At 42.1% G+C, this 135,529-nt stretch overlaps 7 protein-coding genes and 1 long non-coding RNA gene across 14 annotated transcripts; 5 read left to right on the forward strand and 3 right to left on the reverse strand.

The window, feature by feature from the left end:
• Positions 1-26,498: 26,498 nt before the first annotated feature.
• On the forward strand, positions 26,499-46,229 carry LOC110527941 (MAP kinase-activated protein kinase 2). Of its 2 annotated transcripts, none has more exons than XM_021609577.2 (10): positions 26,499-27,205; positions 39,276-39,415; positions 40,537-40,601; positions 40,736-40,815; positions 40,939-41,065; positions 43,478-43,553; positions 43,666-43,790; positions 44,530-44,615; positions 44,765-44,845; positions 45,329-46,229. In XM_021609577.2, exons 1-10 carry the CDS (start codon positions 26,912-26,914, stop codon positions 45,482-45,484), a joined length of 1,230 nt encoding a protein of 409 aa, XP_021465252.2. In that variant the 5' UTR covers positions 26,499-26,911; the 3' UTR covers positions 45,485-46,229. The 2 variants fall into 2 exon arrangements, with proteins under 2 accessions (XP_021465252.2, XP_021465254.2); XM_021609579.2 differs by having other exon boundaries at positions 44,765-44,915; positions 45,329-45,464.
• Positions 46,230-53,881: 7,652 nt separating this feature from the next.
• On the forward strand, positions 53,882-83,103 carry LOC110527942 (6-phosphofructo-2-kinase/fructose-2,6-bisphosphatase 4). 4 transcript variants are annotated; one of them, XM_021609582.2, is made up of 14 exons: positions 53,882-54,214; positions 66,204-66,320; positions 66,468-66,564; positions 66,772-66,835; positions 67,034-67,108; positions 74,266-74,322; positions 74,405-74,526; positions 76,015-76,222; positions 76,853-76,999; positions 77,126-77,230; positions 79,101-79,230; positions 79,342-79,404; positions 79,541-79,605; positions 80,165-81,127. In XM_021609582.2, exons 1-14 carry the CDS (start codon positions 54,166-54,168, stop codon positions 80,222-80,224), a joined length of 1,359 nt encoding a protein of 452 aa, XP_021465257.2. In that variant the 5' UTR covers positions 53,882-54,165; the 3' UTR covers positions 80,225-81,127. The 4 variants fall into 4 exon arrangements, 3 of the variants coding, with proteins under 3 accessions (XP_021465257.2, XP_036839324.1, XP_021465255.2); XR_005052594.1 differs by lacking the exon at positions 53,882-54,214 and adding an exon at positions 63,434-63,789 and having other exon boundaries at positions 79,084-79,230; XM_036983429.1 differs by lacking the exons at positions 53,882-54,214; positions 80,165-81,127 and adding exons at positions 63,442-63,789; positions 81,451-83,103.
• Positions 59,644-63,929, reverse strand: LOC110527944. Its single transcript, XR_002474175.2, has 3 exons — positions 63,519-63,929; positions 60,200-60,273; positions 59,644-60,020 (listed from the first exon to the last, which is right to left on the reverse strand). It is a non-coding gene; the product is annotated as an uncharacterized LOC110527944 (long non-coding RNA).
• A 7,674-nt stretch (positions 83,104-90,777) lies between the features above and the next one.
• LOC110527945 (actin-related protein 2/3 complex subunit 4) lies at positions 90,778-93,572 on the reverse strand. Its single transcript, XM_021609583.2, has 6 exons — positions 93,295-93,572; positions 92,721-92,839; positions 92,529-92,640; positions 91,762-91,857; positions 91,494-91,664; positions 90,778-91,374 (listed from the first exon to the last, which is right to left on the reverse strand). The coding sequence occupies exons 1-6, from the start codon at positions 93,346-93,348 to the stop codon at positions 91,369-91,371; spliced, it is 558 nt and encodes a 185-aa protein (XP_021465258.1). The 5' UTR covers positions 93,349-93,572; the 3' UTR covers positions 90,778-91,368.
• A 5,643-nt stretch (positions 93,573-99,215) lies between these two features.
• Positions 99,216-105,066, forward strand: tada3l (transcriptional adaptor 3 (NGG1 homolog, yeast)-like). Of its 2 annotated transcripts, XM_021609586.2 has the most exons (9): positions 99,216-99,368; positions 99,879-100,112; positions 100,353-100,600; positions 102,581-102,686; positions 102,874-103,006; positions 103,160-103,263; positions 103,383-103,492; positions 103,712-103,903; positions 104,342-105,066. In XM_021609586.2, the coding sequence occupies exons 2-9, from the start codon at positions 99,903-99,905 to the stop codon at positions 104,532-104,534; spliced, it is 1,296 nt and encodes a 431-aa protein (XP_021465261.1). In that variant the 5' UTR covers positions 99,216-99,368; positions 99,879-99,902; the 3' UTR covers positions 104,535-105,066. The 2 variants fall into 2 exon arrangements, with proteins under 2 accessions (XP_021465261.1, XP_036839325.1); XM_036983430.1 differs by lacking the exons at positions 99,216-99,368; positions 99,879-100,112; positions 100,353-100,600 and adding an exon at positions 100,701-101,994.
• Positions 105,067-105,812: 746 nt separating this feature from the next.
• Positions 105,813-111,486, forward strand: hmces (5-hydroxymethylcytosine binding, ES cell specific). 2 transcript variants are annotated; one of them, XM_021609587.2, is made up of 8 exons: positions 105,854-106,022; positions 106,883-107,015; positions 109,341-109,541; positions 109,689-109,832; positions 109,956-110,168; positions 110,429-110,583; positions 110,695-110,884; positions 111,108-111,486. In XM_021609587.2, exons 2-8 carry the CDS (start codon positions 106,989-106,991, stop codon positions 111,306-111,308), a joined length of 1,131 nt encoding a protein of 376 aa, XP_021465262.1. In that variant the 5' UTR covers positions 105,854-106,022; positions 106,883-106,988; the 3' UTR covers positions 111,309-111,486. The 2 variants fall into 2 exon arrangements, with proteins under 2 accessions (XP_021465263.1, XP_021465262.1); XM_021609588.2 differs by lacking the exon at positions 106,883-107,015 and having other exon boundaries at positions 105,813-106,022.
• Positions 111,487-112,421: 935 nt separating this feature from the next.
• LOC110527948 (ras-related protein rab7) lies at positions 112,422-119,887 on the reverse strand. The gene is made up of 6 exons (XM_021609589.2): positions 119,503-119,887; positions 115,556-115,618; positions 115,305-115,431; positions 114,961-115,179; positions 114,733-114,861; positions 112,422-113,849 (listed from the first exon to the last, which is right to left on the reverse strand). The coding sequence occupies exons 2-6, from the start codon at positions 115,606-115,608 to the stop codon at positions 113,754-113,756; spliced, it is 624 nt and encodes a 207-aa protein (XP_021465264.1). The 5' UTR covers positions 115,609-115,618; positions 119,503-119,887; the 3' UTR covers positions 112,422-113,753.
• Positions 119,888-124,355: 4,468 nt separating this feature from the next.
• LOC110527949 (dolichyl-diphosphooligosaccharide--protein glycosyltransferase subunit 1) lies at positions 124,356-129,307 on the forward strand. Its single transcript, XM_021609590.2, has 10 exons — positions 124,356-124,751; positions 125,378-125,442; positions 125,687-125,993; positions 126,300-126,509; positions 126,627-126,819; positions 126,937-127,036; positions 127,135-127,273; positions 127,561-127,680; positions 127,821-128,066; positions 128,152-129,307. Exons 1-10 carry the CDS (start codon positions 124,506-124,508, stop codon positions 128,332-128,334), a joined length of 1,809 nt encoding a protein of 602 aa, XP_021465265.1. The 5' UTR covers positions 124,356-124,505; the 3' UTR covers positions 128,335-129,307.
• The last annotated feature ends 6,222 nt before the right edge of the window (positions 129,308-135,529 follow it).

Genomic DNA, 135,529 nt, shown 5'->3' on the forward strand with positions numbered 1-135,529 from the left:
TATAGGGTGTAGGGTTCCCGCCAATATCCAGTAACTTCGCACAGCCATTGAAGAGTGGGACATTCCACAGGCCACAATCAACAACCTGATCAACTCTATGCGAAGGAAATGTGTTGCGCTGCATGAGGCAAATGGTGGTCACACCAGATACTGACTGGTTTTCTGATCCACACCCAACTTTTTTTTATGTTATCTGTGACCAACAGATGCAAATCCATAGATCAGGGCCTAATGAATGTATTTCAATTGACTGATTTCCTTATATGAACTGTCACTCTTTGAAATTGTTGCATGTTGAGTTTATATTTTTGTTCAGTGTACATGCCTACTGCATAGTACATGCACTGACTCTCTCACACACACATAACCATGTTTCCAAACACAAACATATTCTGAGCTGTCTATTCTGAGCCTGATTGAGCATGATTTACTTCTTCTGCCCACACATGCCAACAAACACTATGCCTACAGTGCACACATTGACTTATGCATACATTTGTACACACACACATCGATTTAGATACACTCTCTTATCCTGGCCTCTCAGAGCAATGATTTTTTGTTCCAATGACTATAGGATATCCAGGATATTAATGATTATGCATGGTCTGGTTCATTATAGTCCACTATCCGAGTGGCTACCCCCCCTGGCTAACGTCTCTGTCCCGAAGCAAGCACCAGTGAGCCTGGAACTAGCCTTGTGCTAGGCCCAGCCTACGGCTAGCTTAAGAGGTCCATCAGCCCCTCCTTGGGCTACAATACATATTTTGCCAATTGGCCTGGACCCCTTTTACTGCCGACATGGATCCCCGCCGATTCCACCACGACTGGTCAACCAACGTAATCCGCCCGAGGGATGTCAACAGGCTCCTCCGTCGCGACGCCCCCTGAAGGCCCATCCGCTAGCCTGCTTGCCGCGTGCCACTAGCTGTCTGGAGCATATCGGACTGCTAGCTGAAGAGGACCATCAGCCAAATTCTTGGGCTACAATACCTATTTTGCCAATTGGCCTGGACCCTTTTACTGCCTACATGGAGCCCTGCCAATCCAACACGACTGGTCTGCCGACGTAACCGCCCCAGGGAGCAACAACAGACTTTCTTCCATCGCAATGTCCCCCCTAAGGCCCTTCTGCTAGCCTGCTTCCCCGGCCCGCTAGCTGTCTGAATCGCCGTGTCTCCAGCTCACCTAGCCTCCCACTGGTCCCTATGATCACTCGGCTACACATGCCTCTTCCTAATGTCAGTATGTCTTGTCCATTGCTGTTTTCGTTAGTGAGTATTGTCCTATTTCACTGTAGAGACTCCAGCCCTGCTCAATATGCCTTAGCTAGCCCTTTTGTTTCACCTCCCACACCTCACCTAGTCTAAATGATGTCTCTAGAGACAAAACCTCTCTCATCAGCACGCAATGCCTAGGTTTACCTCCACTGTATTCACATTCTACCATACCCTTGTCTGTACATTATGCCTTGAATCTATTCTTCTAACCATAAAAGCCTTGGTTTCACCTGTTCCTTTTACTCTGTTCCGAATGCACGAGATGACCAGTCCTTATAGCCTTTAGCCGTACCCTAATCCTAATCCTCCTCTGTTCCTCTGGTGATGTAGAGGTTAATCCAGGCCCTGCAGCGCCTAGCTCCACTCCCATTCACCAGGCGCTCTCATTTGTTGATTTCTGTAACTGTAAAAGCCTTGGTTTCATGCATGTTAACATTAGAAGCCTCCTCCCTAAATTTGTTTTACTCACTGCTTTTGCATACTCTGCCAACCCGGATGTCCTAGCCCTGTCTGAATCCTGGCTTAGGAAGGCCACCAAAAATCCAGAAATTTCCATCCCTAACTATAACACTTTACGACAAAATAGAACTGCCAAAGGGGGCGGATTTGCAATCTACTGCAGAGACAGCCTGCAGAGTTCTGTCATACTATCCAGGTCTGTGCCCAAACAATTCGAGCTTCTACTTCTAAAAATCCACCTTTCCAGAAACAAGTCTCTCACGCAACGGCTTGCTATAGACCACCTTCTGCTCCAAGCTGTGCCCTGGACACCATATGTGAATTGATTGCCCCCCATCTATCTTCAGAGCTCGTGCTGTTAGGTGACCTAAACATGCTTAACACCCCGGCCATCCTACAATCTAAGCTAGATGCCCTCCATCTCACACAAATGATCAATGAACGTACCAGGTACAACCGTAAATCTGTAAACGCGGGCACCCTCATAGATATCATCCTGACCAACTTGCCCTCTAAATACACCTCTGCTGTCTTCAACCAGGATTTCAGCAATCACTGCTTCATTGCCTGCGTCCGTAATGGGTCTGCGGTCAAACGACCACTCCTCATCACTGTCAAACGCTCTCTAAAACACTTCAGCGAGCAGGCCTTTCTAATCGACCATTTAGAATCTCACCGTACCTTCTCCGCTATGCAATTCTGGTTTCCGAGCTGGTCATAAGTGCACCTCAGCCACGCTCAAGGTCCTAAACGATATCATAACCGCCATCGATAAAAGACAATGCTGTGCAGCCGTATTCATTGAACTGGCTAAGGCTTTCGACTCTGTCAATCACCACATTCTTATGGGCAGACTCAACAGCCTTGGTTTCTCAAACGACTGCCTCGTCGGGTTCACCAACTACTTCTTAGTGTGTCAAATCGGAGGGCCTGTTGTCCGGACCTCTGGCAGTCTCTATGGGGGTGCCACAGGGTTCAATTCTCGGGCCGACTCTTTTCTCTGTATACATCAATGATGTTGCTCTTGCTGATGGTGATTCTCTGATCCACCTCTACGCAGACGACACCATTCTGTATACCTTTGGCCCTTCTTTGGACACTGTGTTAACTAACCTCCAAACGAGCTTCAATGCCATACAACACTCCTTCCGTGGCCTCCAACTGCTCTTAAATCCAAGTAAAACTAAATGCATGCTCTTCAACCGATCGCTGCCCACACCTGCCCGCCGGTCCAGCATCACTACTTTGGATGGTTCTGACTTAGAATATGTGGACAATTACAAATACCTAGGTGTCTGGTTAGACTGTAAACTATCCTTCCAGACTCACATTAAGCATCTCCAATCCAAAATTAAATCTAGAATCAGCTCCCTATTTCGCAACAATGCATCCTTCACTCATGCTGCCAAACATACCCTCTTAAAACTGACTATCCTACCGATCCTTGACTTCGGCGATTTCATTTATAAAATAGCCTCCAACACTCTACTCAGACTGCATCCAGTTTGCTATCACAGTGCCACCCGTTTTGTCACCAAAGCCCATATACTACCCACCACTGCGACCTGTATGCTCTCGTTGGCTGGCCCTCGCTTCATATTCGTCGCCAAACACACTGGCTCCAGGTCATCTATAAGTCTTTGCTAGGTAAAGCTACGCCTTATCTCAGCTCACTGGTCACCATAGCAGCAACCACCCGTAGCACGCGCTCCAGCAGGTATATTTCATTGGTCACCCCCAAAGCCTATTCCTCATTTGGCCACCTTTCCTTCCAGTTCTCTGCTGCCAATGACTGGAATGAATTGCAAAAATCACTGAAGCTGGAGACTCATACCTCCCTAACTTTAAGCATCAGCTGTCAGAGCAGCTCACAGATCACTACATCTGTACATAGCCCATCTGTAAATAGCCCATCCAACTACTGCGGCCCCATCCAAAGTTACTCCCAAGTTGGACGGGGCCAACCGGGCAGGATATAACACGACCAACTTCGCCAAAGTGTAACCCCCACACCAACAAAGGGAAATCAATATACCACTAACTTACTACCTGAGACAAAGCAGAGTGTAGCCCACAAAGATCTCCGTCACCGAACGAGCCCAACGGGTGCAAAACCAGACAGGTAGATCACGTCAGTGGTTCAACCCACTCAAGATGAGTATAGCGAAAAAAGCATAGGATGACGTGATGGGCCCTAGGGGCGGCATTGGAGAGTGGGAGCGCGAGCAAGCCAGTGACAGCCATCTCTGCTGAATGCTTCTGATCTTTGAGCTTTAACGTGACTTTGGTTCCCCCTAAAAGTCACAGTGAAAAATGGGGCAAATGAAGAGGAGAAACCAGACACAGCTCTTTTCGAACTAGGTGCAAGGTTTGGGAGATGCAAGGTTTGGGAGAAGCCCCCGTTGCCACCCATTAAATGCTCTGGTTACGAGCATGCCAATCGTCCACCTGTGACCTGCCCCAACCGAAGGCATCCACTTCATGCCCCCAAGAGCCACGGAGGTCACATTTCACACCCCCTCACCAACCTGCCCGTCGTCAGTACCAACACTCCGTAGGACAACCTTTCTTAAAACCCACAGCCATAAAACACTGCAGTGTTAGTGACATTTGCTTCCCTAACGGTGTATCAATTTAATCTATTAAGTAACATATATGACATTCAGCTAGTGCATTTGGTGTTTTTGTTGTTGTAGTGTGTGCACGCCTCATAAAGACAATAAATACTTTGAGAATGATGTGTTGCAATAGTTAAGATGTTGTAAAATCCAAGGTGTGACCATTTTCTAGTGTTTCCAGGTGTGGTATGCTCACACGTATTCCCATCATCCCCACCCCCCCCCCCCCAATATAAGGGATCTCTATGATTAGTACTAAAGAACCCCTCCGCAATCAGTCTGTAAGTATGGAAGGCTTTTATATGCAAATGGTGCCTACAAACTGTCCACAATGTTCCCTTGACTGAAAATACAAACAGCATCATTTAGGTCTGAATTTAAAACAACATGCATTAAAACAAAATGCATACTTTGTTATAAGATTACAAGAGGAATGACACTTAGTACTGGGAAACTATGCATGCTAGCATAATGTGCATCCACACACACAAGGGTGTGTCCACAGTTGTAGTTGGCATGTAGGTTTTATAAGGAAAAGAAGGTGTGGGTATGTGTGCAACTGAGGCCACTCTAGTTCTTATGGTTCCCCCAACAATGTGACACTGCTGAGGGGGGAGTCGGTAGTGTTTGATCACACCAGCCAACATCTGGTCATCAGGAGGAGCTAAAGTTAGCAGCGGCACATGCTGCTCTCATTACTGTAAAATGGGAGTCACATTCATGCAGGAATGACCCCAACTACAGCCCAGTGCTGTAAAAGCAGGAGAGAGGCAGAATAAAGCAGAGCGGGTGGAAGCCAAGGAGAGAGCCTGGGCGAAAGATGCAAGAGAAGGGGGCATTGTGGTTGATGGTAAGCCAGCTGGTTAATATGGGGATGGCCGCTGCGGCGCTGGACTGCAGGGAGAGAGGGACTGGGAGAAGGGCCGCTGGGTGGATCAAAGCCATGACAAGCTTGTTAGACTTTAATCAGCTCCACACACCGAGTGCTCCTAACTACACATCTGTCAGACAAAGCCGACACAGTGGTGGATTCTAGCTTCAGCTTTGACCACAGGGCCGCCCGCCAACCCTGGCAGGCAGCCATGTTTGAGGACCACCACCCCAACAGAGACTCTGGGGCTAATATGGTTTTCTTTGGATCCCTCTGGATAATCCTTCTCATTGATCTCCTGAGCATGATCAGCATCTGCTAATGAAAGGTTGTCAGCATCAAACAGCTGAGGGCTCTGATAAAGTCATCAGATGTGGGTTATTCCCTCATTGAGATCATTCACGGAGATCATTCAATAGACACGTTGTAGAAGAGTCAATGCTGTCAGAAGTTACAGTATGATGATTGTCACTATATCAAATCACATTGTATTTGTCACATGCGCCGAATACAACCTTACCGTGAAACGCTTACTTACAAGCCCTTAACCAACAATTCAGTTCAAGAAAGAGTTAAGAAAATATTTACTAAATAACCTAAAGTAAAAAATTATGAAAAGTAACACAATAAAATAACAATAACTAGGCTATATTACAGGGGGTACCAGTACTGAGGTAAAGTGCGGGTGTACAGGTTAGTCGAGGTAATTTGTACATGTAGGTATGGGTAAAGTGACTATGCATAGATAGATGGTGCGTAGCAGCAGTGTAAAATAAATGGAGGGGGTGGGGTGTCAATGTAAGTAGTTCGGGTGGCCATTTGGTTAATTGTTCAGCAGTCATATGGCTTTGTGGTAGAAGCTGTTAAGGAGCCTTTTGGTCCTAGACTTGGTGATCCTGTACCTTTCCTGTTGTGTTCTTGAACTTTTCTGGAATGACTGACCTTCATGTCTTAAAGTAATGATGTACTCTCATTCCTTTTTGCCATAATATGAACTTGGTATTTTACCAAATAGGGCTATCTTCTGTATACCAGCCCTACCTTGTCACAACACAACTGATTGACTTTTAACAAGGCACACCTGTTAATTGAAATGCATTCCAGGTGACCACCTCATGAAGCTGGTTGAGAGAATGCCAAGAGTGTGCAAAGCTGTCATCAAGGCAAAGGGTGGCTACTTTGAAGAATCTCAAATATAAAATATATTTTGATTTGTTTAACACTTTTTCAGTTACTACATGATTCCATGTGTTATTTCATAGTTTTGATGTCTTCACTATTCATTATTCTACAATGTAGAAAATATTAAAAATAAAGAAAAACCCTGGAATGAGTAGGTGTGTCCAAACTTTTGACTGGTACTGTATATTTGGTAGCACTAAACAGTAAAGTCTGACAGAATGTTCTGTCAAGAGCCCTGTATTAGGCCTACAATACTCTCAGAGAGTAGTAAATAATCTTGTCCTAAATGAGCATTTAGTTCTCTCTCATCTCCTTAAATATAACAAAGAAATGCTACTGTGTTCTTTCGACTGATGACATGGATGTCGACTACTGCAGCCCCCGCATCTCTGGGGTTGGGTTAAATGCGGAAGACACATTTCAGTTGAATGCATTCGGGTAGTACAGCTGACTAGGCATCCCCCTTTCACTTGTGTTAATTTCTTCCAATGTAAATGTGCATTTATCTATGCTGTAGGCTACTCACTCCTGCAGTAAATCATCATCACACGAGCTCTGGCACCCCCAGCTGTTTGATAGGAGAACACAACTGTTGCCGCGTCCTCCAGAAGCGCAGAAACAGAGATTTCAGTACATAGGGATGGAAGTTGAAAGTGAATTTGAAGTTAACCTGGAGGCGAAAGAAACGCACACCTGTTTAGGCGAGGTGCTGGCGAGCTGGGTAGAACACGTGAAAAAGAAAAGGAGTCAACAGCAAGTTGCCAGTTTTATATCTTAAAACTCATGGTATCCCTTAGATGTAAATGTTATTGAAAATGTAAGTTACAGCCATTTAGCAAGTGTCAAACTCTATCAGTACTTATTTATCATGTAGTCTAAATTGTTTCGCCAGCCAGCAACATTAGCTAACGATGTCAATTTAGTAGCCTGTGGTCAATGGCAGGCATTCAACTTGTGTTCTGCTAGCAGCAAAAACGATGACGTCACAGTGGTATAGTAATGAGGAAACCTTCAAAATAAAAGGCCACTTTTAAAAACATTAAAATCTGGATAACTCATTCAAATGATATTGACTTTAAATCAATGGCCACTTTTATTGTGCCAACAAGAAAATACATTGAGTAATTTATGAAAACAGATTAATACTTTTTAAGACCAATAATGAACAATTTAATGTTGATACTGGTATATTGAGAATATTGGTATGTTGAGAATATTGGGCTGTAGAGAAAACACTTTTACCTGTCTCAGCTAAAGTGGGGTGGAAATACTCAGTAGGGTCTCTACTAACCAAATATGGTTAGTTTTGGAGGAGAACTGTGTCACATGGCCAGCTGCTGGCTTTTCACTCCGTCCCCTCCATAGCCCCCAATGCAATTCACTGTAATAGACTGTTCATCAGTGGCATTCGGTGACATTTATTAGATGAGGGAGGACAAATGTTTTTATATGCATGGCCTTATTTCTATTACAGCATATTGGATTACTTTTATCCATATTCCATTCACCCAGCTCAATGTTACATTGATAGATTTAGGCTACTACATGTTACTCAAATTTTCCATATACCCATCATGAGGATCCTATACAGAGCAAAAATATAAATGCAACATGGAACAATTTCACAAATTTTACTGAGTTACAGTTCATATATGGAAATCAGTCAATTTAAATAAATGTATTATTCCCTAATCTATGGATTTTACATGACTGGGCAGTGGCGCCGCCATGGGTGGGCCTGGGAGGGCTTAGGCCCACCCACTTGGGAGCCAAGCCCACCCACTGGGGAGAAAGGCCGAGGCAATCTGAATATGTTTTTCCCCACTAAAGGGCTTTATTACAGGCAGAAGTACTTCTCAGTTTCCTCAGCTGTCCAGGTGGCTGGTCTCAGAAGATCCTGCAGGTGAAGAAGCCGGATGTGGAGGTCCTGGGCTGGCGTGGTTACACCTGGTCTGCGGTTGTGAGGCCAGTTGGACTTACTGCCAAATTCTCTAAAATGACATTGGAGGTGGCTTATGGTAGAGAAATTAACATTAAATTATCTGGAAACAGCTCTGGTGGATGTTCCTGCAGTCAGCATGCCAATTGCACGCTCCCTCAACTTTTGTGGCATTGTGTTGTGTGACAAAACTGCACATTTTAGAGTGGCCTTTTATTGTCCCCAGTACAAGGTGCACCTGTGTAATGATCATGTTGTTGAATCAGTTGTCTGATTGGATGGTGGATGGATTATCTTGACAAAGGAGGAATGCTCACTAACAGGGATGTAAACAAAGTTGCGCACAAAATTTGAGAGAAATAAGCTTTTTGTGCATATGGAATGAAACATGGGACCAATACTTTACATGTTGCGTTCATATTTTTGTTTGATATATATCTTAGCCTATGAATGAAAGTTTACAACGAGAAAATAATTGATTACAGACAGGGACACATTCAATACCGCCTTGCACACGTACTCTTGCCTGCATCTAGCTGATCTAGGGTGTAATCATTAGTCTAACAGTTGCAAATGAGCATTTCTATTGGATTAATACAGCATTGGACTAATTGGACTAATTCATTGTTTTGTTCGTTCTGTTTGCTTCTGTTTAAGAAATGTTTTTCAACAGAATCGGCAGAATGAATACCACCCTGATCACTCGCAAACACAGTTCACTTTCATAGCAGCCACATAGAAACAGCATGATAATTTTTACTCGTTGTAAAATTCCTTTATGCATCTATGCGCTCTCCTCCTTTTACCTTTTACCTTTGTTTGTGGACTTCAGTGCACGACACATCAGTTGTCTGTGACCAGGTGAAAACAAACGTTCCAAGCCAAACCTTCATATCATAACCGCTAACCACTACACACCGCCTACATCGTTGTCACCATATTAGCTAACATCAACATAGCTACTAGAACTAGTCAACATAGCTACTAGAACTAATGTGTTAGTAAACCGCTACAATCACGAAGTACAGTGTACAGTCAGCAAGCAGTTTAGCAGTTACCCCCGGTGAACCCTGGTTGCAATATATTAATTAAAACCTAAAGCTTACCTTGACTTGGAAGAGTTCCAGTGTTGGATAGCCATATCCAGCTAGCTAACATAGCACCCTTCTCTGTTTGAGTAGGCTAAACTAGCTAGCTGCATTCACTAGCTAAGTGAAAGTGAAAAGTAAAATACAATGAAATATAGCTAGCTGTCTTTCTCTTTCTTGCTTCTCCTAATTACATTTTTTCAAAACTGTTCAACTATTTTTCTCTCTCTAATGAGTCAACTACACACCACATTGTATGCACTGCAGTGCTAGCTAGCTGTACCTTGTGCCTTCAGTACTAGATTCATTGTCTGATCCTTTGATTGGATGGACAACATGCCAGTTCATGCTGCAAGAGCTGTGATAGGTTTGAAGACGTTCTCTGGACGTTGTCTTAATTTCTGAGTGAGTCTATGGAACGGGGTGAGAACCATGAGCCTCGTAGGTTTTGTATTGAAGTCAATGTACCCAAAGGAGGACGGAAACTAGCTGTCCACAACATGGTGCTACCCTACAGAGTGCTGTTGAGGCTACTGTAGACCTTCATTGCAAATCTGTGTTTTAATCAATCATTTGGTGACGTGACTATATTTAGTATAGTTCTATCTAAATATTATTACTTTTTTTATTGTTTCACAATTTGTATTTGTATGAAATTCACTGACGATGGTCCTCCCCTTCCTCTGAGGAGCCTAAACTGCTGTACATTAGATGCATATTGGCTTGTAAAAACCTTTGTACCTGTCTCAGCTAAAGTGGGGTGGGAATACTCAGTAGGGTCTCTACTAACCAGATAGCACTTCTTTCCCCACCCCCTCCAGTGTGTGCTGGAATGCTTAGCTAGCTACCTACTAACTTTAGATGCTTATTTTGTAAGGCAGATATCTACAAGATGAAGATGGAAGAAATGCAAGTGCACCAAAACCATCCCCATGGGTTTGCTGTAGGCTATTTTTGCCACATACCCCAAGCAAACCTGCAGAACACAAGTTACCCCCACTGCAAGAGCAGAGGAGCAAACTCCCCCCATGTCAGAAAGTACCCTGGGCCTCATTTATAGCCATTTCCTAAGTGTAACACTAAACATCTGCATGCACCATTTCTGAAAACACAAAAATATAGAGATTTATGAACTTGGAGCACGCCATACATATGCTTGTTTTTCCGGTCATGCTAGAAAGGATCAAGCTTTTGTCATATTAACGTCAAAAGTTCAAATGTTTAACATTTTAACCCTAACTTGTTTCCAAACCTTATCCTAACCTTATCTTAACCTGCTGCGTAGACTGTTACCCAGGGCCTCTGTTGGATAATGAACATAACACTGAAATACATCAGCTACTTTACATTTGTGTGTGTATAAATATGTATGGTATATTCGGTCAATAACAATTTCTTTATTCTGTATTCTATTGCTCAGTTACCACCTTCTGGAGTCCGTCTGACCTGCACAACCTGGTTAAGAGGGACAAGTGTAGCACATGGATGTTTGAAACTTCAGGAGGCTGGTCACGTGTGCTAGCAAGGCAGAAGTCCCAAGTTCACGCTAGGTACGGGCCGAATCGGGAGGAAGTGGTACTCAGTAAGCAAAGCAGCGCAATGTCCTTTACACAAACATGGATCCAGCACCAGCAGAAACCTGAGTTGTCTGTCCAGGTGTGTAAATCTGTGAGGCTCACAGCTAAATACACACACACACATACACACAGTATGCGTGTAGTAACAATCTGAAATGTGTTGTTTTTCCTCTCAGGCACAGACAGGAGTGCCTGCATCTGAACATTACACAGCTTCTGACAGAGCAAGGCGTAGACTCCAATCTCCTGATGCCTCAAAACCAGAGAATCCGCTCCCACCTGAGACGAACTACATGCCTCTGGAGGTGAGATCCTCAAACATAATCATAGTTAAAACGTACAGTTGAAGTTGGAAGTTTACATACACTTAGGTTGGAGTCATTAAAACTTGTTTTTCAACCACTCCACAAATTTGTTGTTAACAAACTATGGTTTTGGCAAGTCGGTTAGGACATCTACTTTGTGCATGACACACGTAATTTTTCCAACAATTGTTCACAGACAGATTATTTCACTTATAATTCACTGTATCACAATTCCAGTGGGTCAGAAGTTTACATACACTAAGTTGACTGTGCCTTTAAACAGCTTGGAAAATTCCAGAAAATCATGTCATGGCTTTAGAAGCTTCTGATAGGCTAATTGACATAATTTGAGTCAATTGGAGGTGTACCTGTGGATATATTCCACAGCTTACCTTCAAACTCAGTGCCTCTTTGCTTGACATCATGGGAAAATCAAAAGAAATCAGCCAAGACCTCAGAAAAAAAATTGAAGACCTCCACAAGTCTGGTTCATCCTTGGGAGCAATTTCCAAACGCCTGAGGGTACCACGTTCATCTGTACAAACAATAGTATGCAAGTATAAACACCATGGGACCACGCAGCCGTCATACTGCTCAGGAAGAGACGAGTTCTGTCTCCTAGAGATGAACGTACTTGGTGCGAAAAGTGCAAATCAATCCCAGAACAACAGCAAAGGACCTTGTGATGATGCTGGAGGAAACAGGTACAAAGTATCTATATCCACAGTAAAACGCGTCCTATATTGACATAACCTGAAAGGCCTCTCAGCAAGGAAGAAGCCACTGCTCCAAAACCGGCATAAAAAAAGCCAGACTATGGTTTGCAAATGCACATGGGGACAAAGATCGTACTTTTTGGAGAAATGTCCTTAGGTCTGATGAAACAAAAAAATAACTGTTTGGCTGTAATGACCATTGTTATTTTTGGAGGAAAAAGGAAGATGCTTGCAAGCTGAAGAACACCATCCCAACTGTGAAGCGCGGGTGTGCAGCATCATGTTGTGGGGGTACTTTGCTGCAGGAGGGACTGGTGCACTTCACAAAATAGATGGCATCATGAGGCAGGAAAATGATGTGGATATATTGAAGCAACATCTCAATACATCAGTCAGGAAGTTAAAACTTGGTCGCAAGCGGGTCTTCCAAATGGACAAAGTTGTGGCAAAATGGCTTAAGGACAACAAGGTCATGGTACTGGAGTGGCCATCACAAAGCCCTTACCTCAATCCTATAGAATATTTGTGGGCAGAACTGAAAAAGCGTGTGCGAGCAAGGAGGACTACAAACCTGACTCAGTTACACCAGCTCTGTCAGGAGGAATGGGCCAAAATACACTCAACTTATTGTGCGAAGCTTGTGGAAGGCAACTTGAAATGTTTGACACAAGATAAACAATTTAAAGGCAATGTTACCAAATACTAATTGAGTGTATGTAAACTTCTGACCCACTGGGAATGTGATGAAAGAAATAAAAGCTGAAATTAATCATTCTCTTTACTATTATTCTGATATTTCACATTCTTAAAATAAAGTGGTGATCCTAACTGACCTAAGACAGGGAATTTTTACTAGGACTAAATGTTGTGAAAAACTGAGTTAAAATGTATTTGGCTAAGGTGTATGTAAACTTCCGACTTCAACTGTTCATCTTCCTCTAATAAAACACTTACAATGTGGTCCTTTTTTGACTCACTCTTATTTCTTGGTTTTTACTCCCAGCTGTTTGAGAGTGAGGAGTTTGACTGTCACACTCCTCAAGACTGGCTTGCTCTAAGCTATGTGAAAGAATTAACTGATCGCAAACCCACACCTGTCAAAGCTCTGCTGACCTCCACTGACAAGATACCACCAAGTCGGTGCTTTGAGAACAGCTCTTAATTTAAACCGGTTGTTTACAGAGGAATGTCCCAAATATAAATTATGGTAACCTAAAGGTTGTGTTTGTTGTAATGAACAATGTGCCAGATCATTCTTCAGAAAATAGAACATTGTTTGAGACAGTTCTCTCATCATCTCTGGTTCTGTAGAGGACACAAATAGCCCCAACCTGGAATACAGTTGGCAGTTTGTTGATGTTCTTGACTACAACCAGGAGAAAGGGCTTTATCTGGTCCAGAAGGCTGACAGGAATGGCAGAGTAAGGGATGCCAAGTGAAAGCCAGTCCTTAACAGAGGACAGAGAACTAAAGGCATTTCATAATTTACTACCACTTCTAGTGTGTCAATGCAAATCAAATCAAATGTATTTATATAGCCCTTCGTACATCAGCTGATATCTCAAAGTGCTGTACAGAAACCCAGCCTAAAACCCCAAACAGCAAGCAATGCAGGTGTAGAAGCATGCAGTGTGTTGTTGTCCAGCATACAACATACACAAAGTCTCACTCTTGCCCAGCTCTGCAGAGAGAACACAGAGGCCCTGCTTGTGACGTGATGAGGTTGGACCCAGGTGTAGAGAAGAGACCAGACAAGGAATCAGTGGTTAAGGATAAACATAATACTCTACTAAGAAACGGTAGCTGCAGGATCACAGAAGGTCAGCGAGGTGAACAGGGAGGTGACCAAGAACCCGATGGTCACTCTGACAGAGCTCTAGAGTTCCTCTGTGGCAATGGGAGAACCTTCCAGAAGGACAACCATCTCTGCAGCATTCCACCAATCAGGCCTTTATGGTGGAGTGGCCAGACGGAATCCACTCCTCAGTAAAAGGCACATGACAGGCGGCTTGGAGTATGCCAAAATTGTATTTATTTTATTTTATTTCACCTTTATTTTTAACCAGTTAGGCAAGTTGAGAACAAGTTCTCATTTACAATTGCGACCTGGCCAAGATAAAGCAAAGCAGTTCGACACATACAACGACACAGAGTTACACATGGAGTAAAACAAACATACAGTCAATAATACAGTAGAAACAAGTCTATATACGATGTGAGCAAATGATGAGATAAGGGAGTTAAAGGCAAAAAAAAAGGCCTTGGTGGCAAAGTAAATACAATATAAGCAAGTAAAACACTGGAATGGTAGATTTGCAGTGGAAGAATGTGCAAAATAGAAATAAAAATAATGGGGTGCAAAGGAGCAAAATAAAAAGGCACCTACAGTCTCTCAGACTATGAGAAACAAGATTCTGTGGTCTGATGAAAGCAAGATTGAACTCTTTGGCCTGAATGCCAAGCATCATGTCTGGAGGAAACCTGGCACCATCCCTACGGTGAAGCATTATGGTGGCAGCATCATGCTGTGGGGATGTTTTTCAGAGGCAGGGACTGGGAGAATAGTCAGGATCGATGGAAAGATGAACGGAGCAAAGTATAGAGAGATCCTTGATGAAAACCTGCACCAGAGCGCTCAGGACCTCAGACTGGGGCAAAGGTTCACCATCCAACAGGACAGAAGCCCTAAGCACACAGCCAAGACAACGCAGGAGTGGCTTTAGGACAAGTCTTTGAATGTCCTTGAGTGGCCCAGCCAGAACTCAGACTTGAACCCGAACTAACATCTCCGGAGAGACCTGAAAATAGCTGTGCAGCAACGCTCCCCATCCAACCTGACAGAGCTTGAGAGGATCTGCAGAGAGGAATGGGAGAAACTCCCCAAATACAGGTGTGCCAAGCTTGAAGCGTCATACCCAAGAAGACTCAATGCCGTAATCGCTGCCCAAGGTGTGTCTTGACTGTCCTGATCAGGTCAGGTTGCAGGAGACCACAACCCTACAGATTATCTCTCAACCCCAACAGAGGAGGAGAGATCTGGGGTCTGAAGATGTGGGGGTTTAATGACCCCTCACGCCCATGGTAAATCTTAGGCCACAGACAAATTCCTTTTGTCCTGTTACTATGGAGAACCAGCATCAGAACATTAAACATGAAATAAAGGGACTTTGGAACAATGGTTTCCGTCAGCCACAATGGTGGTCATGACGATAGATGGAATATGAAAATGTATGTCATCCTTGTTTTGTCATTAAAGGTTAATAGATGACGTTATTACGAAAACATTGTAACGTCAACAGTTTACCTAGTATATGTCTGATGTTTATACATTGTACGTTGTATGGAAAATGTCCAAATCAAAGAGAATATTTTGGTAAAGATGAAATGTGAAGTTAGTTGTCTAAAATTGGATTTGAGTAAAATCTAGACCTTGCTCTTAACTTGGTACACCCAGAGAATTTCCCTAAAGGCGGTTACGCCCACTTCTGATCCGAGGGTATAAAACCTGTGAGTGAAGAATTTACAGATAAGACTAAGTATATCTCACTGGTCACCCCCAAAGCCAATTCCTCCTTTGGTCGCCTTTCCTTCCAGTTCTCTGCTGCCACTGACTGGAACGAACTGCAAAAATCACTGAAGCTGGAGATTCCCATCTCCCTCACTAGCTTTTAGAACCAGCTGTCAGAGCAGCTCACAGACACGTGTACATAGCCCATCTGTATACAGCCCATCTATCTACCTCATTCCCATACTGTATTTATTTATTTTGCTCCTTTTGCACCACAGTATCTCTACTTGCACATCCATCTTTTGCACATCTACCATTCCAGTGTTTAATTGCCATATTGTAATTACTTCGCCACCATGGCCTATTTATTGCCTTAACTCCCTTATTTGACCTTATTTGCACTCACTGTATATAGACTTTGTTTTCTTTTTTGACTGTATGTTTTGTTCATTCTATGTGTAACTCTGTGTTGTTGTATGTGTCGAACTGCTATGCTTTATCTTGTCCAGGTCGCAGTTGCAAATGAGAACTTGTTCTCAACTAGCTTACCTGGTTAAATAAAGGTGAAAAAAAAAAGTGACCCAAGCTGCAGCCGAGGTCTAAAAAGTCAACGAACCCAAACGCAACACAAGTTTGAAGACAAAGAAATATTTTTCTACCCAAGCTACAGATGAGTAGCTGTGTCTAAGCGGGTGAATTCAAGTCGAACCACCTAGCCTCCACTCCCCATCGAATCATGGTATCTACACTGTTTCATTCCTACGCTGTGAGCTCTGAGCTACAGAGCTGTCTGTCTTCAGAAGAGCCCTTCCAGAGCAAGGGCGAGAGAACAGACTCCTAAGCCAAAAGGACACTGACATCATGAGGACAACCAAAGAGTTGCGCCGGAGAAGTGCGTCATTGAGCAGCCTGAACGGTCCACGCGGAGAATCCACGGAGACCTTCCCCACGTAATTACATCATTATATCCTGCAGTTTGGGGCAAGGCTAGGGTTAGAATAAGCATAGCTGACAAATTCACCCAAATGTATATTTCTCTCGTGTACTTTCTCTTTTTCTCTCTCTTTTAAATCCACATTTTGGGTAACACGCGCCATAGTGTGTTGGCCCGTTATACTAAGTTCTAATCAATAGCCTAGAATGTGTTTTTGTGTATGTATATCTTTTATCATCATTTTAGCTTTCTAGTAAATAAATACTCAACTAAGATTGGTGTGGTACGAACTCATTGGTGAGACCCGGGTCCGTGCAGATTCCCAGATTATGCGACATTCAGAACGAGACTGTAGAGGTAACTGATTAATTAGCGGCTGTTGTAAAATTGATATTCTGATATTCTTTGAGTTAATTTAGGAAATAGAAACTCAATAAAACAACTTTTCCCATGGTGCCCCAGGTTAATGAGTTAATAATTGCTTGATTCAGTTATTCACGCAATTAGAAAACTTTAATCATTCGATGAGCAACAGTCGTCACATTAACTTATACAACGTCACGGCAGGTGCTTCAACAAAGTACTGAGTAAAGGGTCTGAATACTTATGTAAATGTGACATTTCAGTTTTTCACATTTTAAATTATCAAACATTTGTAAAAACCTGTTCTTGCTTTGTCATTATAGGGTATTGTGTGTAGATTGATGAGGACTTTTAAAATCCATTTTAGAATAAATCTGTAACGTAACAAAATGTGAAAAAAGTCAAGGGGTCTGAATACTTCTGAAGGCACTGTATATCCAACGCCCTGGTACACTCTTAATAACCTGCTCCCAATTGCATTGTGTTGGCCCTGTGTGTCCCTCCCAGACACGGTGGAGTAGAGGTTCATCAGCAGTGACTTCTTCAACTTAAGCCTGTACAGCAAAGCGTGCCGCTCTCTGTTTGAGAAGCGCAAGCTCATGTTTGTCTTCCTGCTGTGCACTTGATGAACAAAAACAAGAGCGACATGGTCAGAGGAGGAACTGATGGTGTTTGGTCTGTATTGTTGTGTTTACAGTGTATCTATGCTCATACTCTGTCTGTGTCCCACCCTGCCAGTCTGAGTGGCGAAATGTGCTGGCAGGGGAAGGGCCCTAGCAGCAACTGGCCAACCCTGCAGTGAGCAATCATACATTTCTCATAGACACAATTAGGGTTGTCACGGTACCAGTATTGCGATACCCGATTTTCCATGGCAAAAATGAAAACACCAAGCAGACTAAACTTTATGGTCCTCTTAGAACTTGCTTTATGGAAAAGAAACAAATATAAATCTTAGTGACAAGATAATGACTGTTTCCTCTGGAAATTTAGTCTGCTTCATGATTTGTTTCCTTGCCACTATACTTCTGAGTATCGTGACACTGGTATCGTGACAACCCTAGACAACACATTCCAGTTTGCTGTGTGTCAATAGATGATGCACATAGCTGACTGTGTGTGCGTGTGCGTGTGCGTGTGTGTGTGTTGAGAGCAGGTCCCAGGGGAATGAATACCCAACTGAACTCTTTCCAGAAGCTGTTGATCCCGCGCTGCCTGAGGGCTGGTCACATGACTCACAACCTGCAGGTCTTTGTGTCTGCTCAGCTGGGTCAGCGCTTTATAAAGCCACAGGTGCTGTACCAGCACTGTTTCACGTTTGCCTTTCCGGACAGTGACGATATCGAAGTTGCATTTTCCTCATTGCCACTGTCAATGCCATCTAAGGTTAATATTTGGTTTGGCCTGTATCCATCTCAGTGTAAACACTTTTCTACCAGGTTTATTCTAAAGCCATTTGGTTTAAATATTTACAATCACTGCAGAGCTCATCAGATTTTCTTTCTCCAATGTAGCTCACCTCATTGTTTATTTGATGTTTCTCAAACACCCTTCTGTACTGTACCTCTCTCCTTCCTCCTTCCTCCCTCCCTACCTTCCCTCTTTCCTTCCTTCCATCTCTCCCTCAGGCTTCAGATATGTCTGCCTCTCCCCTGGTACTGACCTAGCCTCTGACCTCTTAAATTTGCTGACGTCATGAAGTTCTACAAGATGAGTGCCATCTCCCTGGGCCAGGGGCAGGTCAGCCGGGCCTGGGGAATGCCTGGGAAAACTCACTATTCACACCCAAGGGACAGCCCACTATGAATCAGTCCTCCCAATGATAACTCTCATTTGTCATGCTAAGAATAGCTTAGTCTCCCCACCTCAGTGTGAATTACCAGTCTATTTCTAGCCAGAGGACTACTCTGTTCCCTGTATCCCCTACCAAAGAAATGCTACGTTCACCATCACTAAGAGTGCAAGCCAGTCTGGGAAATAACTGAGAAAGAGCTAGGCCCAGGCTCAAGGTCATGAGGTTTGAACTTAAGCCTGGAGATCTCTATTGTATTTACCTGTCCATGTTGGTATCATCTTGAGACCGCTGTGTAACTGGTCCTGTGTGTTGTGGTTGTGCGTCAGGGTCCCAGGGCTGAGGTCATGATACACAGTGCCATGGAGAGAGGCAAGTGGTTCTTCTTCCAGAATTGCCACCTGGCACCCAGCTGGTTGCCCTTCGTGGAGAAACTGATTGACAACATTGACCCAGATAAGGTGGGCTCACCTAGAAGAACACACACACACGCAAAGCTGAATATATTCAGCACCAGTCAAAAGTTTGGACACACCTACTCATTCAAGTGTTTGTATTTATTTTATTTTGACATTGAAGTAGTCACCTGGATGCATTTCAATTAACAGGTGTGTCTTCTTAAAAGTTCTGTAACGTTCGTCTGAAGAAGTAGGCCAAGGTGCAGCGTGGTAAGTGTTCATGATCTTTAATACTCAGAACACCAAACAAAAACAACAAAAGGAATAACGAACGTCACATTCTGCCAGCTTCACAGAGCTAACAAAAAACAAGATCCCACAACATAGGTGGGAAAATAGGCTACCTAAGTATGATTCCCAATCAGAGACAACGATAGACAGCTGCTTGGCAACCGCACTCAGACAAAACCAAAGAAATACAAAACATAGAATGCCCACCCCACATCACACCATGAAGGTCAGTCAATACGGAAACTTTGAAAGTTTCTTCAAGTGCAGTCGCCAAAACCATCAAGTGCTGTGATGAAACTGGCTCTCATGAGGACCGCCACAGGAATGAAAGACCCAGAGTTGCCTCTGCTGTAGAGGATAAGTTCATTAGAGTTACCAGCCTCAGAAATTGCAGCCCAAATAAATGCTTCACAGAGTTCAAGTAAAAGACACATCTCAACATCAACTGTTCAGAGGAGACTTTGTGAATCAGGCCTTCATGGTCGAATTGCTGCAAACAAACCACTACTAAAGGACACCAAAAAGAAGAAGAGACTTGCTTGTGCCAAAAAACACGAGCAATGGACATTAGACTGGTGTAAATTTGTCCTTTGGTCTGGAGTCCAAATTCTTTGTGAGACGCGGTGTGGGTGAACAGATGCACGGAGGAGGAGGTGTCATGGTGTGGGGTGCTTTGCTGATGACACTGTCTGTGATTTATTTAGAATTCAAGACACACTTAACCAGCATGTGTACCACAGCATTCTGCAGCAATACGCCAGCCCATCTGGTTTGGGCTTAGTGGGACTATCATTTGTTTTTCAACAGGACAATGACCCAACACACCTCCGGGCTGTGTAAGGGCTATTTTACCAAGAAGGGGAGTGAGGGAGTGCTGCATGAGATGACCTGGCCTCCACAATCACCTGACCCCCACAATCCCCTGACCTCAACCAAATTGAGATGGTTTTGGATGAGTCGGACCGTGGAGCAAAGGAAAAGCCTCCAACAAGTGCTCAGCATATGTGGGAACTCCTTCAGGACTGTTGGAAAAGCATTTCAGGTGAAGTTGGTTGAGAGAATGCCAAGAGTGTGTAAAGCTGTCATGAAGGCAAAGGGTGGCTATTTGAAGAATTGTAATTGTAAAATATATTTTGATTTGTTTAACACTTTTTTGGTTACTACATGATTCCATATGTGTTATTTCATAGTTATGATGTCTCACTATTATTCCACAATGTAGAAAATAGTAAAAAATAAAGAAAAACTCTTGAATGAGTAGCTGTTGTAAAACTTTTGACCGGTAGTGTATTTCATGGAAAGAACAGGTGCTCATAATGTTTTCTACACTCAGTAAAGCAAGATGTAAAAACCTTTGTCACTCTTAAACCTGCCAACTCCTCTTCAGGTACACCAGGATTTTCTGGGGGGCTCACCAGCCTCCCCAGCAGCACATTCCCAGTGTCTATCCTCCAGAATGACTATAAGATGACCATAGAGCCTCCCAGAGGCATCAAGGCTAACCTGTTGAAGACCTCCCTGAGCCTGAATGATGACTTCATCACTACCTGCACCAAGGTCTGGCTCCTCCCACTTCCATACTATACTGTGCATTGTATTGTGTAATTCAAGTGGAAAACATCATATCCAGACACCTCACCTAACACTGTCCCCTGCTCCTCCTCTTCTCTCCTATCCAGGCTGTAGAGCTTAAGTCATTAAGCTCTGCAGCCTGGATAGGAGATGGCATTAAGTCATGCCATTGAGCTCATCCCAGATGAGTTCATTGACGGTGACCTGTGCATCTATATCAGCCAGCTCAAGATGTTCCTGTAGGAGTACCAGGACAAGGTGTTGAAGTCTCTCTCTCGCTCTCGCTCTCTTTTCTTCCCACTTTTCCTTTGGTATTTCTCTTTTCATCTCACCTCTCCTTCTTTCTCTTTTGTCTACTCTCATGTCCTACCCTTTTATCTCTGGTCCTTTTGTGCTATTCTCCACTGTCCACTATTTATACACTTCTCTCCTGTCTACAGTTCTGTAACTTATCTCTCTTCTCTCCCTGTAACGCTTTACACATCCTTGTCCTCTGTCTGACATACACTGCACATATTCCAAATTGGTTCCTATTGTCATTGAAATGTCATTCTTATGACATACATTTGAACTATCAGCTGAAACAAATACCTCTAGCAAGAGTATGCATTTTTCTATGGTTCAGAGACTCCTTATTTTATGCTGTGTGTGTGTGTGTGTGTGTGTGTGTGTGTGTGTGTGTGTGTGTGTGTGTGTGTGTGTGTGTGTGTGTGTGTGTGTGTCCTCTCTCACTGAAATTCTACTCCAGCAAGAAACCGGTTTTGAACTTGTCTTACTTATATTTGATGCTTACAGTGCCTTGCGAAAGTATTCGGCCCCCTTGAACTTTGCGACCTTTTGCCACATTTCAGGCTTCAACATAAAGATATAAAACTGTATTTTTTTGTGAAGAATCAACAACAAGTGAGACACAATCATGAAGTGGAACGACATTTATTGGATATTTCAAACTTTTTTAACAAATCAAAAACTGAAAAATTGGCCGTGCAAAATTATTCAGCCCCCTTAAGTTAATACTTTGTAGCGCCACCTTTTGCTGCGATTACAGCTGTAAGTCGCTTGGGGTATGTCTCTATCAGTTTTGCACATCGAGAGACTGAAATTTTTTCCCATTCCTCCTTGCAAAACAGCTCGAGCTCAGTGAGGTTGGATGGAGAGCATTTGTGAACAGCAGTTTTCAGTTCTTTCCACAGATTCTCGATTGGATTCAGGTCTGGACTTTGACTTGGCCATTCTAACACCTGGATATGTTTATTTTTGAACCATTCCATTGTAGATTTTGCTTTATGTTTTGGATCATTGTCTTGTTGGAAGACAAATCTCCGTCCCAGTCTCAGGTCTTTTGCAGACTCCATCAGGTTTTCTTCCAGAATGGTCCTGTATTTGGCTCCATCTTCCCATCAATTTTAACCATCTTCCCTGTCCCTGCTGAAGAAAAGCAGGCCCAAACCATGATGCTGCCACCACCATGTTTGACAGTGGGGATGGTGTGTTCGGGGTGATGAGCTGTGTTGCTTTTACGCCAAACATAACATTTTGCATTGTTGACAAAAAGTTCAATTTTGGTTTCATCTGACCAGAGCACCTTCTTCCACATGTTTGGTGTGTCTCCCAGGTGGCTTGTGGCAAACTTTAAACAACACTTTTTATGGATATCTTTAAGAAATGGCTTTCTTCTTGCCACTCTTCCATAAAGGCCAGATTTGTGCAAAATACGACTGATTGTTGTCCTATGGACAGAGTCTCCCACCTCAGCTGTAGATCTCTGCAGTTCATCCAGAGTGATCATGGGCCTCTTGGCTGCATCTCTGATCAGTCTTCTCCTTGTATGAGCTGAAAGTTTAGAGGGACGGCCAGGTCTTGGTAGATTTGCAGTGGTCTGATACTCCTTCCATTTCAATATTATCGCTTGCACAGTGCTCCTTGGGATGTTTAAAGCTTGGGAAATCTTTTTGTATCCAAATCCGGCTTTAAACTTCTTCACAACAGTATCTCGGACCTGCTTGGTGTGTTCCTTGTTCTTCATGATGCTCTCTGCGCTTTTAACGAACCTCTGAGACTATCACAGTGCAGGTGCATTTATACGGAGACTTGATTACACACAGGTGGATTGTATTTATCATCATTAGTCATTTAGGTCAACATTGGATCATTCAGAGATCCTCACTGAACTTCTGGAGAGAGTTTGCTGCACTGAAAGTAAAGGGGCTGAATAATTTTGCACGCCCAATTTTTCAGTTTTTGATTTGTTAAAAAAGTTTGAAATATCCAATAAATGTCGTTCCACTTCATGATTGTGTCCCACTTGTTGTTGATTCTTCACAAAAAAATACAGTTTTATATCTTTATGTTTGAAGCCTGAAATGTGGCAAAAGGTCGCAAAGTTCAAGGGGGCCGAATACTTTCGCAAGGCACTGTATATAGCTCTTACTGTAGTCTGTTTTAGATGTTATACTTTGCAAAGACCAACAGATTTGAGTTGAAGCTTAACAGAGAACATTTGTTACATTCTTCTTGTTAACAAAAGCTCATAGGAAATGCTCAGGATGCCATTCTGTTGACATGCTAACATACCTTATTAACTAATCAGTTCGGTACATATCCCAAAACAAGGTCACGGCCCCACCAGCCCGCCACGGGGGGATGGGGATTTTGAGTTATTGTGTGTTGTAAGTTTGAATTAATTAAGGCTGGGCTAGTAATGCATCTTGTTTGTCCCCTATCAGTTTTCAGGATGTGATGACTAAGTACCCAGTCCTGTATGAGGAGTCCATGAACACAGTCCTAATCCAGGAGGTCATCAGGTAACCTAGCCCTGTCATTAATCACTGCTGAAGTCCCTAACGTCTTGTCAGTGCCACATCTTCTTCTCCCACCATTAACCTCAAGCCAGTTCCAGTTACCATCCTAATCCTCCGTATCAGAGAGCTCTTCTATAGTTATATTATATTTTTTCTCATGATAGCTGTAGTGAAATGTGTTGTTTTACGGGGTCAGACATAGTAGTACGGCACCCCTGGAACAAATTGGAGTTAAGTGCCTTACTCAAGGGCACATTTTTGCTTTTCGGCTCGGTTATTCAAACGAGTGACCTTTCGGTTACTGGCCCATATTCACCATTCTCCTTAGTATCTCTCTCTAATTCTCATCCATCCACCCTTCACTCTCTCAGGTATAACCCGGTTGTTAGCGGTCGTGTCCCAGAGCCTCAGTGATATAGTGAAGGCTCGAAAGTGCTTAGTGGCGAGGTCATCAGAACTGCCGCTTATGGCCAACAGCTTGTTCGTCAAAAAGTACTTGACATGTGGCAGGCCAAGGTACTCACAGGAACGCATACACTACATGACCAGAATATGTGGACACGTGCTCGTCGAATATCTCTTTACAAAATCATGGGCATTAATATAGAGTCGGTCCCCCCTTTGCTTCTATAACAGCCTCCACTCTTCTGGCAAGGCTTTCACTGCGGGGGACTATCTTCCATTCAGCCACAAGAGCATTAGTAAGGTCGGGCATTGATATTGGGCGATTAGGCCTGGCTCGCAGTCGGCATTCCAATTCATCCCAAGGGTGTTCGATGGGTTTGAGGTCAGGGCTCTATGCAGGCCAGTCAAGTTCTTCCACACCGATCTCAACAAACTATTTCTGCATGGATCTCACTTTGTGCACAGGGGCATTGTCATGCTGAAACAGGAAAGGGCCTTCCCCAAACTGTTGCCACAAAGTTGGAAGCACAGAATCATCTAGAACAGGGGTACTCAAGTACTATTTGAGAAGGTCCGGTCACACAAATGTCTGAGGTGGCAAAGGTCCGGATGGATAATGTCATTTATCGACGTAATAACAAACCACGCAGCTCACAACCCATGCGACCCCAAACTGTTCACACCCCTCTTGTTGGCGGATATTTTTTGCTGTTTTAAAGCTAATTTCCTTCAATTCTATGCATTCTTCCATGTCTTGTGTGTGTTTATATGATACAAGGGGTCGAAGCCCGAAACATGTCAAATTGCAGGTCTTAGGGTATCATCGCCGAAGTCGATGCCTCTCCTTGTTCGGGCGGTGTTCGGCGGTCGACGTCGCCGGTCTTCTAGCCATCGCCGATCCATTTTTCATTTTCCATTTATTTTGTCTCGTTTTACCACACACCTGGCTCTCATTTCCCTCATTATGTGTTGTGTATTTAACCCTCTGTTTCCCCCATGACTTTGTGTGGTATTGTTTATCTGTTTTTATATATGCGCACGTTAGGCTGGTTGCGCTGGGTTATGTTCAACCCGTATTTGTATTTGGTGTTCGTTTGTGCCATGTGCTTTTGGTTCGCCAAATTAAAGGCTCCGTTTTGCTACCAAATATCTGCTCTCCTGTGCCTGACTTCCAACAGCCCTTCACACATACCTTGACATAGGGTCCTGTGGTCTAGAATGTAATTGTATGCTGTATCTTTAAGATTTCCTTTCACTAGAACTAAGGGTCCTAGCCCGAACCATGAAAAACAGCCCCAGACCATTATTCCTCCTCCACCAAACTTTACAGTTGGCACTATGCATTCAGGCAGGTAGCGTTCTCCTGGCATCCGCCAAACCCAGATTCATCCATTGGACTGCCAGATGGTGAAGCATGATACGTCACTCCAGCCCACACTTGGCACACTTGACACTTGACAATTGGTTGGCCAGGGAAACCCATTTCCTGAAGCTCCATATGAACACTTCTTGTGCTGTCGTTGCTATCAGAGTCAGTTTGGAACTCGGTAGTGAGTGTTGCAACCAAGGACAGACGATTGTTACGTGCTTTGTGCTTCAGCACTTGGCGGTCCCATTCGGTGAGCTTGTGAGCTGATGAAGACAGCTTGTCTATCGAAATGTAGGATATTAGGTTATTCAATTATTGCATCTGAGCTCCTATAGAGCTCTCCTTTTCCTTTTCAAGTCTTCTACTCCGCTAGCCGACACATCACCTAAACAGGTATGCGTTTCTTTCACCTCCAGATTAGCTTGTGTGGCCTACCACTTTGCTACTGAGCCGTTGTTGCTCCTAGACATTTCCACTTCACAATAACAGCACTTGCAATTCAGCAGGGCAGAAATTTGGCGAACTGGCGAGGCCTGACGGTGTCACGTTGAAAGTCACTGAGCTCTTCAGTAAGGCCATTCTACTGCCAGTGTTTGTACATGGAGATTGCATGGCTGTGTGCTTGATTTTATACACCTTCCAGCAATGGGTGTGGCTGAAATAGCTGAATCCACTAATTTGAATGGGTGTATAAACTTTTGGTCATGTACTTTTGGTCATGTAGTGTAAATAGAGGGATGGATATCCTTGAAAACTGAAGCAGGCATCGCTTGCTTAGCTAACACTGGCAGTCATTTTAAACACGTAATCTAACATATACAGTAATCTGACATCTGTGGATAGTATGTATTGCATAGAAACCATCCTACTTGTTGTTAGTCTTCAGGGGAAACATTTTGATTTGATTCCATTCAACTCAACCCTACCCTGACTACCAGTTATTTGTCAACTGTACTGCTCCTTTAAAAGACAGCCGCTAGAGAAATATGACTTGAGTAGAGGGTAATGTTTCCGTAAGCTCCTCAGTCAGAAGCCGGTGTGAATGTAACGAAAGGACGTTGGAAAGTGACGAGGCCAGTTGAACCGAAGTCATTCTACTATAGCCTACTCAGATGTGGACATGTTTTAGTGAAACAAATATTACACTGTGGATATACAGGATTATTGAATTGAACTTGAATATAATAATTTAAGTTATAGAAAACTTTTAGTTTCAAACTTTTTTAATAGTGGGACTATTGTTTTAAACATCCCAAGGCACACAGGAACTGGCCAAGAGAAAGTGACTACCGAATGCGCGCCCTTTTCAGGGTCTGGGAGTCATTTCTGCTTGGCGTAAATTACGGACAAGCGCGTCATTTCACTTGCGAATCATATTAGCCTATTGAGGTCGTTTTTTTCATCCTGGAGGACCACTCACAGAGACACAGCATCTGTGGGACCATGCTACAAAATGGTATTGGTAAGGAGAAATCTTCGGAACTGCCGAAGGCTGAGCCAGAACCAGACTTCCCATCAGAACCTTCAACCCAGCCAGCCCCCATTGACAGCGCAGTGCGTACGGCACAGGACACGGATTCCACGCACTTCCCCTTGCCGGAGTTCCCCAAATTGGAGATAAAGCGTAACGCGGTGACAGACGATTATAAGATATCTAGTCAGGTCCTTGGGTTTGGGATCAATGGGAAGGTTCTGGAATGCACAAATAAGAAGACGGGGGAGAAGTGCGCACTGAAGGTAATATCACCTACCAATGGAAATAGGCTGTTGCTCACTCGGAGTGTGAGTCCTGATTCCATTTGGTCGTATTGGGATCTTGCATATTCCCTAGTGAAGATCAAATCAACTAGAAAAACTAACTTAGGAACTTTGATCGGAGTTTCTTATCAGATTTATCTCTGCCTATACACTTAGAAAAAATATGATGTCTATAAAAGGGTTATTCGACTGTCTCCATATGAGAACCCTTTAAATAACACTTGTTGTTTCATGGCAGAAGCCTTTTTGGGTTATACATGGCACCCAAAACGGTTATACCTGGAACTAAAACAGGTTCACCTAGGGGACAGCTGAAAACCATTGGAACCATGTTTTCTAACAGTATACAAACCCATTCACCATTTGCCAAGTACTAGCATGACATTGTAAATAAGTATTCTATTGAGGAAAAGCAAGGAAAAGCCATGGTGGTGTTATAACACGGTAATTAACATGGGCAACTAGTGTATACCGGTATCCATGTGTGTGTAATGCATATTCTATGTGTGTACGTGATGGCTGGCAGGGGTATCACCAGAGGTTCATAACATTCAGGGCTCAACTCATAGTGGATACGCTATGGGTTGGAATTATAGCCCACCAACTTTACAGTGGCACTCACTCATCTTTGTATTTATATTGCGAAAGACCTTTTGGCTACTGCCTACTGTTCATTGACAGCCACATCGACAGCCACATCTCAACAATCAGCTGAGTTCCGACTGTAGCCTAGGCTGTAAAGAAGCTACTGATCCTATGTGGCTAAATTATGCTCTCTGGTGTAGTATTTTCAATGATTTAATTCATTTCTATACAGACAACAGTAGGCTAATTATATAATTTGGCAAATGTATTTCAATTTATTTGCAGCACTTCCAGCACCCCTTCCATGTACTGTGCTCTCCCCAAGGCCATATAATCAACACTTCTTATTATTAATTCAACGGATTGTAGTCAGTAACCCCATATGAGGTTATTGCATAGTTAGGCCTACTGTTACAGTAATATATCAGCCAGTAGCCTGTAGAATAATTCCATTAAGTCAATGAACAAGTGTTTCGATCTAATCACGTATTTTCTCATGGTTACCCAATTTAGTTAACATTTCCCAACCTAATTGTAATCTAATATCCAAACTGAGATTCGGTGAAAACAAAAAGACAATGTACCATGCTTGGCTTAAAGCAGCGCGCTGGTGTTACATTTATTATAGGCAAACAAGTGGTGTCGTGATATATTTTGCAAAAAAATTTAAATGATTATTACATACTATTTTCTGATTTAAAGTTGGTAGACTATGTCGGCCGATTATATAATATAATTTTAGAATATAGGCCTACATACAATGCCTCATCCAAATTGCACGATTGCAAATGCCTACACATAGGCCTAGTGGCTCAAAGAAAATGTTCTATTTTTTTCATCCTAAAACAAAAAATGAGGCCTACCTTATTATAAATTAGGCCATCATCATTGTCAATCGTGAATGCAAATTATTAACGTTTTACTGGATCAGCATCTAGTCATTTGCATGCCAACAACCTGCATGACAATAATTTGATCCCAATCCCTTTGGGAATATGCATTTTGATCTTGTTAAATTATTTAAGTAGCCTAACTAATGTTTAATCAAATGTTAGAGCAGATGGAGTTAAACAGAGCCACCTGTATTTTGTTTCAATCAAAGCATATTTAGCCTATGGCGCACGCTGTTGATTTTTTTTTTTTTTTTTTTTTTACATTTCATTACAATCATCCTAAATTGTCATAAGAAATGACGTGGTGTTTTTGGTCTAACAGTAGCCTAACATCATATATGCTATTATATTCACTCCTTTATCAAGAGAACGAATTAATCATTAATTGATTGTGTGAGACACAGCACCATACTGAAAAGTGGCGAAGCATCGCTCCGCTGCCCAACAGCATCACTATACCGCTGATTATAAAGTGTGGATGACTTCAGGAGTTTCAAGTAACCACAGCTCTATGAACTAAGCGGCATATTCAGTTGATAATTTTGTTTTACACCATCCCAGCAGCTCTACATATTCGGGGATGACCCAAAATCATTCGGGGCTAAAGCTAAAGCCCCGAAAGCCAGGTCGGGGATGTCCCTGCTGGCTGGCTGGCTGTGTCATTGACCTTCAACTAGCCTATCAGTTAAAGGATAATTCCACCGAAAAACGTTATTTTGGTATTTGTTTCATTAGTCCATTGTCGAGATTGTCTCAAAATGTTTTTCATGTTAGCAATCAAGTTTTCAAGATATATAACTTCCAAAATATAGAAATACAGCCAACATAATACATTTAGTTTAGTTACACAGTACCAGTCAAAAGTTTGGACACACCTATTAATCAAGGGTTTTTTGTTATTTTTACACTATTTTCTACATTGTAGAATAATAGTGAAGACATCAGTACTATGAAATAACACATGGAATCATGTAGCAACCAAAACAGTGTTAAACAAATCCAAATATATTTTATAATTTAGATTATTCAAAGTAGCCACCCTTTGCCTTGATGACAGCTTTGCACACTCTTGGCATTCTCTCAACCACCTTCATGGGGAATGCTTTTCCAACAGTCCTGAAGGAGTTCCCACATATGCTGAGCACTAGCTGGAGGCTTTTCCTTTGCTCCGCGGTCCAACTCATCCCAAACCCAACTCATCTCAATTAGGTTGAGGTCGGGTGATTGTGGAGGCCAGGTCATCTGATGCAGCAATCCATGACTCTCCTTCTTGGTCAAATAGCCCTTACACAGCCTGGAGGTGTGTTGGGTCAATGTCCTGTTGAAAAACAAATGATAGTCCCACTAAGTGCAAACCCACTAAGTGTCACCAGCAAAGCACCCCCACACCATCACACCTCCTCCTCCATGCTTCACAGTGGGAACCACACATGTGGAGATCATCCGTTCACCTACTCTGTGTCTCACAAAGACACAGCGGTTGGAACCAAAATCTCACATTTGGACTCATTAGACCAAAGGACAGATTTCCACCGGTCTAATGTCCATTGCTCATGTTTCTTTGCCCAAGGACGTCTCTTTGCAGCAATTCAGCCATGAAGGCCTGATTCACGCAATCTCCTCTGAACACTTGTGGTTGAGATGTGTCTGTTACTTGAACTCTGTGAAGCATTTATTTGGGCTGCAATTTCGGAGGCTGGTAACTCTAATGAACTTATCCGCTGCAGCAGAGAAAGCTGTGGGTCTTCCTTTCCTGTGGCGGTCCTCATGAGAGCCAGTTTCATCATAGCGCTTGATGGGTTTTGCGACTGCACTTGAAGAAATTGTCCGTATTGACTGACCTTCATGTCTTAAAGTAATGATGGACTGTGGTTTCTCTTTGCTTATTTGAGCTGTTCTTGCCATACTATGGACTTGGTCTTTAACCAAATAGGGCTGTCTTCTGTATAACACCTCTGCCTTGTCACAACTGATTGGCTCAAAGAAGGAAAGAAATTCCACAAATGAACTTTTAACAAGGCACACCTGTTCATTGAAATGCATTCCAGGTGACTACATCATGAAGCTGGTTGAGAGAATGCCAAGAGTGTGCAAAGCTGTCATCAAAGCAAAGGGTGGCTACTTTTGAAGAATCTCAAATATAAAATATATATTGAATTGTTTAACACTTTGTTGGTTACTACATGATCCCATATGTGTTATTTCATAGTTATGATGTCTTCACTATTATTCTACAATGTAGAAAATAGTAAAATTAAAGAAAAACCTTTGAATGAGTAGCTGTCCAAACTTTTGACTGGTACTGTATATCTTGAAAACTTGATTGCTGACATGGAAAACATTTTAGGACTGTATCAACAATGGACGTATGAAACAAATACCAAAAGACAGTTTTTTGGTGGAGTTTTCCTTTAAGGTGCTGACTCTGCTCCTGGGGTTGGGTTCCTGGAAGACAGGCAGGGGGGGATCATGGGATAGGCTGAGGCTCAGAACAAATGTGTTACTCTGGTTTTGATTTACACGTGTGCAGTGGTTGGAACCAAAATTATTTTCCAATCGTTTAATTCTGAACAGAACCATTATTTTTTTAGTGTCGTTCCACTGTTCCAACCAGCAAAATAAAGTTCGGAACCGGTTCGAACAAAAAAAAGTCATGGTTTATATCACTCCTTTCTGTTCCTTTTTAAACCTTTGAAATATATATTATTTTTTACATTTAGTTTGACATTAAATTACTTCACCAATGGATAGAGCAGCTTGCTATGGTGCGGGCAAGCTATGCACATGCATTGGGCAGTGGGCACCTTGTTGTTATGACATGCATTATCTGAATTAGGCCCACAGAATTATACCTACGGAGGAGCAGCTTCTATGAAAGAACTTTGAATGTCTTTGAACTTCAGAGAGTTGGTTTAACTAACATTGGACCAGAGATAGCCCTTGATCATGAATCTCTGTTCCATTACATTACACATAATGCCGCCTCGAGTTTTCAAGAGCTAGACCAGCTAGCTAGCTAACAAGCTTGTGTGTGCAGAGTGGCATCAGAATTCAAATAAAAACATGTCTTACCTTTTAGTAACACAGAAGGGTAGTTAATACCGTAATAACCATAGTATCCTTAATTAGCTTTGAAAAAGTTAATCCATTGTTCTCTAATGAAAAATCTCTCTCCCTAATTTCTGAATCACGATTGTAACGTCTGTAGCTACAACAGACTATGCATGCTTCGGCGGGAGGGGGAGAGGCAGGCACTCTACACACACACTGGAAAGATGATCAGCTGTCAGGCAAACACTGGAATACGTTTTTGTGTGAGGGCTTTGCATACTGTAGGTGCTTTGTTTAGTTTTTTGTGGAACTCGGGAAAAAAATGCCCAGAACGTTAAATAACGTTATTGACCAGTTCCCATGCTTTTAAAATAATGGTTCTGGTCCGGAACAGTATAGATCACTTTTGTTCTCAGTTCTGGTTCTGGTTCTGTTCCTTGAAAAATGTCATCGTTTTTGGTTCTGTTCTCTGCTACAGAGGCAGCGGTTTACTGCCTACAGCAGGGGTACTCAAATACTATTTGAAAAGGGCTGGTCAGAGACATTTCCTCGTGGCAAAGGTCCAGATGGATAATGTTATTTATCGGCGTAGTGTTAAACCCCCACCTGCGCAACCCTTTCAATCCCAAACTGTTCACATCCCTCTTGTTGGCAGAGAAAGAAAATACAGTTTCTAAGCTAATTTCCTACACTTTTGCCATGGAAGGAAGGGAAAATGTAGCAGTTTTAAAGCTCTTTTCTGGCAATTCTACACATTTTCTATGTTTTATGGGTGTTCATATGATACCAGGAGTTGAATTCCGACTGAATTAATTTTTGTTTTTAATAGTCTGGACCTGTGGTCGCTATTGGCCCTGTTCTGGGTCCGGATCCTCCTTTTTACATATGGCTGTCCTACAGTAATCCAGCCGGATCAGAATCTCCTAACCAGGAGCATATAGTCAGTCACACACAAAGGACAAGAGGGGGCTGTGGGTCAGGATAAAAAGATTGGATACAGTACAGAATCGGAGAAGAGAGCGATAGGAGAAGGGAAGGGAGCAGGTCATTTTACAGGGGATGGCAGAAAAAAGAGTAATATGTGTCTGGAATTGTCCTGAATTCAAATCTATGTTGTCATTCACATTCAATTATTAGAGGTTATTTAAACTTACAGTTTTTCAATTTAAATGACTATAAAAAATTATTGCAACCAATAGAATGTCATATATATATATATATATATATATATATATGCAATAATTTTTAGGCTATACTCAGACTCTTAGAGCTTGCAGCTTGACAAGTCTAAGACGAGAGAACCCTGATCGCTGTAATTGAATCAGATTAAAAGGATGGCTTCTCTTCAGGTCTAGTAGAGTGGATTAAAACTATACCCATCCATTACCCCATATACATATATGGGGGATACAACCATCCCAGCTCTGCAGATTTTGCTGCGAAGAGACAGAATCATTAGATCATTTGTTTTGGTATTGTTCATATGTAGCTTGTTTTTGGTAACAGGTTCAGGAATGGCTGAGGAATTGCACCATTTACCTGGAGCTAACTCTGCAGACAGCACTGCTGGGTGATTTTGAAAATCATAGTCAATCGATCAATAATATAATAATACTCTTGGCAAAAAATGTTATCTTTAATTTACAATCTGTAGAAACTATTAGAATAGAAAGGTTCAGAACCTTTGTGAAACATCACAGCACAGTTGAAAAATATATGGCAAATAGAAATCAAACTGAATGGTCACCAGAGATGGGAGGGGTTGTGTGTAGCTGAAGGATGAGACTAAAAACAAACAAAAGATAACTATTGTAAAATATACCGTGTCCCTAAAATGTATATAGTATGTATAAGCTGGAAGTAGAAGCCTAAGTGTTGTTGTCCATTAGTTTACTCCAGTTAGGGGTGGGGTGGTAGAGTTAGGGGAAAATAATAAAGGAAAATCAATTTTAAAAATATATAAATTATATATATATATTTACAAAAAAATATATGGGGGATTGGAAATGATGCAGACAATTACATTGATGGAAGCCACAATCCAATATTAAATCTGATCTACCCTCCAAATAAATGTTTTTACAATAATTATTATTATTAGAGGTTATTTTCAGTGTTTGGGACAACATACAGCAGAGTGCAATCAGTCAGGAAAACACCATTTGGCAAACGGATGCTGTGGATAATTAGGGTACAAGTACTGACGGATGCTGTGGATAAGTAATGAGCATTTTAAATTGGAGGACTGAAAGTTGGCCTGCTGACTGACATTGTCTGGTATAGTTGCCTATTACAGGTAAGAAGCTGTGTTATGCATTTTAATTGCAATCACAACTGGGTGTCTCACCAGGTGCCTGATCATAACTCCCACTGTCAGAGAGGACCCAGAGCAGGTCACAGCAAAGATTATCTATTATATTGACAAGATGGTCGACTGACCGCTCTACTAATGGAAATACATGTCCGCAAAGGCGAAAGACAGGCTGGAGGAGGCGAGATCAGGTGGGAATGTCCTAGCTAGCCATTGATCTTTTGTAGAAAACATATCAATATACTCATAGAAAATGTAAGCATTATGAAACTTCTGTTTGCTCAAATAAGCCTCACCTATCAAAATAGCAATTCACTTTTATCTTTACCAAATGAACACTCTCTCATTGCCCCCATACAAAAACTCTTCACTTGGTCTGCTTAACCCTATAATTGTTAAGCAGACCAAGTCTGCTTAATCTGTAAGGACATATTTTGAGCGGAGTCGACCCTCTCGCTTCGCCTAGTCCTCTCTGGTCACAGTGACCAGGAACTACCCATGGAGCCACAGGGCAAAGCTGTCCTACAAGGGCTCTCACTCAGATCCAATTTATGAGCTTGGAGAATGTGACCAATGGAAAGCATTTCAATATTGACTGCAGGGAATGGACACCACCCACTGTATGCCAAATAAAATACAAAGTGTGAAATGTGGATTGGAAAATATTCTGTCAGGGGTGTGGTGGTGTTTCAGAGTTTGCTTTTGTGTTTTTGTGATCGTACAGAAGCCAGCCTCTGTTTGTATAAGCCTGGGTGAGCCTTGTGCATAAAGTATAAAATTGACACATTTACGACTCGATTTGTCCTTTGTTTTTAACCACAAGACAAACAGCCATAGACAGAACGAGTCATAGGGATGAACAGCTGTCCAGCTCCATCACTTTATAATTAAGTCCACTCCTAAGCGCTAAGGGTAATGGATGGGTATAGTTTTAATCCACTCTACTAGACCTGAAGAGAAGCCATCCTTTTAATCTGATTCAATTACAGCGATCAGGGTTCTCTCGTCTTAGACTTGTCAAGCTGCAAGCTCTAAGAGTCTGAGTATAGCCTAAAAAGACCCAGTGTTCTTCCATGAAGGAAATCCTGAGATTCCATTCACTGTATGTTCCATTAGAACCTTTATTTGGCTGGGGAATGTTTCATTCTGGAACTCTAATTCACTCTCTTCATAGCCAAGCTCTTCTTCTTTCAAAGAGTTTTTTGATTAATCTCGTTTCATGGATTTGCATCTATGTAGTTTTAGCTTCCTCGGCTTCTGTTTATGTTTGTGGTTGTTGTTATTATATTATAAACCACTGGCATGGCTTATACAACTTTTTGGCATGGTTGGCAGGATTGTGGTCCATCTGTGCTTCCGTTGAGGCCCACTTAAAATACTATGGTTTCGTTTCACATGAAAGTGATTTGAGAGACTGTAGTGGCAGTCAGCAGGTAGCCTAGTGGTTAATATCATTGGCCAGTAACCGAAGAGTTGCTGGTTCGAATCCCTGTGCCGGCTAGGTGAAAAATCTGTCAATATGTGTCTGGCTAAAAATGTACCGTGTAGCAGAGTTAGACTGACCTCTGAGCCCAGCCTTAGAAAAGTTGGTTATGAGAATTGAACCAGTTAATCAGTCAGAGAAGAATGGTGTGATGATAAGCTTTATAGTAAAAACATGTTCTGTTCAGGTTAATATATATTTCAGGATTATACCTGGCTACCTACCACAAATCGGTATTAGTACAATGTCTGCCTGTGTAGCCTATATGTAAATACTATAGATTTAGCTACATTTAGTTTCAAGTGGAATCTTATTATCTATTGATCATCAGATAAGGTTCCTAACCTAATATCAGTAGTATCTCTTAACGTTCTCTCCAGTTTCATCTGTTCTTCCATAACTACTCATTATGTATTCTGCACTCTCACGCCTATCTCTCAGCTCTATTTACTCAATTTTATGACCTCCGCTTTGTTGGCTGGAAACAATTATAAAGGGAAAGGTAGGGTAAACAAGCTCTGTTACTGAGACACACACATCAATATCCAGACTGCCCTCAACCTTGAACAGTCTCTAAACGTCCTCATTTGCAGCAGCGTGTAAAGCTATTGATGCTGCATGTGCCAGTGTGCGTGAGAAGGTCTATGGAGCTATATGAAGGAAAATACGACATTTCCTCTGTGGCTACCAGGACACAATGCTATGTTAGAAATGGGCTGAGAAGGATCTGATTGGTTTTGAGGAAGATGGGGGGGACTGTTGATTTTCTCACCGATGTGGTTGCTATATGGATTGGCTGCATTCAAAGGTTCAGAGTTTCTGCTTAATGTAAAAAAAACATGTTGTCTGTAGCAGAGTTAACCTACTAACCTGAACCCTGGAAAGTCTGTTATGAGAATATGTGTGTGTGTGTGTGTGTGTGTGTGTGTGTGTGTGTGTGTGTGTGTGTGTGTGTGTGTGTGTGTGTGTGTGTGTGTGTGTGTGTGTGTGTGTGTGTGTGTGTGTGTGTGTGTGTGTGTGTGTGTGTGTGTGTGTGTGTGTGTGTGTCTATGTGTTTGCCCACATTGAATTTCTCAGAATTTCTCCCCTATGTGGAAGCTAGATGGATTGCAACAGTACTAGGCTGCATTCAAAGCAAGTCTTCCGCCTCCACCACATCCCATTTCCCTGTAACATGGCGGAGACTCATGCTTGAGCCTTTTACTTTCGGCAGTGGTGTAAAGTACTTAAGTAAAAATACTTTAAAGTATTAAGTTGTTTTTTGGGGGGTATCAATACTTTACTTCACTACTTATATTTTTTGGCAACTTCTTCTTTTACTTCACTACATTCCTAAAGAAAATAACATACTTTTTACTCCATATATTTTCCCTGACACCCAAAAGTACTCGTTACATTTTGAACGCTTAGCAGGACAGGAAAATGGTTCAATTCACACACTTCTCAAGAGAACATCACTGGTCATTCCTACTTCCTCTGATCTGGCAGACTCACTAAACACAAATGCTTGGTTTGTAAATGATGTCTAAGTGTTGGAGTGTGCCCCTGGCTATCCATACATTTAAAAAACAAGAAAAGGTGCCGTCTGGTTTGCTTAATTTAAGGAATTTGAAATTGTTTATACTTTTACATTTACTTTTGATACTTATATTCAATATTTTGTATATTCAGACTTTTTCTCAAGTAGTATTTTACTGGGTAACTTTCACTTTTACTTGAGTCATTTTCTATAAAGGTACAGTATAATTATTTTTATTCAAGGATGATTGGGTACTTTTTCCACCACTGACAAGCTTCAAAGAGCTGTAAAAAATCAAAATTGCTGTGAAAAGCTATTTAGATGTAACAATGATTTCCTACACTATTCAGTGCAGAAACTGAATGAACAGTATAGAATTCTATCAAGCAGGAAATGACCGAGAGATTTCTACATTGGCCCCTTGCCCTGGTTTCCACCAGATATCACAGCCGCAAAGTCAAAACAGCTATCCCATTTTGACAACAGAAGCCGACCCAGCGGTAGAAATCAAGAGGTGAATATCACACATCAACACATCATTCCACTATTACTGTAGATATATTATGGACATTTTCTGAAATGACAGAAATGTAAAAAAAGATACATATATATTCTCAAAAAATCCCATTTGTAGCACCTTAAATCCCCTTTGTTCCTGGAGGAACTTAGGGCTTGTACTAAAGTTTTCCAACGTTTCCAGTTGTGCCTACATTACATTTACATTTGAATCATTTAGCAGACGCTCTTATCCACTGTCCAGGAAATGAAGCGCATGGGGCCCTAAGCTATCTGTATCTTCATATGAGAACCCATAAAACACAATAAAGTAGCCAAGACTCTTTCTCACAGATACTGGACAGAAATGAAGACCACTCTTTTATAGTGACCCTGGGAACTGTGGGTTGTGAGATTAAGTTTAAACACACATCAGTTAAAGAGGCTAACGGAAGTCCTTCGCTTCACTTCCACTTTCACCACACATCCATCCTTCCTCTTTAGAGAAAGACTGTCACTATAGGCATAGATATAAGAAAATACACTCACACACTAATTCATGCCAAAGAAAAGACAACTAAGCACATGTGTACGATAAACACACACATAAATACACACTCATTCACAATATAAACACTCAAAGATGAAGAATCCCTCATTTTGTGTGAAGTTGATATGAAACCTAGTTCCTATGGTAACATTGTAAGTCTTAAAAAAGGGTTTATGATTGTTCAGGTTGAAGTTTCACCTGTGTCTTTTAATTAGCTGCTCATTACAGCATGTGCCTTGGCCACTCATAAGCCATTCTGTTTGGAAGGATGATGCAACGAGGATACGATGAGAGCAAGCCAAATCCAAACTTTTGCATACTTTCCCTGTGTTCAAGAAACTATCTCATTCATTGTTAAGTGAGGGAGTCAGGTTCTCCGGTTATGACTTCTATAATCGAATGAGACCACAAAAGTCTGTTTATTGCCAGTCATTCTGGAACCACAACTTTCTCGATGAAACTCCTTCTCCAAGTGCAAGAGAAAGGTATGTACAGGAGCTTCCACATTTCTCTCACCATCCACGTTGTCATGAAATTGAAGCTGTAAAAAGTGAGGTAAAGCGTGTGTAAGGTTGTGGCAAAAGGATGAGTGGTGGCCAGACTGCCTGTGTTGTGTTCTGTTCTCAGCTGCAGCTCTGTGACTGGGCCGGCATGGTATCCAGCAGGAGCCCACTCTGTAACTGTCAGCACCCAAAAATACCCTCTGATGGAATGGAAGACGGGTGCTATGTCAAGGCCTGCCAGCTATCTACTGTGTGTGTGTTCGTGTGTGTGTGTGTGTGTGTGTGTGTGTGTGTGTGTGTGTGTGTGTGTGTGTGTGTGTGTGTGTGTGTGTGTGTGTGTGTGTGTGTGAAATGACTTAACAGGCCCACTGTGGTAGAGAACTGAAAGAGGGAAAAGATAACATTGAAGTCCTGTTACGGACAGGTCAGGCAGATCAGGGGAGTTGTTAAGTGTCATCATGATTAATACTTTGACATTTAAATGGATCAGGTTCGGCTGCGCGGCCAACCAGCCTCTTTTGTCATGATTGATCAATTCCCTTCAGGACAGAACGAGTGCCTGGTTGGAATGCCAATTGTTTCGCTTAAATTAAGTAATTCAATCTCACTCTCTGCCCTTCCCATACTCCACTCCTTCCCCACACTTCACTCCAACACAGATCCTCTATGACAGTCCCAAGGCGAGGCAGGAGGTTGAGCTTCACTGGCGGGTGTCGGGGGGGCCTTACATCGTTGGTATTCTCAGTCTGTACGAGAACATGCATCATGGGAAGAAGTGCCTGCTCATCATCATGGAATGGTAGGATCTTGTCCTGTCAGCTCTTTGACCACATTACCCAGAATCCTCTGCTATGTGGGAATACATGTCCCATTTATCTGTCTTCAGCAGCTAGCCATAAACTATTGACATAGTGCCAATCCCTCATAGCTTCTCTCTGATACCATTAGGCTTGATGGAAAGGTCAGTCACTTGGCCTTGGTATGTCTATGCAGGCCAAGTATGTGGGCAGGCCTGGGCCACAGCTGGGGCTCCACCTGTGCCTCACAGATCACCACAGGTTCTCCTCAGTACTCAGAGATGACACAGACGCTCTTGATATACTGTAGTATTCTCTCGTAGTCATGTTTTAAGGAAATAAAGAACACATGGTTGGAGCAGTGAGAATGCATTAACTCAAGTGTGTATGTGGAATTTTTAGATACTGACATTGATTTCCAATGAGCTACATTTCTAAAGAAATGGGAGTATAGTGTACTGGCAAGTCATAGACAGTGAGTGTGATGATTCAGAGCTGGGGGTGTATGTGACATGTGTTGCTCCCTGTAAAGTAATCTGTCTTTGTGGTCAGCTCTTTCCTGTCTCAGAGAGGTTGAGAGGAGGGCAGCTACGCTCCGCTAAGCTCAGCTAGTTTAATGAAGGAGAATATTCTATAACTGAGTTTGACTTGGATCAATCTCTCTTACTCACTTCCTCCTTACTCTCTCGCTCACTCTCTCTATCTCTCACATGCATACACACACGCACACTCAAAAGAGCATATAAACAATTCTTTCCACATAACAGAAGGTGATTCACTGTGTTTTTCAAAAGACAAAGATCATTGAGGAGGATAGAGGAGTCCCCAGTCTGTATGGATGTTTATGTGTATAATGACAAAATGGAAAGACAGAGGGGCAGATGAAGTGCTTGTGCATAGCAGACTGTTCTGTTCCCAGTCTAATGTTATCCCACGAAACATCAACCTCATCTAAATGGTTCCTGTTTTCACTATTGTTTTAGGGCTTTTTATTCAAGTAACAGAGTTCATCTTTTTGAAAAATGTCTAATTTGGGAGAGTTATAGGCAGTGTTGTGTTTCGAATGATAACTCCATGACAGCATCTCAATGTTAACTCAATGTATGTGTTTCTCTTGTTCCAGTATGCAAGGGGGAGAACTGTTCAGCCGGATCCAGGCCAGAGGAGACCAAGCTTTCACTGAGAGAGGTGAAGGGGCACAGAGTGGAGGGGGCCAAGGAAAAAGGATTGAGTCTGTTTCTGGGAATGGACATACTATACTGTATATGTGTAATGTTACTGACAGTGTTGTCCTGAGACTGTGTAACTCTGCTCTCATCTAGAGGGCTCAGAGATCATGCGGGATATTGGCACGGCCATCGAGTTTCTCCACAACATGAACATCGCACACAGAGACATCAAGGTGAGCAATGTGACACTGACACACAGATAAAGATAACAGCAGCAGATAATGACAGAGTTGCCATACATTTAGTAATAATATGCGTACAGTTAATGACAGATACGGTTCACTTCCCTCCCTCAGCCTGAGAACCTGCTGTACACTCATCAGAAGAGCAACGGTACTCTCAAACTGACAGACTTTGGCTTCGCTAAGGAGACCACTCTACACAACCTCCTGCAGACCCCGTGCTACACCCCTTACTATGTGGGTAAGTTCCCAGCTAACATATTTGATTCCTTGGAAGTTGTGGGAACGTACATCTTTGGTTTTCCATTGGTTCTGGGAATGAAACCATATGTTTTTTTAAACGTTTAGGAGAACGGAAGTGAATATTTCACCTGTTCTGGGAACGTTCATTTTTTTTAGGTTGCAAGGAAGTTCTGAGAACATCTGTATGATGCAAAAAACATCATACATGCCAGATTACTGTATTTTGAAAGTTACATATCTTGAAAACTTCATTTGCTGACATACAATACATTTGGGACAATATCAACAATGCACAAATGAAACAAATAACAAAATATAGTTTTTGGGTAGAGTTTTCCTTTAATGTTCTTTGTAATATTTGAGAACATTCCCAATGTCAAACCAATTGGAGAACATTCCTAAATGTTACCAACATTTAAATTCAATTTGACCATGATTGAACTTTTAGGAAACGTTCTGTTAAATTAATTAAATACCAAGAAAATAATGTAATGTTGTCAAGTTCCTTAAATGTGTGTAGAATGTTCCAAAGCCAAGCAACTGTCCTGCACCATTCCCAGAATGTTGTGGGAAGGTTGTATGCAAAGTGAACATAGAACAACCACACTCTCACCAAGCTCTAAGAAACATATGGTTCTCAGAACGTCATGTGCGAGCTGGGTGACAATACTAAACTACTGTAGGAATATGTGTAACAATCAGATTTACAGAGCCTTCGGAAAGCATTAAGACCTCTTGACTTTTTCAACATTTTGTTATATTACAGCCTTGTTCTAAACTTGATTAAATAAAAAATGTTACTCAGCAATCTACACACAATACCCCATAATGACAAAGCGAAAAAATGTTTTTAGAAATACCTTATCTACATAAGTATTCAGACTGTTTGCTATAAGACTCGAAATTGAGCTCAGGTGCATCCTGTTTCCATTAATCATCCATGAGATGTTTCTACAACTTGGAGTCCACCTGTGGTAAATTCTATTGATTGGACATGATTTTGAAAGGCACACACTATATAAGGTCCCATGATTGACAGTGCATGTCAGAGCAAAAACCAAGCCATGAGGTCAAAGGAATTGTCCGTAGAGCTCCGAGACAGGATTGTGTCGAAGCACTGATCTGGGCAAGGGTACCAAAACATTTCCCAGCATTGAAGGTCCCCAAGACCACAGTGGCCTCCATCATTCTTAAATGGAAGAAATTTGGAACCACCAAGACTCTTCCTAGATCTGGTCGCCCGGCCAAACTGAGCAATCGGGGGAGACGGGCCTTGGTCATCGAAGTAAACAAGAACACGATGGTCACTCTGACAGAGCTCCAGAGTTCCTCTGTGGAACCTTCCAGATGGACAACCACCTCTGCAGCACTCCACAAATCAGGCCTTTATGGTAGAGTGGCCAGACGGAAACCACTCCTCAGTAAAGGACTCTCAGACCATGAGAAACAAGATTCTCTGGTCTGATGAAACCAAGATTGAACACTTTGGCCTGAATGCCAAGAGTCACGTCTGGAGGAAACCTGACACCATCCCTATGGTGTAGCATGGTGTTGGCAGCCTCATGCTGTGGGGATGTTTTTCAGTGGCAGGGACTGGGAGACTAGTCAGGATCGAGGCAAAGATGAACGGAGCAAACTACAAAGAGATCCTTGATGGAAATCTGCTCCAGAGCGCTCAGGACCTCAGACTGGGGTGAAGGTTCACCTTCCAACAGGACAACGACCCTAAGTACACAGCCAAGACAATGAGTGACTTCGGGACAAGTCTCTGAATGTCCTTGAGGGGCCCAGCCAGAGCCCGGACTCGAACCCGATTGAACATCTCTGTAGAGACCTGAAAATAGCTGTGCAGCAACACTCCCCATCCAACCTGACAGAGCTTGAGAGGATCTGTAGAGAAGAATGGGAGAAACTCCCCAAATACAGGTGTGCCAAGCTTGTAGCATCATAACCAAGAAGACTTCAGGCTGTAATCGCTGCCAAAGGTGCTTCGACACAGGCAGGGATCAGTAATCCAGATAGGTGGGTCAAAGGTACAGGATGGCAGTCAGGGTCAGGGCAGGTAGAAAAGGTCAAAACCGGGAAAACTAGAAAACAGGAACAATCAAGAGACAGGAACAGAGGGAAAACACTGGTAGGCTTGACGAAAGAAAACAAACTGGCAACAAACAAACAGAGAACACAGGTATAAATACACAGGGGATAATGAGGAAGATGGGCGACACCTGGAGGGAGGTGGAGACAATCACAAAGACAGGTGAAACAGATCAGGGTGTGACAGTAACGTAACAAAATGTGAAAAAGTCAAGGGGTCTGAATACCTTCCGAATGCACTGTCCGTCACTATATTCTGCTTATAATATTGGACAAGTAATTGTATTTTCCATCTGTCTGTTTTTCTGTTTATAAGCTCCTGAGGTTTTGGGCCCGGAGAAATATGACAAGTCATGTGACATGTGGTCTCTGGGCGTCATCATGTATATCCTGTGAGTAGTGTGTGTGTGTGTGTGCATATACAGTGCATGCATACTATATAATCGTTTGATGGTCAGTGCAACCTAATAACTATAAACATCTACGCATTTGTCTTCTGTTTAGGCTGTGTGGTTTCCCACCGTTCTACTCTAACACGGGCCAGGCCATCTCTCCAGGGATGAAACGGAGGATCAGGATGGGCCAGTACGAGTTCCCCAAACCTGAGTGGGCTGAGGTGTCAGAGGAAGGTGAGACTGGGTTGGGTCATCCTTCCACTAGACAATGGTTCCCCAATTGATGGCCTGCGGGTGTTTTTATTTGGCCCCCCCCAAGTTTTCTAATGATGCATTTTCTTTGTTGGACATAAAATACGGTAAAAATACCAGAAAATCAAAGTTATTTTAATTTTGGAAATCTTTTCCCAAGTATTCCTGGGCATAATAGAGAGATGTGGTTGTATTCAAATGTAAGCAAGGTTTGATATTATTATGCTTTAGTCAAATATGTTATCTGTTTGGGCTTCTTGCGGTCAATTTGCAATCTGCAAATTATTTGTAATTATGTTCCGGCCCCCCGACCATCCACTCAAGAACAAAATTGGTCTGCGGGGGAATCTAGTTGATGATCCCTGCACTAGACTATTAGCCCTGGCTTTTGTTTATTTGTTAGTATAGCTCTGCATTCCCTCCAATGTCGTCACTCCCAGAAATCCCTTTCATTCAGACAAACATAAGCAAACTTCTAAATAGTCAATTTTATAGCATAACACTCATCCACAAGCACACCCAAACATAGACAAGGCACATAAACTCAGATTAGCAGCTCTTAAATGCCAGGGATAGTATGGCTAAATCTCTGAATTCACACTGGTAGGACTTCCTGCTCATGTGGACCAACTGGTGCCTTATTCCAAAACAACGCCTTGGCTGGGGCCTGGTGTGTGTCTGTGTGTGTTTTGACCTCTATCCTCTTATTGATTTCTCTCAGCCAAACAGTTGATCCATCAGCTGCTAAAGACAGACCCCAACGACAGAATGACCATCACACAGTTTATGAACCACCCCTGGATCAATGTGAGTGTGTGTGTGTGTGTGTGTGTGTGTGTGTGTGTGTGTGTGTGTGTGTGTGTGTGTGTGTGTGTGTGTGTGTGTGTGTGTGTGTGTGTGTGTGCATTTACAGTGCATGCACACTATATATTCGTGTCTGTGTTTTGTCATTGCAGCAGTCCATGGTTGTTCCCTCCACACCGCTACACACCACACGGGTCCTGACTGAGGACAGAGAGATGTGGGACGACGTGAAGGTCAGAATCAGACTAACACTGACACCTCTGGTCATCCAGGAACTTCCCAGGATCAACAGCATCATAGAATGTATAGACTTTACATCCAGACAATATTTGAAATACAGTTGAAACAATGAAAATTACACGTTTTCCCACGTAGATATCTCAAAATGTGAGTGGAGCTTCAGTGCTTTTGTGGTGTGAAAATATGGAAATGGAATTGCTCCCAGACCAGATGACTCTGGAGTGGTTGACCTTCCACAAGGGGGAGGCAAACATCAGAGTCTGATCTGAAGCCATTTTTAGAAACAGAGGGCTTATTGCCTCCTCTCATATTTATTATGCTGTAGGCTATATTCAGAGCAGAGCTTTATCTTCTGTCTATCTATCTATCTATCTATCATTAAATAAACCCGCCCTCACTTTGATTCTTCTTCTCTCTCTCTTCTCTATTTCCGGCCCTCCTTTTCTCTCTAACCCTTTCCTCTCTGTGTGCTGTAGGAGGAGATGACCAGTGCTCTGGCCACCATGCGTGTGGACTACGACCAGGTGAAGATCAAAGACCTGGACACCTCCAGCAACTCACTGCTCAACAAGAGACGCAAGAAGGCCGCTGCCAGGGGCAAATTGGGAGGCAGCGTCTGCAACAGCCAGTGAAAGACTGGAGGTGGGAGGGAAGCCATAGCCAGAACAGAAAGGGAAGCCCAGAAGACACACCTGGAACAGCTGGGAGGGGAAAAGGCTGTGGGAGGTCTGGGCAGAAACATGCAGAAGAGATTTATCAGGGGGAGTGTGTTCATACTTAAATCAACAGAGGGAGAAGAGGGGAGGCATAAAGGAGGGAGGGGGTACTGTTAGGAAACAGCAGGGAAATGTTATTTGGAGATTCTCAGCAATCAGTCGAATTGAAGGACACATGAAGTGATGACAATGTATGAAACACTTATCAGCCAAGATCAGCAGGCCTTCATACTGTAGGCCTTCCATAAGTTTTTAATTTGATTGTGTGTTAGTGTGTGTGTTATTTTGAAAGGTCATTCAGGATCTGCTCTTTATAAGTTCCTGTATGTTTGTTGTGTGTGTGCCTGTGTGTTTATGTGTGTTGTAACCAATGTTCCCTCTAAAAACGCTCAGCACTGAGCAAATTTCAGGTCTGCTGAACACAAACTTGAACGTTGTGAAAATTCTGTGCAACTTCCAGTGTGCGTTTACTGTGAACACTTGGGCTGTACCCGCTTTAATTTACAGTTAACAGTGGCCAAGTCATCTACTGTGGCTATTTGATCATAATGTAGGCCTACCAGAGTGGCCTGCCATCAAAAACAATGGAGAAAATGCATCCCATAACATTTTAACATGGAAATAGCTGTTCTATCATTCAGCCTGCAGTAGCAGCCAATGTGTGGTGTTCAATGTACGCCAACATTCCATGAGACTTTAGGGGGAAAAAACATACAGGGCCTGACATTAACCTGTTTATCCACTTGTTCTTCAGACAAGGAGGTGACTGAAAATTTTGTGTTGTTTGATGCAAGAAACTGCTTTACAAAATAAAATGCATTATTATTCCAATACCATTATTACAGAGAATCAGACAAATTATACTAACCTCTGCCTATTTGCTACTTAGCTTATTCAAACCCGTCTCAAAATACAACACTGCCCCTTTAAGACAACAAAAGCTCTTTACCTGACTCTCTTTTCAAAGATGTCTCGAAATGTACACGATTTGTGCTTTTGTAGGAAGTAAATACTCCCCTATTGCTTACTACAAAGTATCTATAACTGGGCTAATAACCGAGCTCAGAACCACTCATACTGTAAACACAGTCCAGTTCAAAGTAAATGGCACAGATCCATATATGGCAATGTTCTATTTGCATATAGGCCTACTGCAGCTCTGATTGGTTAAGCCTAACTGGTCTGTGTAGAGCAAGGGCTGGGTAGTACATGTCAATGCAATAGAATCCTACTCCGATGCATTCTGCCAACAAGAAAATCTCTTGCATAGTTAATTTTATTTTGATATGTTGTATTGAAAGTGGCTAATATTGCGTTGATTCGATCAAATTTGCCAAAGTAAAGGCAAAACATTGTGTTAACAGGGAAAACTCTAGAACAGTGGTCACCAACCTTTGAGTTAAAATCACTGAGTCAAAATGCAAGCAGAGATCTACCGCTTAGACTTTTTTACATTACTTAAAAAAACATAAGCCTATGCAACATTAACCAATTAAAAACAGTACTGTAGCAATGAGGTTTGTTCAGTAAGCTATAGGCCCAATATATTTTCATTGCATATAGGCTTTTCTTCAATTGCCCTGCCAATGCATTGTTGTTTGGGAATTCGAGGTAGGATACTGTATATGATCACACCGGTAACAGATCCGTTGTTGTATTACTTATGCGGCACAGCTGAGTGAGCATACATTTAAATAATTTGCTTTTATTTTATTGGGTCGATGGTACCTGAATCTATGGTCAGTCTCAGCGGAGGGAGAGAGCAGCATCCCTCCGCTCTCCCTTTCCTCCACTGACACGGACCAAAAAGGGAAACAGTCTTCCAGCTGATGGCGAAAACTCAAACCGCACCACATTATTTCTGCCTCATGTACAAATTCATGTTGTTCCTCCTATGAACAGAGAAAGTGAAATATTCCTCTATATTAAAAAAAAGCCTCAAGCCTCTAATAATAACAAAGCAAAAGTCCCCTCTCCTACCCACCCACCCACCCACTACTTATCTATTCTTAATACCACCTGGCGCACTAACCAAAATACAGGGGGTGGTCTGCCCAGGTCTTACCTAGTGTGCATAGACAGAGTACATACGACAGGTATATGTATGCCCGCAGGCCTCTTGCCTAAGCACTCCCAAGGTGCCTTCCCCTTCCCCCCTGGGAACAAAAACAGAATAATTACTAATGTAAAGTGAACAATTTCAATAATCAAAAACACAGTCAATTTGACATACATATATGTCTGCAGGACCGGCTACAAACTACTTCACAACAATTATACAGAAAACCACCGAAACACAGGACAAACCAAGAAGCTCTCTCTCCTAACAAATGATCACTGGCTTTTAAAGCTGCAGCAGGAGTTGGTAATTGCAGACAGCTGTATCCCCTGATGAGAGGGCGGGATCAGAGCTCCAATCTGCTGGGGCTGACCAATCAGCTGCTTGGGGGAATTCAGGAAGCCATTTCCTTAAATGCACACAGACATATGAACAAACAAACCCAAAACAACACAAACAAACCCAAAACACAGAAACTGGGGAACGTAACATCAAGCATATCAATACACTTTCCCACTCAATCATTACTGCTGCAGTGCTTGTTGTAGCGCTCAGTGGAAATAGGAAGAACACACATTTTATGGCTTATAAAAGTGTTGAATACAAAGAGTAAGAACTTCAACATGAACTCACTCATAAAAACAGCATATCTTTGCTCTATTCGTCTCTCTCTCATGGTTTTAAACGTTTTGAAATCTCACAGTATCAACTTTGTTGTAGCTTTCTTTTATGTCTGCTACGTTACTGCAGACATGGTAATCTGAGCCATCTGATTGGCCAGCGGTAGGCCTATAGTGCACTTGATTTGCTCTCTCGGCCAGCGGGAAGGCAGAGTTTGTACCTTCAGACAAATTAAATAGTTCAAAATGGCAACAGTTCGCCTACCCGCCACACAGGGTAGCTGAATCAGGTGCACTTGGCACCAACATCCCGGGATGAATAAAACAAATAGGAACACAAGGCTTTATCATTGGGTTTTTTACAGAAGTGTTTGGCGACCGACTTGGAATGTGATTGCGATCGACCGGTTGGTGACTAATGCTCTAGAAAGTTGAGTGAAGTTCAATCTCGTGCTTCTCGCTGTGGGCTGATATTCTTTCTGTGTGGCAGTCCTTAGGGAACTGAGCAGGAGTCTCGGGCCTACTGCGTGCCTGCACATATCACAGATCATACACCTTCTCAACATTTTGGTGTATGATATAAATTATGATGAGGAAACTAGACAGACCAACCATGGACTGTCTGAAACCAGCACATTCTGGTGGTGAATTTCTACCTGAGACTTATCTCAGGAAGAAACTTACCTCATGCTCAAACTTTTGTTTTTTACTTCCAAGGCACGGCTCCAGTGTCTCACTGGATCATGGCTTCAGCGAACCTGCTCTGACTTGGGGCCAAGTTCAGGCCACTGGTACTTTTCAGCCTGCATTTACATAAATGGGTTAACTCCTTCTATGGTTAACACCTGCTTCCTAAGCAACTGTCTTGATAATGGAGACTTTGATTCTGCTTGCTCCAAGTTTGATTATGCTTGCTCCACACACTGGTGTGAGGTAAGTCTCAGGTGGAAATGCCCCATAAGTTATCCGTGCTGTTTTATTACAACGTCTTAGTCCTTTATTCAGGGATTAAAACAACCTTTGAAAGACTTTGTCCTGTTAATTACTTAGGACTAAAATAGATGAATTCTAATGTACACAAACTCAGAGTCAGGGCAGTCTCACTAACACAGAATTGGCTCAAAGGCATCAAACGCAACTCCAATTGTCTGGCAAGTTTCCTCAAATAAGTCTTCTTCCCAACTAACCCGGATGTCATTAAATGCTGGCTAGGAATTATAGTTTAAAACGGGTACTTCTACAGGCTTGCCTGCACACTTTACTACAATGTCTGTTTTTTTCAAGGTCCTTCATGCAGACCAGGGTAATCTCTGGGTAATATTACCCTGATAGATACTGTAGAACAACAGTCACTGTCCTGTTTGTGAGATCAGGGCAGCCTTATGTAACCGGATGGTGGCTCAATGTTGTGATGTGGAAAGCTGACTTGTGTCAGCCTTGAGAAATGACTTCTTTGTTTTTGTTTGGGTTTAGTGGGTTTAGGACTACTTCAGTAGAGCCTAGAGCTTTCGGCGCCTCTCTACTCTATCTTTTTTGTTATGTTTATTTATTTTTATTTTAATGTACCCTTTATTTAAACTAGGCATCCATTTAAGGTCACTGAAAGGTGCTTGGGACTGTCTACAGATTTGATCAAAAGTGTATTTTTAGGTTATGGAGAGAATATAGTCTACTTGGTGTACCTGTCAACCAAGAAATAAGACATTGTCCTTTATTGATCTCCAAACTGTAAAACCAGAGTAATGATCATACCAAGGACATAACTGACTGTTCCTTGTGAACAAGGATTCTTAATGAAGCTTTGTGAGGTAGTTATAAATAGGAGAAATGGAGCTGTTATTTGGAACATAGCCATTTGACTCTCAGAGTTCTTCTCTGGAAGGTCATCCTTGTATGTTTAGAATATACCACAATAAAGCACCTTTCCCCTACTTCCAACTCACACGGTTGTTGCCCTCTGGTGTTTGGGGAATGGGATGGGAAAGTTAGTTGTTAAAATAGTTTTGGGCTTTACTGTTGTCAATATGGGATATCGGCCATGCTTATACGTGGCTCAAACAGATCATGACCTCACAACTGTTCTGTTCTAATGGATATTTTCACAGACAGATTCTCAGATATGGCTTTCTACACCAGAGGAATTAGGGCATAAAAGGAAGGTTCTGAGTGACAGTTCACAGATAGTATGCCACTTAATTTAGCCCTACTTCAAAGCCTGTGTTTTACCCTTTACATTTTGTTGGATGAAACAAAAATACTTTTTTTTTTAAAGAAAAAAAAAAGAGAGAAGATGTATTTTTCCTCTCTGAGAGTCATTTCCTCCTCAGGTGTGACATGGAGGTCTTTCAAAATCACTACTGCAAATGTACTCTGTCACAATGGATGATGAAACCTGGGACTTTCTCTTTCAAAACTGTTGTGGGTAAAAGATGGTGACTGGCATGATGACTATCAACTCCTTAACAACATGTGTGACCAGAATACCTTAGCCTAACTAACCCTAAACCAAACTCTTTTATAAAGCATTTGTTAGTTGTTATTTCACTTCAAAGCAGCTCCTCCACAACTCCCCCACAAACACTCTCTAGCATACTCAATACAGTCATGGCAGCAGATACATGAGAGCAGGAGGCTGGTATGGATGGTATTTATGGTGCCTCCAGCAGTAATTGGATTGGACACAGCGTGTTTAGCCAGCCCTGGACACAACATGCTGCCAGAGGCTAGAGTTTGGGAGGGGGTTAGAGGGGATACAGTATCTGGAACGGAGTAAGAGGGGGACCGATGAGGGGGAAAGGGGATGCTTATCACTATGGTCTTTAGGAAAGAATGTGGTGAGGAACAGGAGTCAAGCCATTCTCATGCACAGTGATCTTTATTTCTCTCTCTCTCTCTGTCTGTTGTTCTTTCATCTTCTAACTTTCTCCCTATCGGCCTTTTACTCTAGCTTTCTTTACCTCTCTGGCATTATGATGACCCCCTAATTTATCCACCCCTCTATCTTGTGCTCACATACCAGCCATAGACTAGGCATAAAATAATAAACGTAAATCCGGGGCACTGAAATTAGTATGGTATGTTACGTTTGGTGTGGTTACGTGAGACTAGGGCTGTCCCCGACTAAACATAATCTTGGTCGACCGAGAGTCGCCTGTTCTTTCAACCAATCTATTGGTCGAAATGTTAAAAGGTGTATTTTTCACTACAGTACATAGACACACCCTATGTATTTTAATAAAATCAACTGGCCTGTACTGTATATAGGCTAATTAGCTTGTTTTAGGCTTTAAACACACTGTGATTAATAGCATTATTATGACACACAAATGACTCAAGAGAGAGCCAGAGATCAACATAGCCTCATAGCCTAACCTGAAGAAAAAAACCTGTTCCCTATCCTCCCCCTTGCTGATGACCTTAGCTCCTCAAGTTGCTGGTAATAGTCTACACCACTGATCGGCAACCTTTTCAATTTGGAGTGTCAATTTATCTTACCATTTCTACCAATCTGCATGCCAGTTATGATTTTCAAATTTGCAACAGTTTAATTTATAATAAAATCTTTGCATCTCAATATCATTATCATGTGGTTAATCAAAATTCCAAAAGTAACTTATATTGTCATTGCCAACTATGTAGGATAAACATAGCATACATAAAACCAACAAAGAAAAACATTGCAGCCTGCAGGTAGAAAATGTCTTAATCAAAATAAATATCCTATAAATCACACGCATGGCATGTCTGCAAGAAACTTGAAACATTGTATTGTGAACATCTAGCTTTAGCATTTTATCAACTTTGCAACTACTTACTACGCTTTAGCTACTTTGCAACTACTAAGCATGTTAGCTAACCCTAACCTTAACCCTTTGACCTAACTCCTAACCTTAACCCTAATCTTAACCCTAACCTTAACCCCAAGCCTAACTAATGTTAACCATCTAGCTAATGTTGGCGTTAGCCACCTAGCTAACGTTAGCCACAACAAATTGGAATTCCCAAAATATCATACGGTTTGCAAATTCGTAACATATTGTACGAATTGGAATTCGTAACATTTTACAAATTGCAATTTGTAACATATCATACGAATTGTAATTCATAACATATCATACAAAATCGATGATGGACATCCACAAATTAATAAGTACCATACTAAACGTAACATATGATACTATTTGGAGTGTCACACATTTACATTTACTATCTTACGTCTACCCCTGAGTCCAGGTTGCACATACATAACCAGCAATTCTGTCTCTCTCGCTCTTTCTCATCACATCTTTCTCATCACATTTTCCTCCCCAACACTGGTTTCATTTATCTTTGCCTCATCCCTTTCTCTTCATTTGTCACAATGCATTTACTCCAATATTATTGTTGAGTAGAGACAAGACACAACATCATGTGCTTGACAATTAGTGCCATTATCAAGGCAGGGCTGATAAGGGTATCATTAGAGCAACTGAAATAGCTTTCAGTCCACATAGACGGGTCACATGCTGCACTGTTATCTCTGCTGGGCAACTGGGTCACATTGTTAGGTGTGTGTGTGTGCGTGTGCGTGTGTCCACTTAACCCATATAGCTCAGTTAGGGTCGCTACTAAATCAATGGGCCATGTAAATCACAAAGCAGTTCAGATTAGGTTTACAGCAGTTCAACTTTCAGTTTTATTGCACTGAGAATATTTTAATTCAGATTCCTACTATGGTAAACTAAATCTCCCAGGGGAAACTTAAATAAATGTATTCTTGGACTCCCTTGAAGTCCTTAGCCTATATCTCAGTCTATATATAGTCTGCAACATGTACACAATATATACAGAAGTATGTGGACACCGTTTAAAATTAGTGGATTCGGCTATTTAAGCCACACCCGTCGTTACCGACAGGTGTATAAACTTGAGCACACAGCCATGCAATCTCCATATAAAAACATTGGCAGTAGAATGGCCTTACTGAAGAGCTCTGTGAATTTCAACTTGGCACCGGTTTTGGCGGATGCCAGGAGAACGCTACCTGCACCAATGTATAGTGCCAACTGTAAAGTTTGGTGGAGAAAGAATAATGGTCTGGGGCTATTTTTCCTGGTTCGGTCTAGGCCCCTTAGTTCCAGTGAAGGGAAATCTTAACGCTACATCATTCAATGGCATTCTAGATGATTTTGCGCTTCCAACTTTGTGGCAACAGTTTGGGGAAGGCCCTTTCCTGTTTCAGCATGGAACAATGACCCCGTTCACAAAGCGAGTTCTATACCGAAATGGTTTGTCAAGATAAGTGTGGAAGAGCTTGACTGCCTGCACAGAGCCCTGACCTCAACCCCATCGAACACATTTGGGATGAATTGGAGAGCCAATTGCGAGCCAGGCCTAATTGCCCAACATCAGTGCCTGACCTCACTAATGCTCTTGTGGCTGAATGGAAGCAAGTCCCTGCAGCACTGTTCCAACATCTAGTGAAAAGCCTTCCCAGAAGAGTGGAAGCTGTTATAGCAGCAAAGTGGGGACCAACTCCATATTAACTCCATATATTGATTTTGGAATGAGATGTTCCACAAGCAGGTATCCACATACTTTTGGTCATGTAGTGTATGTTGAGTAGGCTACACAGCATCAGTGACCTGTCTTAGACTCATATCTGACTGTCTGTGATCTCATTTGAAATCGTGGCATAAACTGAAACACAATAGTGAAAAATAAGTATCAACATGTTAGTTATCTTTCTTGAGAAACTGAATGGTCAGCCTTGCAATCACCCTGAAGTAATTCAGCAGAAGTGGGTGTGTGCATAAATAGTCAACATGCATCTCAGCAATTTCATCACACAGCTCTAGACCTCAACTGGCTGCACCATGTTTCATTCAGTGTGATTGCCCCGCACTCAACGTAGGCTACATCAGAACTAAACACGGAGGATGAGAGGCTGCAGTCGTTCCAAAAGCACGCAGAATCTGGATCAGACGGGTAAGGAATTTGGACTTTAGATATTAAGGTTCAAAATATGAATGCATCCATTCGACCAAAACTGGGCTGTGAATAACGAAGTATCGGATCTGCGGAAGACGTTAACAAGTGCCAATGTCACAGGCGGTGTGTTGTTTTGACGCTGAAGAAATACCTTAGAGTGACGATAATACAATCTGTTTTGAAGACTGACATCCACGAGAAATGACCACACTGACATATGTTATGTATTTCCCATAAACAGCTATTTAATTCGAAGCTGACCTACAACAGATGCGTAGCCTACACGTTCATTTATTCAACACAAAACGCGGTAGGGTCATAGGATGCAGTGTAAATGTAGCTTGCAATATATGGTCAAAGCTTGACAATTCATTTCTATAGCCTAACAGGATTAGGCTACTGGTGGTTCCCTGAGGAAGGTTATAATGTAATATCATGCATGAGGTTATTGTGGCCGATTTGAAATGACCGTGCTGAATTTATGCAAAATAGTTTATACATTTTAACCACACACTTTGGAGTCTGTTTCATGAAAAGCAATGTAAACTGAATTTTGAGGAACGGTTATGATCAATATATTCTATGGCAACGATAGAAATGCTAGGATACTGATACCCATTGGCATTTGTAGGCTAGTGAGTTTCCCCATGTTATTACGTCATGTGGCTTCTACACTGAGTGTACAAAACATTAAGGACCCCTGCTCTTTCCATGACATTGACTGACCAGGTGAAAGCTATGATCCCTGATATATGCCACGTGTTAATTCCACTTTAATCCGTGGAGATGAAGGAGAGGACACAGGTTAAAGAAGGATTGTTAAACATTGAGACATGGATTGTGTATGTGTGCTATTCAGAGGGTGAATGGGCAAAACAAAATATGTAAGTGCCTTTGAACCGCGTAGGTGCCAGGCGCACTGGTTTGGGTCAAGAACTGCAACGCTACTGGGTTTTTCATGGGGGTTGTTACTCAATATTAGGAAAGTGTTCCTAATGTTTGGTATACTCAGTGTGTATCACATCTGAGATGTGGGAAGGGTTGTGTTAGACCCACTTTCTGTTCACGATACAATGTAGTGTAGAAGGTCCTCACATTATATCCTCAGATGTCCTGGAAAACAGCCTCACTGGAGTTACAACTGCACCAAATGCAAGACTCAACTTTGTACAAATTGTGTTTTCACTGCTTCTGTTTCTCATAGGGCACTGCTAAGCCAATGGTTTGACTCTGATTATGAATGACAGGTGGGCTTGCCAGGAAGCCTACCGGGCAGATTGCGACATCAAGGAATTTACGTAGTGGCTAAAGCTTACTGTTGGAAGTCAAAACCTGTTCTAAACCAGATTGATGCTGACATAAGATTTATATCAGGTTGGACTGGTTAGATAATGTAAATACAACTACAGCATGCACACACAATCATTCTAAAATGGCAAAAGTCTTTCAGGGCAGGTTTAAATGTCATTTGCTCAACAAGGGTAGCAGAGCTGCATTTAGTGTGTGTAAGGCACATGCAGTATCCATAAGAAGGTCATGGAAAAACATCCACAGTATTTACTGTGCGTTCATTTGTCATAGTGGACAGTGAGTAGCAACCTGTCTCATGCTTTGACATGGCAAGTTAGTTGTTTACAGGGATGCCGTAGTCTTTATTTATTTTTATTAGGACGGTCATTCTTTTGAAATGCTTCCTCTTCCTTCCCACTAACCATGGTCTATTGCAAAACAGAAGGCATGTATTATAAACGTACCTATCACAGCCAGTCAGGGCATTTGAGAGAAGATGCCTGTAATGCTTAGACACAGCATTTGAGTGAATGTGTTCACCTAAAAGGAGCCACAACTTGCTTTGTTAAAAATAGATTTATCTTCTTAGACTTAGAAATGGTTAAAACATTGTCTATATACAGTGGGGAGAACAAGTATTTGATACACAGACGATTTTGCAGGTTTTCCTACTTGCAAAGCATGTGGAGGTCTGTAATTTTTATCATAGGTACACACAGGTCAACTGTGAAAGACTGAATCTAAAACAAAAATCCAGAAAGTCACATTGTATGATAAGTAATTAATTTGCATGACATAAGTATTAGATACATCAGAAAAGCAGAACTTAATATTTGGTACAGAAACCTTTGTTTGCAATTAGATATCATACGTTTCCTGTAGTTCTTGACCAGGTTTGCACACACTGCAGCAGGGATTTTGGCCCACTCCTCCATACATACCTTCTCCAGATCCTTCAGCTTTTGGGGCTGTCACTGGGCAATACGGACTTTCAGCTCCCTCCAAAGATGTTCTATTGGGTTCCGGTCTGGAGACTGGCTAGGCCACTCCAGGACCTTGAGATGCTTCTTACGGAGTCACTCCTTAGTTGCCCTGGCTGTGTGTTTCGGGTCGTTGTCATGCTGGAAGACCCAGCCATGACCCATCTTCAATGCTCTTACTGAGGGAAGGAGGTTGTTGGCCAAGATCTAGCGATGCATGGCCCCATCCATCCTCCCCTCAATAAGGTGCAGTCGTCCTGTCCCCTTTGAAGAAAAGCATCCCCAAAGAATGATGTTTCCACCTCCATGCTTCACGGTTGGGATGGTGATCTTGGGGTTGTACTCATCCTTCTTCCCCCAAACACGGCAGGTGGAGTTTAGACCAGAAAGCTCTTTGTCCACATGACCTTCTCCCAGTCCTCCTCTGGATCATCCAGATGGTCATTGGCAAACTTCAGGCGGACCTGGACATGTGCAGGGGGACCTTGCGTGCGCTGCAGGATTTTAATCCATGACGGCGTAGTGTGTTACTAATGGTTTTCTTTGAGACTGTGGTTCCAGCTCTCTTCAGGTCATTGACCAGGTCCTGTCGTGTAGTTCTGGGCTGATCCCTCACTTTCCTCATGATCATTGATGCCCCACGAGGTGAGATCTTGCATGGAGCCCCAGACCGAGGGTGATTGACCGTCATCTTGAACTTCTTCCATTTTCTAATAATTGCACCAACAGTTGTTGCCTTCTCACCAAGCTGCTTGCCTATTGTCCTGTAGCCCATCCCAACCTTGTGCAGGTCTACAATTTTATCCCTGATATCCTTACACAGCTCTCTGGTCTTGGCCATTGTGGAGAGGTTGGAGTCTGTTTGAGTGTGTGGACAGGTGTCTTTTATACAGGTAACGAGTTCAAACAGGTGCAGTTAATACAGGTAATGAGTGGAGAACAGGAGGGCTTCTTAAAAGAAAAACTAACAGGTCTGTGAGAGCTGGAATTCTTACTGGTTGGTAGGTGATCAAATACTTACGTCATGCAATAAAATGCAAATTAATTACTTAAAAATCATATAATGTGATTTTCTGGATTTTTGTTTTAGATTCCGTCTCTCACCGTTAAAGTGTACCTATGATAAAAACTACAGACCTCTACATGCTTTGTAAGTAGGAAACACTGCCGATTTAGCAGGTTATCAAATACTTGTTCTCCCCACTGTAATTAGCTCATGTAAATTGTTATTTATAGCCAAATTCAATGTGGCTTGTATCACAGTAACTAATATGTTTACAGTAGCCATCGCTCCAAAACTATTAACTCAGTGGTCAGTTGTGCTTTAAATTTTTTTTTACATTTTTTTAACCAACACTGGTGTTCTTCCAAGGGGTTGCAATGGCATTTGTAAACATGGTTACCATAGCACAAGACAAGGTCATTGCAATACCAGAGAATAATGTGGTCAGAAAATGCAACATGAGCAGGTTTAAATGGAAAAGGAACATGACATTTTTTAAATTGAAGAAGTATGAACTTTTAGAGAAGTTGCTTGATCCTGCGGTTGGTTGTTGTGTCACTGCCTACCTCAATCATATTCATCACTGTTATGACCCTTGGGTGCCAGTTATAATCACTGAGGTGTAGCCACTATGTGTCCACTTCTGAACATTGTGCACTCATTGGTTATTGTGTATTATTATCACCAAGTTTTCTGATCCACCATCCAGTTTAATGTATTATTAATGCTTCAAAGGCTTAAGCCTAGCTAACCCAATGCTGCCATCTTATGAATATGAGAAACACTACCTGTATTGCAGAGGGGTGCCACAGATTAAAGGGTATACTAATCTTTGGGTGCATCCTTTTTGTTTGGAACTGAGATCAAAGTTCTTCACAATTACTGAATCTGTTGGTATCCTGAGGTCATGCAAGCATTACAATTTACATATCAGCGTATTAATAATTATCTCCATTGTGATTAGAACAGTGTTTTGGAAAAAAATGTTAAGTGTTTATATATCTCTTTCTGACCAACATGGTGCCCCCATATTTGTTTTCCACCCTAATATCTATGTATTTTAGAGCCCTTGTATATCTTGGTGGCATCTCAACCTTTCTTTACTGTGTCCGTAGTAGCCTAGAGTCTATCTCATAGAAATGGAAAATCCATGGATTCTATCTGTGTTTGTTAATCCAGGTCTTGGGGACCAAAGGGGTGCACATTTTTGCCGTAGCACTACACACCTGCTTAAACCCCTCACTGCAAACCGAGGTAGACAGTTTCAAGTTGGATATTCTACAAATATTCACACTTTCAAACCGCTTGCGCCACAGACTCCAAATAAGCCACGATTTGAACATTAATTCACTTTCCAAAGCTAATAAACATGTGGAAATGTGAGCTGCATTTTGTATTCCTAGTTGAATTAGTTATGGAGCGTAAACAAAGTACAAACTTTTTTTACATTTGAATTTCAATAGCTCTTTGGTCATGTGACCTACTTGACTCAAACAAAGTTCAGAATGTCCACTGACTGCCCTTCTATATTTCACACCCTTTGGTTTGTTAATTTATCTCAAGTTTTTACATGAATTTTTCAAACTTTCTCATTTCAATAGCTCCTTGGTCATGTGACCTAATGACTTCAAACAAGGTGCAGAATGTCCACTGACTACCCTTATGTATTGCACACCCTTTAGTTTGTCCATTTTCATATCACTCGATTTTACATTCATTTTTCAGAATTTAAAACTTCAATAGCTCATTGGTCATGTGACCTGCTGGACTCAAACTTCAGAATGTTCACAGACTAGCCTTCTATATTGCACACTCTTGTTTGTGTACTGTAAAATCACGCAGTGTAACGTAAATTTTTCATAGTTTTACATTTCAATAGCTCCTTAGTCATGTCAATTACATACCTAAGAAGCATGCAGTGGATATACACCCATATTGCATAACCTCTAGTCATGTATCTTCTATATTGTTGTACATTAATATTAGTTTGACAATTTAGGGGGTTCAGTCCAGTGTTGTGTTTACCCTTTTCTTTAATATTTATCTATAATAATTGGTAGTTCTAAGTACATATATTTTCCCTTTTTTTTATTTTTACACTATTTAACAGTGGTACACAATAGGAGAAAGGAGATATTATCTGTCTCTCATCGTTAATATCAACCATAAAGGGCAAAGTACGAGAGTCATGTTTTATTAATTTCTCCAAAGCCGGGATGGAGAGTAAGGTGGGTTTACTGGTCAATACAAATACTGAACATGCAACCGCAGTAATGGTGGCCAGAAAATCAATGAAGAAAAATGGGATATTGACAAATTAAACAGAAGTTGGAAAAGATTAAAAGTCTACAATATGTCAGACACTTTACTTCAAATAAGTACAAAACATTTCAGTGTTCACTTTCTCTTTATCCCTGGTTGATGTACATTTCAGAGCCTCTTCAGTTTGGATGGGGTATAGCATACATTTTCAACAACAAAGACATCACTTCCAGTTTGTGTTATTCACTCTGAACTCTTGTCTTCATTCCTAGACACAGCACATGGAACCACTGTTGGCATGCATAACATTCAATCTAAAACAAAACGTAACACGTTATAAATAATATCAATGCAGAATGACATTGGCCATCCTTTGTTATATCATAAATGGTCTTACATGCCGTCACTTGTCAAAATATTATAAACAGGTTAAATAAAGTTACTAACCCAGTCAGTCTTTGGGCCACATCCAGGTTCTTTATCAGTGTCACACATGAAGCAGTTGTTGGCCTTGTTGAACTCTGAAATCATAGGCATGAACTGAACATATGGCTGTCCTACACAACTACATAGAAATAAAGCATTTACATTTACTTTGAATTAAATGTCATTACATACCAGACATTTTTTAGTATATCCTCAGCCATTTCTTTTCACAGTTGATCCATGTGTTTTTGTGAGGGTTCTATCAATTAAAAAATTTCTCAAATGTTTGCCTCGCCTGGTTCACCAACTACTTCTCTGATAGAGTTCAGTGTGTCAAATCGGAGGGTCTGTTGTCCGGACCACTGTCAGTCTCTATGGGGGTGCCACAGGGTTCAATTCTAGGGCCGACTCTCTTCTCTGTGATCAATGATGTCGCTCTTGCTGCTGGTGATTCTCTGATCCACCTCTATGCAGACGACAGCATTCTGTAAACCCAGTGTCCAAAGAAGGGCCAGAGGTAAACTAACCTCCAGACGAGCTTCGATGCCATACAACTCTCCTTCTGTGGCCTCCCAATTGCTCTTAAATGCAAGTAAAACTAAATGAACAACAGCTAACCATTCATTCAACCGATTTGCTGCCCGGCCATCCAGCATCACTACTCTTGACGGTTCTGACTTAGAATATGTGGACAACTACAAATACCTAGGTGTCTGGTTAGACTAAACTCTCCTTCCAGACTCACATTAAGCATCTCCAATCCAAAATTAAATCTAGAATTGGCTTCCTATTTCACAACAAAACATCCTTCACTCATGCTGCCAAACATACCCTCGTAAAACTGACCATCCTACCAATCCTCAACTTCGGCGATATCATTTACAAAATAGCCTCCAACACTACTCAACAAATTGGATGCAGTCTATCACAGTACCATCCGTTTTGTCACCAAAGCCCCATATACTACCCATCACTGCGACCTGTACGCTCTCGTTGGCTGGCCTTCGCTTCATACTCGTCGCCAAACTCACTGGCTCCAGGTCATCTACAAGTCCCTGCTAGGTAAAGCCCCGCCAGGTATCTCACTGGTCACCCCCAAAGCCAATTCTTCCTTTGGCTGCCTTCCCTTCCGGTTCTCTGCTGCCAATGACTGGAACGAACTGCAAAAATCACTGAAGCTGGAGACGCATATCTCCCTCACTAGCTTTAAGCACCAGCTGTCAGAGCATCTCACCGATCACTGCACCTTTACCTAGCCCATCTGTAAATGGCCCATACTGTATTTATTTATTTATCTTGCTCCTTTGTACCCCAGTATCTCTACTTGCACATTCATCTTCTGCACATCTACCATTCCAGTGTTTAATTGCTATATTGTAATTACTTCGCCACCATGGCCTATTTATTGCTTTACCTCCCTTATCCTACCTCATTTGTGCATACTGTATATAGACTTTCTACTGTATTATTGACTTTTTTTCCCATGTGTAACTCTGTCGAACTGCTTTTATTTATTTTGGCCAGGTTGCAAATGAGAACTTGTTCTCAACTAGCCTAACTGGTTAAATTAAAAAAAAAATTGGGAGGGGATATTGGGGAAGTTCTGTACAACTTCCTTGGCCATCTACACCAAATTTTATTTTGTTGTTTTTGACCAAATTGTCACAACAGCTAACCATTCATTATTGAAAATCTAACTATCAAACCTGCATTACAAAGACCCCGCAGCTGAAGGTGTCCTGCTGCATGGTGTGAGTTATTTCACCCCTTTCCACTTTATGTCCACCCAGTTGTCTTCCATAGCAGGATCATCTCATTTTGAAGTATTCTCTTTAAAAATATAAACCTAATGGAATTCTGATTTAGTTATAGGCAAATGAATACATAGGCCAAAACTGAATGCTGATTTCCTTATCACTATAATCTAGTATAGGTAATTTCCTTTTATGCCCTATTCTACACACAGCCTAAATTATAGGCACTGAACAATTTACAGGAGAAAAATAGCATATAGGATCCAACCCTATCACAGAGTGAATAAATGTAGAGCGTTTTGTTATATAAAATATTTGTTCCCATAAATACAAAGGAGGATGTCTTTCCTCATACCTCTGGCACTTTAGTCAGACTGTAAGAACTTTATGATGGGGCCGGCAACGGAGTTCCCATTGACTAAGCACCACGGAGACCAATCAGGAGAGAATGCATACAGGTTAAGGGTGCCAATCAATCAAGTCAAGGGGTGTGTCTGTCTTTTGGATTACTCTCTCTTTACAGAGAACCCCTGTGGTTCAAGTCAAGAGCTACCCTTCCCCTTTCAGTCTGCTCTGTGCATGTCTGAAAGTGACAGAGCCAGCAGCCAAGAGTTTTTCACAGTATGTCATAAATTATTACACTTATGAATGTAAAATGCTAATATGTATTAGATCCAGTACAATGGAATAACTATAGTCCACTGACTACATAAGGGTATGTAGTCAGTGGACATTCTGAACCTTGTTTGAAGACAGGTCATATGACCAAAGAGCTATTGAAATGTAAATAATTTAAAATAGTGCGAGATGTAAATCGACAAAAAAAAGTGTGCAATGTGTGTATGCCATTGGGTTAGCTACAACCAGTGTTGAACGTTTTAGGAGTAATGATTGAAGAGCTATTGACATTTGAAAAATTCGATTTGTAAATATGTTGACGGTCCCTAACTGCTGTTGGTGGATGTAAGGAAAACTACAGGCGAATATCCAACCTGAAGCTGTCTTTACCCCAGTTCTCCGCGGAGACCACGACGTTGCACATTTTTGTTTTCGCGCTAACCTGGCACACCTGATTCAATTAGTCAAGGAGTTGATGACAATGATGGGTTCTTCTAAACGGTATATGATGTTTTATGCGTCAACGCAACTGAATACTTGAGTAGTCCGAATAATAAAGGGAGATTGGTGTGCATGTAAATGTGAAACGTCTGGTGGTCCTGGAGGAAAGGGTTGGGGTATTTAAGGTTGCGTTACGTTGTAGTCTGTTTACCGTAATAACTACATATCAGTTTATTAAAATGTTTTAAAAATGTAAATAAATAACAGGCCTACACGGATAGGTTGTTTTTACAGGCTCAATTAATTATTCATTGTCCGTGCTTGTAGCTTGATACAATAATACCATCGATGCATAGGGGAATAATGACGTCGAGTAGTGCGCCATTAATCCCAGTATAAACTTGGAAGTTGGAAAATGTAATTGCATTTTGTAAATGGCAACTCTGATGCTTACTGCAACAGCGTTACTTCATTATTTCAGAGCAAATATATGCGCGTATTTTTGAGAGATTATGGTAGGCACATACCATAATGGTTCCTCAGTCCATTATGCCAACCACCAGCAGACCTCATCAAACAGCACTGATGCGAGACAGATCTCCTGTAACGCTCCAATAGAAGAAAGGCTCCGCGCCACAGTAGCAGAGGCCACCATGTCCTCCGTGGCAGTCGGAATGGAAGCAAGACCATCAAACGCTGCAACGCCGCGGGAACTAACTCAAAACCCGCTCAAGAAAATCTGGATGCCATTGCCTTGTAAAAATGGCCTTCCTGATAAACGCATTTGTCAAAGAATGGGTGCGTATAACGATTACCGACGTGTTTAGACAGCAAGCCGGTTGACTCGCGCATTCTAATATTCGAGCAGTGTATATTGTGAAATAGCATTTTATTAATCGCTAGCTAAATCCTCTTATGTCATTGTGTCGTAATCAACTTCCGTGCTTTCCGAAAGACGTGGAGAAAATGTGTTTATGGCGTGACCTTAAGTCTTGGCAATCGATTATTGATGATCGTGATGCCTGCGTCTGATTACTGACTGGTCATGGCTAGAAGGTATTCTGTTTTTGTCAAATTAAGGTCATTTTACTTTTCGTAGCAGGGTAGGATACTTTACGCATGAAGTTAAGGTCCATGACCCTACTGACTGTTCTAACAGCCCATTGAACCATAGAGTTATAAAATAACGTACTGGCTCCCCTCTCCAGGACAGATCATCGTTATTTGCTTCTCAATTTATCTGGAATACTGTGTCTGTCTTCTCCCGACTTGTAAAATAAACAGATCCCACAACATCAACCCAAGGGGTTGAACATTCTGGTTATTTCAAGACAACTGGAAACTCTGGGGGGGGGGGGACAAGGATCACTTATGTCATGATGTGACATCTGGTTGGAAAGACAACTGTTCTAGAAAGATGCCCAAGTTTCCGAGTTGGATTTTTCGCAGTCGGAGCTCGTTTTCCCCCCAAGTTCGCAGTCGTTTTAACCGCACCGAAGTCGGACATTTCCAAGTTCCCAGTTGTTTTGAACGAGGCATTTAGTAGCAAACTAGGTCACTTGTCTGCTTGATCAGGCTGTAATACACAATTAAATACAGCCTGAAGCATTTGTGTGTAAATGTTCCTTACATACAACCCAGAATGTTGAATAAAAATACATTAGAATTTGCTCTACCGGTTTGTCCTTAATTAAGACAAAATATCCACTGGTTTTGTTAGGCACTAGGGTGAAGTCAGTTTAAAAAAAATTGAATTGTAGTTTTATCTCGTGAATAGCTAGGCAATTGAACCAAGCATGCCATGAAAATGATATATTCTGAATCGGGAGGACGGAGAACCATCCACTTGTTTTGTTTGAAGATGTGAAATCCTAAAGAGGTGTGGATTGTTCTCCATCCTCCCCTGATTTAGAATATAGATGTTTTCTTGTCATGGCATGATTGGTTCTATAGCTATTGACGAGAGAAACGAATATAAAACTTTACCTTGGTACTGAACCATATACTGTACCTAGCAGCTCTCTAAGAATTTGGTAAGCAATACTTTCCTGTGGATATTGTCTCATTGTGAGCAGCTGAAGGACAAGCTGCACAGACAACCGGTAGAGTATGTTCAAATTTTATTTTATTCAACATACTGGCTTGTAAGGAAAATTTACACCATTTTGCCAAATGTTTCAGGCTGTATATAGCCTACCAATTAATTGTTTTACGGCCTGATTTAATCAGACTAGTTCACTTGCAGGACACTAGCTTTGTTTCCATGAACTTGTCAAGTGATTTTAGTCTATATAGAAAGGTCACATAGAAAATAAATGTGACAATTGCCAGCTATGCTGCATTTCCATTACACTGTCAATAAAAACAGCAAGTAAAATACAACTTTCACTAAAACCTAGTGTTGAATAAAAATGAAGTGGTTGAAGTGTTTCCATTAACCATTTAGGAAAATTGCTCATAATAAATTAGCTAGGAGGGCATACAGACTCTCGCCATCTGTTTCATGTCTCAGGTAGCCCACAAAAGCCAACATTGATAGAATGCAATAATTTACTATTTGCCATATCCTAATAATTGTCATATGTCAACATATCGCAACAATCTGTGCCATGGTGAGACTTTCTGTAGATATGAAATAATGGGGGGAGGTGAAACGTTTGCATCCAGCCAAACAGAAAAGCAAGGCGAAACAATTCAGGCATTCTTGAAAGTCAAGACAATCCTTGTCTTGCAAATAAAAAAAATTATAGTTGAAAAAAAAATGTGGTATAGAGCTTTATAGTTCGGCTATATGATGACATCACGTTCCCGTGTACCTCATAATTTATTCGAAAAACAATTTCGGCAACATTTGTCGCAATAAAGATAAATCCACCTGTCAGTTGAATAAAAATGTGACTCTTTAGAAAATGTCTCCAATATCTGTCATTTCAGTTAAACGTGTCACTAAGATTTTATTTTGCGACATTGCTTTTGTAGAATAAAGCTTGTTTATTGGACACCTGCCTAGTGTCACAGTGGAATTGCCCAGGTAATTGCCCAAATGGTCCTAGCATTTAGGAAAAAAGTAATCCAAGCCCTTCCCTTCCCTACCACAGCCTGCACTGTTTGTTCATGCTTATGCTTCAGTAGCAGTCTCTGTCCAAGTAGAATAATTATAATAACCTGTAGAATCATTTTATTCTCCCCTTTCTCCTCTCTTCCATGTGCAGTATGTATGACCAACTGTCCCACCCTGATAGTGACGGTGGGCCTCCCGGCCAGAGGAAAGACCTACATCTCCAAGAAGCTCACCCGCTATCTCAACTGGATCGGCGTGCCAACCAAAGGTACCAACTTTAAGCCCTTATACCTGAAATTACATTTCCGTAATCCAATCCACTCACACACACACTGACATGTAAGAATGCCGCTGAACAGTCAATAGTATCTAGAAAAGTAAAGCATGCAACTATTTTTTTCTTTCCCCCATTTAGAATTCAATGTTGGGCAGTACCGGCGTGAGTGTCTGAAGATCTACAAGTCCTTTGAGTTCTTCCGTCCAGACAATGAGGAGGGTCTGAAAATCAGACAGTAAGAAACATTTCCAGTGCTTTCCTCGTCCGCTGTGGAAACACTGATCAGATCCTCTTGTCCTTGAATGCCCCAAATTGCCTAACAATATCATATTATATTGTTATGTACCTGTTTTTAACCAGCATCTGTGAGTTGTCTTTGCTAACCCATTAGTGGCTCTTGTCACTGCTGCCTCTGACTCAGTTTCCCCACTCTTCTTTGCAGGCAGTGTGCGTCAGCAGCACTGAATGATGTCAGACAGTACCTCGCTGATGGAGGCCAAGTTGCTGTGTGTACAATCCCTCTTTGAAGAAAAATATCACATTGGAAACTCCAATGTAGCCAGATTATGTGCACATTAACATTGGGATGGGATATCCCGTCATGAAGTACTTTGATATCGCACTGCGTATTTGAATATGGATTACAGTGCAGGTTCTCAGTCTGAACCGCGAGTGATGGTGTGTGTGTTCTGTTATTTCTCCAGGTGTTTGATGCGACTAACACCACTAGAGAGAGGAGAGAGACCATCACTGCGTTTGCTGAGCAGAATGGCTTCAAGGTAATGTTGGTGTCGTTGGTGGTGATCATGCTTGTGGGTTGACAATGTCACAACAAAAATGTGGGCGTAAGGTAAAAAGTTGTTTTCATCCTGATCGGTCAGATGGTTAGCAACAATGACTAGAAGCTGCTGTGTGGTGAATCATAGATGGCTTGTTTCAGCTAGTTGTATTTTGTTCTTGATGCCATCACTTGTTTTGACTCTTGTCACGCCTATGCTAACATGGCTAGGATAATCAACAACTGTAACAATGCATTTGAAAGGGAACAAATGCTTATTCTGCAAATGTATACATATTTCTAAAAGACTTGCAGATGAAATGTAGGGTTTTGGAAAGTATTCACACCTTGACTTTTTTCAAATGTTGTGCCTGAATCTTTTTTTTTTATTGGATTTCAACATGAGGCCAATGGTGACTTTAATATAGTTGGAGTTTAATGGCTGTGATGGGTGAAAATTCAGGATGGATCAACAACATTGTAGTTAGTCCACAATACTAACATAAATAAAACGGTGAAAAGAAGGAAGCCTGTACAGAATAAAAAATATTCCAAAACATGCATCCTGTTTGCAAATCAAATTTTATTGGTCACATACGTGTTTAGCAGATGCTATTGCAGGTGTAGTGAAATGCTGGGCTTCTAGCGCCAACAGTGCAGTTATATCTAACAATTTCACACACATACACACAAACCTAAGGAATGGAATTAAGAATATATACATATATGGATGAGCGATGTCAGAGCAGCATGGACTAAGATACACTGTACTCTATACTATTCTACTGTATGAGATGAGTAATGCAAGATATGTAAACATTAGTAAAGTGACTAGTGTTCCATTTCTTAATGTAGCCAGTGATTTCTAGTCTGTCTATAGGCAGAAGCCTCAAATGTGCTAGTGATGGCTGTTTAACAGTCTGATGGCCTTTAGATTGAAAAACAGCTTCTATCTCTTGATCCCAGATTTGATGCATCTGTACTGACCTCGCCTTCTGGATGATAGTGGGGTGAACAGGCAGTGGCTCAGGTGGTTGAGGTCCTTGATGATCTTTTTGGCCTTTCTGTGACATCGGGTACTGTAGGTGTCCTGGAGAGTGGGTAGTTTGCCCCCAGTAATGCGTTGGGCAGATCGCACCACCCTCTGGAGAGCCTTGCGGTTGCGGGCGGTGCAGTTGCTGTACCAGGCGGTGATACAGCCCGACAGGATGCTCTCAATTTGTGCATCTGTAAAAGCCAAATTTATTCAGCCTCCTGAGGTTGAAGAAGCTCTGTTGCGCCTTCACCACACTGTCTGTGGGTGGTCCAGTTTGTGATGTGTACTCTAAGGAACTTGAAGCTTTCCACCAACAAGTCACAAAACTAATACTGCAAAAAAATGTGGCAAAAACTGAATATTTTGACCTGAATACAAATGTTTGAGGCAAATACAACACATTACTGAGTACCACTCTCCATATTTTCAAGCATAGTGGTGGCTGCATCATGTTATGGGTATGCTTGTAATTAAGGACTGGGGAGTTTTTCAAGATAAAAAAAGAAACGGAACAGAGCTAAGCACAGGAAAAATGCTGAAAAACCTGGTTGTCTGCTTTCCACCAGACACTGGGAGATGAATCCCCCTTTTCAGCAGGACAATAACCTAAAACACAAGGCCAAATCTACAGTGGATGTGCTTACCAAGAATACAGTGACTGTTCCTGAGTGGCTGAGTTAAAGTTTTGACTTACATCTGCTTGAAAATATATGGCAAGCCTTAAAGCTTGTAGAATTTTTTTTAAAGAATAATGGGCAAATGTTGTACAATCCAGGTGTGGAAAGCTCTTAGACTTACCCCAAAAGACTCACAGCTGTAATTGCTGCCAAATATGATTCTAACATGTATTGACTCAGTGGGTTGAATACTTACCTAATCAAGATTTCATTAACATTTTTTAATGTTAAAAATACAATATTTTTGGTTATTGAAAATGTATTTCAGTGGTTTAGATGGTACAACGAATCTCTACACTCTGAGTGCCTAATTTCAGTTTGTGAAAAAACAAACAAACTTAGAATTTTAGCAACCAGGAAATAGCAGAGCGATTTGTGTATTGCACTTTTTTAAAAAAATTTTTAGATCCACTTTGTAACACAACAAAATCTGGAGAAAGTCAAGGTGTGTGAATACTTTCTGAAGGCACTCTAGCTCGTTTCAGGAAACTAGGCGTATGTCGTGCATCACAACTTCACAGGAGAGGCATTTGAACATAAACATTCATTTTTATCAAATGTGCTTTTTTGCAGAACGTGAACTTTCATGTGTCTTAAGCTTGTATGCCATCTGTAAATTCAAATAAAATTGTTACATTTACGAGTTTAGTTGGTTTAGCCACAAAAAAGACAGGAACCTTCCTGCTAGCCTTCATTGGGTGAGATAATGGATGGGCTGGACATGCAGAGCGATGAGTTCGGATTGGTCTGCCATGTAGTACGCTTCTGTCAATAACATGAGCTGCTTAGTATGTGTAGGTAATCCTTGGTAACGCAGATAAAACTTTATATACATTTTATATAAATATCACGAAGAACTGCGTAAGTGTTACTAATGCGCTCCAATTTCTGGAGGACCAAGTTTTGAAATCGGTGGAAGCATAGTATGATTGCTAAGGAGATGGAGGAAATTCAGGCGTTTGATTGCAATTAATGCGGAGGGAGTCAAAGAGAACACATAGAAGGCTGTTGTAATCTCCGGAGACAGGTGTTTTATACATCTTCAAAATAAGGGTAACCATGGTATAGAGAGGAGAAGCATCCATGTATACGGGTAAGCGAGTCTGGCCAGCTACATTTTCAGATATTATAGGTTTCTAATTTTATGAAAGTCGTTTTCATTACCAATTTAAAGCGTACTGTTAGCTAGCTAACGTTAGCTGGCTGGCTCGCTAGCTAATGTTACGTGTATGAATAATCCTACATAATCATATCTCAGAGCTGTTTCCATTGCTAGTTATAGCCTAATGTTAGTTAGATGGCTAACATTGAACCTAGCTAGTTGGTTAGCTTTAGCTACCTGCAGATTCATGCAGGGTAGTAACATTATGAGTTGTGATTCTGGTTCATTATTTAGCTAGCTACGTGTCTAAACATGACTCCACTATGCAATTAACCATTTCACTGTGCCGTTTAGACATTGTGTCCTGTGCATGTGTCAGAAACTTAGATTTGATTTAATATAGTGTGTTTACTAGACTGTAATGTGAAGAACCACATGACCTGCACCAAAGTAAAATTAGGATATAACGTTAGGCCAATGAGACAGCATTTTAGAGCTTGGACACTATGGTAGAATGCCCTGCTTTAATTTTGTCACTCACAACTGTAAGCTATTTTCTGCAATTAGCTCGCCATTAACTTGTAAATAAGGATTTTGTTGTAATACAAATGAGCTAAAGTTAAGAACTTGAACTGGCTAGCTAACAAGCTAGAAACTAACAAAAACACTGGTTAGGAAGTTGCTTTTAGTTGCCTGGTTTGCTAGATTGACATGTGTTTTAAAATATACCAGTTATGCTAGTTTGGACCACCAGGCTGCTAATGTCATGCAGTCTGTCGTTTTTTTGTGTTCATACTTTTTCATAACGACAATGTTCATGATGTCCCTGCGACAACTGTCTACAGACATGTCGATAGACGTAGCATTAACCAGCCTTAAGTCTTAATCTTTGGTTGTTTAGTACACTACCGTGCTCTGTTTAGCACATGGCCTCCCATGTGAATCCTTAAAGAGATGTGTGGGGGCTTAAGAGGGTGTGAACAATGCTGAATGGGTGTAGACAAAGAAGAGCTCCCAAGTAGGTGTACCAAAAAGTTAAAGGGCACTTTTCTCAAAAATGGGGTTAAGTTTATCAACTTTCAAAGCATAATTACTTTCCCTTTGTTCCTCAACTATAGTGTATGATACATTTGTATATCTTTGAGTCTACTTTTATCCATTTATTAAATGTTTCTACATAATATCGAACCGGTCGGTCACTCTTGTCAATAGTGTGAACCAACCCTGTTTTTGTTTTTAGACTTGTGGTTGCGTATGCATAGGTTTTGTTGAACACCCCACCCGTCAACCTCAAATAACATTTTATTTGTCACATGCTTTGTAAACCGGTGTAGATTAACAGGGAAATGCTTACTTACAGGCCCTTCCCAACAATGCAGAGAGAAAAGAGGAATAACTACACAATGAGTAAAGATAACTTGGCTATATACACATGGTACCAGTACTGAGTCGATGTGAAGGGGCATGAGGTAGATATGTACATATAGGTAGGGATAAAGTGACTAGGCAAGAGGGTAGATAAATGGTAGCAGCAGCGTATGTGATGAGTCAAGAGTTTGCTATTGGTTAACTACTTACCTCACTATTTAGCTATGGCGTCGAGGTAAAAGCTGTTCAGGGTCCTGTTGGTTCCAGACGTACTGTTTGCCGTGCAGTAGCAGAGAGAGCAGTCTGACTTGGAGGGCTGGAGTTTAGGCAATTTTTAGGGCCGCCTTCTGACACCACCTGGTATAGAAGGTCTGGATGGCAGGGAGCTCAGCCCCAGTAATGTACTAGGCCATATGCACTACCCTCTGTATCACTTTGTGGTTGGGTGACAATGAGTTGCCATACCAAGCAGTGATGCAGACAGTCAAGATGCTCTCAATGGTGCAGCTGTAGCATATTTTTGAGGATCTGAGGGCCCATGCCAAATCTTTTCAACCTGCAGAGAGGGAAGAGGCATTGTTGTGCCTTCTTCATGACTGTGTGGACCATGACAATTCCATAGTGATGTGGACACCAAGGATCTTGACACTCTCGACCCACCCCACTACAGCCCCGCCGATTGGGGCGTACTCGGCCCTCAGTTGCCTGTAGTCCCTGATCAGCTCCTTTGTCTTGCTGACATTGAGGGAGCGGTTGTTGTCCTGGAACAACACTGCCAGGTCACTGACCTTCTCCCTATAGGCTGTTTCATCGTCAGTGATCAGGCAAACCACCGTTGTGTTGGAGTCTTGCGCGGCTATATACACATGCAGTCGTGGGTGAATGGGGAATACAGGAGCACGCACACCTGAGTGGCCTCCGTGTTGAGGGTCAGCGTGGTGGATGTGGTGTTGCCTACCTTCACCACCTGGGGGTGGCCCGTCAGGAAATCCATGATCCAGTTGCAGAGGGAGGTGTTCAGGCCCAGGATCCTAAGCTTAGTGATGAGCTTGAAGGGCACTATGGTGTTGAATGCTGAGCTGTAGTCAATGAACAGCATTAAGGATTTCACAGGTGTTCCTCTTGTCCAGGTGGGAGAGGGCAGTGTGGAGTGCAATAGTGTGTCATCTGTGGATCTATTGGGGCAGTGTGCAAATTGGAGTGGGTCCAGGGTGTCTGGGTTGTTGTTGCTGTGAGCCATGACCAGCCTTTCAAAGCATTTCATTGCTACAGATGTGAGTGCTACGGGGCGATAGTCACTTAGACAGGTTACCTTAGTGTTGTTGGGCACAGGGACTATGGTGGTCTGCTTGAAACATGTAGGTATTACAGACTGGGTCAGGGAGAGGTTGAAAATGTCAGTGAAAACACTTGCCAGCTAGTCAGTGCATGCGCTGAGTAAGCGTCCTGGTAATATGTCAGGCCCCACAGCCTTGTGTATGTTAACCTGTTTAAAGCTCTAACTCTCATCGGCTATGGAGAGCAAGATCACCGTCTGAAACAGCTGGTGCTCTCATGCGTGGTTCAGTGTTGCTTGCCTCGATGTGAGAATAGAAGGAATGTAGTTCGTCTGGTAGGCTTGCATCACTTGACAGCTTGCGTCTGGGTTTTTTACGAGCCTCCAAGCCAGCGTAGTAGGATTTGTTCATAGTTCTGTATTGACGCCGCGCATGCTTTCCGTACACGTCCTGGTAATCTGTCTGGCCCAGCAACTTGAATGTTGACCTGTTTTAAATGTTTTGTTCACATCGGCTACCGAGAGGGTTATCACACAGTTATCCAGAACAGCTGATGCTCTCGTAAATGCTTCAGTATTGCTTGCCTTGAAGCGAGCATAAAATGCATTTAGCTCATCTGGTAGGCTTGCGTGTCTGGGTTTCACTTTGTACTCCATAATAGTTTAAGCCCTGCCACATCTGACGAGCGTCAGAGCCGGTGTAGTAGGATTCAATCTTATTCCTGTATTGATGCTTTGCCTGTTTGATGGTTCGTCTTAGGGCATAGGATGATTTCTTATAAGCTTCTGGGTTAGTCTTTCGCTCCTTGAATGTAGCAGCTCTAGCCTTTAGATCAATGCAGATGTTGCCTGTAATCCGTTGCTTCTGGTTGGAATATGTACTTACAGTCACTGCATCGACGACGTCGTCCCCACACTTATTGATGAAGCTGATGACTGAAGTGGTGTACTCCTCAATGCCATTGGATGAATCCCGGAACATATTCCAGTCTGTGCTATCAAAATAGTCCTGTAGTGTAGCGTCCGTCATCTGACCACTTCCGTATTGAGCGAGTCACTGGTACTTCCGGCTTTAGTTTTTGCTTGTAAGCAGGAATCAGGAGGATAGAATTATGGTCAGATTTGCCAAATGGAGAGCGGGGGAGAGCTTTGTATGCATCTCTGTGTGGTCTAGAATGTTTGTTTTTTTTACTCTGGTTGACATGCTGGTAGAAATCTGGTAAAATTGATTTAAGGTTGCCTGCATTAAAGTCCCCGGCCACTAGGAGCGCCGCTTCTGGGTGAACCTAAATGTTATCTGATGTATCCCGGAACATTTTCCAGTCTGTGCTAGCAAAACTGTCCTGTAGTTTAGGATCTGCTTTATCTGACCACTTCTGGTAATCCCAGTTTGAGTTTTTGCTTGTAAGCCGGAATCAGCAGGATATAATTATGGTCAGATTTGCCAAATGGAGGGAGAGCTTTGAATGCATGGAGTAAAGGTGCTCTAGCGTTTCCCTGCATCAAATCACTGGCCACTAGGTGCACTGCCTCTAGATGTGCATTTTCTTAATTTGGCCTTGTACAGCTTGTTGGGTGTGGTCTTACTGCCAGCATTGGTTTGTGGCAGCAAATAGACAGACGCAAAAAATATAGATGACAACTGGGAACTTGATGTCTTGTCTATCCTGGGGGTTTACGATCTTCCCTTTTCTCCTAGGTGTTCTTTGTAGAGTCTGTTTGTGAAGACCCTGAAGTCATTGCAGAGAACATTGTGGTGAGTGCTCTTCCACAGTTCCTGTAGGTACCTCTTTGGAGAGAGCCAATGAGTCTTATATCTCGTCTCTTTCTCTGCTCAGCAAGTGAAGCTGGGCAGCCCTGACTACACCAACTGCAACACAGAGGAGGCTATGGAGGACTTCAAGAAGAGGATCAAGTGTTATGAGAACTCCTATGAGACCCTGGACGAGGTTCTGGACAGGTGAGCAACTTATCTCACTGAGGAACAAAGAGTTCTCTCCTATTTATTTAGCAAGTGGTTGTTTTTACAGTTGTAACGGGAATTTACAGGTGAACAAAAAGGAGTGCAGTTGTTAAATCCCATCAAAATTAATCTGGTTTATTACAAGAATTCTGCGAGACCACCACCAGAGCAGAAGCAAAGCAAATGTCTAATGGGCCCTTGTATATTAGTCACACAGCACTGAATGGTGTGTAAACACCAACCCAAGAGGCTTGTTGGAAGTCAGAACATAAGCTGTGACAGAATCACAGTGTCATAGATACATTATGACTGTGTCCTCAAATTCAGTCTTCAAGACTGGCAGACATTTTATGCTAGCAGTTAAACGGGTCAAAAGTAAGAACATCAGTACTTCATTACAACATTGAACAAACTATATTGAACAAAAATATAAATATTTGACTGAGTTACAGTTCATAGAAGGAAATCGGTCAATTGAAATAAAGAAATTGGGCCCTAATTAATGAATTCCTTATGACTGGGCAGGGGTGCAGGCATGGGTAGGCCTGGAAAGGCATAGGCCCACTCACTGGGGAGTCAGGCCCAACTAATCATCATTTGTTTTTCCCCCACAAAAGGGCTTTATTGCAGACAAATACTTTTCAGAAGACCCTGTCCCTGGCAAACATGGTCAACCTCATGCTATTTAATGAGCTTCTTGATAAGCCACACCGGTCAGATGGATGGATTATCTTTCCAAGGAAGAAATGCTCATGGATTTAAAACAAATTTGTGCACCAAATTTGAGATTTTTGTGCATATGAAACATTTCTGGGATATTTATTTCAGCTCATGAAAAATGTGACCAACACTTTACATGTTGCATTTTATATTTTTATTCAGTATACTTAAAGATCGCTCTGTCATTTCCTGGTTGGAAAAATTATAACAGGTTGCCTAATTTCAGTTTGTGACAAATAAGCAAGCAAAGTGTAGAGTCATTGTAGCATCTAAACTGCTGTGAACTATATTTGCTATAACCAAATATATTTCATTTTCAGCTGTTTGAAGCTCGTGTCCAAAACAGAAAGTTAAAGACTCAAAAAAGAAACTTAAGAACTGGAAGCATAGAAATGGCGCACATGGAATCGATCTACTGCTTCTTAGACTTTCTCTTAATCTGAATGACAGATCTATAACTCATATTTCTATGTGAATTTGGTCAAGTCGCCCAAGAAGTTACATATTGCAGCTTTAAGTAAATATGTTACTTAAACATACATGGTTAACTCCTGTTTCCCTTCCCACATACAATCATGTTTATTACATATCAGTCCATATCCACAGTAAATCAAATAGTAATTCATGTCCCATTTACAACAGTGTTGCTTGTCCTTTTAAACCCGGAATACTTTTAAAGCTGGTTTCAATGCATGTTGTATCTACGAGGTTTCTCTCTTTTATAAAGTAAGGGATTCCTAAAGCTCTCTGACATGTATCTCCCAGGCATCTGTCCTACATTAAGATCATGGATGTGGGCCGGAGGTACCTGGTGAACCAGGTCCAGGACCACATCCAGAGCAGGATTGTCTACTACCTCATGAACATCCACATCACGCCACGCTCCATCTACCTGTGTCGCCATGGAGAGAGTGACCTCAACGTCAAGGGCTGCATTGGAGGAGACTCTGGGCTCTCACCCAGGGGCAAGGAGGTACGGCTAACTATCCTCTACCTTACGAGTTCTACTTTTTCTTTCTTCAATATTGAATAGGTTTCCATATTTTGGAATCGTTTTTTAAAATGTAATTTAAAAAAAAAATGTACCCCTTTTTCTCCCCAATTTTCGTGGTATTCAATTGTTAGTAGCTACTATCTTGTCTCGTCGCTACAACTCCCGTACGAGCTCGGGAGAGACGAAGGTTGAAAGTCATGCGTCCGCCGATACACAACCCAACCAAGCCGCACTGCTTCTTAACACAGCGCGCATCCAACCCGGAAGCCAGCCGCACCAATGTGTCGGAGGAAACACCGTGCACCTGGTAACCTTGGCTAGCGTGCACTGCGCCCGGCCCGCCACAGGAATCGATGGTGCACGATGAGACAAGAATTTCCCTACCGGCCAAACCCTCCCTAACCCGGATGAAGCTAGGCCAATTGTGCGTCGCCCCACGGACGTCACGGCCGGTTACGACAGCCTGGGCGCAAACCCAGAGTCTCTGGTGGCACAGCTGGCGCTGCAGTACGGCGCCATTAACCACTGCGCCACCCGGGAGGCCCCTAGGTTTCCATATTTTGAGGATGTTTTCTTTTCTCTCTTTTGTGTTGATTGTTCCCTGGGCAGTTTGCCAAGTATCTGCACCAGTTCATCCAGTCTCAGGAGATCAGTGATCTGAAGGTGTGGACCAGCCAGATGAAGAGGACCATCCAGACAGCTGAGGCAGTGTCTGTACCCTACGAGCAGTGGAAGGCTCTCAACGAGATAGACGCGGTGAGAACTTGACTCGCCTACTCGACTCAGCAATCCCACTTGTGTGACTGTGTGTATGTCGGTGATCCTCAAACACACCCCATACTGATTGTATATCTGAAGTGGTGTGTTCTGTGCTATCCTCAGGGTGTGTGTGAGGAGATGATGTATGAGGAGATCCAGCAGCACTACCCTCTGGAGTTTGCAATGAGGGACCAGGACAAATACCGCTACCGTTACCCCAAGGGAGAGGTGAGTGTGAGGAGAGCATTCTCTAATGCCTCATTTAATCACATCGGAAGTTTACATACACCTTAGCCAACTACATTTAAACTCGGTTTTCCTCAATTCCTGACATTTAATCCTAGTAAGAATTCCCAGTCTTAGGTCAGTTAGGATCCACTTTATTTTAAGAATGTGAAATGTCAGAATAATAGTAGAGAATGATTTATTTCAGCTTTTATTTCTTTCATCACATTCCCAGTGGGTCAGAAGTTCACATACACTCAATTTGGTAGCATTGCCTTTTAAATTGTTTAACTTGGGTCAAACGTTTTGGGTAGCCTTCCACAAGCTTCCCACAAAAAGTTGGGTGAATTTTGGCCCATTCCTCCTGACAGAGCTAGTGTAACTGAGTCAGGTTTGTAGGCCTCCTTGCTCGCACACGCTTTTTCAGTTCTGCCCACAAATGTTCTATATGATTGAGGTCAGGGCTTTGAGATGGCCACTCCAATACCTTGACTTTGTTGTCCTTAAGCCATTTTTCCACAAGTTTGGAAGTATGCTTGGGGTTATTGTCCATTTGGAAGACCCATTTGTGACCAAGCTTTAACTTCCTGACTGATGTCATCTCTAGGAGACAGAATGCGTCTCCTTCCTGAGCGGTATGACGGCTGCGTGGTCCCATGGTATTTATACTTGCGTACTATTGTTTGTATAGATGAACGTGGTACCTTCAGGCGTTTGGAAATTGCTCCAAAGGATGAACCAGGCTTGTGGAGGTCTACAATTTTTTTTTTATTAAGTCTTTGATGATTTCTTTAGATTTTTCCATGATGTCAAGCAAAGAGGCACTGAGTTTGAAGGTAGGCCTTGAAATACATCCACAGTACACCACCAAATGACACAAATGATGTCAGTTAGCCTATCAGAAACTTCTAAAGCCATGACATAATTTTCTGGAATTTTCCAAGCTGTTTAAAGGCAGTCAACTTAGTGTATGTAAACTTCTAACCCACTGGAATTGTGATACTATGAATTATAAGTGAAATAATCTGTCTGTAAACAATTGTTGGGAAAATTACTTGTCATGTACAAAGTAAATGTTCTAATTGACTTGCCAAAACCATAGTTTGTTAACAAGAATCTTGTGGAGTGGTTGAAAAACAAGCTTTGACTCCAACCTAAGTGTTTGTAAACTTCTGACTTCAACTGTATTTATTATGAAAGGGCTCTACCAACCTGGATACTTTTATGTGTGCCAAGAAATGTGTGAGAGAACTTGCTTCTGCTCCACTGTAGTTCTTCACAATGAGAATTTACATCAAAATAGATGAGAAACTAAGTGAATGTTTTGCTCATGCGGTCCAAATGTAGTTTAATTTGGCACTGTGACATTAAACCACATCCAGGTGACTAATGGCCATGTACACCTTGCTAATGAGCCGAGGTAAATAAAGCCCCCTTCCTCCCCTGTCTGTCTGTGCTTCAGGCTCTGGGTACAGGCTGTTTTTCAGTTGGCATGAACAATCAGTGGTGTGTTCTGACTTTTAGTCCATCCCATTGCTGCCACTTAGAGAGATGGAGGTGGTGATCAGCGAGGCTGTCTCTCCCACTCAGTAGTGGGGGAGAGCATTGTTGTCTAAGACCCTTTACTACAGTACTAATGGCTTATCGTTATGTGGGCCTACATTAGAATTAAGTGCTCTACCTTGTTTTTCCCACTGTAGACCCATTACTGAAGATAATGTCTCCTGTTGCAGTTTTTGTCTGTGCTCTGTTCTTCATTAATTTTTACCTTGAAGTTTTTGTGTGTGAGACCCTATTGTGACCCTGCCCTTTTGGGTGAGTTAGTATCTTGTTTTGTCTATCGGTGTATCTGACAGTTACCCTGTCCCCTCAGTCCTATGAGGACCTGGTGCAGAGGTTAGAGCCAGTCATCATGGAGTTGGAGAGGCAGGAGCATGTCCTGGTCATCTGTCATCAGGCTGTCATGCGCTGCCTGCTGGCCTACTTCCTTGATAAGACAGCAGGTCAGTCTGGTTGTCTTTCCTGGATAACAGTGATGGACGGAAGGTGTTTCTTTTCGCACTTTGTAGATCTTTTTTATAGTAGATTTCTTAGTCGTGTGTGTTGTTTCTCAGAGGAGCTGCCCTACCTGAAGTGCCCACTGCACACCGTGCTGAAGCTCACACCAGTTGCTTATGGTAAGACTGGCCTTCCACTGCTACCCAGTCCTGTCTGCATCTGTGTTAATATCAATTGCAAAATAGCATAAATATTTTAGTATTGGATTTAGTGGTTTATAATGCAAAAATGCACCTCTCTGGGCTCTGTCTTCAGGCTGTAAGGTGGAGTCCATCTACCTAAATGTGGATGCAGTGAACACTCACAGAGAACGCCCAGAGGTTGGTATATACATATATACATACATGCATACATACATACATTAATTAATTTGATGGATAAGTTGGAATATGTGCTATGCTTGACGGATAACTCTCAACTCAGTAACCTGTTGTTGAGGAGCATTTGAATGCAGCTGTAGTGCTTTTCAACAGTCCTGGTTGCCATGGCTTCACAATCAGAAGAGCGTTTAATAGTAGGGGTTAGAGTGGATTCTTTATTGTAGATGTGTGTGTAAAGATGGTGATAGTGACTCATGTAGTGACCTTTGTCCATCGCCTTTTCACACCCTCTACCTGAATATACCTGTAAGAGGATTGTGGGATAGAACGCTATGATTCATGATATGTCATCAGGTGAAATCTGTCATTAGGAATCATGCTCATGCCATTTCTTTATTGTATACGTAGAGAAGAATTTGGGGAGTGTAACTATGAGAATCAACTTGGGTAATTAAATTATGTACTGTGCATCTTTATCACATCCTGTCTTTCCCTCCCATTCTATCCATTTTGTTCCCCTGATGTTTGACCGCAACCTTTTTGTTTCATTGCTGAACAGAACGTAGAGGTGTCACGGATGGCAGAGGAGGCTTTGCTAACAGTACCAGCTCACCAGTGAGATAGTGTCCCTCACTCGCTCTATCCCTCACACTCCTTTCTTTCCACTCCTCCCGCTGGCCCTGCCTCCTTATTTGCTCCTTCAATCAGGCAGTTAGTTCTCAATTACTCCATTCCCCCCAAAAGCACTCTGATTGTTCTACTCAGATTGAGTCAAAGCATCCAATTAAAGTAATGATAATTAACTGGAATCCAGTTCATTTGAATATCCTTACTATAAGTAAGGGTCTGGTGTCCTTTTTTTTTTGTCTGTTTATTGAAATTATATTTTTCTCTCAATTGACATGGTTTTGCAAATCAATGTTGTATTTCCAAACCAGAGCACATTTTCATTTCAAATGTTTATTTTAATTTTAGGATAATCTTTTTAATTTAGTCTCATGGAAGGGATCCTAATAAAATACCTGTTGAGGAAGCTCAGTATTTGGAATATTTGTCAGTCATGTGTGGCTGTTGCTGTGAATCGATGTCTTAATTAGTTTAAAAGTTGAATGCGTGTCTGTCAATGTTCATTGCGTTGCACAAATGTCTACTTGATTTGAGGTAGTGTTTTGCACCTGGACTCTGAGTCTTAAACTCTTTTAGTACTAATTTAATAATTTTTTAAAATTCAGTTTAGTATATATTTTTAATTTGATCACGTAAGATTAAATGTTTGTTTATAATCATGTATGAAGAAGGCCCAGAGAAACATATATTTTTTAATAAAAATGTGAAGGTCTGCTCCATATGGAATATGACAGGGAGTAATTTCCACATCACTGTTTACTGACTGCTAATAAAATCTACTTGACCAGTCCTGCTGTATTTTATGTATCAATGCATCAAATCATGTTTTTGTTCTACAAATGTCTTGATAAACCACTGTGCTACGCAAATAAATAGCATTTGTTCTTCAACCTTATTCGTATGCAAAGGCTGGATTGGAAATAATTTCCTCTGAATGAACGCCTATTCCTCACTCTGTACAAACGCCTGTTGGTAGAACATTGCTTGTCCGTCTGCCTGGGACGTTAACCATTGCCATAGCAGTAACTCTCTTCATCCACAAAGCATACTGCAGAACATGCCCCCCCCCACCTCCACTAATTTACTTTTCCTAGATTAGGGATGGGCAATTGACAGCCCCCCCCTTCTGTAGGTTAATTGGTAACCCCAGCACATCTCCCTTGTTTTGAAATACCATTGACAGATTTGGTTAGTCAGCCTTGTATGTTCCTCTTTCAGAACGTCAACATTCATCGCACCACAGAAGATGCCTTGCAGACAGTCCCAGCTCACCTCTGAAATCAAAGCCAATCGGGTTGAAGTTGGGCCTCTTCTGTCTCCCAGATTTCACTACATGTGTCATTACTTGTGGGACAGTCTGGACGTGATCTGTTCAACAACCCACTCAGCTGATATGTTTTTTTTGTGGGGTGATGTTTTCCACTTCTTCTGCCTCTGAGTACAACCTCATCTGCTTTTGGTGTCTGTGTTCAGAGCAATGTGACCTGGAGGATCCAGAGCCTTTTGGCGTTCTCATTGGCTTGTACTCCTGTCTTTCATAAGTATAATTCTCAGTCTACAGCACATTCAGTCCAGTTGGCCTGTACTCCTGTCTTTCATAAGTATAATTCTCAGTCTACAGCACATTCAGTCCAATTGTTCGAGGTCCGAATAGAAATGTGAATACAATTAACCGTTCTGCTTGCATTGTAGGGTTTGGGGGTATGCATTCACAGAATTACTCTGACCTATTACTGCTCCAATCTCATGGTAGGAAGAGGCATAAGTCCTTGGTACTAGTTTGGTTTGTGTGTTAAGGCTTTACGTACAGCTGACAGACTTGTCTAGGAGAGAAAGGGACTGAAATGTATTTTTTGTAAAGTATGAACCCCTCAGTATCTGTTTCCATTAACTTGTCCAGTCGTTTTTTTGTTTTTTTTTTTTTTTGTCGACAATTGGAAAATAGATTAGACAATTGCCCGCTGCATAGTGTGTGTCCATCGAACGTTCTAGTGTCGATTTTAAAAACAGCAGGATGTAATGTCACACCAACAAAACAAAAAACTAGTATTGAATAGAAATAGTGGTTGAAGTGTTTCTATTACCCATTTAGGCAAATTGTACACCCATTAATTGGAGACAGCCTGTATGCTCTCCTACCTATCGGTTTCATGTCTCAGGTAGCCTGCAAAAGTCAGCATTGATAGAATGCAAGAATTTACCTATATTTGCCATATTCTAATAATTATCATGTGCCAACATATCGGTCTGTGCTGTAAAAAAAAAAAAACATGATAGCAAAATGTGTAGAATAGCAAGAAATGTGCTTAACTGCCAAATTTTCTTTCAGCCTCATGGCATAATGTGAACAAAAGCATGGGATGAGCTATAAAACAGTATTTTTTTTCTGTGCCCCATGGCAAAAAGTGTATAATTGCAAAGGGGGGGGGGGGGTTAGGGTTAGAAACTTGCACTCCTGTAGATCTGAAATAATTGGATGGTGAAACAGAACAGCCAAACAGAAAATCAAGGCATAGAAATTCAGCCTTCTTGAAAGTAAGGATGAGGATCCTGCAAATAAATATATTTATAATTGAAAAATGGATTTAGTAGGCATTTAGAATTAAATGTGGAGTGTAACTTCATAGTTGTGTTGACATCAAGTGCCCTGCGTACTTTTACATTATTTGGCAATCATAATTTATTCCAAAAACACTTTCCACCATTTGTCGCAATCTAACAAGTTTGACAAAAGAAAAGTACACCCGTCTAACAGATTATTTATTTTTTGATCTTTCAAAAATGTCTCCATTATCTGCCGTTTCCATTATGTCACAAATATTTTTTATGCGACGTTGCTTTTGTCAAATAAACCTGTCAATGGAAACCTGCTGTTACTCTTCAGAAAGTATTGAATGTGTGAATCACTTGTCTAATTTGAACCTCAAAAGTGTCACTGTGTTGTCTTTTCATGTCAATGTGTTATGTAATCTACAGGTAACTGTCAAATAAATTAGGGATACAAAGTATTTTGAAAGCAGGTGCTTCCACACAGGTGTGGTTCCTGAGTTAATTAAGCAATTAATATCCCATCATGCTTAGGGTTATCAAAGATGGTCTACTAATTATATTGACAAGACAGTTGATTGACTGCTTTCACAATGTTAATGCATGTCCTCGAAGATGGAAGGAAGTCGGGCGAGAGGCGAAATCAGTTGGGAGACCATTCTAGCCAGTGTGAGGGCAGATTGCTTGTGAACACCAGCCCATAGAGCTAGATAGAGGACTAATCTTTATCTTTGCCATTATAGCGTCTGTGAAAGCATGGGCAGCGCCTTCAATTTAAAGTATTCAATTTTCTTCTTCATTGGCTCATTGCTCCCAACTCATAGGAATCCCCACCCAGTTGACTACTTAATATGGTGGAAGCCCTCAATGGGAAATGTCCATGTTAACGCTGGTAATATCTACAAAACATTTATTCGATCAAATAAGCCATACATAACAAATTAGCAATTACATTTTTTTGTGGATCAAATTCAACACTAATTGAGCTCCATAAAGAAATATATATGTATTTTTCGTGGACAGATTTTGGGTGGAGTAAAACCTCTTGCTTCGCCTCTTCCTCTCTGGGGTCATGTTTAAAAATACTGGGCAGGCCATTATTTTGAATACCATGGCTATGCCCCCATCTACAGGGCACGAATGAAAATGATGTAAACAATATGCCGTGGTGGCCCAACGCCCTATTAAAACACTTTATGTTGGTGTTTCCTTTATTTTGGCAGTTACCTGTATGTATCATATTATTATACTGAACAAAAATATAAATGAAACATGCAACAATTTTACTGAGTACAGTTCAACATATAAGGAAATCAGTCAATTGTAATAAATTCATTAGGTCCTAATCTATGGATTTCACAGAACTGGGCAGGGGCACAGCCCTGGGAGGGCATAGGCCCACCCACTTGGGAGCCAGGCCAACCCACTGGGGAGCCAGGCCCAGCCAATTCCCCACATAAGGGCTTTATTACAGAATAAATACTCCTCAGTTTCATCAGCTGTCCAGGTGGCTGGTCTCAGACATCCCGCAGGTGAAGAAGCCGGATGTGGAGGTCCTGGGCTGATGTGGTTAGGGTTGCAAAGGGTCGGAAACTTTCTGGTAAATTTCCAGAATTTTTCAGAATTTTTTCCATGGGACGTTAAGCCCAGGAATTTTGGGACTTTTGCTTAAATTCATCAAAAAAGTTAGCTTTTAACAGTGAACCTTTTTTATGGGATACACATAAGGCAATTCTTGGTCTTGCGGCATATTTTGGTTAAACTACCTCCAATTCAATGGAATTGTAACCCTCTGCATGCACAGTGCATTATTCCATCACATGTACAGCTGATTCTCAAGATCTTGCACACTAATGAGATGCCATTGAGCCCACACTACTACACTGTCTGAGCCAAGGACTACATGCTTTCTGGTAAGTTCTGATTACAATACTGGGTGGGGTGAATATATTTTATATGACATACATAATTTTTTGTTAACTAGTAAATAGTTGCCTTAAGCAAAGTGTGTAGGTGTGACCCTATTTTCTTTCTAATCTTTACAGGAGAATGCCACGGGCACTATCTGATGTGTGGAGACATTTCACTAAAGCTAATGTAGAAGGAAAAGCTGTGCACATTTGCAAATACTGTGCTAAATCACATGTGAAAAATGAGGCAAAGATGCAGAATCATCTGGTCATGTGCATAAAGTTCCCTCAGCGCTCACAAGCAACCTCTGACAAAAGTCCCTCTACTTCTATTCGAGGTGAAAATGATGAATCAGACACCTTATCGATAGCAACAACTCATGGTCCTCCTGGAATCAGAAGTTTTTTGACTCAATGGAGGAACGTAGTCAGAGAAATGCTGATAAAAGTCTTGCTCGAGCTGTGTATGCAACTGATTGCTCACAGGCAATGTGTATTGGAAGAGATTTCTGAATGTTCTTCACCCAGCATACACCCCTCCAACCAGACATGCTTTATCTACTCATTTGATGGATGCAGAGTTCAACAGAGTTCAAGTGAAGGTCAAGCAAAGCATAGAGAAAGCAGACTGTATTGCAATCATCTCTGATGGGTTGTCGAATGTTCGTGGGCAAGGAATAATTAACTACATCATCTCCACCCCTCAACCAGTATTCTACAAGAGCCCAGACACAAGGGACAACAAACACACCGGTCTCTACATAACAGATGAGCTGAAGGCAGTCATCAATGACCTTGGACTAGAGGTCAACCGATTAATCGGAATGGCCGATTAATTAGGGCTGATTTCAAGTTTTCATAACAATCGGAAATCGGTAATTTTGGATTTTGCCATTTTTTTTTTACACATGTATTTAACTAGGCAAGTCAGTTAAGAACATTCTTATTTTCAATGACGGCCTAGGAACGGTGGGTTAACTGCCTTGTTCAGGGGCAGAACGACAGATTTTTACCTTGTCAGCTCAGGGATTCAATCTTGCAACCTTATGGTTAACTAGTCCAACGCTCTAACCACCTGCCTCATGAGGAGCCCGTCTGTTACGCGAATGCAGTAAGAAGCCAAGGTAAATTGCTAGCTAGTGTGGTGGAAAATTGTCTTACAAATATAACACTTACAAGAACTTGTGAATTCAATAAAGGTTTTAATACAAAATATCAGAAGCCTTGCTGGTCCGCAGAACAACCACAGACCCTAAGCACTGGCTCTGTTCTTATACACATTCAGCATATGAGTCCATCCCACATGCAAATTAAGTTACTTCCCTCAATCGATCTGCCACCATTATCTTTTAGTCTAAGCTTTCTGCTTGTTTACGCCCAATAACGCCCATATCTGCTTTCAGTCAAGTTATAATGGTGGCAGGACCCCTTCATGTCCTAAAAATAATATATGCCCATCTTATCCTATGGGCCTATGTCTTTGGCCTTCGTACTTATGTTTAGCTTGGTGTGCTCTTTGGTATGTCTGTCCTTATTAGGACTAGTAAGGACAGACATAGGACAGACATCCAGCTGTCTGATGCACTTAAGTGTCACCTTTTCCTGTGGTCTGATGTCCACCTATCTTTGCTCTATCGTATTATATCCATCCTATATGTACTATTTACTCCCACACTGGCATTAAACTTAATCAATCATAATCACTAGTTATCATGGTTGATGATATTACTAGTTTATCTAGCGTGTCCTGCGTTGCACATAATCGATGCGGTGCGCATTTGCGAAAAAGGACTGTTGTTGCTCCGTGTGCCTAACCATAAACATCAATGCCTTTCTTAAAATCAATACACAGAAGTATATATTTTTAAACCTGCATATTTAGCTAAAATAAATCCAGGTTAGCAGGCAATATTAACCAGGTGAAATTGTGTCACTCCTCTTGCGTTCATTGCACGTAGAGTCAGGGTATCTTTTGTATTTATCTGTTATTTTACCAGGTAAGTTGATTGAGAACACGTTCTCATTTGCAGCAACGACCTGGGGAATAGCTACAGGGGAGAGGAGGGGGATGAATGAGCCAATTGTAAACTGGGGATTATTAGGTGACCGTGATGGTTTGAGGGCCAGATTGGGAATTTAGCCAGGACACCGGGGTTAACACCCCTACTCTTACGATAAGTGCCATGGGATCTTTTAATGTCCTCAGAGAGTCAGGACACCCTTTTAACGTCCCATCCGAAAGACGGCACTCTACACAGGCCAGTGTCCCCAATCACATTGGGATAAGAAAAATTAGAGCAGAGGAAAGAGTGCCTCCTACTGGCCCTCCAACACCACTTCCAGCAGCATCTGGTCTCCCATCCAGGAACTGACCAGGACCAACCCTGCTTAGCTTCAGAAGCAAGACAGCAGTGGTATGCAGGGTGGTAGGCTGCTGGCATATGCAACAGTGTGGGCCGCCTGGCTCGTTGTGAACTAATTTGCCAGAATTTTACGTAATTATGACATAACATTGAAGGTTGTGCAATGTAACAGGAATATTTAGACTGATGGATGCCACCCGTTAGATAAAATACGGAACGGTTCCGTATTTCACTGAAATAATAAATGTTTTGTTTTCGAGATGATAGTTTCCGGATTCGACCATATTAATGACCTAAGGCTCATATTTCTGTGTGTTATTATGTTATAATTAAGTCTATGATTTGATAGAGCAGTCTGAGCGATGGTGGGCACCAGCAGGCTCATAAGCATTCATTCAAACAGTACTTTCGTGCGTTTTGCCAGCAGCTCTGCTGTTTATGAATTCAAGCCTATCAACTCCTGAGATTAGGCTGGTGTAACGATGTGATGTGAAATGGCGAGCTAGTTAGCGGGGTGTGTTTCAAACATCATTCACTCTGAGACTTGGAGTAGTTGTTCCCCTTGCTCTGCATGGGTAACGCTGCTTCGAAGGTGGCTGTTGTCAATGTGTTCCTGGTTCAAGCCCAGGTAGGAGCGAGGAGAGGGACGGAAGCTATACTGTTACACTGGCAATACTAAAGTGCCTATAAGAACATCCAATAGTCAAAGGTATATGAAATACAAATTGTATAGAGAGAAATAGTCCTATACTTCCTATAATAACTACAACCTAAAACTTCTTACCTGGGGATATTGAAGACTCGTGTTAGAAGGAACCACCAGCTTTCATATGTTCTCATGTTTTGACCAAGGAACTTAAAATGTTGCTTTCTTACATGGCACATATTGCACTTTTACTTTTTTCTCCAACATTTTGTTTTTGCATTATTTAAACCAAATTGAACAGGTTTAAATATTTATTTAATGCTAAATTGATTTTATTGATTTATTATATTATATTAAGTGTTCATTCAGTATTGCTGTAATTGTCATTATTACGAATATATTTTAAAAAATTGGCCTAATCGGTATCTGCTTTTTATTTGTCCTCCAATAATCGGTATCGGCGTTGAAAAATCATAATCGGTCGACCTCTACCTTGGACCACAGAAGGTATTTGCACTGGTGACAGGCAATGCTGCGAACATGAAGGCTGCTTGTTCTAAAGTGGAGGAGTCCTACCCTCACATCACACTCATTGGCTGTGTTGCTCATGCATTGAATCTGCTCCTCAAGGACATCATGGCGCTAAAAACAATGGATACACTCTACAAGAGAGCCAAGGAAATAGTTAGATATGTTTAGAGTCATCAGGTTATAGCAGCAATCTACCTCACCATGCAAAGTGAGAAGAATAAGAGCACCACATTGAAGCTGCCCAGCAACACCCGTTGGGGTGTGTTCTCCTGGAGGGGAAGGAGTCTGGAGTGTGGAGAAATGGCCATGTCACAGTCTGCCGATATGGACAGCCCCATCAAGAGGATCCTCCTGGATTATGTATTTTGGGAGAGAGTGGTAAGCAGCCTGAAACCTATAGCAGTAGCCATTACACAGATTGAGGGAGACAATGCCATCCTGTCTGATGTTCAGACTCTGCTTGCAGATGTAAGAGAATAAATCTGTACTGCCCTGCCCACTTCACTGTTGCTCCAAGCAGAGGAAACTACAGTTCTGAAATATATCAAAAAGCATGAAGACTTCTGCCTGAAGTCCATACACGCCGCAGCGTACATGTTGGACCCCAAGTCTATGGTGTCATCACTGCCGTGTCTCGCCACCTTGGCCTGGATGAGGGCAAGGTTCTTGCCGGTCTGGCGAAGTTCACTTCCAAGCAAGGGCTTTAGGATGGAGATGCAATATGGTAGTCGTGCCAACATGTCGCATCAGCCACCTAGTGGAAGGGACTTCGTGGATCTGAGGCTCTTTCTCCTGTTGCCTCCATCATCCTCCAAATCCCACCAACATCAGCCACCTCAGAGTGCAACTGGTCCTTGTTTGGGAACACACACACCAAAGCACGCAACAGGCTGATCAATACAAGGGTTGAAAAATTGGTGGCCATCCACGCAAAATTGAGGCTTTTTGAGCCTGACAACGCACCAATCTCAAAGGTTGGAAAGTGATAGTGAAGATGAGGCCTCAGAGTCTTATGTTCAAGAGGTGGACATTGAGGTCCAGGGAGAAGACACAGAAGTCTGAGAGGAAGACAACCAAAGCTTTAGTTTCTAGACTATCATTTTACAGATGTTAAATGTTTTTGGGAGATGCGATGGATCATTGGGGATCATTCAATATTCCTTTTGGTTGTTCAGTGAAATCATCCCATGAAGAGTCATCTCATTTAAAGTTAAATTCGTAACTAAAAATTGTTTATTTCCATTGGAAGGATTTAATCATTTGCAATTACGTCTACTTAAAGGTAAAAGGTTTGTTCTGTCTCCATCTGATATAGTAAATATATCCAATGCAAAAAACATTACATTTAAATGGTATTATTAATTTGCATATATTCCCATTAATTCCCACTGAAAGTTTCCACCTCTGAATATTTCCCAAAATGTGCAACCCTAGGCATGGTTACACATGGTTTGCGGCTGTGAGGCTGCTTGGACGTACTGTCAAATTCTCTAAAACATTGGAGGCAGCTTTGGTAGAGAAATTGACATTGATGCCGTCAGCATGCTAATTGCACGTTCCCTGAAAAACTTGAGACATCTGTGGCATTGTGTTACGTGACAAAACTGCACATTTTAGAGTGGCCTTTTGTCCCTAGCACAATGTCCACCTGTGTAATCATCATGCTGTTTAATCAGCTTGTTGATAAGACAGGTGGGTGGATTATCTTGGCAAAGGAGAAACGCTCACTAAACAGTGATATAAACCAATTTGAGCACACAAGTTAAGCTTTGTCTGAGTATGGAACATTTCTGGGATCTTATTTCAGCTCATGAAGCCAATACTTTACATGTTGCATTTATATTTTGTTCAGTATATTTGTATTGTTTGGCTACACAATCAGCAGGTGCATATGTGGGCAAATCCAATTGTTGGTGCTTATGTAGGCTGCTATTGGATCCAAATGTTTGCTCATTGTTTTCAAAATGTCAAGAATCCTCCTCTTACAGCTTCAATAAAGATGTGGTATTTTTATACAGATGCCTCAGATTCATAAGAGGTAATTACAATTGACCTCATCTTTTTCTGGAAATGTGGATTTTTCTCAATCAGCCAAATACATAATTGCATACAACTTACCAAAGAGCACTAGTGTTGAATGAATATGCTGGAACAAAGTGTTATGAAAATAAACTTAAAATAATTGGCTATAATGCAATACGCGTTGGCAGTAGGCTTACGAAAGAAGGGAAAATCACCTTCACCATAAATACTCCAACCACAGTCTGAGCTAGAGGCCCACACGGCCAGGAAGCATGCAAGATCTGACTCACTCATACTAGGGCCAGCAAACACATTCACTTCCCCTTTCTCACAACTGAAATAATACAGAGTCCTTTACGAACAGAAACAGCTCATCTTAGCAGAGACTAGTCTCAACCAACACAGCTAGTGCCACAGAAATAGAACTAGACAACGTGCAAATCAAAATGGTATGCACACTCAACCTCATGACTGAGGATGTGGCCAAAAAGGAGAGAATGTATGAGAAACACACAAGCACCATTACTCAAAAGTACAAACAAGCTGTCATGAGTTTTATTTGATTATATCATTCATCATTATCATTTCGTATCGTATGACAGCTTAATAAATCTGTGATGCGTCTTGTACTAAAATGTAACCATACATCTTGTTTTTCCTCTCTCCATGATGAGCGTACTTAACAGGTTAATATTTTGTAAAAAAAAAAAAAAAAAAAAAAGACAAGTGTACATAAAGAATGTATAAAAACAATACAGGCTGTTTCAGTTGCAACACATTCTCATTGTCCCCGTCATGAATATCAACCTGGTTAATACTTTTAAGGACCCGCCTTGGTTTTGAGATTTGCTCTAAGAGGCAGAAAATGAAACATTTAATTATATACAGTCATCAATATTTATGACTACAGTACATACGTGGGAGACGCAGTTGGGTGCCCCACACCCACACTGGATTGGTCACTTTTCTATAGTCTTCGCCATGGATTGGTTGTTCACTCACAGTACGCGTCACCACCCTCTTCCTGCTATCGGGCCCTTGAGCCTGCCCTTTCTCTCACAGATCCATGGTCATGGCCAAGTCATGTGATAAGTGAGAGGGATGCGATGACACCGCCTCAGAACTGCAACAGAAGCCATTGACAAACATAATTGTTTCATTATTCCCAGTGGTTTGACCACATTTCTATAAATGCATTAGAATCTAGATTTTTTTTTTCCTCTAAAAACATAGCGGTCTTACATTCTTGAGGAACTCCTCCGCAACGATACGGGCACGGGCATTGACAGACAGCTTCATCTCGCTGATCTCCTTGTCAATCTCCTCCATGAAGGTGATGACGAAGTCCACTAGCTTGTGCTTGTACATCTGCTCCGTGTGGAAGTTGGTGATGAGGAAACTAATGTCATAGCCCTAGATGACAGGATGGAGGAAGAGAGGTCTTACAACATCTGAAGCAATACTAACACCAACTGGATTGTGTCCGGTTGTCTTGACTCCTCTCTCTCACCTCAACGGATTTCCTCCTGAGAATGAAGAAGTTCTCTGCTCTCATCATCATGAAGCGCATGAACTTGTGGCACAGGATCTTCTCAATCTCATCAGCCTGATGGAGCCAATCAGAGCACCAGTAAGCATTTCCCTTGAACACACTTTTTTATTAATTGGCAGACAAAGGCGTTTAAAATCTACACTTAGTGTACAAAACATTCCTAATATTGAGTTCCCCCCCAGAACAGCCTCAATTTGTTGGGGCGTGGACTCTACAAGGTGTCGAAAGCATTCCACAGGGATGCTGGCCCATGTTGACTCCAATGTTTCCCACAGTTGTGTCAAGTCTTGATTTACACAGGAAACTGTAGTGTGAAAAACACAGCAGTGTTGCAGTTCTTGACACAAACTGGTGCGCCTGGCACCTACTACCATACCCCGTTCAAAGGCATTTCAATATTTTGTCTTGCCCATTCATCCTCTGAATGGCACATATACACAATCCATGTCTCAATTGTCTTAAAGATAATATATATATATAACCTGTCTCCTCCCCTTCATCTACACTGATTGAAGTGGATTGAACAAGTAACATCAATAACTGATCACAGCTTTCATCTGGATTCACCTGGTCAGTCTGTCATGGAAAGAACAGGTGTTCTTAAAGTTGTTGTTTTTGTGTGTGTTTTTTACACTCAGTGTATGAGAAAGACTCTACTTAACACACAACATCAAGATAATGGAAGGGTGACATTGAAAGCGAGAAGGAGGGTCATAACCCCTGACCTGCTTCACAGCAATGCTGACTCGCACAGAGTTGATGGAGCCCTCGATTAGGACCTTCTCCTTGTCATTGCGGCTGATTACCACAGGCTGTAGTAAGAGCTCTTTACTACTCCTGTAATGACAAAAGACAGTGTGTCACAAATAACACTAATGATATCATTATGAGAAGAGAGCACGAGAGAGCTCACTCACCTGACCTCCACCTCTGGCTTGTTGTGGCGCTCCACCACCTGAGAGGAGAAGTTCTCCAGGCAGAGAGCGGCCTGCAGTGTGGCACGCACAGCATTCAGGTATGGGCGTAGTGTCGCTGTCTGAGGGAGGGGGTGACGAGATTAATTTTGAAACACTACTATTACAGATCAATGATTACGACAATCTTCCAGAAACCCCCCCCATTCTCAGCACACACAACTGAGGCTTTACCTTTACGTCTCAGACAGACTGCTGTCCAGACCTCTAGAGAGGAAGTACCATGTTACTACAAGCATATTTAGCCTCCTTGTTCTTTTGCATAGTATTGAACAATCAATGAATGTTGTGGTGGTGTCAGCGCGTTCTAGATGTAATATAATCAAAAGGATCGGATCAGACAAGTATACAAGTCCAACTGGTTTGAGAACAGCTTTGATCCAGATTTTTTTTGGTGCGCACCGTCCCGCCCACATTAATCTGTGCAACTATCAAGCCCCCAGAAAAAATATACTGTTTTAACCTAGGAATTTGAAATCAGAGATTTGCATCGGTATTTATGATTAAAGTCACTCACCATTTCTCTGTTGTTCTGGGTTTGAAGGCGGAAGTTATAGTGCCACGCCTGCATTCAACATCTCTTCCGCAAATTTTACACTTCTTATATCACAACGAACAGAGCCAGAGAAGAAGAGGCAAAGCGAGAGGGTCGACTCCGCCCAAAATCTGTCTGCGCAGATTAAGCAGACCAAGTGAGGAGTTTTTTTTTTTTTAAATATGTGAGGCTTATTTGATCAAATAAAAGTTTCATAATGCTTAGGTTGTTACGAGTTTTTTTGATATGTTTTCTACAAAAGATCATTGGCTAGCTAGAATGTTCCCACTTTATCTGGCCTCTTCCCACCTTCCTAGCCAGCAGATCAGACCCGCATGCTTACAGCTGCACTAGGGTCAGACAGCATTTCTGTGTAATTATTAAGACAACGGAGCAGGCAAGAGATACGCAGTGGTGGAAAAAGTACTCAATTGTTATACTTGAGTAAAAGTAAAGATACCTTCATAGAAAAGTCCCCCAGAAAAATACTACTTGAATAAAAGTCTAAAAGTAGAATATCAAAAGTAAAAGTATATATAATTTCAAATAGTTTATAATAAGATGATCAGATGGCACAATTTTATATATTTGTATAACTTCCACCTTTTTTATTTAAAACGTTCCTGTCCTGCTAAGCATTGAAAATGTAACAAGTACTTTTGGGTGCCAGGGAAAATGCATGGAGTAAAAAGTACATTATTTCTTTAGGATTGCAGTGAAGTAAAATTAAAAGTCGTAAAAAATGTAAATATTAAAGTAAAGTACAGATACCTAAAATAAATCAAAATGTATTTATCACATACGCAGAATTCAACAAGTGTAGACTTTACCGTGAAATGCTTACTTACAAGCCCTTTCCCAACAATTCAGAGTTAAAAAGTAAGAAAATAGTAACTCAATAGATAACAGTAAGGGATGGATCAAAGATGAGGGGTGGCATCAGGCACACATCATTTTATAGCCTAATAAGCAACTAATTCTAAAACAGGCTATTTAGAGTGGCCTCAGTCAAATGATCCATAGCCTATAGGCTAGAAAGTCTTGACCTGCTCCACAACAGCCCAGTCCATGTGGATGGAGGTGTGCTCAGCCCTCCGTTTCCTGTAGTCCACAATCAACTCCTTTGTCTTGCTGACGTTGAGGGAAAGGTTGTTGTCCTCCCTGTAGGCTGTCTCATCTTTGTCGGTGATCAGGCCTACCAACGTCGTGTCGTCTGCAAACTTAATGATGGTGTTGGAGTTGTGCGCTGCCACACAGTCGTGGGTGAACAAGGAGTATAGGAGGGGACTAAGCACACCCCTCTGAGGGGACCCATGTTGGGGGTCAGCATGACAGATGTAGTGTTGCCTACACTCACCACCTGGGGGCGGCCCATCAGGGAGTCCAGGACCAGATGCAAGGGAGGTGTTGAATCCCAGGGTCCTTAGCTTAGTGATGAGCTTGGAGGGCACAACAGTGTTGAACGCTGAGCTGTAGTCAATGAATAGCATTGTCATGTAGGTGATCCTTTTGTCCAGGTGGGAAAGGGCAGTGTGGAGTGCAATAGAGATAGTGTCATCTGTGGATCTGTTAGGGAGGTATTTGAACTGGAGTGGGCCATGGGTGTCTGGGATGATGGTGTTGATGTGAGCCATGGACAAAGCATTTCATGACTACTGTCACGCCTGCTCCCTCTCTCCGGTGCTCGACGTTGACGGTTTACTAACCACCGATCCTGGCAACCCACATTGCTCACACCTGGCAACCATCATAGCACACACCTGGACTTGATCACCACCCTGGTTACTCTCCCTTCATATAGCCCTCAGTAAGACTTAGTCTTCAGGCAGTATTGGTTTTGGTTACGTTCAGTACACTGCTCCAGTTTTGTATTTTAGTCATGTTTATTATTATTAAACTCACCTTCTGCACCTGCTTCCTAACTCCCTGCGTATAAGTTAAAGCTACAGATGTGTGTGCAACGGGGCAATAGCCATTTAGACAGGTTACCTTGGAGTTCTTGGGCACAGGGACTATAGCGGTTTGCTTGAAAAAATTAGGTATTACAGACTGAGTCACGGCGACGTTAAATAATGCGTACTGAACGTAACCAAAGGAGTGAAGACACTTGCCAGCTGGTCAGGGCATGCTCGGATTATGCTTTCTGGCAATCCATCTGGCCTGCGACCTTGTGAATGTTAACCTGTTTTAAGGTCTTACTCCCGTCGGCTACGGAGAGCGAGATCCTACAGTCATCCATAACAGCTGGTGCTCTCTTGCATGGTTCAGTGTTGCTTGCTTTGAAGCGAGCATAGAAGGTATTTAGCTCATCTGGTAGGCTCGCGTCACTGGGAAGTTCACGGCTGGGTTCTCCTTTGTAATCTCTGATATTTTGTAAGCCCTGCCACATCCGATGAGTGTCAGAGTCGGTGTAGTAGGATTCGATCTTAGCCCTGTATTGAAATTTTTCCTGTTTGATGGCTCATTGGAGGTCGTAGTGGGATTTACTGTAAGCATCACGATTAGTGTCCTGCTCCTAGAAAGCTGCAGCTCTAGTCTTTATCTCAGTGTGAAAGTTGCCTGTAACCCATGGCTTCTGGTTGGGATATGTATTGACCCCGTCACTGTGGGGATGCTGTCGATGTACTTATTCATTTAGCTGATGACTGATGTAAACTCCTCAATACTCCAGCAATGGATCCCCCACAGAGGAGGGCTGTGCCCAAGCAGAGGAGAGAAGGCACGACAGCAAACGGTTCCCCAACTGAGGCAGGCAAGTCCCCCAGTGCAGGAACCAGAGGAGGGCCCAGGGCAAACCCCAGAGCAGGCCCCGGCGGTAGATCCAGAGCCAAGCCAGATCAGGAGGCAGTGTTGTTGAGTCCAGGGCAGATGGTGGACCAGCTCTGACCCCAGGTGCAGAAATAGGTAGTGCCCCTGGGACAGGTCACTGGGGGGCAAGGTCTGGGTGGTCACCCCAGATGAAGTCTGGCGTATCCCCCACAGTCACGTCGGGGGTTGTGTCCTGTGCACGCTGGTCAGGGTCATCCTAGATACCCCGAACAGGACCCAGGGCTGTTGCTGTGTCCTGTGATGGGCCCATGTCAAATCTAAACCGGTGAGGGGGGGGGGGGGGGGGGGGGTCGAAAATTACATCTGGTGTGGGTGTAGCAGTGTGATGTTGTTCCCCTAGATTATGCACCAAGTTGCACACAAGGACCAATTCAAATAGGCCAGGTCAAGAGGGGATGTTAATAATTTGATAATAATAATAATAATTCAGTGTATTTTTAAAAATTTAATTACAGCTACTTAGCTAATGTTTTTCTTTGGTGTACAAACACTTATTCATATCAATATTGTACATACATGTGATTGTAAAAGTTTTGTATATTTTGGTTTGGCACATTGCGGGTTATCTGTATTTCTGTACCCCCTTATTGTTCTCTTTTGCCTGACCTTCGGCTAGCAAGGTATGTTGTCCTTGGCTCAAATTGTTTAATATAAAACCGTCATAATGTTACACAATGTACTGTTATGCTACCAAAAGTTTGTTACAATGTGGATAATATAAAGATTTATGTTAACAAGTTTCACAAAGCTTGCTAACTAGGGTATCTACTGTAACTTGTGAGTACTTGGGACAGTGTTTGAGTGAGTGTCTATGTGCTTGCGCAGGTGCCTGAGAGCTAGGACTGCGCCAAGGGTTAACATAATGTGTGTTGTCTCTTTGTGTGCAGGTATGTCCTTTATTTTGTCCGAATTATGTTCTGTATCATGTTACTTGTATTGTATGGTGTGCTGTTGTGCACTGAATGTGTGCACGCAGCACCTGTTATTTCCTTTTGGCACTCTTTTGCCTGACCTTCGGCTAGCAAGGTGCCTGAGAGCTAGGACTGCGCCAAGGGTTAACATATTGTGTGTTGTCTCTTCGTGGGCAGGGCAAATAAAAATAATTCCACTAGCAGACCTTCAGTTGTGGCAGCGTCCTAATTAAAAGTACACAACGCAGAAAGAACCACACTACATGGGCTTAGTCTCCATAGCAGGCAGCACCAGATGACCAGTCGCAGCTAAGGACAGGACGTGTCCATGCCCGGTCTCAGTTGCAGCCATGCTGTGGCCGAAGAGGCAGAATACTCACACCCTACAGTCAGTCGTAGTCGGTAATGTTGCTGAGGCTGCTGAAGCGGCGTCCTTCTGCTGAACTCCATACGACTGTCTCATGTCCTCCACTGCAGGCGGTCGGAGAGGGCGCCCCTGACCGGAGGAATCCCAGGATCTGGTTTGCTGTTTCAAGATGCGAAGAAGACACGGTATATTCTGCTCCAAACGAATCATAAGTGTTTCCTGTTCTCCACTGGAAAAAAAACGGAAAACCATTTGACGGATGCAGCGATGTGACTGCCTGGTAGCCCACACATTGGGGTGTTACTGCAGCCCCACCTGGTGCTGAGTAATATCCCACAGGTGGAGAAGAGGGGCCATAGGGTTCATGCTGCACGGTCAGCAGGCGTAGGGCTCCCAATGGCTCCAGAGAGGAGGTATAATCCACATGGCAGTAGTCCACTGGATACCCCAGAGCCATACTCCATTGGACCGCAGGTGGGCGCCATACTGTAGTGGTGTCAGCAAAGTCACAAATCCAGCGAGACAATGAAAAGAGAGAAAACAGGGTCTATGTATTCTACTGGTTTGTGACTCACTGACACCGCTCCCGGTTAGAGGGGAATAAAGCAGTCCAAGAGTTGACACACACAGGGAACTTTATTTACACACACTGATGAAGATGTGCATGGGGATGTAAAGGTACAGAGACAGATAGATAATGAATATGCTACACAGGAGATAAATATACTGCATAGGTATGTGCAGAGTGCAATAGAATGGGATAAACTATGCATTAAGGAATGCTAATGGATAGAACTGGAGCAAAGGACTGTATCTAATAACCATGTATCACAAGAAGCACTCATGCTAACAATAAACATGTTACCTAATAACATCCAATGATCATAGGGCTGTTGCAGTGACCGTATTACCGCCACACCAGCAGTCACAAGTCATGACTGCATTCAAATTCCCTTTGACAGTTCATGGTAATCCCATCCAAAACTGTGCAAATTAGTGGCGTGGATGGTGGTCTACGGCCCTCACTAATGGCATGGTACTCAGCGCGCTCTATTGTCCTTCTAATCACTCTCTAAACACTTCATGATTGAATTTGAATAATCTGAATGATGAGGACGAATGGTGCGGGGCGGATCAACTGGCTACCGGCCGCCTTTGGCCTCTATTTCCATTGTTTGAGCGGTCAATCGACCATTTTGTCAATAAAATAGATCATCTTTGACAGAGCGTTTTCATTGGATTTCGGTCTGGTCGTCACTAGTTACCACCGCCACAAAGTCATAAACCCCGCCTTTTTCTAAAATGTCTCTTCTTAAAATCTGATTTTAAATCTAACCACCCTGCTAACTTTATGACTAATCCTAACCTTAAATTATGACCAAACAGCAAATGTATGTTTTCATGAATTTTACTATAGCCAATTTTGACTTTGTAGCTGCAGTAACTAGTGGACACCTTGTGGTCGCTGCGACCATCTTTCTGGGCTCTGAACGTCTTTGGACGCATCCATTTGTTGGCCTCACTGTGGGGGAGTTAAATAAAATAAGAATTTAGGCCAAGTGATATTTTTTTATAATAATTGTATTAAGAACTATTGTATTATTACACACAGAACTTCATAAACATGAGTGACAAATACAAATATTTAGATCCTTAATATTCGCTTGATTCCCATTACCGTAAATACACATCCCCAAATATGATACATTTTTAAATATATGTTTTTACCGGAGATACCATTCTACAATTTAGTGTCTCTGACATTCTTTATTCTTTACTTGGTTATTAGTGAAACAAAAATATTAGTAACAATTGAAGATAATGTAACACTCAGAAAAACGATTTACAAGTTTTCAAAATTGAACACAAATCTCTGTTCCTGAAAATTCTTACCCCCCTTCTTCCGTAGATGGTTCAGTCAATGATGGATGCCAGTCTACGGGTCAGAGGTAAGTTAAATAGTGTTGTGTTAATATTCAAAATTAAGCCAATTTACATGGTGCATTTGTAATCAAACCAATGTCTTGTCCAGCTGCATTGGGGGTTCTGATTGATATTGTAAATGGTCAGTTTAGTTTCTGACGCACCGGTCATTCAGCGCATACTGTGTTAAAGCCAGCAAGCTAGCCAGCGTTCACGTTATCTTCAATGGAAATCACCCACGTTGTTCCCCGTTCTTGAAACTAATATGAGGAGCTTTTCCAGAGCAGTGGTCCAAGGTTGCTTTATTGACAGATTAGTTTTCTTCTAATCCTGCCACTCCTGGTTCTGAGGGGACCCACAGGATGTGCAGACTTTAGTTCCAGCGCAGTGCCACCCACCTGATTCAACCAGCCCTGACTTTAATAGTTGAATCGTGTGTGTGTGTGTGTGTGTGTGTGTGTGAGAGAGAATTTACTTGTTTCATATCTGTTCATTTTTGTATGACCAATGGTGCACTTGACCTCTCCTCCACATAGACATAGCCCACTCTAACCATCAAGATGAGTGAGTTGAAGGACTGCCCGCCTCTAAAGTACTATGACTTTAAGCCAGTAGAGCATGTCAAGGTATGCCCCCGCTACACTGCCGTGCTCGGGCGCTCAGAGGACGATGGCATCGGTATTGAGGAGCTGGACACACTGCAGCTGGAGCTGGAGACTCTCCTGTCCTCTGCTAGCCGCCGTCTCAGAGCTCTGGAAGAACAGAGGCAGGTAAGGCAGGAGTCAGTGAGCACATCTCAAATGTTGTCATTAAACAGTTGAGCAGCTTTTATGTCATTGGACAACCTGAGTTGCCTCCTTACTCTTACCTGCTGCTGCTACACCTCCATCTGTAATGTTGGACAGGCAAGATATTTTGCTGCCATAGTGTTTCTGGCACTACAAGTGATACTTGTGTCATCCTTATTTGATAATTACATTTTGTTGGTGACTGGTACCTATTTTTCTCAGATTCTCACAGACTGGCAGGATAAGAAAGGGGACAAGCGCTTTCTGAAGCTGGGAAAAGACGCAGACCTCTCAGCCTCATCACGTCACAAACCGAAGAAGCAGAAACTCGATGGAAAGGGCAGTCACGGGCCTGGGCCTGGTCCTGGACGACCTAAATCCAAAAATCTGCAGCCCAAAGTCCAGGAGTACGAGTTAAGTGAGGATCCACAGGACATTCCCCGTAATCCTAAGAATGATGCCCCCAACAGGTCGGTGACAATCACATCTCACACAAACAGTGTTCTAAGGCAGTGTTTCACAACCCTGGTCCTCATATCCTCAACAGTAGACATTTTTGTTGTAGCCCTGGACAAACAGCTCATTGAGGGCTGCTTCTTCTTCTTTAAAGTGTTATGTCAAACTACACCTATTGGTGTATTGCCGCCACCTACTGTTTTGGCTGTATATCAGCCCAAATAATTAACCAAAAAAACTGAACAAAATAAACAAAACACAATGTACACCTTTATTCAGATTCAACTGCCAAAGCCCAACCCTATAGGCTCTGGGGCCTGGGAAGGAAGAGCATAGTTGGACAGTATTTTTTGCAATGTTTCGGCAGTGAAATCCTGGAACCCCAAAACCTTTCAGCCGCAGTTTCTTGGACTTTTTCATTTATGCAGTGCAATTAATCAAATGCCCGATAAACACCATACCTGCTAAAAGCTGCTCAACCTTCTTCACAATTAGCATATCAGTTTCCCTCAACTGTTGAACAGCACTGAATCTCCACAGTCTGCGGAGTATCCACCGCTATATCTTCAGCTCCCTTCGCTCCTTCAACTATTTCACGTGCTTCCGTGTAGGAGACCTGCTGAATAGCCCTGACCCTTGCCACTTCATACTCCTTTACCCTAACCAGGCACTCCGGGGAATTTGGAAGATGGTTGCCATCACAATAACATTGTACACTCTCAGATTCTTCAACAACATTCCTTCGACACACACTTGATACATGTCCATACCTTTCGCAATTCCGGCAAAACACCAGCTTGGACACAAGCTCTCACCGTATATCTAACATATACCATCTTCACATTTGAAGGGAGATACTCTTCCTCAAACACTAATAATACTGAAAGGCTTTCTTCTTTAATCCCCATCCACTGCATGGTTCAGCCGGTGTGTTCCAACTACTCCTGGTATGCTCCTCGTAAACCACAAGGCCTCCACATCCAATACGACGCCAGAGATGACAACTTTTAAAGGTACTCTGCTACAAAAATCAAAACTCTCTACTTCATAAGTCAATAGTTTGTCGATCCTTAATGCCCTTTCCTTCTCTTCTTTCGACACACAAGAAATCAAAACAAAACCACTTCTGGTCCCTCTGATCAACTCCACCTTTCCCAATGCATCCCTTACCATCATTGATACTTCAAACGGATCCCACAAAAAGCATAATTGTTAGTGAACCCTACTCCAACCAAAAACCTATACTCATGAACAACTTTAGCCCTTTTTTGTTTGTTTCCTTTATCACGGTCTTTCACTCTTTAGCCAAACTGCAAGTATCCACTCTCCACCAATCTCACTCCCACTGGACCAGAATCATCCTTTACATCTTTGGAACGAGGCCCGAACTCAGCAGTCTCCACCACGGGTACTTCAGGTTCAAAGCTACTAGAGCAAATATCCCTCTTTTTACACTTGTTGCCAACCCTCTCTACCACCCCGCTTCCCTCTACTCAACTCATTCTCAGCTGTCATCACTACACCTGGCACCGCAATTGATTCACCCTCACTCTTGTCGTGTTCAATTCCTTCTGTAGCTCTTCTAGAAGTTCTGTCCGATCCTCCATTCCATATTCACTCAGGACATATTTCACGTTTCTTCTGTTTCCCTTGTCCACCATCTTCTCCTTCAACAATCCTTCAGAAGGTTTGTACAATCTCCCACCCCATATTTATTCATAATGTTTGTTTCTTCCTTTTTCCATTGTCTGCCATCTTCTTGAACCCATCGCCTTAAGATGTTTTTGGGAAACCGGCTCATTCAGGGCTTGATGATTAGTTGACAAGTTGAATTAGGTGTGCTTGTCCAGGGTCACATTAAAAATGTGTACTGTTGGTGGTACTCGAGGACCAGGGTTGGGAAACACTGCTCTAATGTTACTGACGGTGTTTGGCTGTTTTTCATTGTCCCACGTGCAAGATTTTCCAGTGTATTTGTGTCTTGTGTTTTCCAGATTTTGGGCATCAGTAGAGCCATACTGTGCTGACATCACAAATGAAGAAATCCGGGTTCTGGAAGAACTCCTGAAGCCCCCGGATGATGAGGCTGAATACTACAAGGTACAATATTGAATCCTACCCCTTAATGCAATGAGCATAACACGACAAAACTTATAGTAGCTGGCCTCTCAGGTCCCAAGCACTACTAGCCTATCTGATAGAAGGTATTCTGTGACTCATCCTCTGTTACACATTGCCCCAAGGAGAGAACATAGATAAATAATATTGTATTGATTGTATTGTGTAGATTCCGGCATTGGGGAAACACTACTCTCAGCGATGGGCTCAGGAGGATCTGCTGGAGGAACAGCGGGAAGGGGCTCGAGCCAACGACAAGAAGAAAAGCCTCATGGGACCACTGTCTGAATTAGATGCCAAAGGTGAGGGCACTCTATGAGATGGGCATAACAACATACAGCATGTATTGAGTGGATGAGCCTTCACGAATGAGTAGTGTTTTGTCTTCCTCTAGCATCATCAATGAAAAAAATCATGTTTAATTATGTCTGACACAAGGGATTTTATTCTCTTAGATGTGGATGCCCTGTTAAAAAAGTCTGAGTCCCAGCACGACCCACCAGATGATGGTTGTCCTTTTGGTCCTCTTACACAGCGGCTCCTTCAGGCTCTTGTCGAGGTCGCATATTTCAGGCTTTGTTGTTTACGCATACATCCCTGCAAATAACTAGTTGATTTGAATACTTTAGAATTAAACTGTAGAGCTGAAATTCTTTAAGTATTGTTTCTTTCTTGCAGGAGAATATCATATCACCCATGGAGGATTCTCCAATCCCTGACATATCCGGGAAGGATGGAGGGAACGAGGGGGCTGGGACCTCACCTCGCAGCCAGGGCAAAGCTTTTAGGTAAAGGCATATCCTCCATAAACTAACATCACCTCGTTATAACCTTGTAGGATACACTCTACAGATACCCTGTAGGAAAATGCTAAATAGCAACAAAGGCTTTGTAGATTACACCAATATATTCCAATCACTGATTGCTTCTTCTGCCACTCAGTCACTTACCAATCAGTCAACTAGATCTTTCTTTCAGCTGACTTTCCCTCTCTCCCTATTTCCTAGTGTTCCTCACACGCGCTCTCTCGAGGCACGGATTAAGGAGGAGCTGATGTCTCAGGGGCTGCTGGATTCTGAGGAGCGACCCGGAGCAGGCGGAGACTCCGAGGATGAGGTGCTCGCTGAGCTCCACAAGAGACAGGCTGAACTCAAAGCCCTGAGTGCCCACAACAGATCCCGTAAGCAGGAGTTACTCCGGTGAGAGAAAAGTGCAGGGGAGAAATGTAAAATGTACATGAGCAATAAGGTTGATTTAAGGTCCTAAAGAACTGGCTGATGACTTTAAGAAACGTGCCAAACTCATTCCACGGAGGGCCGAGTGTCTGCGGGTTTTCACTCCTCCCTTGGACTTGATTGATGAATTAAGGCCACTGATTAGTAAGGAACTCACCTCACCTGGTTGTCTAGGTTTTAATTGAAAGGAAAATCCCCAAAACCAGCAGGCACTTTTGACGCTCCTGGTTTAAGACCTAAAAGGAGGGATGTTCTTACGTTGATGATAATGTTGCTTCACCTCATCACATCATCACATGTGCAGTACCTGAACACTCATCAAAAACTAGTACTGGATTTGGCTATTATTCACAACACGCCTCATAGTTGACTTTAACTGTCCCTTCACCGTCCTCCTTACAGCCTGGCAAAGGAGGAGATGCGGAAGCAGGAGTTGCGGCAGAGGGTCCGGGTGTCTGATAATGAGGTCATGGAGGGCTTCCGTCGCATTATGGCTGCCAGGCAGAAGAAACGCACACCGACAAAGAAGGAGAAGGATCAGGCATGGAAAGCACTGAAGGAAAGAGACAGCATCCTCAAGCTGCTGGATGGGTAGAGGGGCAATCATTTAGGGTGGGTGTGGGGTAGTTTCATTCTGCCAATGAGTATATACTGTTGTATATGTGTGTGTGTGTGTGTGTGTGTCTGGTCATATGCTTCCATGCTCTAGTGGCCATAAGCATTTTATCACGTTTTCTTACTCTATATAACTATCCAATGGAAGTACAGTGAATACCTGCAATGATGTAGCATGATTGTCATAGTTGTTGAAAATGGAGGCATGCATTTTTTGATAATTTGTGTATTCTTGTATGAGTATGTTAACTAAACCTTCGGTGCACTGTATTCACTGTTTGACCATCCTCACCAGAGGAGCTTATGATGATTTCATGTGGTTCTCTGTGTGCATTACTGGCATTTGTTTTCTGAGACTAACTAGTATTGTTTTCCACTGGCATTTTCCAAGTTCTATTGTTGATTTTGTTTACATTTTATTTAACGTTTATAGTGTATCTCTAGTATGGAGAAACTAAAACGTAATGTGTGAAAAAATAAATATCAGGAAAAGGGTTGTGAGGGAATATCAATGTGATGTGCAATTTACTTTCACACTACATAACGTTGCAAAACGTTTAACCAACTCAACTGGTCGGGATGAAATGGAGAGAAGGTTGGAGAAGCAACAGCTGTGCTGGAATGCGAATATGAGTGTTGGTTCTGATTGTATGGAGTGGAAATATGAGGGTCAAGGAGCGGACTGGTCAGTAGTGGAAAGACAGAAGAGAGATCATGATACAGAAAGCAGTAGAGTGTATAGTAAAGAAAGTATATAGAGGTTCAAGGTAGGAAGCAAGAGTAATGTGTTGTGATGGTGTTTGAGACCACAGGTCCTCATTTACACCCCATCTGACTAACCAATGCTGTAGCGAAAGAGGTGGGTGAAGTCAAATTAGCTCGGTTCATTGGAAATGGTAGATTGTTCATATTTTGTGGTAGCCAGGGTCAGCAAGAGAATATTCTGAAAGTGCTTAATTATTAATTGGAATAATATTAAAAGCCATGTCCCAGGTGCTTATTCTAGGTTGAGGGGAGTCATCACTGGGGTCCCAATATATGTCCATAGATGATATTTAAGAAATGTGAAGGGAGGAAGAGTCATTGAGGCCAAAAGGTTGATCATTAGGAAAGAGGGTCAAATAAGTGAACGCTTATCAGTGCTGCTGAGGTTAGAAGGTTTTGCCTGGAAAAGTAAAGATTCCTTAGTTTAAATGTCAGATAATTTGTCCCATCCCCATTGCCGTGTATTAAATGCCAAATAATTGAACATGTAGCTAGCTGTACAATGTAAAAGAAGGAAAAGATGTACCCAGATCATGATTGATCGTATATTCCATCACAGTAGGTAGCGACATGCACAACGTTTGTTTGCGTAACCGCCACGATATCAGAAGAAGAATAACCATCTGAACGCGCCCTCTGACTTATGTTGCAGTGACTGGCAAGTCGAGACGAAGTCCAGTCCGAAACAACAGAAATTTCAACGGTAAATCACCATGTAAATACTTATATTTGGTTCTCCCATTTTTACCATGCATCGAAAGATTTGTCAGCTATCTGAAGTTGAACCGTGGCTTCCTAGGCAGCTGAAAATAAAGTTGCATGGTTGACTTGGTAGCTAGCAAGCTAAGCTAACAGAGATAGTTCACGTTACTGGTAGATCGATATAGCTAGCTATTAGCTAATGCTTCTCGAGTCACCTTGGAAAATGTTTAGTTTGTCAGTTCGCATACCCAATGCTTTCCAGAAGATACCGAATCTACTGTTACATTTGTTTACACCGAGCTGCACTGTCATTGGGTTCGGAACTAGCCAGCAGATCCAACCCACTTGCTTACAGCTGTACTAGGGTCTGACAGCCTTCCTGTGTAGATTAATGCCATATGTCCACCAGATACAGGCATTTTGCCATATGTTGTTTTTGCCAAATGTCTAGCCCACATTTTCTGTACATCATGACCCTTGCAAGGTTGCAGAACAGTTTGCAGCATAGAGAAGACCATTTTCGCTCTGTTTGACCAAAGCTAATAATTAGAACAGATGGAAGTTATTATCCTGTTGACCTAATGGTGTCATAGGATGGCAGAGCTAGCAAGAGACTGGTGCGCACAACGGCATATTACAACAATGAATCTAGTTTGTTTCTATTCTTTCCACTCATCTCTAGCAACATCAACAAATTGAACTGGTTGTTCCCATATAGAGTACTGATTTCAAATCACTAGCTTGCTCTGCGTGATGGCATGCTAAATTACACACTGAAAAGTGCTGTGTGTATTAATTCTGTACTGCGTTCTGTTGGCTACCCAAGTATAGTAATGATGAATTGTCTGTCATTCTTACCAGAGATGAATTTCCAGTCATTCATCCAGTATCTTCTCCTCTCTAACTACACAATTGTCATCACAATTTGGCTTCAGTATGGTGCAAGCCCCGCCATGTGACACGCATAATGAACTTCCATTTGTACCACTGCACGGTAATGCAACGTCACGAGTTGAAAATATTGAATGCATGCGGTACACAGAACGCACCGCAGCCTAGTGCGCATCCCAAATGTAGCATTGCGGACTGTTCCATTAACAATTAATAACTTCTGCCGGAGCGTGAAGAGTTTGATATATCTGGTGGACATGAAGCTAAATAGGAATAACCCCCTTTTTTTTCTAAATTCGCCTAAAATGACACCCAAATCTAACTGCCTGAAGCAAGGATATGCATATTCTTGGTACTATTTGAAAGAAAACACTTTGAAGTTTGTGGAAATGTGAAAGGAATGTAGGAGAATATAACACAATAGATCTGTTAGATGAAAATACATCACCATCTTTGAAATGCAACAGCAAGGTCCCAAATCTAGCCATCACTCTGGTTGTAATTCCGATGGTGTCCACAAGATAGCAGCAGTGTATGTGCAAAGTTTCAGACGGATAACTTGAAGTATGAGCAAACTACATGACGTGTGAAGTCACCCAGGTACATTTGTGCAAATCGTGAAGGAGACATTTACATTCACATTACATTTTTCTGCAAGAATATCATTAAATCTGTATACTTGGATTTAGCTTTTCCAGTGTTAGTAGCCATATTATAAGTTCAACATTTGCAAAACACCCAGTTTTCATAACTTCGTAACTCCTCCATATTTTTGTCCAAATGAAAAAGGCTTGCTGTCGCACAAGGTTAGCAGTAACATTTTGCGACATATACTGGGTTTCTGCATACTCCCGTAAAGCCCAGATCATTAGCTTTGTTTGACCCCGATTGGTGCTTATTTGACAAAGTGACAGTCAATCAAGTGAAGACCGCCCACGTCATCGGCGTACCATGAAGGCGTCGCTCACTGACCAAATTTGGTGTCCTATAGGATATACTACACTCCTAATGATATAGTGAAGTCTGGTTACGTTTTAGGATCTCTGAGGAATAAATGTGAATGTTATTTGACTGGTTGAAACAACGTTTAGGGTTACGTTTTCACAGATTCCTTTCTTTGCAAATTGAACGAGTGGAAATACAAAATCAGATCGTGCTATATGGACCTTTTTTAGGATATGAAAAATGATTTCTATCTAACAAAACAACACTTCATGTTATCTCTGGGACCCTTTGGATGATAAATCAGAGCAAGATTTCAGAATGTAAGTACACATTCCACCTTCGGAGGTGAATTTATCAAACCTACCGCTGTGAAAAGTGTTTTGTTGTTAGGAGCTCTCCTCAAACAATAGCATGGCATTTTTTTCCGCCGCAGTAATAGCTACTGTAAATTGGACAGTGCAGTTTAGGCTAACAAGAATTTAGGCTTTCAGCTGATATAAGACTTGTATGTACCGACATTTGTTGTTTCTCTAAAATCTGCGATCGTGACACACGGCGCTAAATGATTTACAACTGTCCAGTTGACGGGACGCCTATCCCTATGAAGTTTAAGACACTGTGGAGCCGGAGCAAGATATGGCTTGGAAAACGTACCACAATCTAGGGGTTGCGTTGTACTATGAATTGTTACATTAACCCAACTGTTAAACCGAGAAGATTGAACGACTGCTGTTTTTTTTTAGCAGTCGTTCAATCTTCCCTGTGTAACAGCTGGGTTAATAGTACAATTTGGAGTATAATGCATTTATCATCCCTGGATTAAGGTACTTTTTCCAAGCCAGCTCTGCGGTGTCTTAACCTATACATGAAGCCTGTCCGACCCTAGTGCATCTGTAAGCAAGCAGGTCAGATCTGCTGGCTAGGTTCAGAAAGCAATCATGGTTACATTAAGACAGGTAGAGCACAAGATATTGGTCGGTAAATGTACCTGGGATGTCACTGTACTGCAAATTGTACCTCTATCCACACTGCTCTATCGAGATTGATATACTGCTAGTTTTCCTGGGAAACTGCCCATTCCGTCCTCATACTAGCTAGCAATAGCCACAGCAGCCATTATGGAATGTTGCGTTGAACAACAAAAAAACTGATTGGCTGACACTGCCATTCCATAATGGCCGCAATGGCTACTGCTAGCTAGCATGTTTTCTGGGAAAACAAGCAGCTTTTAAATCTTCTTGATGTATCGTTGTGACTTGCCTAGTTAAATAAAATTGGTCAAATTTGGAGTACAGTGGCATATCTCATCCCTGCATTGAGGTACATTTTCCGACCCATATCTCACACTGGCAAGATAATGTTACCATGATTGCGTTCCGACCCCAGTTCAGCTCAGTGTAAACAAGCGCAATGGTAGGGTCGGTATCTACTGGCAAACCCAATGCATGCATTTCATGACTTCATGTTGTTGTTATTCCATCAGACTGGGCTGAGGATGTGCGGGAGGACTGCATGCACCCTGGCGGCAGATGAAGTCAGCCGCGCCTCCCAGTACAGAGACCGAGGAGGGCAGCGTCGACAGCCAAGGTGGAAAGACGGAGATTCTGTTAAGTACCAACCTTCCTACAACAAGAGCCCCCAGTCTTTGAGCCCAGTCTTGTTGTCCCAAAGACATTTTGTTAAGGTAAGTAAAGTTGTGCAACTGAAGCAGATCAACTGATCCTGGCCAGGAGGGCTGGATGTTTCTTTTGGGGGGTGTCATTTGCACCTTTCCTGGAGGAAAAGATGTGTGTATTAACCAGATGGTCTCCATCCAACCCTTTTCTCTCAGAATGCCCCAGTGGATGAATGTGTGCTGGCAGTGATGCGTTGGGGCCTGGTGCCTGCCTGGTTCAAGGAGAATGACCCAAACAAGATGCAGTATAGCACCAACAACTGTCGCAGTGAGAGCCTGCTAGAGAAGAAGTCCTACAAGGTGTGGAGTGAGTTTGATTAATCTCCACATGAATGCACATAACTCATTGTCAACAGGGACAACGTGCATCCTCAAACGGTTTCCATGTGTATTAGTGAATGTTTGTGTACTATTTCATTTCAGGATCCGCTGTTGAAAGGACAGCGCTGTGTCATCCTGGCTGATGGCTTTTATGAATGGAGGAGGCAGGAGAAAGACAAGCAGCCCTTCTTCATCTATTTCCCCCAGACTCAAGGACCCGTTCATGTGAAAACAGAGGACCAGGATGAGGGAACACCCTGTAAGGAGGATCTACAGACATGCAGTTCTGAGGAAGGCTCTGTAGACCAGAAAGAGGTGAGCTGCTGACACACATGGACCATGCATCACTGAGCAAACACAGAAAACTGACAACATTCAGAGTAAGATGCTTGAGTCTGAATACACTGATGATATCCCTCATCCGCTGCCATTTCTCCCCCCCTCAAAAACACCCTTTTTGACTCCATTGACCCATTTGTGATCTTTCTCTGTTTTTAGTCTACAGTAATGAAATAATGTGAGCATTGCCTTTTGAGCATATATACCTTGCTTATCTGTGTGTCTGTCTTGTGTAGGAGGACAAAGGAGACCATGAGTGGAGAGGATGGCGGTTGCTGACCATTGCAGGACTGTTTGACTGCTGGACTCCCCCTAGTGGTGGAGATCCCCTCTACACCTACACTGTGATCACTATGGATGCATCCCCTAATCTTCAAGGCATCCATGACCGGTAAGGGCCTCAGTCTCAAGCATTACTCAATTTACTCAAAGAGAGTATGTTCTGTGTATATGAGAGTTTGTGTATGATGTAGAATTACCAATGATTGTGATTGACATACAGGATGCCAGCGATTCTCGATGGAGAAGAGGAGGTCAGAAGATGGCTGGATTTTGGTGAGGTCAAGTCATTAGATGCCCTTAAATTGCTTCAGTCCAAAAATACACTGACCTTTCACCCTGTCTCCTCATTTGTCAACAACTCTCGAAACAACTCCCCTGAGTGCCTGCAGCCAGTGGATCTTCAAGCTAAGGTACAACAGCTTGGCCTCACTACATACCCATATTTGAGATGTCTGATGATGTGTTCCAACCATTGAATATCTCATGATCATTAGAAAGGTGGTCCCAGACTGAACACTTCACATATTTACTAAAAATCTAGATTTAAAACCTAAAGAGAAAATGTATAAATAGCTCCATACAATACTACTTGTTCCTTCCTGCCTCCACTTACCCCCTCATCACCTTCCCCAGGAGCCCAAGCCTTCAGCCAGCAGTAAGATGATGATGGGCTGGCTGAAGAGCAGCACGCACCCAAAGAGGAAAGAGCCAGACACTGGGGAAGTCAAACAGGAGGGGCACACAAGAGAGACCAGGCCTGAGAAGCAGATGAAGACTGCAGGGCCTCTCCAACAGTGGCTGCAGGGAGCCAATAAGAAGCCCAGGACCAACTGAGTGGGACAGAAACATTGACTGACTGAAGAGAGAAGGGAACAGATTGAAAAATGTAGACCTCATTGTCTTGATATTGCGGTGTGTTGATTGATGTGGAAGAGAGGAAATGGTTTCTGATTATTGTTATGTCTGTCTGGTAATGGTTAAAGATAGTTATTAAAAAAAAATCAGATTTTGATGGTTCTGTCATGTGTCCGCCTTCGAAAGTGACCAATTTTGACATTTTATGTACGAGCAGTAAACCGAAGAATAGAAATACAGAGTGCCCCCATGCAAAACTAAAACTGTCAATGTATCCCCAAGAGTATACTATTGATTTATATACTGAACAAAAATATAAATCCAACATGCAACCATTTCAAAGATTCTACTGAGTTACAGATCATAGAAGGAAATCAGTCCATTTAAATTAATTAATTAGGTGCAAATCTATGGATTTCACATGACTGGGTAGGGGCACAGCCCTGGATGGGCCTGGAAAGGTGTAGGTCCACCCAATCAGAAGGAGCATTTCCCCACAAAAGGGACTTATTACAGACAGAAATACTCTTCAGCACCCTCAAACGATCGGGCAGGTGAAGAAGCTGGAAGTGGCGGTCCTGGGCTGGCATGGTTTCACTTGGTCTGTGGTTGTGAGGCCAGTTGGATGTACTGCCATGTTCTCTAAAATGACATTTAAGGTGGCTTATGGTAGAGAAACTAAAATGTCAATCTCTGGCAACAGCTCTGTTGGACATTCCTGCAGTCAGCATGCCAATTGCACGCACTCAACTTGAGACATCTGACATTGTGTGAAAAATCTGCATATTTTTGTGGCCTTTTATTGTCCCCAGCACAACGTGCACCTGGGTAATGATCATGCTGTTTAATCAGCTTCTTGATATGCCACACCTGTCAGGTCGATGGATTAGCCAGGCTCTTTCACATCCGGCCGTGATGGGGAGTCCTGTAGGGTGGCGCACAATTGGTCCAGATTTGGCCATTTTAAATAATTTGTGAACCGATTTGCCTGGTTAAATGAAATAAAACAATCTTGGCAAAGGAGAAATGCTCACTAACAGGGATGAAAACAAATTTGTGTACAACAATTGAGAGAAATAAGCTTTTTCTACATATGGAAAATTTCTGGGATCTTTTATTTCAGCTCATTAAACATTGGACCAACACTTTACATGTTGCGTTTATATTTTTGTTCAGTATGAGCCTTGATAGTCACCTATGCTTTACATGTTCTCCTTGCAGAAACACACACATTCTTTATTCAATGACTTATCAGTTCCTTGAAATCCAAAACCATTTTCAAACAATGTAGATGAAGCCATTTCATTAATATGATTAATGCTAACCGATTTCCCCTGTATTTTTTGTATAATTTAAATAAAAAGTTGTGTTCTCGGTCCTCTGATGCAATTCAAATTCTAAACATAGTAATAACAATATACAGACAGATCTGATCAGTTAAAAGAAATATCAAGCACCTGAGCTATCAGCAGACATGGAAACTGACAACATGCAGGGTTTTTGCCTACGCAAAACAATTGACAGACTTAAAGATTTGCACATAAAGTCTTGCAACAGTTGCCAGTGTAAAAATGAGGCAATAACTAATAATGACTCATATTTATATGCTTGAAAAATATCTGTCCCCTCCCCCAGCTGTATCCGATAGGACGTCCTCCCTTTGATTCTCTACCCCTTGTGTCAGGTCGCAGAATGTTGACAATTTGCTGCTCGACTTTTCCAATTGAGAAACAAAGCATGTGTCGGGCAGATAGGGGACAGTAGAGTTAAAATCCACACTGCCTCTTCAGCCTCGACATAAAATGTGTGTTTTTTATTGTGGCTCCAAAATGAGGTGTCAAACAGGATTTTAATAAGTCTACATGACAAAGTGCAAAAAAAATGCCTTGAACAACACACTCGTATGTTGGACTTGCTAGTTCACTTCCAAGACAATTAACACATGTATCTTTGGGCAGTACATTGGCATGACACACACACACACATACATACATATATATATATATATATATATATATAAATTCATCATTCTGATCCTTCACAACCTCCTTTACCACTGGAACTAACCCCCCCCCTTTAAAATGTCATAGGATTTTATTTCTGTATGTATGCATGTGTGTGAGGTTGGGTGGTGCCATGGAAACAATGGTGTCTATAAAAAAAGGTATTGTCATGAGACAGTTAAGGGGGAAATACTAAGCAGATATCAGGTTAATAAATGCTCTACTATCCATCTGGGTGTTCTTTGGGCTTGGAGACTTATCTTGAGAGTAAGTGTGTGATGTGTAAAGTATACTTTTCGAGCGGGAACTCGCATCTACGAAGGCCAGTGATAATATTGGGCAAAGGGGAGCACACAGTGAGGCATAGGGGTTAGACAAGGCAAGACAGGGTAGCAGGGCCGAAAGTAAGTCTGCTAGGACCTCAGCAGCTGCAGGCCTCCGCTGATGGCTTGGAACGTTCGTTCCTGTCCAACTTTATCGGTTCAGGGAACTCATTGTACAACTCCACCTCTGTCTCCTAAAGGGAGAAAAAGACGAGATGACGTTAAGCTTTTTGTGTGGCTTCCAACGTGCATGGAAATCAAGACGTCAATACAACAACTTGGGGAGTAACAAAAAAACTATTTCAAATCTACTTGGGTATTCAATCCTCAAAGAAACATTCTACAAACTATATTAAAAAGAAATGGGAGGAACTTTACATTGAAATAACTGATGAAACATGGTTGAACATATTAGAGACTCAACAAAGCTCCACCAACTCAAGGTCATGGAGAGAATTCTGTTGGAAGAATGTTATACGTTTCTTCATAACACCTAAACTGAAGTCAAAATAGACTGGCCCCCGACATCCTTGTTGGAGAGAATGCGGTCTATTGAGGGTGGATCACTCATATCTTTTGGACCTGCCCCGCAATCGAAACTTACTGTGGAGAAATAAGATCTAACATTGGAAAAATAACAGGATTTGACATAGAACAAACATTAATTTCTTTGTACTTGGGTGAAACACCTGATAACTTACACAATAGAGAAAAGTACCTCTTGAAGGTCCTACTGTCACTAGGAAATGGCTACAAAAAGACCCTCCCACAGTGACACAATGGATAGACATTGTAAAAGAAATACACCACATGGAATGTATGACCTTTGCTTTAAGAACACAAGAGGAGAGGTCAGGAATATTGGGAAAAATGGGTTTTGTAGGTCTAATTCAAAGACATCAATGTAACTAATATGATGAAGGTATGATGTTCACTGTAACTGCCAGTTATTTTTTGTTGTTCTTCTATTTTACTTTATTGGTCCTGTGTTCCTCAATAAAAACAAAGTATAAAAATACTGTCAATACACACACGGCATTCAGCTAAGCTCTCATAAGCTCCCTTCTGACCCCCTACCTGTTTAAGAGCATTGCGTGCAATAGTCTGGAAAGCCTGTTCAACGTTGATGGCCTCCTTTGCGCTGGTCTCGAAGTAGGGGATGTTGTTCTTGCTCTGACACCAGGCCTGTGCTCGTTTAGTCGTCACCTGTCAGATACAGACAAAAAACAGCCGTCATTCTCTGAAGGGACACACAAGCTACTTACTGTCAGATGCTCTGGTCTCAAACGCTACATCTGGATCCACCTGTCTGTTCTCCAGGTCAATCTTGTTGCCTAGCACCACGAAGGGGAAGTTCTCGGGGTCTCGGGGGCTGGCCTGTATGAGGAATTCGTCCCTCCAGCTGTCTAGGGTCTTGAAGGTGTTGGGGGCGGTCACGTCAAACACCAGCACGCAACAGTCTGCCCCGCGGTAAAACGCCACGCCCAGAGACTGGAACCTCTCCTGCCCCGCTGTGTCCCAGATCTGTGACAGAGCACAGGGGAGGAACATACATGTTTATGAAGAACAATACAATATAGGCCTACCCATTGACCTGTACTTCAGCACAGCACTTGTAATGCAACTTGATAGTACCCCTTCCCCAGTACCTGCATGGTGACAAGCCTGTCGTCCACCATCACTTCTTTCGTCAGGAAATCAGCTCCAATTGTGGCTTTGTACTGGTTACTAAACTTCTTATTCACATACTGGTTCATCAGGGAGGTCTTCCCAACTCTGACGAGATAGATTCAGGTCAGCAACAGATATGACAGAATGACTGGTAAACACATACATTTTGTAACCTCCTATGATAACAGAGAAGAAGTGTAAGTGGCTGTGCAAGGTACAGGACACTCACCCAGAGTCTCCCAGGATGATGACTTTAAGTAGTACTTTCTTCCTAGACGTCATTGTGCCACAGCTGGGGAAATATAAGGCGCACTCAATTAGAATGGTGGACTGACCATGTAGCATGGCTAACATGACCATCATACGGTCATCCTCATTGTTAGCATGATAAACACAGTATAGAAGCAGCCTATAAACACAGGCACACAGGCCTTTGCGCCCCCCCCAGGGTTAAAAAGCAATGCTGTTTATGCTCTATGACGCAGGCAATATTATAATAGGCAACTACTGTAAATACTATAACACGTCTTCGTGCCATGGAATACTTTGACCAGCTGCCAGCTCACCCTCACCGTAGTCATGTGGTCCAAAGCTAGTTGTCCAGTCGTGGGGATTACGACACACAAGACACTGGCATGACCGCACACAGAGACATTCAGGAACACGTGTAGGCTATACACATCAACACGCATAACAGCAGACCAAAGGTCAAACGTTATACCACCTGTCTGTCAATCAAATGTGAAACCACGGCCCGTTAAAAAGTTGCGATTGGCATCTGGCACAGTGTGTGTTGAAATGCTCGGAGTAGGAACAGTTCTGGGAATGTAACCAAGTACAGTTTGTCCCTCACTAAGTAAGAAACAACAAACAGACTAGTTTTTAAAACTCTGCCTTCCCCTCCAACATGTTCCTCTATTTTCACTTGTATAGGACGCAGGTTTGGGAGAGGAATGTAGGCTTAACGTAAACCAGAAGACGATTCAACATGTGAAGGCCAGTTATGAGACTTGAGCCACAGACAGCGAGAGTGGAATACACTATTCTTCTTGATAAAGCATCTCTTGCTCTCACTGACCAACATTCTCTTAACAGCATCACCAGATCTACCCCAAATAACAAATTCACAACATTTAGGCTCAGTAAGGCTGCCGTGCAGAGCCACCATTAGCACTGCTTCTCTCTGTCAAGGAGCCTCACCCTTAATGGTTACACTAGCATTGAAACGAAGCAACCTTCATTTCAACTTCAATTTATTTCAAGCAACACAACGTGACAATGAGGGCCCTCTTAAGAATTCTGCATTGACGGTAATATAATGTGCCGTTCAGAGGGTGGAACATCAAGTGTAAGGAAAGTTCAGACTAGACAGAAGCAGCATACAGGAGCTCATAAAATGTGACTTTATTCTCAGAATGTAAAAACCATCTTAAATCAGTTCACGTAACAGACACCAATTTATAGGAACTCGTCAGGCATTACTAATCAATCATTAAGATTGCTAAACTTTATAAATACTGCACCCTCAACTTCAAAACTCCTTTGCTAGTTGTACAATCATGTAATTAAGAAAATTGCTGGAAAGAAACAAATGATTGTTTTATTGAATAGGATATCATTGCTACTTAACGTGGATCCAAGTTCAGTTTTGAGATCCACTGGCGTCGAAAATGTAGTGATTTTGCCAACAAAGCCAGCTGAGCACACAGTCTTGTACCCTTAACCTTCCTAAATATGACTTTATTTATGAGTAATCAAGCAGAGTCACAAGTTAATTGACAATGAATGGCTAAATTATTTCTGGACACGAAGGGTCCACGGAACTCCTCCTCATCACTATATTCCGATCCTTAAAAGCAACGACATACAGTATCAGTTCCATTATTGGTTTCACAGTAAAATGGTGTTGGTTCCAAAAAAATCTGCAGACAAGCATGGAAAACACCAGGATAGTATTGATTCCCTACGACTGACTGGTCGATTAAGATCATGGAATAAGGAAACAAGCTATCAGGCGGGGTCAGAAACATGATGACATAGGCAGCCTAAATTTCAAAACAAGCCAGACATTTTCATTGCTGCAGTTCTTGCACAAGCAGTTAGTTACTCAGTGTCTCATACTATCCTCAATAGAAACAAAAGGTTGCACCTTTAAAAGACAGTCAACGTCCACTACCTCTGCTCTTTCATTTCAATCAGGGGCTATTGAAAGCAAAGGGAGCCAACACTGGACCGTGCAGTTTGCATTAGGCTAAGCTTTGAGTACTGAATCTTACATTTGCTCAGAGCACACAAACAAATACTGCAGCATGTCAGACAATTACATTCTAATGTGAATATTTTCCTGAGCACAGTATTAACACAGACTAAAATGGGTATAATAAGGTTATTTGGTGTAATATAGTACAGCAAAGTCAAACTGAACTAATTTTTCAATTTGTCAGTAAATTGCACCACAGGGCCTTGCATCTAGGAACCCAGACCTGGGATTTAGACCTACACAAATGATCCATTAGACCACTCGATTATGAGGGTGGAAGATGGATACATGGAGGCAAAATAGGAATAACCTCAGTCTGAACCATTAAATGAAGCATTACATTTTTTTTTTAAAATCAATTTCTAACATTTATAGGGCAGTTCTCTGACTGTGGTCTGGCTGGCTGCAACCCATGACATTCGTGCGAGTTGGGTCACATGGTTATCTAGAAAACAACACTAAGAATGATTTATTGCTTAGTGCTACCCGAATCATTGGGACAGCCATACCCTTACCTAACCCTTAACCATTTTAAAATGTAATCTTCATTGGGGTGACGTCCCAAGGATCCCGTTTAGACTATTCATTAGTCGGATTGCGTAGCAAAACATTTGGTATGTTGCAAAACGGAAACAGTTTACTTCAAATGGAAAACGTTTTGCAACAAAAACAATTTATATTGGACAAATTCCGGTAGGTCCCTCCCCGTTTCGCTCACACGATATTCTCCAAACACCCCACAGGGCAGACATCCCAATGATTCGCAAAAGAAAAACGACGTAGAGGAAGAAGAGTCGGATGCCTCGTCCGGACCCGCAGAAAGCAACTAGGAAAGCTGCCGTTACCGTCAATATTACTAGCCAACGTGCAATCATTGCTAGCACAGTCATAGTACTAGGCTAGTTATCTACCTAATGATTACAGATGAGCACATCATAAAACACTAACGTTAGCTATTTTACCAACCAGGTTAGCTAAATTGACTAGCATGACAGCTCTAGCTAAACTGTCTGCTTGTTTGCTAATGCTAACGTTCACTATTATATTACATAGCCGGTATCATATAATTAGAATACTCTAATTTAATAGGATCTCTATAGACGGGTTGGTGGTTTAAGAAACAAAACTGACACGTTCCCAACTATTGGACAAAACAGACAGGGTTGGCTTAGATTGTTGACAACATGTAAACTAGTTTACTCTCAAAATGTTTATTGAAAACAAATACATTTGCACAATGAGCGCCTGTCTCAAATTTACAGTTGTTAACTAGCTAGCGAAAGTCAAACACCTAAAAACAAAACATGGTATCAATCACAAGATACAATGGGACAGCTTTTTGTCATTGTTGACAGCTATCTGAATCATAACACTTCAGCATCATAACACAATTTCCGGCCACATTGATGCGCGCGCATGACGTTGTCAACCAACCGGAGTTGAGTAAGTTTAGTCAGCTAACTTCACCCCTGGAGGGCCTAGCTAGTAAGTTAGCTGGCTAATATTAGTTATTGCTAGCTAGAACATAGCTTAGCTATCTATACGTGTACAGAGCCATGAATTTAGAAACGTAATACTAAAAACAGTTACATGGCTCTGGACGCATACTGTTAACGCAGACATTAGCCAACTAGCTAGCAACGCCATTTGACATGCAACTTAACGTTAGCTTACTGGCTAACTGCACAGTGAATTGGGACAGAACTTTAGATTGAGTGACACACAATAGAGTAGAGAACCATTCTTTACCTAGCTGACTTTAAACAGTGCACAGTGAGTGGCTAACTTTAGTGCCCAACGCGGGGACAATCGACCCGTTAGCTAGCTCAGTACTTGGTCTCGTCTTACTAGCAGGCTAATTGGTAAACATAAAACAAATATTACTGCACAAAAAGAATATCGGCTACAATTCTTACCTTGATCAACCAGAACCAATGGATGGTATATTAAAGAATGTCAAAATGGGCCTTTCGTCGTGCTGGATGAAAAACAGATGAATTCAATTGCGTCTGTCTGCCCCCCAACCTAGGCTAGCTGGATAGCTAGCTAGTTGCCGAGATCGGACGGAAACTGGCTGGTGCCACCAGTGGTGGTTTAGTTGCAGTCAGGACGCACGTCTCTTTAATTATAACGCAATATACTTTCAATACTACTAGGTGACCACTTGTGTTTCCAAAGTAAGAGCAATTATTAAGCGAAAGGAATCCCTGCTTGTTTACTTGAAGAGGGCCTATTTCTTTCGTTTTCAGTCTCTTGTCACTTCCTCCAAAACAACTGTGTCAGCGATCTTTGACATCAGATGTTCGTGAAGACACGCCCTAAACCCGGCCCTCTTTGTATTCTGGTTTATTTTCAGGTCGGTGCAGTTAGGGTTCATTGGGATGTATTTTCAGGTCCGTGCAATTAGGTATCATTGGGACGTCCCTACCCTCATTGAAGTTGAAATTTAAAATGGGTAGGGTAGAGGTTCGATTAGGGACGTCCCAAGGATCTCGGACCATTATTTTCATCAACAACAACATTTGTTCAGACAGCTAGCTATAGGCATTATGCAAGTTATTAAAATTAGAATTTGATCATGTTGTGTACTGAAGGCATCTGCCAAGAGGTCTGTATATTTATGCCACTGCCTGCCTGGTTCTAGCAATGCACTGGCTCTGTCCCCTCAATCTTTGTCAGAAATGGGATCATCCTGCAGTCTCTTGGGCTTTTGTTGGAAGTGGGCATCTGTTCATAGTGGGGTTTATGCATGGTCCGCCTCTCAAGAGAGGGGGAATAATGTTTTCCCTGTCACTCCCTGTATTCATTGTTCTGGAACTTTATGGCACAAGAGATCTGCTTGGCTTCTACTCTGATTGATATCTCTTCGTGGTTCAAAGTCCACTGAAACACTATTCTCAATGGAAGCTTCACTGAAAGTGTTTTGTTCCAAGAGTCATATGTAGGCTTAATTTGCATCCGGGAAATTGGCTGGCCCATGTGTCTAAACTAGAAAGTCAGCTAACTCATGGATTGACTTTCTTCAGTAGTATTTTTTGTTATTCACCTCTATGAAAACATAGCATAACGACTCACACTAAAGTATTCTGCTGCTCATACTTTACTTGTATACATACTTTAAATTGCAGAGAAGAAACTAAAGTCAATGGTTGGTGCGTTGCGTTTGGCAAGGAGTCTGGGTAGCCAGGCAAATGAAAATCCTCTGGCCGATTTAAACATGGGTCAATAAAGCTTGAGAGATAATCCATCTCTATTCTGGTCGTCTTCAACTAAAGTTAGTTGTACCTAGCTACACACAGACCTAAAAGGTAAATCTGTCATAACTAAATGTGTCATGTGCTAGGTATTTTAACATTTTTTAAAATGTACACCATTTTTATTTATGTATTAATACTTAATCAGTCGTCTTCCTCAAATCAAGGGCCACAATCTTTGTGAGAGGGAGGGTATCTGATTTAATTGGTACTCGTGGCACTTCATTCAGGATAAATGGAGTTAGCCTCGAGTTAGCCTGCTCCAGAGCAGGTTAGTTCTGAAGGATTCATTACCATAGAAATGTACCTGGCTAAAAGGTGACCCACTTTTATATGACCAGTTACCCTTACACTGTAAGGTATGACAGCAGTCGATGCTTTGGTTTTGGTCGAGTCATGCGTCCTCCGAAACATGACCCGCCAAACCGCGCTTCTTGACACCCGTCTGCTTAACCTGGAAGCCAGCTGCACCAATGTGTCAGAGGAAACACCGTTCAACTGACGACCGAAGTCAGCCTGCAGGCACCCAGCCTGCCACAAGGAGTCGCTAGAGCGCGATGAGCCAATGGGACATCGGTCATGACCGGTTATGACACAGCCTGGTATCGAACCCGGGTCTGTAGCAAGCAACACTGAACAGCAACCACTGAAACATGCATGAGATTACCAGCTGTTCCGGACCACCGTGTGATCACACTCTCTGTAGCCGATGTGAGTAAGACCTTTAAACAGGTCAACATTCACAAGGCCGCGATGCCAGACGGATTACCAGGATGTGTACTCAGAGCATGTGTGGACAAACTGGTAAGTGTCTTCACTGACATTTTCAACCTCTCCCTGACCGAGTCTGTATTACCTACACGTTTCAAGCAGACCACCATAGTCCCTGTGCCCAAGAAAGCGAGGATAACCTGCCTAAATGACTACCGTCCTGTAGTCCGTCCTGTAAGAAGCTGTTAATAAGCCTTTTGGACCTAGACTTGGCACTCCGGAACCGCTTGCCGTGCTTTAGAGAGTACAGTCTATGACTTGGGTGGCTGGAGTCTTTGACAAATTTTAGGGCCTTCCTCAGACACCGCCTGGTATAGAGGTCCTGGATGACAGGAAGCTTGGCCCCAGTGATGTACTGGGCCGTACACACTACCCTCTGTAGTGCCTTGAAGTCGGAGGCCGAGCAGTGATGCAACCCGTCAGGGTGCTCTCGATGATACAGCTGTAGAACCTTTTGAGGATCTGAGGACCCTTGCCAAATATTTTCAGTCTCCTGAGGGGGAATAGGCTTTGACGTGCCCTCTTCACGACTGTCTTAGTGTGTTTGGACCATGATAGTTTGTTGGTGATGTGGACACCAAGGAACTTGAAGCTCTCAACCTGCTCCACTACAGCCCCGTCAATGAGAATGGGGGCATGCTCGGTCCTCCTTTTCCTGTAGTCCACAATCATGTCCTTTGTCTTAATCACGTTGAGCGAGAGGTTGTTGTCCTGGCACCACATAACCAGGTCTCTGACCTCCTCCCTGTAGGCTGTCTCATCGTTGTAGGTGATCAGGTCTACCACTGTTGTGTCATCGGCAAACTAGATGATGGTGCTGGAGTCGTGCCTGGCCATGCAGTCATAAGTGAACAGGGAGTACAGGAGGGGACAGAGCACGCACCTCTGAGGGGCCCCTGTGTTGAGGATCAGCGTGGCAGATGTGTTGTTACCTACCCTTACTACCTGGGGGCAGCCCGTCAGGAAGTCCAGGATCCAGTTGCAGAGGGAGGTGTTTAATCTCAGGGTCCTTAGCTTAGTGATGAGCTTTGAGGACACTATGGTGAACGCTGAGCTGTAGTCAATGAACAGCATTCTCACATACGTAGGTGTTCCTTTTGTCCTGGTGGGAAAGGGCCGTGTTGAGTGCAATAGAGATTGCATCATTTGTGGATCTATTGGGGTGGTATGCAAATTGGAGTGGGTCTAGGGTTTCATGGATAATAGTGTTGATGTGAGCCATGACCAGCCTTTCAAAGCACTTCATGGCAACAGATGTGAGTGCTATAGGTCAGTAGTTATTTAGGCAGATTACCTTAGTGTTTTGGGGCACAGGAACTATTGAGTGCGGTCTTAGTGCCAGCATCGGTTTGTGGTGGTAAATAGACAGCTACGAAGATTATAGATGAAAACTCTCTTGGTTAACAGTGTGGTCTACAGCTTATCATGAGATACTCTACCTTAGGCGAGCAAAACCTTGAGATTTCCTTAGATTTCGTGCACCAGCTGTTGTTTACAAATATACATAGACCGCCACCCCTTGTATTACCAGAGGCCTCTGTTCTTATCCTGCCGAAAAAGTGTAAAACCCGCCAGCTGTATGTTATTCATGTCGTCGTTCAGCCACGACTCGATGAAACATTAGATATTATAGTTTTTAATATCCCATGGGTAAGATATACGTGATCGTAGTTCGTCTATTTTATTATCCATTGATTGTACGTTGGCTTATAGGACTTACAAGTTACCCAGACCTTCATCTCCGATATCTCCGTCTCTTCCGACTCGACTTTAAAGAACTTCTTGGTAGCCTAGTGGTTAGAGCGTTGGGCCAGTTACCTAAATCAAATCCCCGAACTGACATGGTAAAAATGTGTCGTTCTGCCCTTGAGCAAGGCAATTAACCCAGTGTTCCCTGGGCTCCGAAGACGTGGATGTTGATTATGGCAGCCCCCGCACCTCTCTGATTCAGAGGTTAAATGCTCAAGTCACATTTCAGTTGAATGCATTCAGTTGTTCAACTGACAAGGTATCCTCCTTACTTAAGTCGTTTTTTTGCGTATCTGTACTTTACTATCATTTTTTTTTACAACTTTTACTTTTACTCCACTACATTCTTAAAGAAAATAATTTACTTTAAAAAAATATATTTACATACATTTTCCCTGACACCCGAAAGTACTCATTACATTTTGAATGCTTTGCCGGACATGAAAATGGTCAAATTTACACACTTATCAAGAGAACATCCCTGGTCATCCTTACTGCCTCTGATCTGGTTGACTCACTAAACACAAATGTTTCATTTGTAAATGATGGCTGAGTGTTGGAGTGTGATCTGGCTATCCGTAAAAAAGAAAAGAAAATCGTGTGGTCTGGTTTGGTTAATATAAGGAATTTGACATTATTTATTATTTTACTTTTGATATTTAAGTATATTTTAGGAATTACACTTACTTTTGATACTGAAGTATTTTTAAAAGCAAATACTTTTACTCAAGTGGTATTTACCTGGTGACTTTTACTTGAGTTATTTTCTATTAAGGTATCTTCACTTTCACTCAAGTATGACAATTGAGTACTTTTTCCACCACTTCCACAACACAACACCTTCTGTCAGTGGCGAAATTACACGTATGTTCTGAGAGGGGTGCTACTTCTGTGTCTGATCTACACAGCTCCTTTTGTGTGCAAGATTTTGAATTGCCAAGGACCTTTATTAGTTTTGATAACAGGGTAGAGACGTCTCCCTCTGCCGTATTTGTTCGGAACAGCATGACGTCAGTACGTGAGGACTGAATGAAACGTCATCCTTAAGGCTGCAGCTTTGGTCCTGAAGTGGTGCGTGGCCTTTCTTCCTCTCTAGCTTCAACTTAACAATTAAGCAAATTATCTTTAAGTTTAATTTCATAACCATGGCGCGAAACATCCCCTTCTTCGCCGCACCCATTTATCTGCTCCTTATCACTGTACTGTGTTATCGAGTGGCTGCGGACGGGCTGGTGAACGAGGAGGTGAAACGAACGGTGGACCTGAGCACGCACCTTGCTAAGATAACAGCAGAGATTCTTCTGTCAAATCAGGGAGACTCGGCGGTACATAACTTTATCTTGGCGGTAGAGCCCGACCTGGCCCCCCACCTAGCTTATGTCGGTGCATCGGTAAGTGATTTCAGAATGAATTTGCTGTAAACCACATTTTGCCAGATAGCTAGTTGGCTAACTAACATTAGCTAGCCGGATAACATTAGCTAGTTAGCTAACATGAACATCTTTGTCCAGGTTCGCCCAGTCAAGGTAAGGATGCTACAGTACTTAATCGCTAGTAAATGTCCACTTTTGTTAAATGGTGGATCTACCAAACTGTGGAAGGGCTGTAGCAAAAACATTTTAATAAGTACATTTATATGACGGTGGTGTGGAACTGTTTGAATGGGCTAGCGGGTGCACTTCCGCAACACAACTTGTTCCGTCAGTGGCTAAATGACACGTATGCGCTGAGAGGGTAGCTACTTCCGTGTCTGATCTGAACAGCCCCCTTTTGTGTGCAATATCTTTAAATTGCCTGGGACCTTAATTTATGTCAGATAGTAGGGGAAATAATTGTCTATCTAGCAACTATCAGTGATTGTTTACACAATGATTGTTTTCCCGTGGGGAATGAACACTCTACATTCACACCGTTGCATACTCACTCACTCATTCCTGCCTGTAAATGAATACACCTCATGTCCAGTTGTAGTTGAATTGTAGCAGAATGGACAGACATGTAAACGTGTCTTTGCTAGGTGAAGGGTGATGAAGAGGAGGATGCCATGCTTGAGCTCAAGCAAACAACAATCCAAGGTCAAAGGTGAGAAGTTTATAATATATTGTGCATCCCTGTTCACTAAGATTATATTGCATTATTATTATCATGGATCTTGTATGTCATTAGACTGTAAAGTTTGTAGATATGCACATTTTCACCATGTTAAACTTCACCCCTTTTTTCCAGTGGAGTTTCTCTCACTGTTTTAGTTTGTCCCTTTGTTTTTAGAACCATATATGTTGGTGCTGGTGACCTGACCCCTCTCCTATCTGCAATCCTCTTACAGTGGGGAGTTTTACAAGGTGCAGTTACCCTCCAGTCTGGGTGTGGGTGCTAAGCTGCGGGTGAAGGTGGAGACTGTCCTGAGCCACATCTTGAGGCCCTTCCCCACCCACATCACCCAGGCTGAGCGTCAGCTGGTGGTGTTCCAGGGTAACCACTACCTGTACTCCCCCTACCCCACCCGCAGCCAGACCACCCGCGTCCGCCTCGCCTCTAAGACTGTGGAGAGCTACACCAAGCTGGGCAACCCCAGCAAGAGCGATGAAGCTATTGAGTATGGCCCCTTCCGTGATGTCGCCCCTTTCAGCGAGGTAAAGTGTCTCTGAAGTCCCTGACTGGATTTAATATAATTTTTATGTATATTTTCTGACTTTATTGAATAGATAGATAAAGAGGATGACAGTGGTGAAAGATGGACATTGTGTCAAAGGGTAGAAGGCTGGATTCTAACCATACACATGTGTAGACGTGTGCTGGAGGCTCCGGCTGAGACCGCTAGGCCATGTCCTTGAATGGTTTAAGCACTTTTGGGCCAGCTGAATAGCGGACATTGGCTTAGTGGAGTCATATTTGGTTTAGAAGCAAAGGGAGAAATGTGTTTTTTTTGTTCTTTTTAGGATGCCATGAAGGTCCATTATGAGAACAACACACCCTTCCTCACCATTAGCAGCATCACCCGCATCATCGAAGTCTCCCATTGGGGAAACATTGCTGTGGAAGAGACCATTGACATGAGGCACACAGGTGCATTCCTGAAAGGGCCTTTCTCCCGTTATGACTACCAGCGTCAGTCTGACAGTGGCATCTCATCAGTTAAATCCTTTAAGGTGTGTTGATTTTTAAAGACTCCTTTATTTCCATGGATCTTGGGGCATTTTCAAATCATGCTCGCAGGAGGACTTCTTAAGATTGTATAATAACTGCATCTCCTCACTCTCCCGAAGACCATCCTTCCTGCATCAGCCCAGGATGTGTACTACCGGGATGAGATCGGCAACATATCCACCTCCCACCTACAGATTCTGGAAGAATCTGTGGAGGTGGAGGTTCGGCCCCGCTTCCCTCTGTTTGGTGGCTGGAAGACCCACTACATTATCGGCTACAATCTGCCCAGCTATGAGTACCTCTACACTCTGGGTGAGTTGAGTTGGCTAAATTACCATGACTATTAATAACCAGAAGTCTTTAAAGAGAAATGGCCCGAAAGCTAAAAAATTATATGCTAATGCTTGAATTCATCCCGTTGGTTCTCAGGGGATCAGTATGCTCTGAAGATGAGGCTGGTTGACCATGTATATGATGACCAAGTCATCGACTCCCTCACTGTTAAACTCATACTGCCAGAAGGCGCCAGGTGAGCATGCATGATGTTCATGTGCACACTCCTTTAGTGTCTGTGGAAATGGACAGATCTCCTGTTTCATTCTAATGATCCACATCTTTTCCTCTCAGGAACATCCATGTGGAAACCCCCTACCCCATTGACCGCATTCCAGACCAGCTGCACTACACCTACCTGGACACCTTTGGTCGTCCTGTGCTGGTGGCTTCTAAGAACAATCTGGTGGAGCAGCACATCCAGGATATAGTGGTGAGCTGCTAGGCCCTAGTGGAAGAGGGAATTGGAGACTTTAGGGGGAGGTTCTGGGTAGAAAGGAAGGCAGTTTGTTTGTATGAGTTAACCAGAGTATGCCATTACTATGACAGGATTGTTATAAGCAGTCGCTCCAGAGATACACCACCACTAGGGCCCAGCATCTGCATGCTTTACATCTGAAACCCTTGCAGAGAAACGTTTTAGATGCAATGTAAGATTAGGTCCCTCATTGATGTTGCAAGTTCCTCAGTGTCTCGCTCTCTCTCTCTCTCATCCCCCAGGTGCATTATACCTTCAATAAGATCCTGATGCTGCAGGAGCCTTTATTGGTGGTGGGGGCCTTCTACATCCTCTTCTTCACAGTCATCATCTACGTGCGCCTGGACTTCTCCATCACTAAGGTACTCCATCCTCAACATACTCTGCTGCTCTTATTATGAGGAGCACTTTAACTCTCCTGTCATTACTCCCTTCTAAGTTCATTTTTTTTCCCTGTATGCACTTCCTGACACTCCCCTTCTCTCTCCATCTTTTTATCAAGGACCCTGCTGCAGAGGTTCGTATGAAGGTGGCCTCCATCACAGAGCAGGTCCTGACTCTGGTCAACAAGCGTTTAGGTCTGTACCGCCACATGGACGAGGTGGTTAATCGCTATAAGCAATCCCGAGACACGGGGGCCCTGAACAGCGGCCGCAAGACCCTGGAGGCCGACCACCGCACCCTCACCAACGACATCAGCTCCCTGCAGGCCCGCCTCAAAACAGAGGGCTCCGACCTCGCAGATAAGGTGTGTGTATTCAATTGCGTGTACAGTATTTGTATCTACCTGTGTGTGTACACTGCTGAGCCTTACATTTCACTGTGTTTTTCAGGTGGGTGAGGTGCAGAAGCTGGACGGCCAGGTGAAGGACCTGGTGGGTCGCTCCTGTCAAGAGGCTGAGCGCCTGGTGGCAGGCAAGGTGAAGAAGGAGGCCTACATCGACAACGAGAAGACCCTAGCTAGCAAGAGACTGGAGCTGGTGACGCGCATCGACAGTCTGCTGGACACCCTGTAAACGCCACAATACACACATGATGGTGTGCAGTATACACACATGCTATACACACACACACACATAAACACACGTGCTGCCCCAGCTACACGTCTGTTGAACCGCTCTTGCACTCATTTATAATAAGGAACATCGACATTTTCACTCTCAAAGCTCAATGTCCATCCTCTGAGACTCAGACACGAAATAAACACACTCGCGCAAAGTAACCTGTAGGTGCATACAAACACTCGTGCCTTTGTGCCCCGCTAAAAACATGACGGCATTATGCTTAACACCACAGTGAGTGCTTGCGTCACACCTTATGTGGAAGAGTCTAGTGTGAGTTAAATTGCGCGGAAGAGTGTTGCTCAGAGTAAATGCAGCATTTTCATGTTTAAATTTGGAATCCTCTTGTATTGTTTAGTTTTCACCCTTTTGTATGATTTTTTTGGAGATGAACAATAAATTGTTTTACTATGGATAGTCAAGTTACTCTGTAAGGGTTGTCTCATACATGTCTCATCTGTCCCATGTCTATACTCCCATGAGCCCTTCCAACCTGTGTGCTCCTCTAAAGGGGAAGTAGTCATCATTGCCGGGGTCCATGTGAGTCAAACAATCTCTCATTGTCTTTGTCGTATTCTTTGCATTTACAAACCACAATTGCTCCTTCCCCCTGGCCATTACATGTTGTATATTTGAACAATGTTGAAGCTCTGAAACCGTGTGGAGCCCAATTCAAAGGGTTACCTTTACCGTTATCTTTATGTTAAGTTTCTAATTCTTCCTCTGTAAAATTTCTAACATTTGTATGATTTCTTGTTTTGTAATGGTATGTTTTCTTTGATTAGTAAATGCATGACAGGCCATGTGTGTGGGGAAGAGTATGTGCCAATCGAAGACATTGGTTGATAACGTAAGTAAACCTGTACCAGTAGTAAATTAAATGGGGAAAAATAACCAAATTTGAAATAAATCTGGGAAAAAATACAAATTTGTTTTATTTTTTTTTATATATAAAATGTGTTGAAACATTGTCTGACAGCAGTGTGAAAACCAAATGATTGATACACCTTTGAAACTCTTCAGGGAAGTAACCTAGTTCCACCAACTGAGGGCAATCTTGCTCTCAATATATTTTCCCACCTCTGTTGGTGACTGAATCATTCAGCTTTTGACTTTGGGAAGTGAGAGTACAAAGTTGAGCCTAACTTTTTTTAAATTCAATATGTATACAAATATGTGCACAATCCATGTTATCTACAGTATCTATGAAGATGTGGTTTGCTGATTTTAAGTTCCTCATCACCAAGAATAATAATTGGTTTAATGATGAAGACATTTAAATAATGGCTCATGTGTCAATGAGTATGCAAGAGGGCAATGGTGGGTTGAATTCTCCGTACATTTAAAGATATCACATACTGAATGACATTGATTACATTTCCCTTCTCTCTCCACACTCTGGGAATTTGCATGAATTTCCAACACTGATGTATCATGGTGTGCACACCAGGCCTCAGGAGGTTGATCCAAACCTCTGGAGGAGGGTGGAGACCTGCTTAAGTCTTCCAAATCAGAGAGTAGGACAAACAGGAGGTATGAGACAGGTCATTCTAAGGTCGCTGCTTTCCCTTTAGGGTCATGAGAGGTTGGCTTAGTTCATTTCCTGTGCCATAATAACAAAACTCATTCTGGTTGCCATGATAACATTAACTTATTGTATGTGCCATACAATAATCATTGTGAAAATACATATTGGAGGAAGGCAAAGACAATGTCTGTTAGCACTGATGTTCTGTGGTGTTAAAAGGCTCCACAATGGCGTTTTTGTTAGTGTTTGTGCTTCAGTGGAGATTTGGAGCTGCAGGGCTGGGAGACCCTCTCATTCTCACACCAACAAACTACTGCAGACAGACTGTAGTAGACAGTTTCCCTCGCTTGTTTGCTATGTCAAACAAAATGACTGAGGTAATGTAATGCTTCTTACAATCTAATGACACCATCACATCGCAACTTGGTTACAAGATTGTCAGATATTGTATCCTTCACCAGGTTGAGTATCATCTGTATACTTTATACTACTGTATACAGTGTTTTCTTGTAATAGCTTAGTGTAATTTACTGTGTGTGGTTGGTTGATACAGTTGAAGTCGGAAGTTTACATACACTTAGGTTGGAATCATTAACTTGTTTTTCAACCACTCCACAAATTTCTTGCTAAAAAACTATAGATTTGGCAAGTCGGATAGGACTTCTACTTTGTGCATGACACAAGTCATTTTTCCAACAATTGTTTACAGATGATTTAATTTATAATTCAATGTATCACAACTACCAATTACTCAATACTAATTGAGTGTATGTAAACGTTTGACCCACTGGGAATGTGATGACAGAAATAAAAGCTGAAATAAATCATTCTCTCTACTATTATTCTGACATTTCACATTCTTAAAATAAAGTGGTGATCATAACTGACCTATGACAGGGATTTTTACTTGGATTAAATGTCAGGAATTGTGAAAAAACAATGTATTTAAATGTATTTGGCTAAGGTGTATGTAAACTTCCGACTTCAACTGTATGTGGCTGGTAGAAGGAACAGATTCGTTAGATGTTCTTTTGAGTTCTGGCTCTGCCTTGCTTCAGCCTCTAGTGGATGGTCGCACCAGGGCTGCGGTTGAGTTGTTGGCCAAAGTCGAGCACAATTCTGTCTAAACCGGAATCTACGAACAGATCCGTATCCTGATGTGGCGAACAGTGAAAGCTGAAACACTGGTGTGTGCATAGGTGTGTGTGCGTGCGTAAGGGGCACCATGTGGTTGTTATGTAACTTAGGCTATTGCAAGTAGGTTATTTCTCAGAACTGATGAATATTGGGAATTCAGAGGGCAAGAGCAACATGACGTGCTGGGGATTGATTATGTTGATTTTACCTGCAGCCCTCTTCTCCTAATCTCTTTCTCTCTCTCCCTCTCTTTCACGCATGCACACACACACACCCTTCTGAACACACACATACACACACACCTCTCTGTCACGCATGCGCACACACACGCACACACACACACACACACACAATAAGGGAAGAGATCCACACATCAAGTGCGTTAGGCCTCTGTACTCTGTGACGTTGATGGAATATTCTCCTAACCCTCAGAAAACTGGACACATGAATGTTCATGCAACATCCCATGAAAGTGCCTAGAACAATGGGGTATTCTGGGAACATGGTAACCACATTCTGGGTCAATTCTGTTTGCCGTTAAGGGAATGTTCTAACTCTAGTGCCAAAACATGATAAATAGTTGCTAAAATACATTGAATGTTCCCAGAATGACAGAAAACTGGACACTCAAACTTCAGGAGAACATTACGGGTAACATTACAAAAACATTACAAATCGGTGAACAATGTGAACAAATAATTAATGATATACTGTATTTCGAAAATAAACGAAAATAAAAAACATTACATATTTGTTCCTAGTTTAAATTGCAGAGCAGATGGGAGGGATTTGCCCGTGGAAGGAACAGGCTCACACCAATTCACACCTCTATCAAAAACCTCAAGCTATCAGGTGAATTTCCACTATGCTTTCAAATCACTTGTTTTAGGCCAATAGTGTCGTAATAGTGCCTGCGGTTAGACAGTCTTTTTTTTTTTTTACAGATCCTTTTAGTTGACTATTGTTTTAGCACTTGGTAATAATTTGTATTCGTGAATTGTTTTAAACTTGAGTTGAATCACTTTTGACGGACGGACGGACGGACGGACGGACGGACGGACGTCAAATTTGTCAAAGCAAAGGAAAAACACTTGAATGAGTAGGTGTTCTAAAACGACAGACAGAGACAAGGGCAGGAGACAGCATCTAATGTAGAAAAGGCAGAAGTTTGTGGCACAGTACTTGTAACGCCCTGCCACCTTCAGGACAAGTTGATGTATATGAGGATCCTACCTCTCCTCTCTCTGTCCTCTCTCTCTCTCCCCTCTCTCTCTCGCTCTCTCTCCCCTCTCTCTCTCTCTCAATCTCTCTCTCTCTACTTGAAGGGAGCTTTTATTTTCGGGGTGACGGACGGACGGACGGACACATTTTTAAAATGATAAATTCAAGCATTGCATTTCATGGTCTGGAATGTATGTATGTATGACGGAAAAAATAAAAAAATAAATCCAAAAAGTATTAGCATTAGTCACGTAAACACAGAAATAAACAAATGGTATAAAAAATAAACGTTTTTAAAAACATCGAAACGCATGCACAAGCATTTAACATCCCAAAATAATAAACAGATCAGTCAGTCCATTTACTGTTATTGCATGTCACTTTGATACAAAGGGGCAACAAAAAGAAAACTGAAAAACATGTGACGGACGGACAACAGGGAGAGATTGGGAGATCGCTGGAAGGGTTGTGTTCGTCTGACTTCAAACAGAGGATTGTGTCGCGGGTGTGGAGAGACATTCTTGTCAGGGGTCGGGTGGGGTGGACGGAGGGAGGGTTGAGGGGATGGAGGAAAAGGTGGAAGGGAGACAGAAATAGGAAAAGATCATTGAGAATGTTGTCGTTGCGTCCATCTACTGCATATACAGTTGAAGTCGGAAGTTTACATACACTTTAGCCAAATACATTTCAACTCAATTTTTCACAATTCCTGACATTTAATCCTAGTAAAAATTCCCTGTCTTAGGTCAGTTAGGATCACCACTTTACTTTAAGAATGTGAAATGTCAGAATAATAGTAGAGAGAATGATTTATTTTTAGTGCTTCACAGTTGGGATGGTGTTCTTTGACTTGCAAGCCTCCTCCTTTTTCCTACAAACATAACGATGGTCATTATGGCCAAACAATTCAATTTGTGTTTCATCAGACCAGAGGACATTTATCCAAAAAGTATTCTCTTTGTCCCCATGTGCAGTTGCAAACTGGCTTTTTTATGGCGGTTTTGGCGCAGTGGCTTCTTCCTTGCTGAGCTCCCTTTCAGGTTATGTCTATGTAGGACTCATTTTATTGTGGAAATAGATACTTTCGTACCTGTTTCCTCAAGCATCTTCACAAGGTCCTTTGCTGTTGTTCTGGGATTGATTTGCACTTTTCGCACCAAAGTACGTTCATTTCTAGGAGACAGAATGCATTTCCTTCCTGAGCGGTATGACGGCTGCGTGGTCCCATGGTGTTTATACTTGCGTACTGTTGTTTGTACAGATGAAGTTGGTACCTTCAGGCGTTTGGAAATTGCTCCCAAGGATGAACCAAACTTGTGGGGGTCTATTAGCCTATCAGAAGCTTCTAAAGCCATGACATAATTTTCTGGAATTTTCCAAGCTGTTTAAAGGCACAGTCAACTTAGTGTATGTAAACCTCTGACCCACTGGAATTGTGATACAGTGAATTATAATTGAAATTATCTGTCTGTAAACAATTGTTGGAAAAATGACTTGTCATGCACAAAGTAGATGTCCTAACCGTCTTGCCAAATCTATAGTTTGTGAACAAGAAATTTGTGGAGTGGTTGAAAAACGAGTTTTAATGACTCCAACCTAAGTGTCTGTAAACTTCCGACTTCAACTGTATACAGTGCATAGTGCACTTGTCTTCACATTTTACTGCCTTAAAATTAAATCTAAAAAGGGATTAAATTAGATTTTTTTTCCTACAGATCTACACAACATACATCCCATTTTCAAAGTGAAAGAGAATTACAGAACATTTTCCAAATTAATACAATAAGGTTTGAGACAAGGTTTGAATAGTGCTGCATTTTTTAAAAACAAAAATAATGGATATATGTTGCTATTAGAGTCATAGGATAACTATAGTTCTAACTATGCTTTGTGGAAAGTAACTATTTTTCCGGGGGAACAAATAGTTTATTTTGAGGTGACTACAACTATTTGAGTACAGATCTCAGAAGGTAACTACTTTTGTAAGCAATTTGAAAACAGATTTGAGAAAGCAACTACTTAAAAAAAAAACATTTGATTACATTTCTCGTGAAGTGACTACTTTTCGGAAACTTTTGGATTGGCTGCCTTCATCAAATGGCAGGGCTGTATCTGAAACTGCATGTTGAAGATAGAAATAGAAGGAATAGAGCACACACAATCTCTTATACTATTCTAATTTATCTGACAGTCATATTTGAAGTTTCATTCCAGAATGCTACAGTGCCTTCAGAAAGTATTCAAACCTCTTGAGTTTTTTCCACATTTGTTGTGTTAAAGCATGAATTTTAAATCGATTAAATCAATATTTTTTTTGTCACTGTCCTACACACAATACCCCATAATGTCAAAGTGGAATTATGTTTTTCAAAACATTTTTACAAGTGAATTATGAAAAGCTGAAAGGTCTTGAGTCAATAAGTATTCAACCCCTTTGTTATGGCAAGCCTCAATAAGTTTAACCAGTCACATAATAAGTTGCATGGACTCACTCTGTGTGCAATAATAGAGTGATTACCTCACCTCTGGACCCCACAAATACGTACGTTCCCTCAGTCGAGCAGTGAATTTCAAACACAGATTCAACCACAAAGACCAGGGAGGTTTTCTAATGCAGGAACATTCCCGGTCTTCTTGGTAAACAACTCCAGTGTAGATTTGGCCTTGTTTTTTTAGGTTATTGTCCTGCTGAAAGGTGAATTAATCTCCCAGGTGACGGGTAGAAAGCAGACAGAACAAGGTACTCCTCAAGGATTTTGCCTGTGCGTAGTTCCATTACATTTCTTTTTTTATCCTGAAAAACTCCCCAGTCCTTAACGATTACAAGCATAGCCGTAACATGATGCAGACACCACTATGCTTGAAAATATGAAGAATGGTATACTCTGTAATGTGTTGTATTGGATTTGCCCTGAACATAACACTTTGTACTCAGGACAAAGAGCTTTTCACGGTACTACTTTAGTGTCTTGTTGCAAACAGAATGCATGTATTGGAATATTTTATCTTCTTTACCAGGCTTCCTTCTTTTCACTCTGTCAATTACGTTGGAATTGTACTGTAACTTCAAGGATTTGATCCATCCTCAGTTTTCTCATGTCACAGCCATTATACTCTGTAACTGTTATAAAGTCACCATTGGCCTCATGGTGAAATCCATGAGAGGTTTTCTTCCTCTTCAGCAACTGAGTTAGGAAGGATGCTTGTATCTTTGTAGTGACTGGGTGTATTGATACACCATCCAAAGTGTAATTATTAACTTCA

Source organism: Oncorhynchus mykiss, chromosome 7 (genome assembly GCF_013265735.2).
Source record: "Oncorhynchus mykiss isolate Arlee chromosome 7, USDA_OmykA_1.1, whole genome shotgun sequence".
NCBI classification, from domain to species: Eukaryota; Metazoa; Chordata; class Actinopteri; order Salmoniformes; family Salmonidae; genus Oncorhynchus; species Oncorhynchus mykiss.

What these genes read in the sequence shown, in the direction of transcription:
- LOC110527941 (XM_021609577.2), top strand. Translation starts at nt 26,912, where the DNA reads ATGCTACAAAATGGTATTGGTAAGGAGAAATCTTCGGAACTGCCGAAG. An exon ending in CTGCTCATCATCATGGAATG is followed by an intron (nt 39,416 to 40,536) that starts GTAGGATCTTGT and finishes CTCTTGTTCCAG; the next exon opens with TATGCAAGGGGGAGAACTGT. An exon ending in TGAACCACCCCTGGATCAAT is followed by an intron (nt 44,616 to 44,764) that starts GTGAGTGTGTGT and finishes TTGTCATTGCAG; the next exon opens with CAGTCCATGGTTGTTCCCTC.
- LOC110527942 (XM_036983429.1), top strand. Translation starts at nt 63,504, where the DNA reads ATGGTAGGCACATACCATAATGGTTCCTCAGTCCATTATGCCAACCAC. An exon ending in CTGATGGAGGCCAAGTTGCT is followed by an intron (nt 66,836 to 67,033) that starts GTGTGTACAATC and finishes TTATTTCTCCAG; the next exon opens with GTGTTTGATGCGACTAACAC. An exon ending in GCTCACACCAGTTGCTTATG is followed by an intron (nt 79,405 to 79,540) that starts GTAAGACTGGCC and finishes CTCTGTCTTCAG; the next exon opens with GCTGTAAGGTGGAGTCCATC.
- LOC110527945 (XM_021609583.2), bottom strand. Translation starts at nt 93,348, where the DNA reads ATGCAGGCGTGGCACTATAACTTCCGCCTTCAAACCCAGAACAACAGA. An exon ending in TCAGCATTGCTGTGAAGCAG is followed by an intron (nt 91,858 to 92,528) that starts GTCAGGGGTTAT and finishes TGGCTCCATCAG; the next exon opens with GCTGATGAGATTGAGAAGAT. An exon ending in TCAGGAGGAAATCCGTTGAG is followed by an intron (nt 91,665 to 91,761) that starts GTGAGAGAGAGG and finishes CCTGTCATCTAG; the next exon opens with GGCTATGACATTAGTTTCCT.
- tada3l (XM_021609586.2), top strand. Translation starts at nt 99,903, where the DNA reads ATGAGTGAGTTGAAGGACTGCCCGCCTCTAAAGTACTATGACTTTAAG. An exon ending in AAGAATGATGCCCCCAACAG is followed by an intron (nt 100,601 to 102,580) that starts GTCGGTGACAAT and finishes TGTGTTTTCCAG; the next exon opens with ATTTTGGGCATCAGTAGAGC. An exon ending in AGCCAGGGCAAAGCTTTTAG is followed by an intron (nt 103,493 to 103,711) that starts GTAAAGGCATAT and finishes CCTATTTCCTAG; the next exon opens with TGTTCCTCACACGCGCTCTC.
- hmces (XM_021609587.2), top strand. Translation starts at nt 106,989, where the DNA reads ATGAACTTCCATTTGTACCACTGCACG. An exon ending in CCCAAAGACATTTTGTTAAG is followed by an intron (nt 109,542 to 109,688) that starts GTAAGTAAAGTT and finishes CTTTTCTCTCAG; the next exon opens with AATGCCCCAGTGGATGAATG. An exon ending in CTTCAAGGCATCCATGACCG is followed by an intron (nt 110,584 to 110,694) that starts GTAAGGGCCTCA and finishes ATTGACATACAG; the next exon opens with GATGCCAGCGATTCTCGATG.
- LOC110527948 (XM_021609589.2), bottom strand. Translation starts at nt 115,608, where the DNA reads ATGACGTCTAGGAAGAAAGTACTACTTAAAGTCATCATCCTGGGAGAC. An exon ending in ATCATCCTGGGAGACTCTGG is followed by an intron (nt 115,432 to 115,555) that starts GTGAGTGTCCTG and finishes CTATCTCGTCAG; the next exon opens with AGTTGGGAAGACCTCCCTGA. An exon ending in ACAGGCTTGTCACCATGCAG is followed by an intron (nt 115,180 to 115,304) that starts GTACTGGGGAAG and finishes GCTCTGTCACAG; the next exon opens with ATCTGGGACACAGCGGGGCA.
- LOC110527949 (XM_021609590.2), top strand. Translation starts at nt 124,506, where the DNA reads ATGGCGCGAAACATCCCCTTCTTCGCCGCACCCATTTATCTGCTCCTT. An exon ending in TAGCTTATGTCGGTGCATCG is followed by an intron (nt 124,752 to 125,377) that starts GTAAGTGATTTC and finishes TGTCTTTGCTAG; the next exon opens with GTGAAGGGTGATGAAGAGGA. An exon ending in ATGTCGCCCCTTTCAGCGAG is followed by an intron (nt 125,994 to 126,299) that starts GTAAAGTGTCTC and finishes TGTTCTTTTTAG; the next exon opens with GATGCCATGAAGGTCCATTA.